This window comes from Gouania willdenowi, chromosome 21, assembly GCF_900634775.1.
Source record: "Gouania willdenowi chromosome 21, fGouWil2.1, whole genome shotgun sequence".
Classification (NCBI taxonomy): domain Eukaryota; kingdom Metazoa; phylum Chordata; class Actinopteri; order Blenniiformes; family Gobiesocidae; genus Gouania; species Gouania willdenowi.
In genome coordinates, this window is record NC_041064.1 from 9,494,829 (window position 1) to 9,618,459 (window position 123,631).

Consider the following 123,631-nt stretch of genomic DNA (forward strand, 5'->3'; position numbering starts at 1 on the left):
AGCTTATCTGGTAATTACGATGCCAGCAGACATATAAAGGTTAGTTACTATTGCAGATGACAAATACAAAACATGCCATTGAAAAGGTAATGGAATAAAACTTTAAATTACTCTCCGGGTGCTGCGCAGAGGTTTCCCAATGCAAAAGTCATTTGATCTCTTCTTATTTTTTCGATTCCCATTCATCTTTACACATTTATCATTGTTTAATTCATTAGTACACAATCATGTTTACAAACTATTTGTACTTAATCTGTATTTAATTGTATATATCTTGTGCACATTTGGGCAGTGAAAAGTCATTGTCTCAGTAACTATTACCATATCTTGTTATGTCTGTTCCATACAAATAACTCATTAAATGATTTCAAATTTGATGACACAAATAGGTTCATAAATTAAAATATAACCTTTGTTAATATAAAGTAGATAAAAGAATGAACCAAATCTGATGTATATTAGCGAACCAAGCTTTTATTTTCTGGGTTAGACTTCTTAACGTTCGGTCATTTAATGTGTCCTGTAGAGAGAACAAGCAACCCACCACTTTTAAAAAGCCACTTTATGATAAAGAACCTAAAATATGTCCAAATAATCTGAATAAACAAGATGCTCCAAAACTAAAAATCTGACAGTTTTATTATTATAATAGTTGGAAAACAGTTGGAGTTCTAATTTGGTGCATGTTTGCCGGATTTGTGCACATTCTCTAATAAAATATCACATTCTGATGCATGATGGAATTAGACATAACATGACTTTAACTATGTAATTCTGCACAAAGATAGAAGAGATATGGAAATATATAATGAAAAATACAAACAATTTTCACCTTGAGCCCAAATTGGCAGTAATGCCTTAAGCATAAATAAATCCTGTGCTGAGGTCATTATTGCGATCACAGCGTGGAGTATAAAAGACCGTCAGATAAAGTCACATTTAAATATCTTAAACGTGTAAATTGTTGCAAACCCAATTTCCATTAAATACAGCAGCTCTAAGACTGGCTCATGTTTGGTGAACTAAGAAAGGAAACTGATCAGTCCGTTGAAGTCCTATTAAACACCCGGAGAAACAGTTTGACAGTGGGATTGTGTTTTCACTTTGTCAGCAATGACATTTAATTGAGGCAGAATTGAGATCCATTTGTGTGTATTGGCGTTTGAATAATTTCATTGGCGCTGATGTATGAGGATTGGTGAAACGGGTGACGAGAAGCGAAGTCTCCATTTTCTTCAGTCAGTTGCTTGGTTTTCAGGTCAATCCCTGACAGGGAGGGGGTCAGGACTATTTCATCACAGGAAGACCCTCGACCTCTGACAAACACGCAAATGGAGAACAATAATCTGGATTAAAACAATTATCATATTAATTACAGAAATAATGTAGAAAACCTCACAATACCTGAATCTGGTGACCAGAGTTGACTTTAACCACATGAAAAAACTAAAACTAGCTGCAAGACCTGCAACACAATCAGGGTTCAATTCACAATTATCAGAATCAATACACGTTTAGGGATGAAAATCAGCATTTTCTGACATTTTTGGCCACACTTCTATAATATGGTTATCGTAAAATGCATTAAGATCTTATTGTCCGTGTCATATTTGTAGTTTATGCACATCAAAATTTGGAAAGCTAATGAGCTTTGTTGTGTGGTGAGTTTATTGCACCGATGTAGGCTTTTTCTGGATACACCCCAAAATGATTTCTAAAATGCACAGACCACAGACCACTTAAATACACTAAACGTTTGTAATGTGACCCTAAGGTTAAATAATCACGTTTGTGACCCTTTCTGTGATAAAAGTTGCCCATTCCTGTACTGTTAATAGTAACTTACACAAATTAGGTGAATGAGTGTTTTAGAAATAGTGTCATTTAAAAAAAAAAAAGAAATGTCACTACAAGACAAGAATAAAACAGCAAAAAAAAGGCATTGACGAACATATAAAGGGACTCACCTTTTGGAAGTCCAGGACTGGTCTTCCCTATGTAGAAGTACAGCAGTATGGCAACCGCTATGTTTGCCACTGCATAAACCCACTGAATGACAAACATGATTAACACCGAGCTCAAGGCCTGAAAACAGCACATACAACTTTAGATTTATAATGCGTTATTTAACTGGAGACAATCATTTTAACAGATAAAAACATGGTGTAAGCCTCATGGATCAATACATCAAGATCATCCAGGTTGTTGACATGTCGGAAAAGTTTTGCGCATTGCATTGTGGGATGTGGAGTCCCATAGACAGATAAAAATGTTTTTACTTTATTCTTACCAGGATTTCTTGTGTTTGCCCCCAAAACACTACCAAAGGGATAAAGGGAAACTGAAAGTTGTGGCAAAACTATGGTGGATGTTTATTTTGGGATTTACCGGTACATGGAAAGATCTGAATCCGGTCAAAATAGAATGTCTTGCGGAATCAGGTGATAAACGTGGGGAACACTGGGAACAAACTAGAACAAAAATCCTCATCTGGCGAAGAAACAAGAAATCACAGTAAGAATGAAGGAAAAAAACTTCTGTGCATCTGTCTACAGGACTACACATCCCACAATGCAATGCAATTAATCTTTTCCGACGTGTCAATAAACATAGGCTGTTTGAAATGACATATACTCAGTACTATGCACTACAAACTCAGTGAGTATATACTGTCTACGATATACTATAAGTATGGTTAGGTTGATGACCGTTCCCACTGAAGTATATTTCCAAGTTACCCAAGATGCATTTGGAACCTACAACAAAAACCGGAAGCAGAATGAGGCTAAATATCTCAGTTGATTCTCCACCATTGAAAGTTCTGAAAGCATTTTAAGTGAGAAAGTCTCCTAGTAGAATGTCAACATGTGCACATGTGACCCATAAAACTTGCAAAAACACATTTCATGCTGACATTTTGGATTATTTTACATTCTGCTAGTACGTTAGTTAGTGATTTCAGTGTTTATAATGGAGATCAAAACAGACTTTTGAGCAACAATTTCAACCTACTACATTTGTTTATGATCTTCGATTTATTGATCTAGAGGCCGACACTGTCTTTAACTGCTAAAAAGTTAGCGTCTCCACCAAACAAAGTGAAAGAAAGCAGACCAGAAAAAATCAAAAGCTTGTCTTTTGTACGTTACCCCAAAAAGAGCAATCCAGTGGTTAAAGACAGCTGTATAAAATGAACCGTGTGAAGGTCGGATCCCAATGCTTTGCTGTTCTGCTTCATGTCCAGCACCTGGAAAAATCAGGAGTGGCACAAATGTCTCTAAAACCAGTGGTGGAAAAAAAGGTCACGTTGGTGCAATATTTACCTTTGTTGTCATTCACAGGCTCCGCAGACATTTCTTGCTCACTACAAGATTTTTTTATCTGGCTCTCAGCTTGCAGTTGGTCATTCACCTCGATCTTCTCATTGGCAGGAGTCAATTTCTCCTCTTTTTCCTTCTCTTCTTGAACTACTTTGCGATCTATTTCCAAACCGAAGCTGTCCATCAGCCTCTGCTTTGTATCGGTCGGACTGGTTGTAAACTGGTGACTCAGCATTTGCGCAGAAGAAATTTTCTCTGTTTCAGAAAAAGTTTGAAATATCTGATCCATGTCTTTACTAAACTCCAGTAGAGTGCCTTGGCCTGGTGAACACCCGTTTCCACTTCCATAGCGAGGGAGAGTGGTTTCAATCAGCGGTATGGAGCTCTGGCTCTGGGACTGTTGCTGGTTTCTTTTGGCCCACACCAGCATGCTCCTCTTGTTTTTGGTCTGAAGCTGGTAGGTCATCACCACACTGAAGTAGGAGTAGTCGATAAAGCTGTAAGTGAGCATGAAGTTGATGGTGACTATAGGCGCGAGGATGTTGACCTGGCCTATGAAGACGAATGCCATGGTCAACAGGGTGGTCAGACCAATGGCTGCCACGGGGGTCTTGTTTGGGCCTCTCTGTTAGAGTGAGAGTCATGGATGCTAGTCAGTAAACAAAACAACTGTTGGAAAGTAAAACCAGTATCAGCAATTTAGTCCATTCTGACACATCTAAACTTTCGCAAATTGTTCACTTTTTGCCACAACTTTTGATACTTTGTATCTATTATGAAAGCAAGATTAAACCTCTAATTGCAAACAAAGGGAGTTTGAATTATATAAAATCAGATTGTCTATCAGAAGTCATCCCAACTAAAAATTAATAGATTAATAGAGTATATTAATGGAAAAAAATGACCTTTAAATTAAGACTGCAGACAGAAGTATGTGACAGAAAAGGAAGCTATTAATCCAAAAAGACAATATTTGAAGCATGTATTTACCATCATCATCATTCATTCTTATTATGGGATTGATAGTAGGTAAATTATCAATAGGTAAAATTGCTAAAATTTTACGTAAATTTTGTAATTTTACCTCAGGTAAATTACCTGGGGTCATTTGTAATTTATGTTTTTTCAGTTTTGTTTTGTGATTGTGATTGTTTTGGTTTTTCCACCTCTTTTTTTTTTTTTTTTTTTTTTACCATCCTTTGAAAATCATTGATATTATTGCTGTATTTATTGTCTTTATGTAATAAGAAATAATTTTAAAAAAAGTATTGGTTGAATCCTGAATTCTTTGTTTTCAAACATCGCTTTTGCTTGAAATACTTGATTGTATAGAACTAATTTGGATTTCAAAGATAAATTATGTCCCTGATTTCTCACACCTGAATCTAATCTGAGTAATAAGCTAGATCTGCTCAAGGCCTGGTAATGAGCTATATCACATTCAGGTGTGTGGAAGCAGAAAGGCATAGAGAACAGGCATGACGGCACCTCTCCAGGAACAGGAACTCTGATCCAAACAGTGAGTTTATATGTCTTTAAGTAGAATAGAGGGACAATATATGAAAGCCAACAAAAATAAATCCTAATTTCTACCATTCACATTTCTTTGGGACCTAATTTAGACACACTTGCTTTAACCCACTGATGATTTCTTTCTGAATTATTCTGCAAAATACAACTGAGTTATTAACTTAACTTTTTTTTGTAATTTAAACATAGTATTTTTCACATCCCAGGTCCCATCCCAGTGTTGAAGGAGAAGTGCTGTGTGGCTGGCAGGCCTCCAGAACACACAGCAGAGCGGGGCCCTGCCCAACGCTCTTCCTGCATTTGTTCTACAGCTTTGATTTGGGCCAAGATGTCTAGGGCCTCATTCCAGCCTGCTGAGAGAGGTCAGACTCTGCTGCCATGCAGAGAAGTCTAAGGAAAGCCGGGGTGAGCAAGGTCAGGGCGTGAACAGTATAATAACCCGTATAGAAATGCAGCTAGCAGCGCTGTATCGCAACAGTTTCCTGCAACGAAATGAGTTTGAAGCCTGTACTCTATAATTAGGCAGCGCTGCAGAGGTTTCCCGGTGAGTTCACACGCAGGCCCACTTCGTGTTACAATATCGCCATTACTGCACATCACAGATTACATACGTCAACAGATGGACACATATTTTATTGGAATGTTGTGTAACTGTTTAAAGCTTAAGTGGTGGGTCTACAATTGTTTTAGTGGGGAGGCCAAAGTGGGGCACTGAGTCATGCTGGGATGCCAGTCAGGATTTGGAGAGATGCTCATTACACAAATGCAGCAGTGGCCTTAAAATATAGTTAGTGGTCCAAAAAGTAGATACAGAATAATATTAATCGATTCTTTGTGTGTGAATACATAGGCTGTGTTCGATATGGCATACTGCATACGATGCACTACAGAGTATATACTGTCTGCTATATATTATAAGTAGGATTAGGATGATGACCGCTCCCACTGAAGTATACTTTCAAGTTTCCCAAAATGCATTTCAGATACAACGGCAGAAACCTGAAGCTGACAGAGGCTAAATATCTCCACCTTTGAAAGTTCTGAAAACATTTCAAGTGAGAATACCAACATGTGGTCATTTGATCCATAAAACTCATGGAAACACATTTCATGCTGACATTTCGATGATTTTCGGAGACCCTCCATTGTGCTAGTGACAAAACTTCTGGTTAACTTCAAAACAAGAGCCATATTTACAAAAGAAATGCTTTTGTTTTGAAAAGGGGATGTTTGACTTTTAGCTTGAAGCTGGTTCCAGGACAATTTTACGTTCCGCTCGCAATGCATCATGGGGCAGTTGAGTACGACAGTTATTGTCGATATAGTATCCATCCGGGTATTTCTGACACTCAATTTTTTCATAACTAATTTGAACGCACTACATACTCATTTTGACGCCAGACTTAGTATGATTACGTACGTTTATATGACAATTCGAACACAGCCTTACAGTGGAAAAATAAATGCTTATTACTCATTACTGCCCCTCAGGTCAGATGTTGAATTACGCTACAACTTTATAAACTAAACTAAAATAAGTGTCCAATCAGATTAATCTAATTTTCACCACTAAAAAGTAGATTTTCAGTTAATTTGATGGGTTTTTTAAATAGTGTGTTATGTTATATGTTAAAAAAAATTTTCGCCAAACACAAAACAGGTCTAGATATATTATTGTTAACTTCAAACTCGTGGTTGGATAGTTTTCTAAATTAATAAAAAATCAGTTTAATATTCACAGTAAAGTTTGTGCAGTAGCAGCATCATCCTCAGTGATGAAAGTTAGTGACTATTGTGCTAACAGCTGAATTCAGCTATGAAAATAACCCCACGCCCTCATCCAAATAACATACACTGACATCCTGGTGACTAGAGCTAATATTATGCAGCACGGTGTCAAAATCCTGACATTCCTCCCTACATGGTTACATCCATCTATGAATCCAACACACCCCTTTTCCCAGGAATGACAGGGAGGGGATGACCCTCTCCTGGGCGATGCACTGAAGGATCCTTGGTGCTCCGTACAGGCCGCCCATGCAGGAAGCCAGGGAGGAGATGTAAAGACCCAACAGAAAGAGGAAGCCCACCAAGGAGACCTGGAGGAAGAAGGAAAACAAACATGGAGTGAAAAGGATGGGGTGGGGTTCTATACCCATTCCCTCTAAAAACAGTGACAACAGAGAACAAACTGAGGAGCTTTGTCATGTGACTGGTAGAAAATATCAGGATATTTATGATTTACAGCATGGTTAGCATCATTATCATTAACACTAGTCATAATAAATTGTAAATTAACAAATAAAATCATCTAATACATAATATTTAATTGTCATTGTTTATAATAATTGTATAATAATAAATATTATAATTATCACAAAATAATATAATGAATTGTATGAAATAATTTAAATGAATGAAAAATGATCATAATGTACTTCCATTATTATTATTATTACAAAGTAATATAATGAACAATTATCAATTAATAGAATTACCACAAAATAATATAATACATTGTTAGAAATAATTTAGATTGAAAAAAATTATCATAATAATGTACTTCCGTGTTTATTGCTATTATTACCAAGTAATATAATAAATTATCAATTAAGATTATACAATTATCAATGTATTATAATCATAACTAAATAATTAAAAAAATTATTGTTGGAAATTATGTAATTATTATTATTATTACCAAGTATTATACAGTAAAAAAAATGAGTAAAAAAGTTTTCAGAGACTTAGCAGGTGGGGAAAAAAACGCATAAAGCCTGTTCACCTTTTCTGCAATCAAGAAATCATAGCGCAGAGCTTCTCTGGTGCAGATGGCCCCCAGGAGGAAGACAAAGACCAGATACAGGAACCACCTGCGGGTTACCAACAGAACACTGCATTGGACTCTAAACAACTGCTCCTTTCTCTCATTTAACCGGATATTTGAGTCATAACAACTTCAAAAGAAAATGTAAGATAAGGCCACGCGTGGAAGAACTTCTAAACATCAGAAACCAGCAGCTTTTGAAACAGTTAAACATAATAAATCAGCAGTTTTTGGATAAATCTTGAATTAATCAAGTTTAAAAGCTGGATTTGATGACGTTTTATTTCTAGCTGCATTAGTTTGTGTGCTTGGCCGTTGTCGTACGAGGTGAAGACAGCTGCGAGCGTTCCCACTGGGATGTTTTTTTCAGGTTGCTGAAGGTCTGAGCTCATGTTGAAGCCTGCCATAACCCCTATACACACACACACACACACACACACAGAGAATGTGCAAAACATTTGCTTTTTAGCTGTAAATGCAACAGTTAAGATAGAAAGAAGTATTTGTAGAATGTTCTTTTTTTTTAATTCATTTTAGTATCAAAGGAAACATTGATAGAATGAGGGTTTACCAACCTGTGGCAGCAGGGAAGAAGACCCCAAAAACTGTGAAGAAGTTTTCTCCTGAGCTGTAATCTGGTTTTGTGTTACTGCTGAGCAGCATGGCTGAGTAACCAATGAAACCATGTTCTGAAAACACAGAAATAAATAACAGCAGATACTAATGGACATTTGATACATGAAAAAAATGTGTATTATTAATTGACCTTTGTGTTTTATTTATTAAATAGCTCCATGAAAACATGTAATATATGTTGAGTATTGACGCACTTGGCACCACAAATTTACTAACAATTTAATGTTAACAACAAACAAATTTTACACTTAATTTTAAGGGTAAAACATTTAATATTTCTTTTTTTAACACACTTTTTCATTTACGAAAAAAATCTCTAATTTCTGTAAAGTTACATTATAAATTAGTCCCCGCCATCTTTTAGCCCTATACATGCAGTTAATGGTCACATTAAGATAAGATAATAACTTATTATACTGGATATTACAGTACATGTTTTGAAGCTGTTGGATTAAACCAAGGTACTTGAATTAAACACAGAGAAATTTGATTAAGGCAAATAGACATTTTGTAAACATTTATCTTGAGGTGTAGTAATTATTACTTTGTCTAAAACGCCCTACATTTGAATACATTTTACCTTCTCCACTTTATTTTTTTTTTTAAAGTGACTTTTTGCTTCCTTTTGCCAATAAATCCCATTTTTCATATTTTTCACTTCAAAATCATCACTTCATCCCAATAGGCTAACTTTTGCCCAATAAATATCACCTGTTTCCTTTTTTCCCTACATTTTGCATCTTTTCGTTCCACATTTTTGCCGTTTTTTACTATTGTTTGCCATTACATACCAACTGCTTCCTCTTTATTTGCCCATTTTTTGGCTACTCTTTACTGCTTTTGGCCCATTTTAGTCCCATTTCACTGATTTCTTGCCAAGTTTTTGCAACTTTTGGACCATTTTTGGCCACCTTGTCTGCCTCCACTCGCTCGTTAAAAAAAAAAAAGTAGCGGACCATCCCTGGCAACAGCTATACAGGTTTTATTCTTGCACAAAAAAACAGAAACAACACTATTATTTTGCTTATTTGATGAATTTGCTTAATACTTAAATAAATGTTACCTCAATTTCATTGAGTAAATTGTGCAAGTTATGATACAGTAAAAAGACAAATTATATGGGATTTACATTTTCTATATCCTTTATTCGTATATATCAAAGTTGTGACTCCCTAGTTCTGAAAGAAAATAAATTTAACCATTAATTTACCAGATGCTCAAAACAAGAACTGTAGCGTAGTGTTAAAAAACAGGCAAAAAGCAAAATTCTATGTTTATTTGTCAACAATTACTCCTTGATTCAGTACATGTTTTGCATTGTGAGTAAACGGTAGGTTACAACACTCCCTGAGGCTGCACAGTATAAGGTCAGCTCAGTCTGGGTCCGTTTTATTGAATGTGTGAGGGAAGCTTGTTCTTCTTTGGTGGGGTCCATTTAAGCCACACATTCTGAAGGACCCGCCTATGTTACAACACTGGACATTTCCCTCTTGGTTATCTTGCGATGGGAAAGAATGTGTTCTCTCAGATTAATGACATGTTTATCCAAAAGGAAGTCACCACCCTTTTCAGGAGCTCAGCAGTGTCCAAGTTTGAGGAAAAAAAAAAAAAAAAAAAATCAAAGTGAGAGAGTGAGGGAGACAAAGAGTGGCAGGAAAGTAGGAGAGAGAGAGTGAAACAAAGAGAGCAATCATCATATTCATCTTTCTTTAATGTGTTTTTTTTTAGCAGGAAATGTTTGATGTTCCAATGGTGTACAATCACAACAATATCTACCTGAGATACACATTTTATACACAATTCAAATTTCTAGCATTAAAGAAAAAGATCTTGCACCTCCACAAAAAAACAAACAAAAAAAATCAAGATTTAACAAATTTACGACAGCCAGTGTCTATATATTGTGCATCCACATATTTTCCCACAATGCACTAACAGTATCAGGGGTGGGGCAGCAATTTTAAAATTGAGGGTGTTCTTTTTACCTATTTATTTTGTCTCATTTTTGCCCCTTTTCCCAAAGATTTTTTCAGACTTTACTTTCCTTTTGCCAATAAATATCCCTTTTTCCCAAAAGTTCTTTTTGACGCTTTTATCCAATTTTTGTCAATCTTTAACCCTTTTTTGCAACTTTTCAACCAAATAAGCTACCTTATTTTAATAAATAACACTGGTTTCCTTTTTTCCCTACATTTTGTCTCTTTTTGTTCTACATTTTTGCCCTTTTTCACTATTGTTTGCCACATTTTGCTCGTTTAGGCTTCCTTTAGCCATTACATCCCACCTGTTTCCTCTTCTATGTCAATTTTTTTTTTACCACTCTTGACTGCTTTTGGCCCATTTTACTCACATTTCTCACCACGTTTTTGGCTTGATCACCATTCAATCAATTTAAGTGGACCAATACTTTTTCAACAATGAATCCCTCTGTAAAAAGTGAGGGGAATTAATTTTAGTTTTTTAATAATGTTTTTTATGCTTTGGAGGAAGTTTCATGCATCAGAGCTTTAAGCATGATAAAAATAAAATTGTGCAAAAATAATATTCAATGTATTATAAACACTGTGGTTGTAGGAGACAACGTGAACGAAGCTGTTGTAGGCTTTTTACGAAAAAGATGACGACCTAATGGAGTTTTAGATCACATCTATTGCTAAAAGGTTTTAAAAGATCTTAACTTTTTACAACTTGAAATTCAAGAGTAAAACATTTTAAAAGAGATATACCTTGGTCGGATGGAAGGCTATAAAAGAAGATTGAGCGTCCTGTGTAAAAGGTTGAAGCCTAAAACAATATGAAATGTAGACAAAACCATCAAATACTAGAAGCTCATATGAAATTAGGGATGTCATTAAAAAGCTATAGTGGGAAGGTTAAATGTGTTGCTTTTATCTCAAGGTAGCAATACTGACATTTGTGTCTGCTATAATTAACTGAAAGAACTTAAAAGGAATAAAGAATATTTTTTTTAAAATTGGATGCAAATTGTGATAGAAACCCAAACCTAAATGTTCCTCATACATTATTTGGTAAAGGTATTCTGGCGATGTGTGATTGATTGATTTGTCCTGATTACATTATGGTTTTTACATTGGAATTAATTAATTCAGAATGAAAGTGTTCTGCTTCGTCTTTACATGGAAATAGTAAGTCCAAAATTGAGGTTTACATGGAAAACACGTTTATTCGCCTTTATTCAAATCCACGTTAGGTCTGGGGGTTGGGAAGGGTTCTGATTGGACAGGGGGTGAACGTGACATATTCACGTAGACCTGAAAAAAACCCCACAAAACAAACCTTTTCTTTTTTGGCTACAACAAAGCAATGACATACAAACTATTTTCACTTTTATTTTGACTGTAGTTTTGAAGCAGAATGTTGCGCAGTACGACCCAAATTAATTTAAAGCGGAATTAAACATACAAGATCAAGGAATTACTCCATTCAGAATTAAAATTGGAATAAACCAGCCACTTACTTCGGATTTAAATCTAATTCGAAATGGCCATATTCCTTTGGAATTCGGTGTTCACATGGTCAGTTTTAATCTTTTTAAAGAGGATTAAACTTTGATTCTGAAAATAAATGGGGAATTAAAACATAGCCATTGTGGTTTTAGACTAAACTGGGGTCAAATTGACCCTAATCCTGTTTGATTGTTGTGTAAAAATCAAGTGCACTAGGAGAGTGGGGGCTCCTTTCTGAGCTCAGCATTCCTCTGATACTGAGTGGAATGTGGAGCTGGATTACATGATCATCTGAGGCCTCTCCCTCTCCCTCACTGATGAGTCTAGTTCAAGGTGCACCTCGTTTTACCCGGGGTGGGGGCGTGACCCGCTGTAAGGCTTAGGAAACATATATTTTACAGCTGGGATCACAGAGAGAGATGATGTCGTCTCTGGAGGAATAAAAACGGCCTCAGATCTCAGCTTTGCTATTTTTCAGAAATTCTGGGTGAGTCTGGTTAACACCCTGAACTCCAGACCCAAGAAGGACATGATGGCTTCCTGTTCAGGGGTGGGGGGTTGAGGGGGTGACATGCTTCAACTGCAGGCGTCATCTGTGCAACACAAGCAGCAGGGAAGAATTGTTTCACGATAGGACCAATAGTAAAGTAGCATTACTGAAAGACTCAGTTACTCAGCTTCTAAATAACAAATGGCAACAGCACAATAAGTCAATAAATCATGTACATAAACCAGTGGTTCTCAAACTTTTTTGACTCAAGTACCCCCTTTCCTTTACGGCCATTGAATACAAGTACTCCCTTTGTCCGACTGTAACATTTTGCTCAGAATACTGTGAAAAAGCAGCTATCGAGCATAATGATGGAATGAATGTGTTAAAACACATTTTAAAGAATCTCATTTTGTAAACAGCAGAATGAAACAGTATTTAGTGGCTCCTGAATAGATACATTTCTATAGTTTTTATTATTTACGGTCATCTCCCTCCTGATGTGGGACCAAGACTGACTATTTCATTTTCAGTTAATGTTGTAATCCAGATCATTTACATCATTATTATTATGATTATCATTTTTAACTAGAAATAAACTTTATAAAACCCCTTACTTGTAATGCTTTCTTTGTTAATGTTCTAATTAAGATCATTTCTATCATTTTGTGTCATTGTGTGTTTTGTTGTAGTTTTTGTCTGTTCTTTTTATAATTAGGGCCCGAGCACAACGGTGTGTAGGACCCTGTTGTAATGCATCTCTTTTTATTATTCTTCTTCTTCTTCATACAAAAAAGTGATTGCATTTTTGAGGGCCTAAACACGTTCAAAAACTTGTGAAAATTTGAACGTATATTAGGACTGGCGAAAAAATTTTATATTTTGGGGAAATGGACATGTGAATGGTGAAATGACTCAATGGCGCCCCCTTGGAAAATGTATTTGCTCCCAGCTGGCACTGATGATATCATCACTCTCTACAGTGATGACATCATCATAACAGACAGACAGAAATTCCTTGCTTTTATAGAGATACGTCTTGCATCCAACACTGCACTGTTAAAGTACTTCACACATTCATATTTTTATTTTAAACGTACATCTTTATTTGTTTGTGTTATAAAACAGTATTGACAATAAAGTTGAATCTTTATAGATTTAAATATTCCTCTTAGCAGCCTGTTCACTTGGATGATGTGCTACGCTTATGGAAGTTATTAAGAGTTTGTAGAGCCAAAGTAAGTCGACGCTTATTAATTATAGCAGCTTTCATTTGTATGCCAAAAAAATGAGCTATGGTTTAACCCAATCGTCATTCATAGTCATAGCGCCACCTATTGGTAAAAGGAACTCATAGGCATTGTATTTGCACAGAACATTGCAGGAAAGTTTGTGATATAATCCTTGAAAATATTCAGCCATGTCTCAACACTTTAAAATTTCTGCCACACCCCCGACATGCAACACACCTTAACGTGCGCCACATCCCGACATGCGTGTGGTTGTAAGGGCCTGTTCATCGCTGCTTGCAGCTTTAATTCAGTATATTATTCTCTTATTTTGTGTTTTTGTTGTCGCTTTTTGTATTTTGTTTTTGTTTGTCCTTTTTTAATATTCAGTATATTGTTTTCTTATTTGTTTTTTTGTGTGTTGTTGGTATTATTTAAATTATTGTCTCAGTGTGTGTGTTTTTGGTGTCGTTTGGTTATTTTTGTGTATATTGTAGTGATCTTGTATGTTTTTATCTCATTTAGTGCATCTTTTTTGGTGCTGTTTTGTGTATTATGTTGTATATATATTTTTAATATTCAGTATATTTTTCTCTTATTTGCTTTTGATGTCAAGTTTTTAATGCTTTCATTCGTTAAATTTCCTCTCTCTCTTTGTAGTGTCATCATGTACGTACCCCCATTTGAGAACCACTGATCTATACTAATGATTGAACCCTACCATGCACCCTTCATGCATTAGGAAGCAGATTTGGTGTCCTTTTGTGCGTCTTCCAGTGATCCGACCTCACAAGTCGTGAATTGAATGTGACGAGACAAAAGATAGGAGAAAAAAAACGCTTGGTCTGGTTGAAAATACCCTTGTTGAAAGTCGGGAAACGTTTGGCTAAAAGTGCAACAGGTTAGACTGGCAGTGGAGAAGTTCACTGCAGCAGCACAATGGTGATTCATTGAAGAGCTGAGGAACCAAATACTGGTGTGTGTGTGTGTGTGTGTGATCCGCCAAAATGTTGGCACTGCCGAATGTGCGCCATGAGGGATGTTGTGCCTCTGCAGTGAGAGTTCAAACTAATCAGTGCTTTTTTTGACCAGCTGGTGAACTTGTTACTGGAAATTAGGGACCAATGTCTCATCATGAACCTCTCCCTAAATTGTTCTCCTAATACGACACACCTTTTTTTTTCTTGAAAAAAAAAAAAAAAAAAAAAAAAAAGCATATGCAAGTGTGAGATTAGTGTCAGACATTCCTCTTGGTAAAAAGTGTTATTCAAAGACTGGCTGACTCCTGGTACCCTTTGCTCCTCCCACTAAAAAGGAAGCAGATAATCAGAGAGAACAGGAAATGTGGGGACGGACTTCCTGAAGGCCAACTAAAGAAAATAAACCAAACAAGAAAGTCAATATTTCCTTTCCATATAGACAAGATTTTTCAAACTTATTGCATAATATAAAAAGGAAGGGGGGGTGGGGATGCAGGACTGCGAAAGCCCATTGCAGGGTAAACAGGAGTTGACGGGAAACGCATGGATGCATCACAGGTAAACAAACAGTGTAACAGCTACACCTACTGGTTTAAATATGTTATTGAAACTAATTTACTGTCACCTAAACGGTTCTCATCTATCACTATGTTTTAAACCAGGGATGGACAACTCTTATTGCAGCGGAGGCCACAAAAATGTGCTTGTCTGATCCAAGGGCCTCATTTTTAGAATTTGTGTCAGCCCTCAGAGAATAAAGACCAATCTGAACATGAATACATTAAAGAAAAAAGCTTTTTGTTTAGTTTTTGTCATCGGATTCCTGTCATTTTTGTACATTTTTGTCGTTTTGTGTGTTTTTTTTTTACCCATTTTGTATGTTTTTGGAGTCATTTTCGGTGTTTATTTTGCTGTTTAGTGTCAATTAGGAGGTATTTTGTCTTTTTTATTGCCCTTCTGTGTGTCTTTGGAGGCATTTTGCATGTATTTGTAGCCGTTTTGTGCATTCTTGAAGTCACTGTCTACATTTCTTGGGTGATTTTGTCCTTTTTCATTGAAATTTTGAGTTTTTGTTGCCGTTTTGTTTGTTTTTGCCCCAGTAATATAATTCACTACATTTGAAACAAACTTTGTATTGAATACACTTCACTGTTGGTTACATTTTGAAAAGTTGAATTATTTTAAAAAGGAAAGAAAGGAGCCTTTGAAGCACCGCTTTAACACCAAGAGTAGCCAAGATTCATTCACTTCTTACAAAAGATAAGGAACTTTAATGTCACTGTCATCAATTTCCTTCGACATTTACAAAAAACCAAGACGATACATCTTAATACTGACTGGTTAACGTGTCAAACAAGATGGTTAGCGTCAGTTCTTCACAGCAGAGATGTAGTGTTTAAGCAACATGAGTTGCATATTCAGCCATAATGTCCTTAAACAGGACTTTGATGAATAAACAACATATAAAGCAAACTAAAGGTCAAGGGGCCAAATCCGGCACTTTAAAGCATCCAATTCGGCCCCAGCAGAAAGCAAAAAACTCAGAGAAACCATGATTTTTTTGAGAAAATTAAACCAATTAAGTTGTAAATATCTCAGCTAGATAGCTCCAAAATAACACACAAATTTAATAAAACTCCACAATATTTTCCTTCAAATTATTCCACAAAATTTCATAAAAATTGGCCAAAAAGAAAAAAAAATTGAAAGGGAAGATCGTGCAGGGACCTTGTATCATTTAATTATATGTGGAAATGCAAACTACGGCACAATAATGACCTAATTTCTAATTTTCTTGCCTAAAATCTGTGGCCCCTGAACTAAAATGAGTTTGACAGCCCTGATATAAAGTAAGCTATGGGTCATTCCCAGCCCGATCCCATCGTTACCTCGGTCCAGATGTGTGAAGGTTCCGATGACAAAGTCCAGGGTGGAGACGGCCAGCACAGCGAGCAGCAGCAGCTGAAGCCTTACGATCCACTTGACTCCAGCCAGGTTGATTCCAAGGAGCAGCAGAAGTATTACTGTTGACATGAGGCGCACGGCCCATTGGTTCTCAAAGTGCAACAGCTCCGCCACAGACTCTGAAAACCCAGTGATATACATGGCTCCGGCCACACACTGTAGATAATCAGAGGAGGAAATATATCAATACCAGCTTTATGATTATTCATTTAGCTTCAGCCGCTCACCTGTCCAAACACATAGAGAAGGCCAACAGTACCGCCCACTCTTCCTCCAAGGACCATGGAGATCATGGAGTAGATCCCTCCACTGCCGACCCCACAGCGCTCGCAGACCCCGATCCCTGACATTACAGTCACCAAGGCAACCAGCACCACCAAAGAGACAAGGAACATCCCCAGCAGTACTCCTGTGTTTCCCTGGATGGAGTCAAGACTTGTTGTCAGTTTGTAGTTGTTTTTTCTGTCTGTTAATGTACACTTCTGTTATTGTTTTGTGCATGTTGTATATTTTCCCCTAATTTTAATAAATTATTGTTTGTGGTTTTGTGTGTTTATGAAGTCATTATAAGTGTTTTTGAGTCATCACAAGTGTTTTTGGAGTCATTTAGTGTGTTTTTGTTGCAGTTTTGTGTATTTTTTGAGTCATTTTCTGTATATCTGTTTAGTTTTCTGTCACTGTATGTGTTTTTGGAGTCATTTTGTGCATTTTGTAGTCGTCATGTGTGTTTTTTGAGTAATTTTGATCATTTTAGTTGTCTTTTGTGTGTCTTTGTTATAATTTTCCTATCGTTTAGGAGTCAATTTGTACATTTACTTTGAGGGCCACACAAAATTAGACTATGGTGGTCTATGGTGGTTCCCGGACCACCATAGACCATACTGTATTTCTATTTCATGACTGTAATTTGATGTCTCATGACAAAGAAAACGTTATTTGCTTTGTATACATAGAGTGTGATTATACGAACCACCAGATAGCCAGTGCGCAGGAAGAGAACCACACCAAAGATGTTGATCATGCAGGTGGTGAAGACGCCATCCCAGGTGCCAAACAGAACCGGCTCCCACACAAACACTTTGATTTTCCACCATGGCTGACCGGAGAGATGAAAACCCTGAGCACAGGAAGAGAAGAGTTGCTTCAGCATCAGCCACCAGCTACAAAACATCATCAAAACATCTGTACTTTCTGTCAACACAAAAATGTATGTAGGGATTTAAAACACTGTGCAGCGTATAGTCAGTTTTCATTTGTAACAATGTTTTTATTAACCACATTTTAATAATATCACAATAGCTCATACAGAAACCTTGTCATCACATTTAAAACATCCATTAGCCAAAACAATAACACAAAAAAATAGATATTCAAAATAATCTTTTGTACATTAAACAATAGTTCACTTTATTGTACTTCAAATATTTAGGTGTATACAAGTTTAACTGTGATGGGGTGAGGAATATATTTGTTTTTGTACATTTTTATTGCATGTTTCTTTAAATAAATTGAATAAACTATTTGTAATTGATTTTTGAATTATTCAATAAATACGTTTATAAATATCCCTAAGCCAAATTAAAAAAAAGTTGATATGCAAACTTAGTCATCACATTTAAAATATCAATTGGCCAATTTGTACAGTATATACAACAATAAAATTGTATTCAAGTATTTAATTTACACAGGTGTAACTGTGATGGGGTAAAGAATACGTTTGTTGTTTTCATTTTAAAGTTTTGTATGATTTTTAATTACATTACATTTTTCTATAAATACATTTATTAAACTATTTAAATTTTTTTGAATTATTAATTAAATACGTTTAAATCCATTAGCCAAATTTTGAACATTAAACAATAATTGAATGCATTTCAAATGTGTATTGTACACAGGCGTAACTGATTGGCTAAATTAATACTTTTGTTTTAAAACCAATTTTAAAGTTTTGGAAACTGTTTTCAATACATGTTCTTCGAATGAAATGTATTATTTTTAAAATAATTTCTGAATTATTAACTAAATAGGTAAAAAAAAAAATGGTCAGAGAGAAAATTGAAATAATAATTTTGCAAATTAAATAATACTTTCATGTACATCAAAAATTGATTGTACACAGGTGTAACTGATTGGACTATGGAATACATGTTGTTTTCATTGTAAAGTTTTGCATACATTTTAATTACATTGCATTTCCTATAAATACATTAATTAAACTATGTATTATTACTTTTTGAGTTATTAATGAAATACGTTTAAATATATATATTAGCCAAATTCAAAAAGACAATTTAAATAATAATTTTGCACATTAAACAATAATTGAAGGTACTTCAAGATGTTTATTGTACACAGTTGTAACTAATTGGCTTTATTTTATTTTATTTATTTTATTTTTTTACCCATTTTAAAGCTTTGGAAACAGTTTTCAATCATTTAAATTAAATATTTTTTAAAAAAAAATAATTTCTGAATTATTATCTGAAACACTTTTTTTAAAGACAAGATAAACAATCCAACGAATAGAAACATTTTTTTCTGTGATAATCAGCCAGTGTTTGGTAGTTTAAACTGTCTCACCTGTGCATCCTCATGGAACAGATCCTGGACGTGTGACGCCGAGCTCGGTGGACCTGGTCCGGCCTCCTGCCCGCTGCTGTGCACCGTCCATCCAATTGGAAGAGTTTCCATTAAAAACTGAGAGTGTTACAGTCAAAGTCTCTTTAGCGCCATGACAACAAAAACAACAAAGTGTTTCCTTCGTTTGTGGTGATAAACTGTCACTGACGGAGGCGGTAATGGAGGCTCGAACAACAGCCACAGGTGCAACAGGACGACACCCGGATACAGCAGGGTGTGTGTGTGTGTGTGTGTGTGTGTGTGTGTGTGTGTGTGTGTGTGTGTGTGTGTGTGTGTGTGTGTGTGTGTGTGTGTGTGTGTGTGTGTGTGTGTGTGTGTGCTCCACACCTCCACTAACTACTGCTACAGTGTTGATATTAACTCATTCTAAAAGCCAACACACACATTCCTTTAGTTTAACGTGTAAAAATGAAAGGCAGAAAACCAGAGATAGATAGTCTTCAGTGCTCAAGTAAAAGTATAGATTCGTGAATAAAAAAATACTGGTAAAAGTATTAAAGTTGCTCTCTTACTTTAGCAAAAGTAAAAAAGTACATATGCTACTAAATGTACTTAAGTAAAACAAATGTCCTTTCAATAATAATAATTCTTCTTCTTCTTCTTCTTCTTCTTCTTCTTCTTCTTCTTCTTCTTCTTCTTCTTCTTCTTCACTAGTGAAAATCGCTACTTCTCAGTTATTCGTGAACAAAAAACAGAAATCGATTTCTTATTTTTTTGAGTCAAATATTACGACGGTTGGTGGTACTAAATCATTGGCACATACCAATATACAAATGGGGCCCATTACCCCGTACATGTTACGGGGGCGCCAAGGGGCCCCATTTTTTCGAATGACTACTCCTCCGTTAGTTCTTGTTAGAACGGAATGCAGTTATAAATGAATATGATGACACGCTCTGAGCCCTTTTTCTGAAATCCCCCCCAGTTCCGGTAATTTCCAAATTTACAGGCACATAGTCGTGTGATATATCATTTCAAAGGTAATTCAACGTAGATTATGATAATAATCTACGTTGTCTAGCACATTTTGATTGTGCTAGACATTTGGTCATTTCCATTAAAGTCGTTTTCTCATTTATTTGTGAGTCAAATATTGCGATAGTTGGTGGTACCGAATCATTAACACAAACCAATATATAAATGGGGCCCATTACTCCATATGTGCCACGGGGCAGGGGCCCATTTTTTTACTCAGGGGAACCGAGTCATTTGACTGATATCTCGGGAACGTGGCACGTGCTTTTTGGCGTGGAGACGTACAACCGTAGTTGTAGAACTTCTTAAACCAGCAAATTCCATGTCTTTTATTTTTTTAAGAACTTGTAGAATACTGGAAAATGGAAACAAGTTAAATCTATTACCTTTATGAACACCTAGAGAATTTAGCACTCATACTAGATACAATTCGTAAATAAAATGCTTCAAGAAAAAAAAAATACAAATGCTTAGCTTTGAGTTTACCATTTTTAAAAACTTGAAAATGTTTGCGTCTTTTTACGTTGAAACGCCACCTTCGAAGATCTTAGAAGTAACAAGATCATTTTTTTTGAATGCAAGGAGTTGAAAAGTACAGATATTTGTTTGGAAAAAGTAAGGAGTAAAAGTAAAGAGTCGCCAAAAAAAAATTAATTCTCAAGTAAAGTACAGTAAGTATTTATACTTCTTTACTAGAAAACTCACACTTTCACTGTAATTATTGTCAATTAAAAAGGAAGATATTTTCAACTGGAGCAGTACGAGAGGATTTCCTATAATTTATCTAAAAATGCTCTAGAACAGCGATTCTCAACTGGTGGGTCGGGACCCAAAACTGGGTCGCGGACAGCTGGTCAAAAATAAATACTTAATGTCTCTCATGTTGGACTTGTATTTTATTTTTGAAAGAAACTTTACTTTTGACAAGCATGCTGTGAAATGCATGTTGCATTTATGTTTTTAAAAAATATTATACTGTGTTTTCAACAGTTGTTTTTGCTAAACTAAATTTGGTTGGTTATTATTCCCTTTATTTGATAGGGACATCACACTTACAGTACATTAGTACCCAGATGTATTGTTTTGAGTGTGTTAGCGCGCGCTCATTTACAACACCTGTCCACAGCAGGCTTTTAAAACAGTTAAAAGTAACAGAAATAATAATAAAGTAAGGAGGAAATATGTACGGCATAAAACGTTCCACAAAGAAAAGCAATATTTAAAGTTAAATAGTCATTAGTTGTAGGGCAGAGGCAACGTAGGCAAGCGAGAAACCAGATAAAACTGTTGTTTTAACCCTAACCCTGTTCTAACACTATCGTTTTGATTTTAGCAATTTTTTGAGTCCATTACATTCTGAGAAAAAGAAAAGATGTGAGTTGCAATTTAATGACCGTGGTAAAATGTGGGTCCCAAGGTGAGACCAGTTGAGAACCCCTGCTCGAGAACAAATAAAGTCTTCACTAATGGCTGTGTTGGAAATGTCACACTCCGTACCACACACACCACAAACTCAATCATTTAAATCAATAGTTGGAGGCTCTCGTGGGTTATCAAATGATGTGGATTGTTAATTGACCAAGTTTCAAAAATAAACGCTTACCTTTCATGATCCCATTTCATTTTCATGGTTTGTTGTTGTTTTTTTTTTTAAAAAAAGTATATTTAAAAGCAGCTTCAAGCTCTTTCCATAACTACTTAGTGGAGATTAAAACGTGTATCAATACCAGCTGCTTAACAGAGATATCACCACAGGTGTAGTATCATTTACACAAGGATGGAGTGTTAGTTTTGGCCAGCCACACTGACTGCAGGTTCAGACTGATTAATGTTTAAAGCTGAGAAATACACGCTGACATGACAGAAACTGACAAACTTTTATGTCGCGGGGATTTTATCCTGAAGCAGGGTTGTTGGGACATTTTTTCCTTGTCGGAGATAAGATTTTGTTGTTAAACTTTCTTTGTAGCCTACGGAAGAGGATTAGGTACAATTTTGATGGAGAAAATAATTTTGGGTAAATCAAGAACAAAGTTGATATGTCGAGATTAAAGTTGCAAAGACGAGATTAAAAATAAAAAGACAAAATTAAAGTCAAATTTTCAAAAATAAACACAAAATACAATATTGTGATTAAAGTCGAAGGTTTGCTAAGAAAGACAAATCTATGGAAGCGGACTAAGGCCAATTCACCATATATGACAACAGTCTCTATCAAAAAATAGCCTAATCTGTTTCCATACAATCCACAATAGCCACAGATGGAACTGACATAGTAGAAGCTGTTGGTACTGGAGTCACGTATTAGTTTACCTCCGTACTGAGATTGTAACCCTAACATAATCCAATAAACAAATAAAACATGTGTTCGTTCTTTTTGAAAACAAAAATGAATGAATTAACTTTTATCACAATATCATATTTTGAGTTAATTTTTGAAACCTAGACTTTAATCTTGTCTTTTCGACTTTAATCTCATCAACTGTATTTCCACTTTATTCTTAAAATTTCTACTTTATTCTTAAAATTTCTACTTTATTCTTAAAATTTCTACTTTAATCTCGACATTTCGACTGTATTCTTGCTTTGCCCAAAATGATTTTCTCTATTAAAATTGACCCTAATCCTCTCATGTAGGTTGCCTGCTTAAATAATTGCCGTTAACATCCTCTGTGGTCTGTCAGTTGTACTGTACATGTGTACATAAACTGAGGCATGGTATTGTTAAAATTGCAGATAAGTCAATATCTTTAAAAAAAACAAAAAAAGACTCATTTTAAAGTTCTATAGATCATTATTTTGTGTATTCACCCCAATTACGATGAAATTGCATTGTACAGTATGTAGCAGCCCCTGTGGTAAAATGAGTTTGAAACTTTAGATGAAAGATTTCATGATGACCTGGAACATAAGTCTCTTCATTCCAAATCTATGGATGCAAAACTGCATGTGGCAAGCCATTTATAACTTTAGAGATATCTGTAACTGAAGTTTTGACTATAGCCAAAATGACAGTTGAGATAAAGTAGTTTTGCCCAGTCAAAATGACATTTAAGTTTTCTTCAACCACAGTTTTGAATTGCCAAAATATTGGAGATATCTTTAACTGGAGTTTTGACTTGTCAGAATTACGTTTGAGATAACTTGAAGTAGTGGTAATTTCGACTAGTCAAAATGAAGATTGAAATATCTTTGAGTTCTGTCTAGCCCGAATGATGGTTTAGATATTCTGGAGTCTCAAATGTCAAATCTTTTTAACTAGTCCAGATAAAATTTTGATTATATTTATAGCTAACAAATATAGAAAATAGGAGAGCTGAAGATATCTTGAACTGGAGTAATGATGTATTGCAGAATGACATTTGAAATATCTGCTAAGTTAGTTTTTGACTACATTTGACAAAACAGAATTGCAGACATCTCTAATTATGGTAATGTAATAGCAACTTGTCATAGTTTAATACATCTTCGAATGGAGTTTCGACTGGATGGCGTGACGTAACGATATCTTCACTTTCATTCTGTCTAGTTAAAATGACATCTGAGATAAAGTAGTTTTTACTTGTCAAAATGAAGATTAAAATATCTTGGAGTCCTTACTAATCCTATATTATATAATTTTGGAGTCTCAAATGTCAATTCTCTTCGCTGTAAATGTATCCAAAGTTACATTACCAGCCAACGGATATAGAAAATAGGAGAGTTGAAGATATCTTCAACTGGAGTAATGATGTAGATTAACCTAAAGGCAGGACATTTGAGATATCTGCTAGGTTCATTTTTGACTACATTTGACGAAACTGAATTGCAGACATCTCTAATTACAGTAATGTAACAGCAACTTGCTATAGTTGAATGGAGTTTTGACAAGATGACATGACATGTTCACTTTTACTCTGTCTAGTCAAAATTACATTTGCGATATCTGTAATAACATATCCCATAACCAATATCCCGGATATCTGATAATGTTAACAGCTTGCCACGTGCCTTACATACAAGTTAATATGCAGGACAAAGGAAGCCAATTTAATTGAGAAATTCAAAACACATGGAGCAGAAACAGTCTGTATTTGAACACACCACTGTCCAAGTCTGATAAATGGAGATGAGAAATTTCATCATTACACGGGTTGTGTGGCCAATTCACATCAATAAAATTCAGACTAATTTACTGTGAAATATTTTATTGATTAAGACATGACACACGACAATCAAAACAACAATTTAAACAGATCGCTTACAAATCATAATGTACTCCAAAATCTAATCATAGGGGTTATTAGACAAAAAAAAATATTCAGCTACAATGAAAGCTGCACATTATTCAAAAACACATACACTCAACCCAACTAGTCAAGAGACCATGCAAATGAACCAGTGGAGCACGCCTCAAGAGTGAAACAAGAGGCGTCCACGTCAGTTTCTTTCAGAGAATAAAAATGTCAAGTTCATATTTCCGACTCTACTTGAATGAGCTTGACACAAACGACTCGTACAGGGAAACACAAGGGTATAGCAAGAGTGACATATGATACACTGTACATATCAGTGCCTTAGACGACAGGTTTGAAAAATATTTTTTCATCTAAAAATTCATAATTCACATCCTTTTTACACAAACATGTATTTTCTTTAGCATACACAAGGACACTTATGGCCAGTTTACTGACAATAGATAATGTATTATTATTATGATGCCGACCATATAGTTGATCCTTACATGTTTTTTCCATTCAAAATGGTTATTTTAGATCCGCACAGCAAGAATTCTGTGGTACATTTACAACAAGGGATGTTCTGATTTTTTTCATTTTTGTGCTTTTTAAGATGCCAACAGTATTGACTTACCTCTATAACAACTTTCTAACATTAAAATAAAATGGTGTTTGTGATTATTGGCTAAATTTCGGAAGCCAAAAATGCCTTCCAAAGTTAACCCAAATTTTTTCAATCTAAATCAAATCATGATTTATTTACTTGATTGAACTAATGAAAACCTACAATGATGCATTATTACAAACCACTTAACTGGTAAGATTAAAACCATTCTCAAAAGCAGAAAAAAAATGAATAAGACGAGTTGTCTATTGACAAAAAAATATCGTTCATTCCGTCATCCCTTTACTGACAAAGACCTTACAGCATTTCTAAGGACTTAAATACATACAATGTATTTACAGCAGTACATACGGTTTACATTCTGAAGGAGAATCAATGAAAATAAAAGTTATGACGTGGTGGTTTGCCCGATTGTCAGATTGTAACAAGAGGGAGTTTTCAATTAGATTTAAAACTAGCCCAAGTCTTACTAACACCCAACAACAAAAGTATAATTATGAGCACGTGCATGAGGATGACAACAAAATATTACAAGTAGGGACTCTGATTTTCTAGGAAAACGGACAGAAAACGTGGAATAGGAACCATTTTCCCCCCCTTTATATAAAATAGGCAACAATATGATACAGTGGTTGAGTGTTTAGCAATTTAACTTTCCGGTTTCCCCAAATCATCTGAAGCATTTCAATTTAACAAGAGTTTTAACCCTCAGAGCACAAACCTCAGGCAAGCCAGATATTGGCAGTTATCTGGATCAATGGTCTTGATCATGGTACCATGATCATTAACACTTTAAAAGGCTTGAAAGAAATGACTATCCCCATTATTAAAGATACAGTCCATTACGGCCCAAATGTATTGGTACCCCGATGATTTTTTTTCAGAAAATCGTGAGGAAATGCGCAATCCAGATCTGATTCGGATAAAACTTGGTGGGGTATTTAAAAAACCAACCCGACACAAGTGAGAATATATTCATAAAAACAGTGTGAGGGAACTGAGAGAACAATTTTTTAAATCTGGCCAACACTGAGAGATAGGGGTCTTTCAATTTTGATTTTTGAAACTAATCACGAATCAGTATATTAATTTGGATCCCCTACAAAATGTAATGGAATCTTCCATTTCTTTGGTCAGAAATTTGTCAAAAACTGTTAAGTCATTTTGACGTAATCTAAACACAAACAAATTAATAAATAAACACCAATAAAAATATGAACACCTTGGCGGAAGTAATAACAGTAGTTGACTCTTGAGCAAGTTTGGTGGGATTTCGGGAAGTTTAATACCCAGTAAGGTAATCTAAATAAGGGTGGACAATAAAAAAAGAAATGGGTAAATTCTAATACGAAATTGAGGACATTTTGAAACTGAACATCAGAGTCCCTAGAAAAGGTTCCAATTCAAAAGGGATTTTTTGGTTATTGTCATTGTCTATTCTGAAATGCAGTTGTTAGTGCTTGTAAATACTCTTAATTCTGCCTCATAACACACTTTATAATTTTATCCTCTTAACTTTGTGGTAATAAGTGTGAAATGACTCTCTCTGTTCCAACCTTACAGTTTCCATAAACAAACATCTAAAACTGCTCTCTTAATGCATTCACGTCAAAGAGTTGGCCAATTATTTTCAGGATCCTACAGATAACTTTTTAATACATCTGTAGATTTTCCACATTATTTTGGCAATATAGTACACCAGTATTCTCCAAAATGTTGGTAACTTGTAATTCCTAAAGAACATAATTCCATTTATGAACTATAGATAGCAAAAATTTGACTTTCTACAAACAAAATAGTTTTTTCAGTCACACATGTATATATAATATAATGAGCCAAATAACTAACATTGTAAAAAAAAAATTGAAATGTTTACATCAACAAAGCTTGCGTTTTTTTCTAAAAAATATTACACGGTAGATAAACTAAAGTGACAGATTGTTTTTTTCCTGTAATGTTAAAGTGAAATAGTAACCTTTGAGTGTGCACCTGTATAGCGATACGAGTGTGAAAAAGGAGTAAAGAAAATATGAACATGAGAAAGGCACAGATACAAAACTAATAGTCGAACAAAACCCCACAAACTTCTTTTTACAGGGGTTTGTCATTCTGATAAACCATCCATAACATGTCAGAGTTGAAAGCGCAATACAAATAGACTAAAAATAAAAACAAAGGACCACAAAAGTTATTAAAGTTTCCAAATGCACCAGACTTAATGCTACACATTAGTGACTGTAAAATAATAACCATATAACGGGGAAATGCAGGCTTATAATAATGATTAAGTCTTTCTATTTAGACAGAAAACATTTAAGGAGTAAAATTATTGGGGAAAAAAACTATTTGCTCGGCAACTTTTCAAATTTTAAAGAGCAATAAAAAATAAAAGTAAACCACCCTATTTAGTTTCTGAAAAACAGTGAAATACATTCTCTGTAGTGAAGAATGTGCAAGTTATTGTTAAGTCACTTCACTACCATTTACTTTAACTGCTTAGAAACTAAATAATGATCTTGCACTTTAACAACAGTGCAGCTATTCCAAGCCTGTATCTTTAAATGTAGGAGGTGCCAAGAGAGGGTGGGAAAATTAATTGATTTGCACTACTGGCTTTTATGCTGGAAAAAACTCATTTTCACACAAGCCCATTTCCTGGAATCGAAGGTCAGGGAATGCTATTTTAGAAAAGTGATGGCAAATTCAGGCTGGAAACTAACTTTTCAATCAAGCACAGCCCCACCAAACCATTTAAAAGTTCACATTTGTGAACTTGAACAAAAATATTTTTGGATAATGCATTGAATAAATACCAAAATGTTCTGGGAAAGAAATACACTCTGTGGAAACAATCCATTCGTGGTGGGCATAAAGTGACTTTAAGATAAGGAGCGATTGTGGTAATTCTAACGTTACCTTTAATGTGCTTTTCGTTGGCAATTTAAATCAAATAAAATATTTACAAATGACAGTTTTACCATCTATTGTGTTTTTTTTTATCTGAGTACCACTTATGGTTAGGTAGTTATGAGTACAAGGACATAAAGAAGATATAAATCACAACCCGAAATAATAAAAAAAATTTTTGCAAGACAAAAATGATTGACACTAAAAATGTTAAAATAAACTATGTTAATGCATGAAGGAACATTAATCTCTTGAACATTACTTTGGTCACGTAATCTCTTTTCAAAGGGGGCAATGCTAAGCATAATCTGATCATTATAAGTCTAAATATGTTTATAAAAATTCGTAATGACATATGAAATAACTGCTTTAAGGAGGGAAAGCATATATTTGCAGCTTGGCCTGTTTTGGCAAAAGAATAAAAAGAAAAGAAGAAACCAAGAGAATGAGATAAAGTGCTACAGAAAATCTTTTAACAAGTGATTCCCTCGCCTACCGTTTTCTTCAGCCAAATGATTCACTGGTTGAAACATCAGGAGAGGAGTTCAGTTGAGATCTGCCTTCTGTGACGCGAACTAAAGGAAACTCTGAGTAGTCTGTGCTGTGTCCACGAATGCTCAGTTGTCCATTGGCGACGGTAAACTGGGACGACCCAGATCTGGAGGTCTGGAAGTGAGATTTAAAGTTCTGATCGAACGAGCTTATTTGAAACGTCTGGAGGATCCCTTGCGAAGAAGAGTCTGTCTTTTTGGATGGAGAGACCTGCTCCAGAAAGTCCTCCTCCCCTGAGGACACCGGGGGAGGAGGAGTAGCCTCGTCGCCTGAAAAGGAAAACGAGTGCTGGGAGTCCCCGACCAGTAATCCAAAGTGAGGTTTTTCTAAAGGAGGAGAGCTCATGTCTGCTTTGAACCTGCTCGGGGAGGGAAGCTGTTTTTCTGTAGAAAATAAAGGCTGTCCAGCTAACGTAGGGTTCTCCGACACCAAGCTGAGGCTCTGACTGGTCAGGTAGCTGTCGTTCTGACTGGTCCTCTCCAGGGCTTGCTGAAGAAATTTTGAGTATTCTTGCAACAGGCTGACTTTCTCAGTAGGAGGCGGAGCCGGAGCACCTGCGGCTCCGAGGCCCTCTACGGGGCTGCCGTCGGAAACATCAGAAGAGTTTATCGATATGCTTGAGGTCACCTCCGTGTCCGCTACGCTGAATGTGATTTCGGACTGCCCGTTTGCTTTGGTGGTGTAGTGGTCCAGCAGCGTCTGCAGAACCTCGTCGGGCAAAACGTTCTTGTCCTGAGTAGTTGTTTTAATCTCTGCGATGATGGGCTGAGGCTCCAGAATAGTGACCGGTACCGTCTCATCAATGACAGTTGAGACTACAGTCTGTGTAACAGGTGGCTGAGACGAGATGCTACTGGTGCTCAGTCCATAGTCCCGACTGTTGTTGGCCAAGGCCGCTTGAAGGTACCGTTTCTTCTTAAGAAACTGCATGGCGTCATCATAGTTTGTGCTGTTTGTTGTTGGTTTGATTGGTATACCAGGCAAGGTTTCAACCGACTCCGCTTCGGTATTCCCGTCTCCGTCCAAAAGGACTTGCTTATCCACTATTTCAAATGTGTATGTTGTGACCTTTGTGTTTTCGTCAAAGGCAGCCAATGAGGACAGGCATGGGGAGTTCTGCTGTCTAGACGGATCACTTGGCTGGTTTCTCTTGGGGACTTTCTTCAGGACAAGTTTTGGAGGGGTAGCATCCTCTGGGACTTCGTCAGCTTCCTCATGTTGGCTTGTTGGTTCTTCAGGAAGCTCTACAGAGTAATCAGCCAGCACGTACTCATGTTTTACTTTAGAAGAAGACACCGTGTAAAGGGACAGACCTTCGATTTTACTCTGTTCCTGCTCGTCTTTCTCTTCTGTTTCCACAACAGTGAAAATGTGTTCTTCCGACTCAGTTGTACAGGAAGCAGTCAAACCCTTGTCTGTGCACTTTTGTCGCTTCTTCTTGGGCAGTGAGCACTCTTTGGCAAGGTAAGTGGACCCTAAAGGATCTGCATCGCGCAAAGGTCCAGCTTTGCCAACAGTTTTATTCAGTTTCCTCTCTCTGTTCTCGTGACACATTCGTCTGTGCTTTAAAACCCGGTCGGTTCTGGAAAAGTACTGCGAAGAAAATACAAAAAAAAAAGCCTGTTACAGAGAAAAAAGAACAAACAAAAAACGCACAACATCAATTAACTGTCACACAAAAACCACCGGTTGATTGAGCAAGTGAGAGTAGAAGCCGACCAAAGAATTCAGACAAATCTTTACATGTCTATATCGTCTGCAAACTTCAAATTCTTTGATGATATAATTGGTTTCCGAGACATTACAGACTTTCTTGTGTTTTAAAAAAGCCATATTATAAGGGTGTATAACATCAACTGGTCATCATAACAACTGGTGACGCTTTTAGGCAATCACACAGTGATTTTATCTGGTTTACTGGTTTATTTGTGGAAATGTTATCACATAAATATTAATAAATACTTAAAATAGAAAGCACTAACTACCTGGAGATAATGTACTGTTATTTTGTTTGATGTTTCAAGTATTATTTTGTGGTTGGACAAGCCTATAACAGACATTGATGTTAAAACATAGCTACAAGCGTCGCACATTATCACAAAAAAAATGTTAAATTCAAGTTGTTGTGTTTTACTTTATAAGTATGTAAAATATATTTATAACCTAGCATTAACATTAGCTTAGCAATACCATTAAGCATTAACTTAACATTTGAATAAACCTAACATTAACAGCCTAGCATTATCATTAACCAAGCAATAACATTAACCTAGCAATAGCATTGGCCTAGTATTACCATTTGCCTAGCAGTAACCTAGCAATTGCATTACCACAGCATAAACATTAGCCGAGCGTTGGCAATAGCCTAGCGTTGGCAATAGCCTCGCGTTGGCAATAGCCTCGCGTTGGCAATAGCCTCGCGTTGGCAATAGCCTCGCGTTGGCATTAACCAAACATTTGAATAAATCTAACACTAGCATTAACCTAGCATTATCATTAACCAAGCAATAACATTAACCTAGCAATAGCATTGGCCTAGTATTACCATTTGCCTAGCAGTAACCTAGCAATTGCATTACCACAGCATAAACATTAGCCGAGCATTGGCATTAACCTAGCGTTGGCATTAGCCTAGCGTCGGCATTAGCCTAGCGTCGGCATTAGCCTAGCGTCGGCATTAGCCTAGCAATTGCAGTACCACAGCATAAACATTAGCCGAGCATTAGCATTAACATAGCGTTGACATTAGCCTAGCGTCGGCATTAGCCTAGCGTCGGCATTAACCTAGCGTCGGCATTAACCTAGCGTCGGCATCAACCTAGCGTCGGCATCAACCTAGCGTCGGCATCAACCTAGCGTCGGCATCAACCTAGCGTCGGCATCAACCTAGCGTCGGCATCAACCTAGCATTAGCATAAACCTAGCATTAGCATCAACCTAGCATTACAATTAACCTAGCCTATTGCTGATTAAAAGGTTTTGTGAAATGACTATTAGATTGTCGTATGTTTGTTGTTTTGCCCAATAAGGATTTTTAGTGTCATGTAATTGTTTTAGTTATGTGATAAGATCAAGGTGCATAAAAATGTCAAACAGTATTTCTCTTAAAGAAAGGTAGATTAATTGAATACAAATAGAAATGTTTGTTGCAGCCCTAACAACTATATTTTGGGTCAAACGCTTGATTGTTACCCACACTATGCCAACAAAGAAAACAAACAATGTAATGATATACAATATATCATAAAAATTGTTCCAATAGTTGCTGCTTGTTGGAAGAATAAGAAACATTGGCCTTTTTTTTTAAAACCATGCTGAGCCACGAAAGTTAATCTTCTAAACGTCACAGTTTGCATCCCACCTGGTGGCAGTAGTCACACTGGTAAGGCTTCTCTCCACTGTGAGTCCTCTTGTGTCTCTCCATGTGATATTTCTGGATGAATCTCATTCCACACTCGTCACAGCGAAAAGGTTTCTCACCTGAGCAAAAAAAGAACAACTGATGACTTTCCTGAAATGATAAAACTGGATTCCTAACAAATAGTTCCCATCCTCCTGTACTCACCAGTGTGGATCTTTTCATGTCTCTGGAGGAGATATTTCTGAATGAACCGCATGTCGCACTGGCTGCACTGAAAGGGCTTTTCACCTGGAGTCAACAAAACCTTAATTAAAAAGAAATCATATCGAGAAATAGTACCTAACGGAGCCATTTAACCCTCCTATTATCCTCAAATATTACTGACACATTTTATCGTTGAGTGAATTTGCCTCCAGAAAATGATTTTCAGAAAATTGTGTCAGGAACTTGTGTTTATTTGATGAATACTTAAATAACTTGGACCTGTTCTCTAGCGCCACCATCAGGTCAAACTTTATGTTTTAGAACAAATAAGGACTTGAACATGGCTGACTGCACATCTGGTGGGGCCTTGAACCATTCTGATAATATTAGCAGTGCCAAGTCTACCCTGCTGTTGAAGTAGGGTAAGTGACATATTATCTTTCCATTTTTGGAATGGATTGCATCTGCTGGAGGGCCAACACTCATTCTCATCAGATGAGAATGCTTCAAAAGCAGGGTCCTCCTCAACACAATCTTCTGTCTCAGACACATTCTCCTCTACACCACTTTCACTGTGAAAGAGCTGTTCCAAAACCTCATCGACAGTAAACCTTTTCCTAGAGAACATTTTCAAGAGAGAGAGTGTGTGCAGATTGCAATGCACACAGCGCACAATGAGGAACAATTTGGATAAAGGGCTGCTATGCAAGCTTTTATATGTTTGCTCCTCCCTTCGTTTGAATGATCTACCAATGTGCTTGCGGGAATACCCCACCCTCCACAGCACGGGAAATATCAGTTCTACTTTGGCAGGCAAAAACAATAAAATAAACTATTATTTTATGAATGATAGACATTGAATGGGGTCAAATTGACTCCAAGGATAATAGGATGGTTAATTATGTGCCGTCTACATCAGTATTAGGCAGTGGAAAGCTTTATTTTGACATACCTGTGTGAATGAAGACATGCCTCTGTAGGTGGTAGTTGGTCCTGAATGCTGCGTTACAATGGACACAAACGTGACATTTGGGGTTTGGTACCCCCACTGATCCATCATCATTAATGCTGAGAATCTAAAACAGCCAAACACAATAATATTAATAAATTGATATAAAACTGTATTTATATACAAAATGTTATTTTGAAAAACATTGAAGGTTGAATTATCACGTAAAAGCACCTTGGCCGGTGAGCGCTGCTTCCTCTTCTTCTTCTTCGGACACACCATCATGTCCTTAAATGCTTTTTTCTCTTTTCGTCCATGGACCGCTGGCTCAGACAGCTTTAGCTCCTGCTTGATGTTCAACTGCAGAGAAACACACCAAAGATAGTCAGGGCGTCCAATACGGGACGTGACCTACTTTGAGAACCACTCAGCCAGACGGCTCTTTATTTAGGTCCGGCAGGTGCAACAGGGCAAGCGGAACACAATGGAGTGTAGGCACCGCACTGAGAGGCTGCTGTGGGCAGACCAGAAGAGCCCAATGATGCTCCCAGTTCAAGCTATACTAAACACTTATAGTGGGCTGCATGTTTTTAATCAAATATTCAAGTATTTTAATCAGACATATACAAGAAAATGCATTTAAATAAATGTAAGAGGGTGAATTTTGAGTTCTCTACAAAGTTGTATTCAAAATGAAATGTTATAGAGCAATTAAAATAAATAGGGAAATTATTGAAATGCGCTAATGTACCAACATTGTTGCGGCATAATATAAAACCTAAAATTGATGGTATTTAGGAAACAAATAACCGTAACGTTTAATACCGCAATTAATCGTGAAAATGAGTAATGGTGACATCCCTACTTTTCACTGCATGATAAAATTGCACTAAAGCTGTGTAATTAACCGACAGGAAAGCGTGACCCACTGATTGTGACAGTTAAAGCTGAACAATTAATTGCATTTGCTTTATTATCGCGATTTCATTAAAAGCAATTGTCTAATCGCAATGGCTGCTTTTTTTTTTTTTTTTAAATCTTGTCCTGTCTGTACTGTCCTGTTGAGTTCATAGAGAGTTTAAGAAGTGCAGTCTACATGTATACATGTTTGATGAAACTCTAAGTTAGTTAGATATGTTGAGAAGGTAAAGAAGCCACAGATTTGTTTGCTTTATTGCTGTAATCTGTGCTTTAGAATTTATATTTTATATTTATTTAAAGTCTCAATAAATCTGGGATTGTTTAATATGAAACAGATTGATTTATTGCTTGTGTTCATTGAAAAATACATGACAAGAGGCCCTTGAAAAAGTAATCACATATTAAATCGCAATATTGAGGAAAATAAAAATCGTAATTAGATTATTTTCCAAAATCGTTCAGCCCTAGTTACAGTGTTATTAAAGTGACTTTCATCAAAACAAATACTGCTAATGATACTCACTGGCATATGAAGTAAGAAGGGCAACTTATTGGTGAGTTTTAGGGGGAAGTTCACTCCCACCTCGCCTCCTCCTCCTCCCTCCTCCTCATCCTCCTCCTCCTCGTCTCCTCCGCCATTCTTCGTCACCTCCTCCTGCATCATCAGCTGCTCTGGAGGGACCAGGTCGTGAGATATTAGAGAGCTTCCAGTCAAGTCGTCTTCGTCATCGTCCTCTTCGTCGTCCTCTGCTAACAGCGGCTGGTTTGCAAGCGATCGATCCCCGAGGGTCATCACCACCAGCCCCCCTCCAGGGCCCAGGCTGACCCTCCCTCCTCCATCCATTCCTCCACCGCTGCACTTCAGCAGCATCCCGTCCAGCTTATCCTCAGTGTTCATCGTACATAGAGAAGCTCCTGCGTGTGACAAACCAGCACAAACATCAAGAAATGTACGTGATAAACCATCACTTCCTCTGATTTAATGTGTCACATCATTTAACATGGATAGTGTAAAAAAAGAAAAAACTAGCATTATGTGTTTCTAATAGTATTAATATTTATTATAGTAAAACTAAGAATTAATACTATTCGTTTTAGTGAACATGCTCATCACCAAAGACAAAAATAGCCAGCGTTTTTTAACCTTGGGGTCACCTGAAAGGTCTAGTAAATTAGTAAAATGTATTTATATATATATATATATATACATATACTGATTAAAATAATATTTTTGTATTATTATTTTTTTAGATTATTATTCTGATTAAATATAAAACGCCGCACACTATCTTAAACAACTGTATTCTATACTTTCACTTCCTCAAATATAAATCTAGTAAAAAAAATAAGATAGTTTAAAAATTAAATAGTTGAGTAAATAATTAAATATTACAATAATTATATTTTTGAAATGTTATTATTCTTTCTCAAATTAAAACACTACACACAATCTTAAAAAACTATATTCCATACTTTCACTTCCTCAAATATAAATAAATCTAGTTTAAAAAATTAAATAAATAAAAAAAACATATATATATATATATATACATATATAGTCACTTATAATGCTACCTGTAGTAACACTTCTAGGCTTTCATTTTCAAGTTCCCCAAATGCAATATATTGACCACCTTGAAAAATACTATCAATAATAAAGTCTACCTACAATTACAAACTAAACATTTGCTTTCCAAAAAACTTCATACACTGATCAAAGTGTGACCATTAAAATAGCTGAGATGAGATGTACTGTGCAGCTCAGATATATTTAACATTTTTATATAGTTTTGTTACTCTTTAATAGGTTTTATGTCATGCAGCATCGGGTTTAGTAAGTAGGTCATCTAACATTCTTGTTATATTCTTCAAAATGGGCCAGAAAAACAAAGTTGACAGCAAACAATGAAGGAAAAACCAATTTTGTGTCGAGATCCCATAGCAAAAAACGTATGCATTTACAGCAAACCAACCAAGTGTAATGTTTATAACCCTAAATATAAATCCACTACATTGCCATACGAGGAAGTGGTTTTATGTCTCATATATTATGAAGATGTTATTTAGTTTTCCACATGTAATAATAATAATAATAATAATCATAACAACACAAACACTGCGTTGACCTGACTTGAGTTTTACCAAAAGCTCTAATTAATTAGCTTCACTAACACTAACGGTAGCGGTGAGAGAAGCTAACATAACACAACATAACATCGCAGCGGAGCTCTGAATAAAAGCGGTTGAGTGAAGTGAAGCATTAGCCTGGACAGGCCAAGAAGCCCTTCAGCCATAGGGTTAAAGGTGAGACACACAGACACACACTGCGACCCCTGTACAAACACTCACTGTGACACTCTGGTGATGAGCTGCGAGTCCCATGCTAGCCGGTCAGCTAGCCGTGCTGGTCAAACCCAGTAAAACACACCGGAAACAGGCCTACAGTGCCTTCACAATCAAAGCGTATACTGTAGCACAAGCAGGGTCAAATCATTTAAATGCACTTTAGAAACTAAATGAAAATATTACACGTCTTTTGTGTGTGTGTGTTTTTTTTTTTATAGCTGTGATTTGACTGTTAACATTTTTTTTTAAAAAGACCTTTCAAAAAAAACAAAAAAAAAAAACAAAACAAAACAAACAGCCATTTAAGAGGATGTTTCGGAGCTTTTAGTAGAATTATCTCAATTAAATTCAAATATTTATCCCCTCTAAATGATTTATACGAACGTAAATCAGAAAACAGTGAGAGTTCATATTGATAAGGAAAAACATTTAACGTTTAAGGAACTGAATAAATGTAAATAAATTCAACTATGAATGTATAATCCTCTGTCCAATTTAGAAACTTTGCAGACTAATATATAAATAATCGACTACTGTTAATTGTGTGTGTGTCCCACCCCAACTTTCTCACAATACATGAATCTTTTAATCTGTGAAATTTATTGGGTTTCATGGATCTCTAATTAATTAATGCTCATGTAAACACATACAAACAAATATATATATTTTTAAATATACAAACACGCATATAAACAAGCAAGTATCTTAGTTATAAACCTTTAAACTTAATAATAGATATAAATATTTGCAGTACACAAAATTAAACTGTGTGCATTTTTCTGCCTACATAAATTTAGTTGGATAGTAGTAACTCAACATTTCTTTGTTTGTTCAAAAAATATTACTTGTGCATCAATCTGGAATTAAACCATGTATTGTTAATTTTAACAACACTTCTATAACAAACAATTCGTCAACCTTGATCATCAAAACCACTCCGTCGATCCTTTTACTTTGAAAGTGAACACCGGTGAAGACGTTTGCAACTTGTGATAACATAACAGCTAATGGCCTGTTTGTGGCTAATTAACCACTAGCAACACGCTGTGAAAGTCGAGCAGTATCTTTAATATAGAACGTAACAGACATTGCATCGTGTCCTCTTACGTATTAGAGTCCAACACTGAAAATGAGCTCACATTTTAGGACAGACATGGCGCGAATGAGAACTGAGGTCGGCGCTGTTCACTAAACTTATGTTAGCAGCTCAGCTTCCCCTGTAGCATTGTGGCCTATCGAGCAGAGTTGCAGAATGCTAACGAGGCTAAGCTGCGCTAACTAGCTAACTGCTCCTTCCCAACACAAACCGTGCGTGTGAGTGACGAACCCGTGTAAGCACAAAAGCATCGCTGACGTTTCTTACCTGTTCGTCTCAAAGCCGTTTATCTGTCATGGTTGTTATGTAAGGCTACAGTGCGATGATGGTGTGCGCTATTAACATACACCATCACATTTCTGACAGGAGCGATTATTTTAATTTGTCGCCATCTAGCGGATAAACACCGAAGGAATGTGACCCATTTACCAAACAATAAACTTTACTATTGAATTATCTCTATACAACTCACAGTTGGTTTGATGGTCTATTTTTATTTATTTTATTTTTTGTAAAAGAAAAGTAGTTTTGATCTGTGTCATACAGAAGCGGATTAGGGCCAATTTTGATGGAGAATATAATTTTGGGCAAATCAATAATAAAGTCGAAATGCCGTGGTAATTGTTGAAATTTCGAGAATAAAATTTAAATATAATGTCGAGATTAAAGTCAAAAACATGAGATTGATGTCGAAATTTCGAGAATAAAGTTTAAATATAATGTCAAGATTAAAGTTGAAAACATGAGGTTAAAGTCGAAATTGCTAATGAAGTCTTTGAAAAATCTACAGAAGCTCACGAGGGCCATTTCACAATATGACAACTGTATTCTCAACATTTTCACTTTTCTCTTGATTTGCCCAAAAATCATTTTCTCCATCAAAATTGACCTTAATTCATAATAGTGTGTAGTTCTTTTTTTCTTTTTTTTTTCACTGAAAAATGGCTCGAGGACGTCTTTGGATCCTCAGACCCCAGTTTGAGAACCACTGGTTTAGGCTATATTTCTACTTTATTTAATATCTTTGTAGTAAAAAAGATCTTAAATAGGACATAGTCTAGACATGAAATATGTTGAATGTATTATCAATAAACACAAATAAATATATATTTAAAAAAATCTGATTTATACTTTTGATTTTATGGCCATCACACAGTGATACTGCAGTGCGTCATGTCCGTATCCATATATATTTGTTTTATTAGTGCATTTGTTTTAATATATGTAGACACTTTTGTAATAACACATGATAAATAGTGTTTAGTGGCATACGAGGAGTTTGCGTGCGACAGGTGGAGCATTGCCCACCCCGTAGTGGTCAACAGTTTTCTTTACAGTTTTCTCAAATTCATTGGAAAAAAAAAAAAAAAAAAAATTATTTTACAAAACAGTTTCCTGCAGCTTTGATTCTAACATGTTACTGTTAGTTTCACGTCACAGATGTTGACTCTACCTCAGGTTTGTTAGTATAAGTTTTCAGTGAAATGGTCCCAAACTTTTGAGACTTTAGGTTGGTTCTTCTTCTGTTGCTCAACTCTTCTTCACAATGTAAATAATGAAGCAATACTGCACCCATAAGGTTAAATATGGAGCAGAAATGAAGCAGAAAGCAGCCGCCAACTTGATTTCATCATAAATTTATAAAGTTAAACGGCGCGTCGATGCTAATTTTTGTCGTCAACATTATCTATTAAGTTACTAATCATTTTTGTATTATTGTATATGTTACACACATTGTGGATGGCGCAAATATTGAGACGGTCTATATATTTAATTTTATTTTTATTTTTCACCCCTTGGTACGAATTTCAAACTCCGTCTATGTGGGTTTTTTTTTTTTTTTTTTTTTTTTTTTCACGGAGCCCCAAGTTATGGCTTGAGGACCCCGATGATCCTCGGACCCCAGTTTGAGAACCGCTGGTTAGGGCTATATTTCTCCTCAGCCCTTGACAAAATAGCATTTCATTAAAAAAATAAAAAAATAGGCTGCAACCATATGTGCTAAAACGTTATGCAAGGACACAGAATAGATATTGAAGTGATAAAGTGCGCAGCATCAAGTGGTTTTCATTGTTTTAATAACACATCTGGCCTCATCTGTCAGTGTGTCTGCGCTCACATCAACATCTGTGTGTTTATGGTGATAAGACGTTATTGTGTCATGCCCAGCTGTCTCTGAAACGCGGGGCGCCGTGAGGAATACTAATCAACCTGTTTGCCGACAACTGCAGGAGCTCTGCGCACAACTCGAGAGAGCGCGTCTGCAGGGAGAGGGAAGACCCCCACGCGTTGCGCGCGCGACTCGCCCGTGCATGCGCGCCATGCTTTAAATGTTTAAGTTCGTGCACGACAAAAAAGCCCCCGCAGGCTCCGTCCTCAACAGTTGCCACCAGAGCGTTGGACAGGAACGGAGGGAGAGCGCACACTGACGGACGGACGGACGGACGGACGCAGAGCCCCACGCCGCTCTGCACCGGCTCTGCTCCGGACATGCAGTCGCTCATCTCTCCGGTGACCAAGGCCATCCTAGTAGCGCTCTTCATTTTCGCCATACTCCTTATCCTCTACGTGATCCTTTGGTACATTTGCAGAGACGTTGACTGTGACCACGGCATTTGAAAATTCCGCTGGAAAAAAGGGGGCTAACGGGAGAATGAGGATGGGGCGCACAGAGGGACCCCCAGAGTCCTCCAGGGGCATCCTGTAAGTCTTACCGTCATCTTTTCTCATGTATTTCCAAGTGTTTTCCTCGGTTAATGTGTAAATATAATATACATAGAAATATGTATGTGTGGAAACCAGTTGTGCGTAATTTGACTCGGTGTTTTCCTCGGTTAATGTGTATATACTCAAAATGCATTGATATGTGTGCGCGGTGATCAACCCGGTTGTGCGTAATTTGACTCGGTGTGCCTCTCCATCGGAGCCCCTCAACTTTAAGGTGCCGTGCGTAATAAAGAGAAACACCCGGCAGCCCGTTCGTTCCAACTGAGGAGGGAAACCTCAGAGGTGATACAATGTCATCGGGATTGACTCGAGCTGGATATGTTGCAGGCGTGCGCGCGTGCGTGCGTGTGTGTGTGCGCGCGCGTGCACGGCGACCCAAAGAATAAATAAATATTTGGAACCCACTCATCATTCATGACATTGCGGTATTCATCATGTACATCCATTAAGGTCACAAGAGCATGTGTTTGGATCAGTTAGTGAACATTGTTCCCTCCTCTTCATCCTCCTCTTCCTCCTCCTGCATTAGTTGATAGATGAACTGCTCATCTCTGTCCCTGAGGATGTCTCGCGTTGGCATTTTACACCCAACAAGATAACGGGATTATCTCAATTGGCTCCCGTGCGTCTTATTCCTATAATCTGGATGCTTGTGTCGTGTTTTCGCGTCCTTATCATCAATCCTTTTACGCATCGAGCATTTATCCTACATCTGAGCGCCCATGCTCCTGTTTCCATCATTTTATGTTTAGTCTTCACTTTGGTAGTGATAATAACGACCCCCCCCCCCCCCCCCACACACACACACACACACACGCACACACAATTTGCCAACCCTAATAAACGAAGGACTTCTCAATATTGCAAGCACGTGTGCATCCTCCAGTGCTTACATGCTGTCACATGACCCATAAAGCCATTAAAAAGTGAGATTGCCATTTTTCTTCACAGCAGCAGGCCCTTTTTTTTTTTTTTTTTTTTTTTTTCGTTTCATGCGACCTCCCACTTTAACAATTAACAGACTGGTTTCCTTCAAAAGTGCAGAGTATGTGAAGGACACACCAAGGGCATCTGATTTGGAGTTATTTTTGGGATCCTTAAACTGGGACAGAGATGTTGTCCTTCACCTTAAATTATTGAACATCCATTGAACATTTGTTTTAAAGTGTGTTCCACACCAAAATGTTTGGGTATGGCAAGAAACCACATCAAAAGATGATCATTTAAGTCCATAGAAGAGACAGGCAACTTTTATCACATGCGAGGGCCACCAAAATGTTAATATTTAATACGAGGGCCACATTATCGGCATTCATGTCAGCATTTAGAATAATGACCGATCTAAGCATTAAAACAGGAAACAACAAACTGTTACGTGTTTTTCTGTCATTTTTGTGTGTCTTTGGATGAATATTCAGTATGTTTTCGTTGTTGATTTGCATACTTTTCTGTGTTTCTGTGTGTTTGTGAAGCAGCATTATATATATTGGGTTTTCTTTTTTGGGGTGGGGGGTGTTTTCGGAGCAGTTTTGCATATTTTTGTTGTCGTTTTGAGTCTGGACTCTTTGTGTTTATTATTTTGTGTATTTTTTTTAATGATTTAGTATATATTTGGAGCAATTTTGTGTATTTTTATTGTCATTTTGTGTCTTGCATGTCTTTTTGTGTATATTTGTTGCCATTTTGTGTTCACATAGTTACTTCTGTGTTTTTTTTCTGGAATGGTTTTGTATATTTTTATGTCATTTTGCTTTCTTTTATTATTTTGTGTATTTTTTGCGGTCATTGTGAGCAGACAATTTGACTGAGGGCTTCCATAGTTGCCCATGTCTGGTCTATGAAGGGATTATCACTATCTGAAGATATGTGCTGACTTCAGAAACTTTTTTAAATGGGGGAAATGCATTGCATTTTCACTAGCACCTTAGATAACTCAGAGCCAACATCTCCTCCAATGCACCAAAAAAAAAGGGGAAAAAAAGTGAGTTTAAGCTTAAATATTTTAAACCTTATTTTGAGCTCTGGGTGCTACACTGGTGGAGTATTTGAAAATATTCGCCATAAGCAGCCTAAATAGTGGCTGAAACGATAAGGAAGAAACCCTGCAGTCCCTTAAACTGTTGTGGCTGCTCTCCTGCAGAGACTCCCGAAGGGTAGATGCCCTCTTTGACCAGAATACAAAATGCTTTCTGTCAGCAATGAGTAGATATGCAACCTGTTAGTGTCACTCCTCGCCTTGACTCTCACACACACAGATACAAGCACAGCCGACACACACACCGACTGCAAATGACAGCTATAACACTATCCTTTTCAATCATACCTGAAATACAGAGACACGCAGAGGAATAGATGATCAAACCTGCTCGACTCCAACTCTCGTGTGTGTGTGTCTGAGTGTGTGGGAGGGGGTTAAACACTGACATGCTCTAAAATGACAGATGAAAAAAGTGGTGAGGGGAAGGCTCTGTGGAACTCAGCCTGGATGAGGGGTGTTTGTGTGTACGTGTGTGTGTGCGTGTGTGAGAGAGAGAATTAAAAATGCAGTGTGACTTTGTTTGCCAGCTATTAAAACCATGAAAGTTTAATAAAAAATCTTCTACATACATGAGCAAATTAGTGCTGGGACTTTATCACGTTAATTGCGATGAATTAAATACAGAAGAAAAAAAAAAAAACGCACTTAAAAATGAACGTAGTTAAACGTTTTTGGGTCTTTCAGCCCCCCAAACAGCGCGGAACCCTTTTCATTGCACAAGTTCCCGCTATGAATATAATACTGATGCACGAACCACAACACAAAAAACAGGAGAACCCTGCTGCGTTCAAAATGGCATACTGTGTACTATGCACTACAAAGTCAATGAGTATATACTGTCTACTATATACTATAAGTATCGTTAGGGGGATTAGGATGATGACCGTTTCAACTAAAGTATACTTCCAAGTTTCCCCAAGATGCATTTCGAACCTATAACAACAAAAAAACGGAAATATCTCACTTGATTCTCCACCTTTGAAAGTTCTGAAAACAATTTAAGTGTGAAAGTGACCAAGTAGAATATCAACATGTGGTCATTTCATCCATAAAACTCACAGAAAACACATTTTGTCCTGACATTTCAAAGATTTTTGGAGACTCGGCATTGTGCTACTGACAAAACTTCTGGTTAACTTTAAAACAAGAGCTTCACAAGCGTTAAAAAACTAATGGAAAACAAGAAGAGATGCTTTTGTTTCGAAAAGAGAAGAACGTAAAATATATCTTCCAATTCATTGCATTTTGCTTAATAGATTTTTCTGTTTGTGGTATAAGTATTGTTATCCATACTCGGGATCGGCAATTACACATACACAAGTATCGGTTTTGAGAAAAAGTGGTATCGTTGCATCCCTAACAAACCATCACTAAAGAAACACCTCAATCTCCCTGTAGGAAGTCGTGTTGTGGACATATTTTCACGCTCGTCATAAGGTTGATCATTCCACATTGTATAACATGACATTGAAATTTGAAGTAGTAGTAAATTTGACAGATTTCTTTAAACATTTTTTTATAACTCAGGATTTTTTGATGCAATGTATCAAACAGTCAGTCATTTTTTGAAACTATCTATACACTTAACAGCGAGTTAAAGTCCTAATATTTGGGCTACATTGTATAACCACTAGGGGTGTGACTATACACGAAATGAGATGAAATGAGATGAGATGAGATAACATATCGGGTTCACGAGAACGAGACGAGACTTTAAGAAAACTACAATAACAAAATATATGACTGGACCAACAGAAATTAATTTAACCGAGTTGCACATGCATTTACATGTTTTACAACTCTTTACATGCATCATGTAAGCATGAGCTTTTAATAAACTTCTCCTGTCACAAATTGAATAAAATAAACTAAAATTTATAAAAGTTTAAATAAAATTATATACAGTGGGTACAGAAAGTATTCAGACCCCTTTAATTTTTTTTCATTCGTTGTTTCATTGCATCCATTTGCTAAAATCAAAAAAGTTCATTTTATTTCTCATTAATGTACGCTCAGCACCCCATCTTGACAGAAAAAAACAGAAATGTAGAATTTTTTGCAAATGTATTAAAAAAGAAAAACTGTAATACCTCATGGTCATAAGTATTCAGACCCTTTGCTGTGACACTCATATTTAACTCACATGCTGTCCAGATCCATTTCTTCTGATCCTCCTTGAGATGGTTCTGCTCCTTCATTGGATTCCAGCTGTGTTTAATGAAAGTGATTGGACTTGATTAGGAAAGGCACACACCTGTCTATATAAGACCTTACGGCTCACAGTGCATGTCAGAGCAAATGAGAATCATGAGGTCTAAGGAACTGCCCAAGGAGCTCAGAGACAGAATTGTGGCAAGGCACAGATCTGGCCAAGGTTACAAAATAATTTCTGCAGCACTCAAGGTTTTTAAGAGCACAGTGGCCTCCACAATCCTTAAATGGAAGAAGTTTGTGACGACCTGAACACTTACTAGACTTGGCCGTCCAGCCATACTGAGCAGTCATGGGAGAAGAGCCTTGGTGAGAGAGGTAAAGAAGAACCCAAAAGTTCCACAAAGTCAACCATCACTGCAGCCCTCCACCAGTCAGGGCTTTATGGCAGAGTGGCCGACGGAAGCCTTTCCTCAGTGCAAGACATATGAAAGCCTGCATAGAGTTTGCCAAAAAACACACGAAGGACTCCCAGACTATGAGGAATAAGATTCTCTGGTCTGATGAGACCAAGATTGAACTTTTTGGCATCAATTCTAAATGGTATGTGTGGAGAAAACCAAGCACTGCTCATCACCTTCCCATTACAATCCCAACAGTGAAACATGGTGGTGGCCGCATCATGCTATGGGGTGCTTTTCAGCTGCAGGGACAGGACGTTGGCAATTGAAGGAAAGATGAATGCGGCCAAGTACAGAGATATCCTGAAAGAAAACCTCTTCCAGAGTGCTCAGGACCTCAGACTGGGCCGAAGGTTCACCTTCCAACAAGACAATGACTCTAAGCACACAGCTAAAATAACAAAGGAGTGGCTTCGGAACAACTCTGTGACCATTCTTGACTGGACCAGCCAGAGCCCTGACCTAAACCCAATTGAGCATCTCTGGAGAGACCTGAAAATAACTGTCCACCAACGTTCACCATTCAACCTGACAGAACTGGAGAGGATCTGCAAGGAAGAATGGCAGAGGATCCCCAAATCCAGGTGTGAAAAACTTGTTGCGTCATTCCCAGGAAGACTCATGGCTGTACTAGCTCAAAAGGGTGTTCCTACTCAATACTGAGCAAAGGGTCTGAATACTTATGACCATGTGATATTTCAGTTTTTCTTTTTTTATTACATTTGTAAAAAAATCTACATTTCTGTTTTTTCTGTCAAGATGGGGTGCTGAGTGTACATTAATGAGAAATAAAATTAACTTTTTTGATTTTAGCAAATGGCTGCAATGAAACAAAGAATGAAAAGTTTAAAGAGGTCTGAATACTTTCCGTACCCACTGTAAGTGTTATCAGTACACTAGTATCTGGCCTGTTTAGGGCAGTTTGACCAGAACTGACCAGGAGAGATTCTGTAATCACATATCAATGCATACTAGCCCACGTTCTGCATCAAAGAACGGGAACGGGGGGACACACTTTTGCTTTTGTGCTTGAATGTGAATGCAACTTAATAAATCTGAGCCTAATTGAGACGGAAGTCCTAAAATATGAAAACATAAAAATAAATGATTGAGGCTCATGTCAGTTAGGAGAAGACTTGATAGGCTCCTCTGCAGGCTTGATAACATGCATAGGCTGCTGTGCATGAAGTCAAAGGAGTGTGTAAGAGTGTGTGCATGTGTGTGTTTTTATTAGAAGTTTCTAATTACAGATATCTCCTTTCCATTGCCTCCTTCAATGGTGACCACAGCAACTATCGGCCAGCATCTCCTTTTTTGCATCCTATAATTCAAACACTCGCCATTTCCATGTCGTCCTTCATTACATCCATAATCCTTCTTTGTGGTCTCCCTCTTTTTTTCTCGCCTGCCAGCTCCAGCTGTCCAACATACTTACTATCTTTCCTTTACAAAACACATCCTAAACATCTTAATCCAGCCCCTCTGCCCTTATCTCTCAATTCCCTATTCTCTATTCCTCTGATTTACACATTCATATTAAAGCTCAAGTTCACAGGTTTGTTTTTTTTGATTTTTGATTTTTTTTTTTTTACTGCTGTTATAAATATAAAAAGTTTCTTCTCAGAGAAACGTTGACATTTCTTAACACTGGTTTAAAAAAAAAAAAAAATATCTTTCAAAGTTTTAGTTATTACTAATTCCAATTTAAGGTAGCATTAAAATGTTAATTCTTTATATTGAGCTGAAATGTTCATGTAAACTCAAACACTTCAAATGTGACTGTAATTTTGACAACAATGAAACCACCTAATTCTATTCTAATCTAGATTATTGTTAGGAATTCCAAAGATTTTAAATTGTCCGGTTCTAGTTTTCCATAATCTATTATTTTGATGAATATAGTATTTTTGTTTTGAAGGGAAAACACTAACATTTGTTTTGTCGTTTTACTTCTTTCCTTGTTTGAATGTTTGACCACACAGGAGTAGATTATTATTTTTAATGAATTAGAAACGTGTAAAAAATAAAGTAAGTCAATAAATAAATCTAACAAAACTATGAAATACATTTTCTGAAAAGACAAAAAAAAAAAAAAAAAAATCACAAATACTGACTGTGATTCTTTAGTTTATGCCTTATTTAAAGAACCAGTCACTCTTACAGTTGTTATGCTCTTAGCTCAGAGCTTTTAAAATATCTATATTTACACTTATTGAAAGAATGATACTGTCGAGGCATTTTTGATTCTTTTCTCGAGTGGTTCAATAGCATTTGATAAACATGCTTCGTATTTGATAAAAAATGTTTCTTCTTACACAAATGTAACTTTTTAAAGATCTGTATCACCACAAATGGTCAGTGTCTGTTTTTAAAAATGCATATTTGTTGTCAGGAATGGTTCACTGGCCTCATGTTCAAACCAACTACACTCATACCAAACGGCATCAAATGAAATGGTCTCATCCTTCAAAATAAAAGTCATCAGACTCAACGGCCTCAGGACGTAAAACGCGACTTGACATTGTATTTTGAAGAAACCCAAAATAAACATGAAGTCATCAATATGTGCTGCTTCAAATACTAAAGTTCAAAGCTGTTATTTTTCATTTATTTTTAAATGTTAAGATATATCAACATTTCATTTAACTATGTATTTATTAATTAAACAATACGTTGATATAACTTAACTTTAAAAAAACAATAGGAAAGAAAGGCTTTTCATCTTACTTCGCCATGTGTACTCCCAGTTCCTTCAAAATAAAACACCTAAGGCTGTTACATGCAGTGACTTATTTTGAAGCCTGAGGCCAATTAATTTGACAGGGTTTGGTTTGACAAGGCCTTTTCATTTGACGGAGGTTTTGCTGAGACATGAGTCAGTTTTTCCTGATACGTTACACCAGACATAGGCAACCGGTGGCCCTCGGTCTAATTATATGCGCCGCCGAAACAAATCCCCAAAAATTATTTTTTAAGATGTTGGAAGAAATCTAAAGCCCAACATAATCTACAAAATAACTCCCAAAACACACAAATCAGCAGCAAAATGTACAAAAAACTCCAAAAATGACTCAAAGCACAAAAAGACAACACTGACACACACAACAACCACTTAAACAAACAAAATGATTACAGAAACACAAAAAAACGCACAAATAGACTAGATACATGCAGAAAATGACACAAAATTACATCAAGAACACAAAAAATAAAAACACACAATGACTAAAAACTAAAAAAAACAACAAAACCACAAAGTAAAAAAAAAAAAAAAAAAAAAGACAAAACTACCCCTGTATTAATGCTCAAATTAGTCATTCTAAATGCTCAGATAAATGTTGATAATGTGGCCCTCAGATCAGATACAATAACATTTTTGTGGTCTCCGCTGTGATAGAGTTGCCCATCCCTGCCTTACACTGAGATCTGAGGATGTCCTAAAATGTACACCATAGGATCATTCTTAAAACTCAGCATTCAGTGATTAACTGTACCCAGGGTGAAAACTTTTGTTGTCTTCATGAATTAAAAACATCCCTAAAACGTTTTCTCTTTGAACTTTAACCCCTAAGAGTGGTCAAAAGTCGCCATTTGTCCATCGTCTGCCAATCGCTCCTTTAGCGATGCAGTTGAGTCACAATGACTCGGGGTCACATACGTGTCTTTGTTGTAATGGTTAAAAAGTATAATTGGCTCTTAGGAAACAGAGGCACTGAAACACGCACACACACACACCTCAAAGCCATAAAAATAGATTGTGAGTGACTCAGCCGTTATGTGAAGTCCATCTCTGATAGGGTTGCCTGGGGCTGTTTATGTCAGTTTAACTTTGATGCCAGTGAAGTCGAGCTGACACATGTCGGCTGTGTCCGAGCGCCACACACACACGCACACACACGCAGACCGTTTCTTCTCAGGATGAGCGTGCAATCCTCCCTCTCGTTCCAGCTTCCTTTCTTCCCGAGCGTCCCCTTCCCCAGCGTGCGTCCCCCCGGATGGAAATAAAGATGTGATACAGTCAGCGTAATGGATTCCCTCCAGCCCAAACAGCGTACATTATTAGCATTTCAGTGCAGAGTGGGACAGAAGCATCCCATTAGACATGAGTCACATCCATCAAACCCTCTGGGTGGGTGGGCTAGCTGTTCAATTACTCCTAGTAAACATGAGCCACTTCTTAAATCTCCAACACCATTGATATTCTTGTACTCGCTGCACACGCTAATCAACAAAACTGGTTTGATGATGGGGTTTTTTGATGTAATATTCATCAACCCCCTTCGAGAAAAACCTCCGCTTCCTTGAATGTAACATTTTATTCAGCCACCATGTAAATATTTTTCTGCTTTTTGTTCGTTGTATGAAAAAGAAAACAGTTTTGACAGGAGTTTGCATCAGGGAAACCGTCTCATTGATGTAAAATAGCCTTGAGATAAGATAAGATGAAGACAGACAAGAAGATAGAAAAACACACGAATGAATGAAATACAAACATTACTGCCAATTCCAATTTAATGTAGCATTAAAATCTTCATATTGAGCTGAAATTTTCATGTAAAATCAAACATTCCAAATGTTACAGTAATGTTGACAATAAATATGAATCCCTTTCTTTCTATTCTAGATTTTTGTTAGGAATTGAAAAGATTTTAAATTGTCTGGTTGTTCTTTCAATAATCTGTTGTTTTGATGAATAATATTGTATTTTTTTTTGTTTTGAGGGGCATCAGACAAGCAGGAAAATGTAAGTTTGTGCTTCTATAAATGTAATGATACATTTGATTCAGCCGTCATGTAAATATTTTTCTGCTTTTTGTTTGTTGTATGAAAAAGAAAACCGTTTTGACAGGAGTTTGCATCAGGAAAACTGTCTCATTGATGTAAAATAGCCTTGAGGTAAGATAAGATGAAGTAAGACAAGAAGACGATAAGAATAAAGGAAGACACAGAAATGAATGAGACAAAGAAAGAGAGCAGAATCAGTTCAATACCGTGGAAAAAAAGCTTAAAAACTAGTCGACATTGGGGGATTTCTGTCAAGAATAATGACTGTGCAATGTCCAGATGTCCAAACTAGCCCGTCTCAAGACTCTTGAGTATAAAATGAAAGGAACAAGACAGAAAACGAGTGCGTTGGATAATAAAGACTCTCATTCTGTCTTGGCTGGTGAGAGAGTTCAGAAGAAACAACCACACACTCTTACTGCCTGACAGTTAGAGTAAATGGCTTAAGCACCGAGTGTGTGTGTACGTGAGTGTGTTGCACAGAGTTAATGACGGCCCTAATTGGCACACGCAAATGTTTTATACACTGTTTGAAAGACATCCCAACCTCTGAAAATAGAGAGGAATAATGGGCACATAAGATGTACCTAATGATCCTGTGTATGTGCCCACGTAGGTTTGTACCACCAACGCAGTGATGCATACGAGCACACAAACAACTCGCCTTTAGGTAATCTGAATAAGCCCAACGGGAAAACAGCTGGAGCCACTGAAAAGACTTTAAAGTACAAGAAAGCGTTGACTAAAAGTATTGCTAAAAAAATCTTAAATAAGTTCATGCAGATTTGAATGCTCTCGTGAGTATAGTATCGACTAGGACTGGAAAAATGTGAATTTTTTAGAAATCCATGTTCGAAGGACCAAGCCACCGATCCGGCCCAGATAGCATATGGTGTGGGCCACATCCTGCAATGATCCAGCACTTTTGGAAATCTTCTGGCCCGTACAAAATAGATGTGAGCCAAAATTGGCCCACATATGATGCTGCAAATGTGGGCAAGTTATCTTGAAACCTATTTGGACCAGTTTTGGCTTATGGTACGTTAGCTTTGACTAATCAGGACGTGAGCCAACAGTGGCCCATGTATAAGTGATGTCCATTTTGTCGGTCCTTGGCTGACATTGGGATGGCTTGGTTGTGGCCAGATTTTGGTCAAAGGGAGCGTAACGTCAAAGTGCCATCACTCCATGCGGTATGTGGGCCGGATGAATATGCCAGGTGTGGGCCAGATATGGATCAGAAGATTTTTGTTATCTGGGGGTGATCAGAACGGTTTCTAGCTTTGTATAGCACCCTAACAAGATACAGTTTGGCTGAAATCACATACTATGTGACTTTGGATTCCATTTATTTCATACTTAAATCCAAGATTTATTATGAAGCATATTACGGTCAATTTCATTCTCCACAGATGAGGCAGAGGACTCATCGTTGAGGCTAGTGTCTCATGGGGTAATAAGCAGTTGCATAGTCCACCTAAAGCCAGAAAAGCCTATGCTGGTGATCCTTAGGGGTTTGCAAGCCCTAGGTTGGGGTCTCATCTAAATAATTGCTGTGGCAATAACATGAACATACATTATAAAGCTAAATACTTCCTCATACATTAGCTTTGAGCTCATTAAAAACTCATTAATGATTGTTAGTGAAACCTATTATGGAAATGTTATTGCTTATCAGGAAACCCTGAGAGCCTTTATGTGTTATTTATTGAATGTTAAAAGGGCAGACCACAATCTTGGAAAGCTCCACCCCTTTCCATATGCTCCTGTTGGGGCCAAAGCCCTTTAGAGAGAGAGCGTTATGACAACGGAAGTCAAAATGCTTGACCGTCACGTGATTCACGTAGACTGATAATTCCTCGGAAGATTCGAATCCATTGATTCTGAGAGACATAACTGGAATTTTTGGTAATTTGCCATCAATAACTGCATGAATTTACAATATTGTTACAGTATATATATATATATATATATATAATAATCCACTAACATGCTTTAATGCACAAGTTAATGGGTTTAGAAACGCTGATCATATCAAATATGATTATTTAAACGTCTTACCGTTTAAAAGTGCTCTAGCGACATTGCGCGTCAATAGTCAACTGCTCACTTCTGGGAACGATTGTGAGGCTCCATGAACCACCATTTCTGTAAAAAAAAAAAAAAAAAAACAGTTCATTGGCGTGAACTCTAAATGGCTACGTCCAAAGCCACGCCCCCACAAGCTTAAATGCACTTTTGGTATAAAAAACAAGTCCTCACAATGCAAAACAATGGCAACCTCTGCATCACTTTTCAGAACCTTCAGAAGCCTCATTTCTACTCAATATTTCTGGGTACGGTGTCACGTGATACGTGCAAGCAGGAGACGGGGCAAGATGAGACAAGGCATCTGATTGGTTGTTAGAGCCTGATATGTAACAGCCACCCACATTTTTCATTCATTTTTTAATAAAAACCTGAACCTAATAACTGGCCGATAATGTAACAAGATGCTGAGCCCAAAACGTAAAAAATTTGCACTTTTTTATTATGGGGCAAGCAAAATATTTTCCTCCAATATGTCATTGACTCACTTTAATATATAATAAAATTATTACACCATTAGGGGAAATTGTTTGGCTTGCCCCATAATGTAATAACGAACCTAAAATGTTGTAACAGGTTGTTACATTTTTTTTACGTTTTGAGCTCAGCATCTTGTTACTTTATTGATTAATATATCATGATTCAAGATATATCGAATTTTCTATTTTGGCAATATGGAAAATGACAATATCGCCTATATTGTCATCTTTTTTTTTTACATGTTTTTATTTATACAGTCACAGTACAAATCACATCACATGCATATTTAAAATTATTCATAGAGTGCAGTAAAACAGTTTTTTCATATTTTAGAGATATATATTTTATAGCTTATTTTGTATTAAAATACTAATTTTAGGAGTTGTTGCTTTCTTTACTTCTCAGAACAGCATGAAAAGCATAGTTAGATGGATCAGTGAGTGCATCCTAACCCAGAACTTCCCCTAAACAAGTCACTCTACAGAACTCACTCACACATGCTGTCCCTTTGAGGAGAAAAAGCCAAAAGTGGCTCATATTGTGCAGCTGTTAATAAATGTGCCTGTATGGCATTTCATCAGCAAATTTAGCCAGAGTTGTATTTCTGGTAAAAATATGAAAACAATATATATCGCCATTTTGAGAATTTTTTTTTAAGGAAATGTGAGTTTTGGTTCATATCGCACAGCTCTAATTGACCAGTTGTAACATTTTAGGTTTTTTTTAATATATAGGTATAACAATTTGGGTCTTGTTACAGTTCAGCTCTAACATTAGTTCTTAATATTGGGCTGAATGGCATGGATTGGTTAAAGTTTTTACAGGATTGCAGCTGCTACAAAGTTCTAATTATTTTCATTTCTTCATCTGAATATATAATGTATTGACTATCATAGATACTAGGTCCTTTCATCCTACACGCTATATATCTATGTATCTAAAATTACTGACAAGAAATACACTTACACCTTAAGGTTTCTAGTTTACGGTAATAAAACAGGTAGAAATTAGAAAACTGAACAAGTGTACATTTTTAGGGCTTTTTCTGATTCTCAAACTATACTTTACAGTTTACAATCTGTTTTTCAGCATCTCAGTGCACACGAAGAGAAACAAACAAATCCAAGGTTAAACCAACCTACACGAGCCAGCAGACTCATGCCTGCTGCTGCTGCAAACTAGACACGCTTAAGTAAAGGTGTACATGAACTGTGGAGCTGGAGGTTACAATAAACGCACTCACTGTGAATTTGTCTCTGCTGCATGAGACAAGCTTTAGCCCGCAGCTCTGTCTAAGTCAGTCTGAGCTTTGAGTTTAACCTTTGCTGTCTGCTGCTCACACAGGGGAAAAGAAAAAAAAAAAAAAACACACAAAGTGCCGGAGAAAATGACAACATTTTTTCACTCATGTTATTGCACAATAATGCCTGAATTACTCATGAGTTTTTCTTTTAGTTTAGATTTTAGTTTAGATTAGACTTGGTCAACTGACCCTTGGTCTAATTCTGTGTAGCCACAGAGTCAATACACAAAATGTCTCCAAAGAGTATACAAAAATACACAATATTTTTCAAAAGTACCTATACAAATGACAGAAAAAGATACAAAAGGAGAAGAATACACAAAAGATTACGACTAAAAACACAAAAAAAAATATCACAAAATGACTCAAAAGAACCTACAAAACAAAAACAAAAATTACTTCAAAAACGACAACAAAAACAGACAAAATGACTCAACACACAAAACATAAAAAATGAGTCACAAAATGACCGAATTTCTTTTTGAAAAACAACAGAAACACACGGAAAGAATCATAAACTCAATGAATGACAACAAATGTACACAAAATCATTCCAAAACACAAAAAAATGCACAAAATTAGAGCGAAATAAACAAAAAAAACATGCAATTCAAAAACACAAAATGACAGCAAAAAAAAAAAAAAAAAACATATCAGCAAATGGACAACAAAAATATAGAAAATGACCAAAAAAAACAGATAAGTCCCCCCCCAAAAAAACACACAAAAACAACAGAAAAAAACATAACCGTTTGTTGTTTTCTTGTTTTAATGCTCAGATCGATCACTATTCTAAATGCTGACATTAATGTTGATAATGTGGCCCTCGGATCAGACAAACATTTTAGTTGTAGATCTTACAGAGAATAAAACTATGGGAAACATTGAGTCTATTTGAACTAACAACTCCTATACACACACAGATCCAGCAGAGCAGTTGTCAGCTGGGATTTACAAAGTGGGATGAGTGGAGACGTACATCCAGCCAGTCGTCGTTCTCACATATGTCTAGGTGACTGTTGGTTGGAATCATTATGTCATTCACTTAGACTATACATCACACGGCTCTCTGTCGTGTGCTGTTCCCAGGATATCTCATATATGCACACACACACATGCACACACGTCTTCTTCACATCTGTGCGTATGTAATGCTCATGTGTTTCTGTGAGTCTCGCTGCTGATGTCCCATCATTCCAAATAATCATCCCAGTCATGCGTGAGATGCGATTTCCTTTAAACAATAGCAGGCCCCGGCTTGCCTTGCTGACCCCCCCATCCCTCCCAGACTGCTGCAGAGCAAACACTCAGAGACACACAAACACACTCACACGCACACACACAGCCTATGCAGCTCAGCCTCCATCAGAGTAGTGGTGATGACAGTGTGTGATTTAGCTTTTATCCACAGACGACTTTAATAACTGGGGCCAACTGCTGCACTCCAGCCTGACCTCAACTATGAGACAGTGCGAGAAAAAAAACACTAAGTTAGACTAATGATTTGCAGTTAAGGGAAATGTAAGGATCAGGGTTGTGGTCAATTACAATATAATTGTAACCGCGTAATTGATTATTAATTGCAATTATGGTATAATTTTATACTTTTGCGTGATTTTCTGTAATGTTTTTTTGTGTTAGGATTCATGCCTATTTTTATTGTTTTGTCTATTTTTGTATAATTTTGTAGTCATCTTGTGCGTTATTGAAGTCATTTTGTGTCCTTTTTTTGTCATTTTGGTGTATTTTAGAGTCTTGTCTAATTTTGTTGTCACTGTCTGTTTTTGCACAATTTTTGTCATCGAAATGTGTTATTGGAGTATTTTTTGTTGTCCCTTTGTGTGTTTTCCTGTAATTTTTTTGCATCTTTGTGTATTTTGTTGTTGCTGTGTATATTTGTGTGTGCTTTTGTAGTAGTCTGTGTTTTCAGAGCAATTGTGCTTTTGTCATTTTTGTTGGGGTAATTATCTACATGTTTTGGAGTAATTCTGTGTATTTTTGTTTTCATGTATTTTTGGATTCTTTTTGTCTATTTTTGGTGTCACTTTGTCAATTTTTGTAGTCGTCTTTTGTGTTATTGGAGTATTTAATTTATCTTTTGTTGTCCCTTTGTGTGTTTATCTGTATTTTTTTTCATGCGTCTGTATTTTGTCGTTGCTTTGTATATTTGTGTGTATTTTATCATCTTCTGTATTTTCAGAGTAATTGGCCTTTTGTGATATTTTTTGGTAATTTTCTATATGTTTTGGAGTCATTTTGTGTATTTTGGTTTTTGCTATTGTTTTTTTTTACGTGTTTTTCTGTAATTCTGTACATTTACTTCGGAGGCCACTGTCTGATCTAAACTCCAGTTTCTATGTCAGTTATCATTTGTTTTATGTGAGAAATGATTGAAAATCAAAATATTAGTGAACCACATCTGCTGAAAGCTGATGTTTGTCTTGTGTTGGCGTGTTGTAACCCGAGTACAGGTTTCATTTTAAAAACCTACATAATAAATCTTTCCATGCATGTTCTCCTTTATGTATGAAATGTTAAAACACTACATTCCCGATGTTACCCTGGGACCATGTGGAGATTTCAGGGAATGCAATTCTCCTATCCCAGGAAATTATAGATAGCACTTTGTGTCAACTTGTCACGTCTTCTGTCATGTGTGACCTCACTGGCAGCAGTTAATGAGATAGTCTGACAGCTAAAGAGATGCTGGATCTACAAGACAAAGAAGGATTGTATATGGCACAGAGGAGCCGGGCTGTGCATCCAGCCCTGTCCATCTCATTTCACCTCCGCAGCCAGTGATGGATTGCTTTAAGATATTACCTTATTATTCTCAAGGTCATCCAGATTATCTATAGATTGGTCATTTCAACAAACTCGGCAGGAAAGTTGAAGAAAAGACGATTTACCGTGCAAGAAATTGTGATATTAAAACAACACGATTTATCGTCGATGGTACGAGCGATATTGTACCATCTCTGCTACATTTCTCTTATAAGCGAGCATGTCTTTTCAACTGCAGGAGACGTAGGCTGTGTTCTAAATGTTATTTACATAACCGTGGTTCTCTGAGTAATATGAGTGAGACGTACGCCTCTGCGTCATTCTTCAGAAGCCCAATTTCATTATGCCAGTCCTGATTGGCTGGTGAAATGTATTAATTCGCCGCAGGTAGTCCCACTTACTATAAATAGAGTGGGCAGATGATATTACGCCATTCAAATGAGCACCTCTTCTCACGCGTCCAGCAAGAAGGGTTGTCTGGTGAGACGTCTCACTCATATTACTCAGAGAACCGTGGTTATGTAAATAATCTATAGTTCTTTTTCATAACATTTGTTTCGATGTCTCACTATGGGATATAGTGGTTCCCGTATTGCAGCCAAGCTTATCACGCATACATCAGCCCACAGAACAAGCATTGTTCCGATCAGGACAGGAGAACTGCCCGTGCCACGCAGAGAGTGGAGACATCCAGCCTGTAAAACCAGACAAAAGTGAGGGGCGAGGACCATTCCCACTGAAGTATACATTTCAAACATATAATGACAAATACCTGAAGCACACTGAGGTTTCAATCTCCATTGATTCTCCACCTTTGAAAGTTCTGATTTCTCTATTAAGTGATAAAGTGGCCAAGTAGAAAATCAACATGTGGTCATTTGATCCATAAAACTCTCGTACACACATTTTGGAGATTTTCCGAGACTCCTTATTATGCTACTGTAAAAACTTCAAAACAAAAGCCTCATTTACTAAAGCGTTAAAAAAAAAAAAACTAATGGGAGACAAGAAGAGATGCTTTTGTTTTGAAAGGGGGATGTTTGACTTTTAGCTTGAAGCTGGGCCAAGGACAATTTTGTGTTCCGCTCGCAATGCATCATGGGGCGGTTTAGTATGACTAGTGTGCCGACCGTGCATACATCAAAAATAGTATACATCTATATCAGTCTTTCCATACTATCTAATGTGAACGCACTACATACTCATTATGACATAAAATGAGTATGTAGTACGTATGAGTAGTACGTTAGTATGTGCTTTTGAACACTCAATTGCTGCCGGAAAATATAGACAAGCTAATACTGTTGGAAAAAAGTGTGGTTAGATGTTTAAAAAAAAAAAAAAAACGTGCAATGCAAAGTTTATACACAGATTTTTTTTGAGAAATGTCATATTGTGGTTTTAATTTTAGACTTGCATTAATCATCAGTCTGTTTTTGCATTCTTTTCTCTCTATTCCCTTTAAATAGGAAACATTTGTGTTTTTGTTTACTTTTGTATTCACTCGAGTTGAAAAAGTTTTACACAGATGTTGCATAAAGCGTGGACATTTTATTTGTTATTTTTCCCCCCCATTACACAAATATCGTATAGTCATCTCAGTAGTGTATATCGTCCCACCCCTAATTAAAATATTATATTGTAATAAATGAATGAGACAATTAGCAATAGGCGAAAGGGTATAAACCAGTGGTTCCCAACCTTTTTTAGGCCGTGACCCCCATTTTCATATCACAGATTTCTGGCGAATACATTTACATTTTTGTTATTAGTGCATATTAATACTTTCTCAAATATAACTAGTTATTTTTGAGAAAGTATAGAATACTTTTGTTTGAGATAGTATGTGGTAAAGAATAATAATTAAACAATAATGATGTAATAACAACAAAAAATATATATATATATTTATATCAGTATCTTTTTTTAATCAATTATCACCAGACATTTCAGGCGACCCCACATGGGGTTATGACCCAAAGGTTGAAAAACACTCGTGAAATAGATTGTGTGTCCCTCTGAAACCCGGCTGTGTGTGTGTGTGTTTCCTCTGCCTGCAGTGCACACAGTTTTCACCGTAACACCTTCAGACAAAGATGTGTTCCGTGCTGTGGTTTCAGCTTCTGTCGCTGATCAAACTTTATCTGCTCGGTTTCAAGGTCCTCGTGGTTCAGCTGTTAAACGGACCCGTCAGGTTGCCAGGTTGGTTTCTTTTTTTTTTATCGCTCAGTTTCCGTTTAACGTGTTATTACTATTAAATAACTTGTAGGCCTATATTGTTATTGTGTTGCTATTTGTGAGTCACGCACAAGCTTTGTAATAAATGACGGTTTTAAACATATTTAATGTTAAAGTTTGTATTTAATGCGCTGCCACATTGGAACAATACATGTGCTAGCTTGGTTAGCTCGACTTGCGGAGCCTGAAGACTTATTTAAGGCTGCTTGGTGTTCGGGATCTACTAGTTTCCCCTGTTAACTGGTGACCGACTTCCGGTGTCACGGTCTGAGTTTACCTCCGTACTGAGATTATAACCCTAACCTTCTCCAATAAACAAATGAAACACGTGTCCGTTCACTTTGAAAACAAAATTAAACAAAAATGAATTATTTTTTTTTTTAGCAAAAAATTATTTGTGTGCATGTGCGCGCATGCGCATTTACAATCTTAGTACGACGCGCACTCAGTACATGAAACCGGCTCCGTTACAAATAGATGTATTGGTTAATGCGTTAGTAGCATTGCTAAATTGTGTTTTTCGAAGCTGTAAATACTTAAAAAAAATGTTTAACAGAGGGTTTTGATTTGTGTTCTTAGTTTTTATTTTTTTTTGTTAATTATAATTGCCATTTTGGTGATAGAGCTGCTATATTATAATAAATTAACTTAATAAGTAGATTTGAACACCAGCTAACAAATCAATATATAGTTTCAGTAACACTATAGACCAGTGGCGGATGCTTTAAGACTACAAGGGAACCTCAGCTTCCCCTAAAATCAGTGGTCAAATATGTAGTGTGTGTACATTTCATTGACTAAATATATGACAGAACACATGTATGTTTAGTTCAGAATCAGCTTCTTATAACAGGAAACTGACAGCGTGACGTTCTTCATTCATTACCGCAGCGTCACAGTGTTAATAAACAGTGGTGAAGTTCAGCTTCAATTGACTTCAATGGGACAGGATTTAGGGGTTGATCCACTGCAGTCAAACTAGACGCTCATTGGATAAATGCTCGGTTATGACGCACTTAGTCCCGCCCATCGGACGCCGGGCTTCACAGGAGGTCTATGGAGCAGTGGGCTGGATCTGTCTGTTCCGGACGCTGGAATAATGGATGATGATTGGATGATCTGTCTCAGGCTAATTCAATTTTGATTGACAGCGAAATGAGCCAATCAGAAAGTATGACGTTGTAAGCACACAGGTGGAGTTTTCAAATATTTCAGTCCGTTTCTCTGTGTTGACACGGAGACTTTGCTGATCCTCTCATAGCGAATCAACTTCTGACAAACCTAGTGTCTGTTTTTGGTGTTTGTGGAGACTGTTACTGCTTGTGTTGTGAGACTTTTGACCAAACACTCACACTCCAGCGCGCAGCAGCTACGCGCGTGCGTGCGTGCGTGATAATCTACAAATAGTTGTTGACAACAAAATGTGAATTCTACTAGAATTCACATTTAAATAAACAGATACATTTTCTGAAGTAGGCAGAAAATGAGCTTCCCCTGCATGAAAGACCAGCAGCCGCCACTGCTATAGACAATAGAAAACTAACTATTACGATTCCATGATGTTTTAGTGTATATTTTTGTTCCCGTTTTAAATTTAATGTCAAGTATAATTATAATTAAAAAAAAAACAATAACATTTCCATCAAACATATTTTTTTGTTACATTATTTTTAAGGGATGTACAAACATTTATTCATTACTTTAGTTTTCAGGAGGTTTTGTGCAGATATGGAAAAGTAACCAATCACAGCTCTCCATATAGTTTTTTTTTTTTTTTTTTTTTTCATTATGCAGAAATAACTTTTTTCCTGTGTGAAAATCTATTGATAGTTATTAAAAATTGTTTTACATGATAGCTTACATTTTTTATTTTTATTTTTTAATCATCTTTATCCAAATGTAGTTACACTAACCTGTTTGTCATCTTCTGCATTTGCCAGAATTACCCAGACAAGATGGAAAGGTTGTCATAGTGACAGGAGGAACCAAGGGAATCGGCTATGAGGTAGTCCGCCACATGGTCAGCCTGGGGGCACATGTTATCATAGGTAGAGTATCAACTCCAGCACCACACCACACACACGCAAACAGGAAAGAACTGCACCACTTTAACAGCACAGACTCATTTGTTGGGTTTTCTCATTATCACAACATTCCCTCTCAGGAAGCTAGTGGAATAAACTATGGTTAGAGAGAGCTCCAAAACACAGCGTAAATACATTATTGCAAATGCAAATCCTTGACATACTTGTTAACGTCGAAATTCACGGTCACAACGCTCATTTTTTTTGTAAGCACACCAGGATTTAACCAAATCCTAGTCAAAGCTCCATCTATAATTTCAAATGACGAAGGCTTTACTGTAAATATATTTTAGGTAGTTATTTAATTTATTTAGTTTTTCCCAGCACTGTACAAAAATTAATTTGTTGGGTTTTAGCTTGAAAAAATTGGTATATTCAGTGTCCGTCCAGTGCGATGTCTAAAAAAATTTGACCAAGATTTCTCGATTGTTATTGTGAACAATTTCTAAAATCTTTATGCGATCGTTTTCTCCAACATTTTCTGAAACCTTCTGAAACCCACTGATGATGCTGTTTACCTCGGTTTTCTAAAATTATTAGTTATTATATCATTAATCATTAGATGAAACATTTTTAAATGAGACAAAAATAAACAACAGTAAATCCAAAATACGGTTCAATTTAGACAACTTTTTTCAGAAAATTTACTTTGACAGTTGGCAGTCGAAACAAGTCAGGGGATCAGTCTTCCTCAGAGGCTTCTGCTGATCGCTTTGATGTGTTTTTGAATCACTTTTTTTAGTTGATACGCAAACGTTTAGGGCATTAATGTCTGCAGTTTTCAGTCTCTGTCAAAAATTGTTCAATAGAAGAAGAGATGGAGGCATCGTCTTTGATGATGTCGATAGAAAAAGTTAGAAATGCTGAAGTATTTCATTCTGGTCAGTTCACAGTGACACTGTTTAATGTGACATTTGACTAACCATGTAGGTGGTCTTTTTACCCGCCCAATGCGGGTAAAAAGTAACTATGGTGGGTAACATTGTGGCATTACTAGCCTATTTTGGCTGGTGCGTCTGCGTCTGTTTAAATCGACAGGGTGAAGAAACGATGTCGCAACATTGTTGCCAGATTTGGCTGTTTTACGCCAAGAAATTTGAGGGTTTTTGTGTGCGTTTAGACTTTAAAACAATGTATATCTGGTAACCCTGCTGCTTGTATTAATCCTACATTTCCCATGAACACTATGTCGTGACGTGTCATACAACAATTGGCTATGTGCTTACGTTAGCGCGACTGTTGGTTCGTTATCGGAGAAGTCAAATGGAATGAAGATGTAAAACTAGTTAGGAACAAAGAGATTCTACGCAAAGATCGAGCTGCTACTGAGCATATGCAGATTAGCACAGGCTCCGAGGAAGAAGATTAGATTTCACACATGATCTTTATCATTTGTTCACCTTTAAAATGTGCACTATACAGTACATGTATTTCTTAGTACAGATTACTTCTATTCTTTCTAACTTCAAACAGTGTTCCAGGGTTTGTTTATTAAGTTATGAGAGAATATACTTTATAAAAAGGTTCACTTCTCCGACACACCCAAAGTTCTATATTACACCTTTTAGCCATTGTTACAACATTGTTTTAAAATCAAATATATACATTTTTACCATTTGAATGTATTTCTGCAATTAACTAAAATAAAAAATATTTAAAAAAAAATCAAAAAAACATGAACGCTTAAATCTATTCTGTGACACTCAGTGTTGTTTATTTTCGCTGGTGGAAAATCTGGTTGCCTGGTAACTTTAAAAATTTACTAGCCATGCTGTCTAGTGATCTAAAAAGTTAATTTAAAGCCCTGGTCGTAATGTTATGGCTAATATCATAGCGTCAAAATCACAGTTGGAAATCTAAAATAAAAACCTCTATGACGTTGAATGAAACATGCATGTTAACTTATGTTGTTGCCACGAAATGAAAACATTAGAACATGTTAGATGATAATCCTGTCGATCTGTGTGTGAGTGTGTGTGTGTGTGTGTAATAGAGACTTTCCACAGCGCTGTGCTGTCACTCTCATTCTATACTGTATACTCTGTGGGGATCACTACACCTTTGATGTCTTCATCCTTGATGCCGTGCTGTTTAACTCTTTATCTGGGATCAATAGCAAATCACTCATTCGGTACGAGCTCTGAAATCATTGGAGTTTCTTTTTGATCAACTGTCTAATGTACATTTGTTTAATCACAGTTCAGACCAAATTCAGTTTGCTTTTTTAAGAGTTGAATTTTTCCCGCAATTAAACCCAATAAACATGTCTCACACGTGTGTGTTAATGTAAGAAAAGAACATAATGTCGGACATCAGCACAAGTGACAGAAAAACTAATTCTCCTCAGACCTGCCTGCACGGAAGTTCCTTTTTTGTTTTTCTGTGGTGGACTCGAGCCGTATAGATAGAAGTTACTTACTTGATCAACTGCCACAGGTTCAAATGAAGTAGCCTTTACTTTATGCTACACCAGTTAAACCATGACAGAGCAAAAAAGCATCACTTCATTCAGATGATCTCACATTTATTAAAGGTCAGAAAATGTTACAATTTGAGTTTTTTTTTTTTAATATATATATAAATAGATATATTCTACAGGCTACTAAAGAAATATATTGTGTACATAAAACATATGGGTCAAGTGATAAGTGGGGTTTAATTAACCTTTAAACATCGACATCTGAAGATTTTATTACCTCCGCCAAGGAGGTAATATTCACCTGGATTTATTTATCGTCTGTTAGCAGGATTACGTCCAAAGTACTAAATGGGTTTTGACAAAATTATAACCAAAGAGACTTTATGCCAGTGTTTCTCAAATTGGGGTACGTGTACTTGAGAGAGAATGGAAAATTAACAAATAAAAACATAAAAAATGTGTATTTTTGGCTAAAAATGACAATCATAATGATAAAATTGTCTTGATTAGAACATGAACTGAAAATACAAGGGTCAGTCGAGGTCCCTCACCGGATGGGAGATGACCGGAAATGATAAAAACTGTAGAAATATATCTATTAAGGAGGCACTAAATATGGTTTTATTCCACTTATTTACAAAGATAGATTATTTAAAATGTGTGTTATTGTAACACTCCATCATTATGCTCTATAGTTGTTTTTTTAACAGTATTGTGAGCAAGACGTTGGATCCCGATCAATAGACTGATTCTGGATCAGTTTGTTAAAAAACTCATCATTGGCGAAATTCTGATTGATCCGGATTGCACAATTTCACCACGATTTTTCCAAAAACCCGTGGTGTCCGGCTATTTGGACCTACTCTATCATTATTAATGGGGATAGATATATCTTACAATCCTTTAAAGTGTTGATAGCTGCCAAAAATAGATTCCGAGTTCCCTTGTTTAAATTAATTTACCATACATTTTTCTGTGTGCAAATTATAAAAATGTATATTCTTGCATATTATTTCCGGCTGCATGACCCACAAAAACATCCATCATTATGTTCAACATCTCATTCCAACATATGTTACTACTGTATACCATTTATAGACGCATCTCCTGAGTTTACTTTGTACAATTTCTGAGTCTCCGTGGAGACGAATGGAACGTAACATGAACATGATGTACGATTACTCACCCAGTATCAATCACACACACTGGTTTTAGTATCCATGGTATACGCAGACCAGGTGTAGCGGCGCTGACCTCGGCTCATCATCATTTCAGACGCGCTGCACTCTAGAGTTAAATCATGAAATTAGAATATTACAATGTGGATCTTGGTTTATGAAGCAGATGCATCTTTCAGTGAAGTTGAGGCATATTTCGTGTGGTGAGGGTTTATGGTTTATAGATAAGATACTGAAACCTTTCAGTGAAGATCCCATACAGTAAATCCAACTATAAACAAAGTTGTACTAAGTACGAAAATTATCTGATCATAAAACAAGTGAAAAAAAAAAAAAAAAAAAAACAGTCCCAGCCAACTTGATTTGATCAAAAATGGTCAAATTTAGAAAAAATACATACGTTTTTTGTAAGTATTTGAAGCAGTTGTTTTCTTATAAGAGGTTTCCTGCTCTAAGGCCAGAACAAAATAAACCATGCTCAATGGCACTACTTTGCACAAATAGTAGTTGTTACCCAGGGGTGCTGCAGAAAAGTGCTCCATGAATGAATAAAGCTGTTTGAATAAATCAATGTTTTTCTATTGCCATGCAGGTTTGCCCGAGCAAGAAATGTGTTTTGTTGTTTTGGTGGCACAAATAACGAAGAAATTGGAGTGTAAAGCAGTATAAAGAATTGTGTTAATGGTAAAATAGAAAGAAAAGAGAAAAGTGTGGGGAGGATTTTTGCTTGTTTAGGGTTAAAATCTATTCTCATGGTGAGAAGTTTTGTTCCAGATGGATCGCAACATTAGTCCTGGAGCTGTTCTTATCTGCAGAGCAGCAGACTTATGAATTATCGAAGATGCTGCAGTGTAGAAGTTTGCCATTGTCATCTTTTGGATGTTGAACTTTTTCAGCTGCCTCAGGTAGAACATTCTCTGTTGGCCTTTTTTGACGGAAGTATGAATTTTTATTTATTCTTAAAAAAAAGCCCTTGGTAAAAAATATGTTGTTTTTTTCCCCCAAAATGCTTTGTTTTCAGTGCAACCTGTAATACATGTATTCTGACTGGAGGTGAAATTATGAGGCACTCTAACAGACTGTCAAATACATACTTTATAGCAGACATGGTGGCATTTTCTGCAGAAAAATATACATTATGCGTGCAAAAATACACTAAAACAGATAACCAAAAAGACAAATAACCAAAACACACAAAACGACAACAAAAATGCACAAAATGAGAGAAAATTATATTAAATTATACAAAAAACACAAAACAACACCAAAACTGCACAAAATGAAATGACAAACACTTGATTATTACTGTATAGATGTAATCATTGCCCATGAAACTTTATATATTTATTTCGCATGGTTAAAAAATAGATGAAAATGAATGAACAAATTTTAATAGAAATGTCTGTAAAATAAAAAAGCCAATTTCAATACACCGTAATACACGTTTGACAAGGGATAGGAAGAAGATTACACTTGCCAAGTCCTACCCCCATTTTTCACCATTGACAAATGCAAAATCTAATAAAATAAACTCAATGGACAATACAAATACATACTCCAATCGAGCCATTAAGAAAACTAAAACTAAAAAAAACAAAACAAAAAAACTTCTGGTTGGATGCTGTAACTGCATTTTGTTGCTACGTTCTTGTCACATGTGCAATGACAACAAAGTTAGAATTTCCAGATTATTTATTTTTTATAAAAGCTGACATGAATAGGGTGGGAACCTCCGGGTACCTCACGATACGTGATACAAAGCTCACAATGACGATTATCTCACGATATGACGATTATCAATATATTGGTCAGAAATCAATCTACGCTAATCTATGACATAAGTAAAAAAAAAAAAAGATTAAGTGAAAAAATACAACTTTTATTTTACATCTCTGAAAGACAATTAATTAAGTGTCCTATGAACAGTGACACTATTTTAGTACAACATTTCTGTAAATAAGTGTCAACAAACCAATGTAAACGAATAAGTATCTCCAATAGTGCTTTCTGTAAACAATAAATAGGGTCTTTCTTACCAGTGACACCATCATAGTGCAGTATTCCAGTAAACAATATATTGGTTCTTTCAACAAACAGTGACATTTCTGCACATTTTAGTGAAAAAAACAGACAAGGTTTTGAAAAAAAATAAAAAAAAAATAAATAAAATTGATACTTATTGATAATTGAAAAAATATTGTGTTATATCGCCGTGTCTAGACATTGTCACACTCCGAGACATGAATAATGATAATTTAGTCCTCGGATCAGAAAATCACATTTGTGACCTCTACTGTGATAAAAGTTGCCCATCTCTGCTTCATAGCATGCAAACCTTTTCTGGGGCGCAGCACGGTTAAATGAGTCGGGTTACAGTTTCAACCCAGTCTGAAAATATTTAGTTGGCGATCCATTCCCACTGGGCATTTTCCTAATCAAAGTCTATTTTAATAGAGAGCTTTGTGTGGAAGGACAACCCAGTGTTTAGTGTGTCAGTGAAGAAGCAGCACTCTTGTATTTGAGTGACATTCAAGCGCTGCCGTCATGTACGCGTAAGTGTTTGTGTGACGTACTTTTGCCATGACACACGCGGGAGCCCCGTTCTTAGCCCCGCTACAGCTGTGGGTTGTTTTTTGGGAACAGTTTGAAGCTGTGCCGTGTCCTTGAAAAGAGCAACGTGATAATCCGAGATTAGTGCGTCTGTGTGAGGGCTGCAGGAGGAAACAAGGATGCACGTGCAAGATTTGTATGCCAATAAGAAAGTAGAGTGTTGTGTAATCACCGTCCCAGGATGTGGCAAAAATCAGACAATAGAAAGTAGCTTTTGTTAATTTGCCAATTACACAAGCAAGTATTTCCCTGCATGTATTCACTGTAAGGGATCCTGTGTGATGATGAGCAGCTATAGTCAGGATAGGTTTGTTTTTTGTGTCATTGTTTTCACATTTGTCCCAAATGGAATCAAATATTCTTATGAAATGTATGTTTTTAATCCTAGTACTATTACTTTTTTTCTAATCTTAAACTTCACGCAGTAATGGATTCTATAGAAATGCCAATGTAGTCCTTGTTATTTGTAAAGAGGCTCTTTAAACTCATTAGTTCGTTTCACAGTGGGGGGGGGGGGGGGGGTAAGTAGTTTTAATAGAGTAATCAAAAGTGATACTGAACCTTCAAACAGTATCTTACTTATGATGCAACATTATAAATGAGCTACTTTCTGACATTTATAGATCATAAATTGCTGGGTGGATCATGCCTGACCTGACATCAGCATGATATTCTCACAATCCACTGAAATCCACTCATTTCACAGACATTTGTTTGACTGTTAGCAAGATTACATCAAAAGTAAACAAAAATAGACCTTACCCCATAGAAGATTCCTTTATATTTTGAAGAGGATTCAGATACTGATTCTAGATCAGTTTAATCAGTTTGTCAGGTTGATTTCTCAATCACCCCAACAACTTTCATCCAGATCATATCCAAATTGTGCATTTCATTTGAATTTTTTTGGGGGGAAAAAAGGGGTGCACAGTCAGGATTGGTTGATGTGGTGGTGGAGGACCCAAGTAGAGTGTTCATAAAACCAGTCCATGTTTATTGCAAATCCAAAAACCCAAACCAAGGACAAGGAAAACTGGGCGCAAGGGACAAAAACACAGCAGCACACTAGGAGGGTCACATTGACAATGAATCAGCCACATGTCCAAACACTCAGCTAAATAGTGAGAAAGGCTTGATCGGTAACGGGCCACACCTGGGTGTAAAACCTGAGACAGCTAATCACTCACTACCCAAACATACTAGCAGTGTTGGGAACGTTACTTTAAAAAAGTAATTAGTTATAGTTGCTCACTACTTGTTCCAAAAAAGTAACTGAGTTAGTAATTGAATTACTCTATAATAAAAGTAACTCATTACCAAGGAAAGTAACTATTTGCGTTACTGTTAAAAAAAGAGTTGCTATATGTCAAAGAATTCATATTTTTTAGGTGCGTGTCATTGTGAGGTGCTTCATTAAATTTGAGTTGCTTACAACGGATGTCGACCAAGTCTTCACTCCTGGATATAATGAACACTTCACATGCACGTTCTTGTTTTTGACCACAATTAATTTAAAGTAGATTGTATCGCCACCTTAAAAAATGACAACTTTTCATCGTACTGCTCCACGCTCACCATCTCTGCTGGTTCATCAAATCTGTAGTGTGTGTGTGTGTGTGTTGGCGCATGAGTAAAAACACAAGTTCTGATTGGCTACCATGGAACATGACGCCGCCTTAGCCAATCATAATCTCTCACCTTGTTTCTAACCCACTTCCCCACTACAGCTGAGTAAGAAGCCAGGGATGCTTTCGGATCACAGTTTATTCAATCAATGCATGTAACGCACCGCATTTAACGTTCAGTAACGATAACGGCGTTGTAGAGTACCCCGTTACTGAAAAACAAACGCTGTTACCGTACGCCGTTATTTTATACGCCTTTATTCCAAACACTGCATACTAGCGTACTACTTATACCAAGTCTGATGTCAAAATTAGTGTGTAGATAGTATGAAAAGATTGAGTATGTGAGAAATACCCAGATATGTACTATATTGGGATATTTCCTGCATTTTTTGCATGGTGGACACACGAGTCATACTCAACTGCACCATGATTCATTGCGAGCGGAATGTAAAATTATCCTGGGATCGGCTTCAAGCTAAAACTCAAACATCCCCTTTTTAAAACAAAAACATCTCTTCTTGTCTTTCATTAGTTTAAGGCTTTTCTAAATAGGGCTCTTGTTTTGAAGTTAACCGAAAGTTTGTCAGTAGCACAATGGCGAGTGTGCGAAAATCTCCGAAATGTCGGCATAAAATGTGTTTTCCGTGAGTTTTATGGATCAAATGAACATATTCTACTTGGTCACCTTCTCACTTAAAATGCTTTCAGAACTTTCAAAGGTGGCGAATCAACAGAGATATTTAGCCTTAGTGTGCTTCAGGTTTTTAACGTTGTAGGTTCTAAATGCAAAAGTAAACTTCAGTGGGAACTGTCATCATCCTAATCTTCCTCCAGCCATACTTAGTATAAAATAGACAGTATATACTCATTGAGTTTGTAGTGTATAGTACGGGGTGTGCCATTTCAAACACAGCCCCTGACATCACTGGGAGGTGGAGATACGAATATGATACCTGGAAGAACAGAGAGACAAGAGTTAAAACTTGAAACAAGAACTGGAACTGAAACTACACAGTATAAACAAAGACTCACAAAACAACTAACAGAGGACCACAAGGGCAAAACACGCACAAAACCAAACAGACCCTGACATGCCCAAACATTTGGACCAACTGTATCGTTATTAATGGGGATAGAATTTTTTTCCAAGCCTTTAAAGTGTAAAAGTTCATGGTACCATGATCAGGATCACTGATCTAGATAACTGGCAATATCTGGCAAAGAGGAGATTTGCAGCTTGGTGGAGGTCTTGTTTGTAATTTTATTTAAAAGATAAAGTAAATTGTAAATAAAATGTTTCTAATTTGTGTTTTCTTTCTAATAAATCTTGTATAGCATCTGAGATTTTAAACCATTGATGCAAAATAAAACATTCAGTTTGCCTCTTTTTTATTTCTATTTTATGTTTTGGAGGACCTGTTTTGGTATTAATATTTTTGTTTCAAGATGAAAGGAATATAAGGCTGCCTTATTTCAAAAGAGCCTCAAAGGCCTTGCCAACCACTGTATTCATCCATGTGTGTCTTCCTCTCTTTGAGGTGGTCGGAATGAACAAGAGGGCATTGGAGCCGTCAGAAGGATCCGTGAACAGTGCAGGGAGGCCAAAGGTAAGAATGCAAACACAAGCAGCCACACACACACAGAAAGGCTTGTGCACAGATAAACTTTGGTTTAGCTTGCACACTGTTTGAAGATAAAGGGCAGTGTAGCAGCAACCACTACCTCAGGCTTGTTTTCAAAGTCTTTACCAAGAACACACAACAAAATGAGCCCTTCCAGGTACACATGCACATGTTAGATGGCTATGCTGGATGCACAATGTCACGGGTGTTTGTTGGTCAGTTCTTTCCTCATATCTTCCTGTTCTTTGTGGTGAATCACTGAGTGAAAGTGGAACAAGATGGAAAACAGAACAAGATTCATAGACAATCTTTGGTGGTGGTGTGGTTAAGACTTCAGCCTCAAAGCCAGAATGACAATATCCCTATTTCTGTGTGAAGTTTGCATGTTCTCCCCTGTTCTTATCCATATTTGGATAGAAGGCACACTAGAAAAGTCCATCATTTACTTGGTTGTATCACAAGGAAGACACTTGATATTTTGCAAGTATGACAAAGTCCCCCCGGTTTTATTACCTCCGCCAAGGAGGTCATGTTTTCACCGGCGTTTGTCTTTCCGTCCATCCGTCCGTCTCTTAATGTGCATATTTGTTTGCAGGATATCTCAAAAATTTCTGAATGGTTTTAAATAAAATTTAGTGAGCTGATAGACAATGTTAAAAGGAAGAACAAGGTCGATTTTGGAGATGATCTGGAATGTACTGTAGATACAGTATCCAGAAAAATTTGATTAGCAAGGACATCTCAAAAAAAGTTCTTTGATCAATATTGTCAAAGGGAAGGAGTTTGATTTTGGAGATGATGCGGCAGGTGTTGTGGATACGGTAGTTTTGGAGCATTATGTGGATGTTTTGCTGGCTCTACAGCACCACCTGCTGGTGGCTTTTCACCTCTAAAATTGGAGGAGTGCTCTTGTTTACCATGTTGTGTCGGTAGCTTCAGTGATATTCCTGACCAATGATCATCTCTATTTCTGCATTCTACGAACTGATGAATGATGGTACCGGAAACACGCGAAGTGCTACAAAACTATCCAATTGCGAACGCTGGTTGTCACTATTTCGAGATAATATCATAGTAATCTAATTCATTGCTTGGAAAATGTTTTATGTTATATAAATCACTTTGAAGTTACAATAATCTGTGATAATAACGTCCGTTAAAGAGGTAATATTTTAACTGGCATTTAGGTATTTATTTGTTTGTCTCTTAGCAGTATTATGCCAAAAGCACTTAATGGCTTTTCACAAATTTTTAATCAAAGATAGACCTTACAGTATAGAAGATTCCAGTAAATTTTGGAGGGGAACTGGATCAATATACTGAATCTGGATCAGTTTTAAAAACCTAAAAAATCACCAATTGGCTAAAAATCGAAAATTTGGTTCATAATTGACGAAGTTTCTTTTGGATCAGATCCAGATTGCTCATTTCGTTGCAATTTTTTAAATAAATGCAGATGCCCATTTGGACCTACAGTATCATTATCAATGAGGGATAGAGTGCTCTTGTTGTTCAGTGCACCTGTTCTCATTAACAATAGCAAAGATCTGCGCTAGATATGCGTAAACTGTAGTTGAAAATTATCACAACATACAAAATAAGGACTCAGCTATTGTCCAAATATCCAATTCATATTGGTTCAAATTTCAGGACAGTGGACACCATTAATCCTTTACCACATAGGTCAGGAAGCAGTGTATCCCGTGAGCAGTCCATCACAGATCTGTCATGATATTTACAGTACATCAAGATATATAACTCTACTTTAAACTATGAAGGCCTCAGAAATAAGAAAAAAAAGAAACCCCAAACAGACAAAATTAAAAAGGCCAGGTGCTTTTGATGCATCTACAGATTCAGATATTAAATCTTTTTGAGGGCAGTTCTTGCAATGATAAATAAATGATGAGAAGTGAATGGTGAGGTGGAGAGGCCACACATTACAAATGGGAGAGATATGGGGAAGAAGGGGACCGAGAAATGGAAACATTGAGGCTCTGACTGAGATGGGAGCGTAGATTTATCTCTCCATCAACTAAAGCTTGCATGGTTCTTTTAAACTTCAGTGTTGAGAAATGAATTCAACTTGACCTTCACAGGGCTGTAAATTCAGCCATACGTCATCTCTATGGAGCCTCCTAAGGTACAGTATTTCTTGTTGACAGAGGGTTGCTGAATTTAACATATTAGGTGTATGAAAAATATCGACAACTTATATTAACAGGAAACGAAATAATATTATGGTTTTGTCACTTTTGCAGAATTTTATTTTAATATTTTTAATATTTGAATTGTATTTTGAGAGAACTTGTTTTTTTTTTGTTGGTGATAATGAATTTTGAGACTCCTCATCAATGAAAAATGTCAACCACATGCTTGTTATATAAATCTGAAATGCTAGACAGAAGGTTGCAGCATTTGGTCGATCTGACTCTTGAGGGATTTCCTGAGCCTTGACGGTGACTGGAACTGTTTTCTTTATGCATGTTTGCGCACACATTTATTTCCGGTCGCATTTTTATTGCAAGGCTGCCTTCAGGTTTATACAATTTCTAAATAAATAAAAAAGTAATTATAGAAAGAAAAATAATAAATTACTATGTACTAGGAACAAGCTGGGCAATTGGGGCATCCCTTTAGATCAGTGGTTCTCAACCATTTCAGCCCACGACCCCCAAAATAAAGGTACCTATACCTGAAGGTGGTTGAAGACAGACATGAACATTGTCATGTAGAGACAGGGCCATCTATAAGGGGAAATAAAGGGGAGCACTTTTTGGGGGCCCTCCATAAAGTCAGCAAAATGATGATGCATTTTTCTTGTGATAATAACATTTATTTATTTATTTATTTATTTGAATATTATTCATTGTTATCCAGGAAGTTTATTATTATTTGCACCTTAGTATATAGTCATCTTAAAGAAATGTTTGTTTCAATAATAAATTAAATTGGTTGAAAGTGACCAAAAATAGTGGAAAAGATGCTGAAGTGGCCAAAAACAGACAGAAAAAGTGGTAAAAAAAAAAAAAGGGTGTCAATATTGGCTTAAAAGTGGCAGAAAAAAGTAGGAAAAATGTGTTTAAACTGGCAAATAATGGGCATGATGAATCGCGAATGTGGTTAAATTGCCAAAAAAAAAGCCAAGTATGGAATACGGTGAAAAGAGGCAATAATTGGTGAACTGATTCGACTTTAGGTGGTAAAAGTGGTGTAAATGGTTTATAAGTGCCGAAAATGTCTTGAAAGTGGGACAAATGTGCAGGAAAGGCATTGAAATTTGAAGTGGCTAAAGTTGAAGTAATGTTTAAAAAAAATGCATTAAAAGGCAAGTTTTGTGTAGCTGCAGAAAAAGGGTGAAAATAAGCTAAAATTGGGGGTCCCGACCCCTAGGTTGAAAACCCCTGCTTTAGATCACTAATGACAGATTTAATGCAGTTTTAATATTAGTGCACCAACCTGTAAATAAAAACCCCTTGTATTTTGTCATAGTGGTAAAAAGCAGTAGTGCAGGCAGCTGGCTGGTTAGATTACAGCTTGTGTGTAAGTCACTGTCAGACAGGAAGACAGCAGCCATGTAGCCCGTGTCATTGAAGTCAATATCCCTGGATTGGGCCGTGGTGGAATTGATTACTTCTTTTGTAATTGGCAGGCACTGAAGCATAAGGGACAAGGAGGTGTCTGTAACAAGCTCTCTGTGCGCTGATTGCAGAATGAGAATTTGTCGAGGGGTGTCTGCGTGTGTGCGCATGTGTTGGAATGAGGCAGTAATGGAATCGCATTAGTATGACGGACAGGAGCCTCAAACTTATCTGTTTAAAATGCCCCTCGGTATTGTTCCATTTGTGTGTGTGTGTTACTGAGCTTTAGAGCAGTGACTAATGCTATGTCTAATATATTTAATTACCATGATTTATACCAGGGTTTTTCAACCTTGGAGTCGTGACCCCATGCGGGATTGCCTGGAAAGCAAGTTTGTATGAACTACGGCCAGGCCTGCGGAACGTCTCCGTGCCGAATAGCACGTACCAGTATTCAGTCAAATGATTCGGTTCCACCGAGTAAAAAAATAAAAGTCTCCGAGAGGCTCTCGGCATCTGCTCATAATAATAATAATTATAGTATATCAATTTTATATAGCCCTTTTTTTGGGAACTCAAAGTCGCTTTACACAATTAAGAGATTATTCTTTCAAGCCACACTTAGTGGTGGTAAGCTACTATTGTAGCCAGAGCTACCCTGCCACTCACACACTACATTCATACCAGGCAATGTGGGTGAAGTGTCTTGCCCAAGGACACAATGACAGATACCACTGGAGGGACTGTCCCTCACTGTGGCACCTGCTCAGTGGTCTCCCATCCAACTACTGCCCAGACCTGCTTCGCTTCCGAGATCTAACGAGATCAGGCAATGACAGGCTGGTACCCCCGTGACACAGACGGAGTAATGGGCCCCATTTATATATTGGTATGTGTCAATGATTTGGTACCACCAACTGTTGCAATATTTAACTCACAAATAAATGAGAAAACGACTTTATCAAAAGGGGGGTGGGCCCATCTGGCACGTAATCAAATATGTGCGAGGCTAATCGTATTCTACGTTGAATTACCTTTGAAACAATATATCACATGACTATGTTCCCATAAATTTGGAAGTTACCGGAAATGGGGGATGGGCTCCGAGCGTCTCATCACATTCATTCAGTATTCATACCAAACTGCATTGCAGTCTAACGTAAACTAAAGGAGACGTAGTCTTTTGAAAAATGGGGCCCCCTGTTGTCCCCGTAACACATACGGGGTAATGGGCCCCATTTATATATTGGTATGTGCCAATGATTCGGTACCACCAACCATCGTAATATTTGACTCACAATTATATGAGAAACCAACTTTGGTTTTTTTCTTTCTTTTGGGGCCGCTTGAATTGAAAATCGTGCCCCGAGCATCGATGCGTACACATCCATAAATTATACGTACCAAATTTCAGCCCGATCCTTTCACAAATAACAGAGGAGTAGCAATTTTAACTAGTGTATACAACAACAACAACAACAACAACAACAAAGTGAGTGTCTTTTTGAGTCTGGTAGCCTGGCCTAAAAACTGGGGTCACCTGAAATGTCTAGTAATAATAAAATAAATAAATATATTATTTATTTTACTATATTTTTTATTTTGCCTAATTAAAAAAAAAATTACATAATAACACATACAATCTCAAACAACTGTATTCTATACTTTCACTTTCTCAAATATAAATCTCGTTTAAATAAAATGCAGTATAAATATATCTGAGCTGGTGCATCTTGTCATTGTGTACACTAATACTGGCTATATATGTTGTATTCACAGTATAACAAACATGATAAAAACGCTAATGTGCACTGACACTGGCTCATTTGTATTTGTTAAACAGTATAACAAACATGATTTAAAAAATGAATTTTAGAGAAGAAAATTATCTGGGATTGCCTGACATTTGTAATATAAAAATGGGGTCACACAACAAGAAAAAGTTTGGGAACCACTGATTTATACTTTTGATAATCAGTTTATAACACATTTTTTGAAACGTATCTTACATTTGAGGCAAGTGTTTTAGTTCTTAAAAGAAAAAAATCTCTGCAAGATGTCCTTGCTAGAAATGTAATTTTGTGTGCAGGAACTGTTTAAGTAAAGTCACTTTTCTCACTTTTGTAAATCAATAATTGCACCTCGGTAAAAAAAAAAAAAAAAAAGAGCCCAAAGTCTGAGGTGAGAGCTGAGGCTATGACTCAGCATTGCTTAATTCAATGCACAAGAGAGTAAGACACACAGAAAAGATGTATTAGGGTTAAAGTGCTAGAGAGGTTCTCCTTCCTTATTAGAAAGACTTCAGTCTACATACTGATGTTCGTCAATGAGGCTGTTAGCATTAAATGCACGAACATGCACACAGAACCACTGAGAGAGAGAGAGAGAGAGAGAGAGATAGAGAAATAAAAGGGCATGTCTGAATTTTGGCCTCAGGTGGCTCTCTGTTCGCTAACTTTAGTCACGGTGCACATGAAGGTAACACTTAGTGCCTGAAACCATAGGCCTAAATTAACAGTGTGAAGCCAGGCAACCTGGCTTTTGTTTTACTGATTTAAAACCAAAACAGAAATACAGAAAAACCAGAAACCAGATAATCAGCGTTTTTCTGTTTTTAATTTTTTTATTTTTTAAACTTGTTCTGTTTGTGAGATATGTGGATATTTACGGGGGAAATTAGATCAAGAACTGAAGTCCGCTGCAGCTCGGTTGACTCCCCACGTCTTCTCACACAATGGAACTGTTTAGGATTTATTTCAGCAGTTTCTGGTCCTGCTCCTGTTTTCATTCAGTGTGTGGATGTTTAAGCTCGTAAAAAGCTGCTCACGTTCATCTTCTGTTTCGCGGTGTTACGATCCAAATAGTGTCCAAAAAAGCTGGTGACTGACTATCAACTGTGAGGCTGACGTGATGAACAATATAGATGTTCAAACTACTACAATTTGACGCTTTTGCAAAAACAGTTGCAGCTTTTTTGAGGGCAGTAAAAATGTTTATTTTGCACGTTATAAATAAATATCACTAACATCAGCCTTCAAACACGGAAGTTGATCACAAGAAACAAGGAGCACCAATAGATTCATTACACCACCTCTGGTTCCACATATGTGCATTATATTCATTTTTTGGTTGTGATTTAATTATGTATTAATAACGTTTCAATTCACCAGTAATGTGACTTATGCGTTGCTTCTTTTTTTATCTGGGAGCAAAAGTCTGCCCAGTCACCAGATTATTTGGATAATATTTGGACCGTAACACTGTTCGGTAAAGATTTGGACTTCCAGCGTCAATAACTCTATAACAAAACGTCATCGACACACAAATTACACCTCTGGCATCAGTGTGAGGTGGACAACATGATACAAGATCATATTTATCAAACGCAGCAGAGTAAAAGTCGTTCTGTGTATTGAGATTAAAACATGAAGCTCTCGTCCTAGTTTGCCGTAAATATCCAAATATCTCGCAAACAGAACCAGATTTAATTTTAAAACAGAAAAACGCTGCTTGTTTGGTTTTTGGTTTTTCCGTTTTCCTGTTTCTAGTTTTAAATTAATAAAACAAATTAAAAAAATCTTTTTTTTCTATTTTTTTTTTTTTTATTTGGTTTTGAAATGAAATAACCAAAGAACGAAGGGTACATGGATTCAATTCCCTATCAAAACCTTTGTTTGCCATATTTTGTTTCATTTTCTAATTTCTGCAGATGAAATTGCATTCACATGAGCACTCCGAGAGCACAAACCTCTGCCAAATGCCAAATCTCCTCTTTGCCAGATATTGGCAGTTATCCGGATCAGTGATCCTGATCATGGTACCATGATGATCATTCACACTTTAAAGGCTTGGAAGACATTTCTATCCACATTAATGACAATACGGTAGCTCCAAATTTATTTCTTAATGAAAAACGCAATCTGGTTCTGATCTGGATGAAACTGGAGGTGATAACAATTTTGGAAAAAGGCCCCCTGACACCTTGAACCATTTGTCTACTAAAATTAAAGTCTGTTTTTTGTGAACTTAGAAAATCACCTGAGCAAACCACAATGGTTTTCACCCACGTATTTAAACCAGGTATTGACTCCAGTGCCCAACAATTATAATAGATTCCCAGCATATAAAGAAATATTATAATGATTTCTTTTTTGAAACATTTATTTATTTAAAAAATGGGACAGTATGTATTAATACTGCTCCCCAGGGATGGGTTAAAATGCAGAGGACAAATTTCAATATATGTGTAACAACATATACATGACCAATAAAGGCTTAAAGCCAATTTAATTTAATTTAATTTAATTTAATTTTAATAAACATCCATCCCATCCATTTCTGACCCGTTTGGTCCTTTTTTCAGGGTCGTGGGGGTCTGCTAGTGCTTATCTCTAACTCTCATTGGGCATTGGTACAGCCTGGCAGGGCGCCAGTCCATCGCAGGGCAACACACACACAGACAATCACTCACATTAACTCCTACGGGCAATTTAGAGACTCCAGTCATGTTTTTGGATTATGGGAGATGGCCGTAGAAAACCAACACAAGCACGGGAAAAACAAACTCCATACAGAAAGGACCCAAGTGTCCACCCCAGGGCTTGAACCCATGATCTTCTTGCTGTGCCTCGTCTTGCTGAGCCTCTTATTTTGAAAGGAATGATAGAAAACACATTTTAACACACACGATGTGTCCAATAATTGATTTTTATCAAGGCTGAGGTTTATAGTAGATCATGAAACATCCTCTGATGGATGACATTTTACTCCCTTGGGGCTTTCAAGATATTACCAACCTTTCTGAAAGGCATCCGTCTTGGGGAAACAGTTCAAGTACAGGAGAAGTGGGGGTTGTGCACAACACAAACAACCAAAATAATCTGATGTGTGAAGTACACATCTTAGAACTGTAAGTTTATGTAAGCAGAATGTGAGTGCACAGAGATTGGCAGTCGTCTCTCTCTCTCTCTCTCTGTCCGTTTGTTCTTCCACTTCCTTTCACTCACGCACACAATCTGCAGGAGGTGAGTAGCATGGCGTGGAGATAAGGCCGCTATCAGACCTTCATCAGCCACAGCTGCACTCTCGTCTGTCTCTACTGTCTTTTTCTCCATCAGCTCCATCACCTTCCTCCCCCCTGCTCTTCCTCTGTCCTCGTCCTGTCTGTCCATTATTTTTGACCCTTCGTGGGCATGATGGAGTCACTGTGGGGAACAAAATATTATTTTCATCTTGTTTCTGTTGGCATTAAATGTTAAAAGAGAAAACAATATATATAACAGATGTAAAAAGTATTGAATGTTACTACATTTCAAAGCTTTTTTTTAAGATTTATGTTCATATCTTATAAACTTGAATGTTAGCAATAGAAAAGTGTATGATCCTGAGGCTTGATGCAGCTCCAGGCTGACTTGTCAGATCCAGAAACCTTATAATGCTATGTTTCAATTTCTCAGTGTGAATTTAGTCTTTTTTTAAACTGCCTGATTTGAAAACATAAAACCAAAAATGTAGCAAGGAAAAACAAATTCAGTGTAGTGTAATCATTTTTCTTCTCAGAAATCTCAACTGTACTGTACATCTCCAACGATTTACTTCCTACTCTTGAAGGTATTTATTGTGTGTTGGTGTGAGTTTGATGATAGCAGATGTGATCGCAGAAAACGGACGGGAAAGACAAAAAAGCAATCTGATTTATTCTTTATTTATTTCACTTTCTTTTGGGCCTCAACGTGACATGGATTTCAGTGTAATAAACCCATTTGTATAAATTCTCTGAAGGATATGAAATGTTAAATAATAATAATAATAATAATAATTTTATTCAATTTTGGGAAGTTTTATAGCCAGCAAAGTCATTGAAATGCCAAAAAATTATGAAACGGAAAGGAATATTTTCATTGAAATGAAATTTAAAAAATTTTGAAATGTAAAATTGGAGATCTTAGAGATGTTAAAAAAGAAAAGAAAACAGGAAAGGAACTAAAAAGTAGATCCAATTTGACTACTTTATTTAGTAGCATGCAAGGTTCAGATATCGGATTTATATATAAAAGGCACAATACAATAGCAATAGCTCATTTCCATCTTTGAACACACAGTACAATGAAATATAGCCATAAAAGTACAAGGGATTTAAATATGCTGACATAGATTTGACCGTAAGTAAACAACCAAAGATCAAGGCTAAAAATGCTAAAGTGCATCACATTATCCAAAGAGAATGATGAAATTATGCCCAAATGATGTTACTGCATGTTACCCTGTTGTTAAAAAGATTAAATCAATTAATCCCACAATGCCTTCTTGCGTATGAAATATATTTAAATTAATGGAGCTCAAGATTCATCATCTATTTATTCAACAGTTCCTCTTCCTTTTAAAATACTAAACTGGTAGATAGAAAACTGTTGCCTCCTCTTCAGTCAGTTCATATTCCTGCACTATTACTTCTGCTTGAATGTAAGAGAACAACAACAATGAAAATAGCGCAGCTATTTGGTCTTTTAGTTGTGAAGTCTTTGCTGCATCTAAAAATTTGATTTTAAATAATGAAATAGCAATTTTTTTTTTTAATTAAAGCAAAAAGAGTAGAGATACACTGAAGATGTTGTATTGCGGAGGCAAACATTAGGTTTTTTTTTACATAAAGTCTAAAAGTCTGAAGGCTCAGTCATTCCAAGTCATGTTTAATTTTTGAACTCTGAGCAGATAAACCCGTTTAGATGAAATGTGAATCATCTTCAAAGCAGACGTGTTTTAAACTGACACTGTTCAAGGTGGTTGAAGGTAAAATTTCTCTGCACATGCGCGCACACATGGTCACTTTCACGCTCTGATGACAGCAGATCCTGGGCATTGATCTCTTACCTGTGTTTTTCTCATACATTAGACACAATGTGCCAAACTTTAATGGAGCTCAGGTGAAATTATTAGGTTGGAATGAAGGGAAAAAGCTGCTTTTACTGTAGTGTAGAAATCCCCAGAGACGGCTGTAAAAGCTAATACATTCTTTAATGTGTTACCAGCACCTTGGCTAGTGGGGATTATCCTTTCACAATGGCTTTGATATAAATGTGTGTGTATGTGTGTCTTTGTTGCAGTGGAGTTCAGGAAGCTGGACCTCGCCTCTTTGGAGTCCGTCCGTCTATTTGCTCAGCGCTTTAAAAAGCAGGACCTGCCGTTGGACGTTCTCATTAATAATGGTAAGTAGTTTCGATGTCGTGTTCTGGAAATCGTCGGGAGGTGTAGAAGAGTATATGTAAAGCAGTTTATCGTGTATTTAAGCAGGAAAAGTCAAAATCCTGTGCACGGCAGTGTGATTCATGTGCTGTCACCTGACTGACTTTAAAAGGATTCTGATTCCTTAAGCTGAGCCTCAGGCCCCTGAGGAATCTTTTTATACACATACATACATATATGTAAATCCTGCTTCACTGAAACCAGCTGACATGTCTCAAGATATTCCACATTTACCATTAGGAAGATTTTAGTGACAAAAGATGTACATTCCGAATCAAGTGATCTACTTTCAGTTTATGTTTATTTTTTTTAATTATTTGTACTTTGTCAGGGTTGAGGTCAATTACAGTTTTTTTTTTTTTTTTAAATAATTTTATTCATGAAAGGCAAGTCACAGACATCATTGTATACAAAAGCGTGCAATGTCCTTTTCCTTTTATACATTTGAAGAATTTGGACCAAAAACTTGATCCCAACAAACAAAACAAAGAAAACCCACCTTCCCCTCACCCCAAACCCCCTGACAAAATAGAGATGATAATAAAAAAAAATAAAAAAAAAAATATATATATATACATACATATACCCCCATATATACACATGTTCACATACACGTACAGCTACACATCTAAACATATGAACCATGCATGTACTCAGACACATCCGTATACCTGCTTGAATAGCTGTCATTAGCAGTACAGAATAGATATCGATGGCTGCCTACTCCCTGGTTGTCAAGGGGACCAGTTATGCTGGCATATTTTATAGTGAATACGTCGTGGGGGGTGGTCATCTGCCGCTGGTGGACCGGTATAGAGGGAAGTAGTGCTCACATATGACCCCACAGTGGGTGCTTACAGATAGACTTCCTTAGCTGGGAGCCCATCCAAATAGTAGAGCAATGGTCTCCAGTGGGAGTAAAATCTGTGAGATGAGCTTCTGAGTGAGAACTTGATTTTTTTCAGTTTAAGAAGAGAGAAAATGTCATGTAACCAAACTTTGACTGATGATGGTTGGGGAGACAAGAGGATCCGTCGACGAGCAATAAGGGAGGCGAAGGCTGTGACATTATTTTGACTATTTTTAGTACGAAGTACGTCTGGAGGTTTGCCAAAAATGCCGATACGTAGGGTTGGAATTATATTAATGTCCAAAATATCTGAAATTGTTTTAAAGAATAGTTGCCAAAATTTTGGACAGTTTGGGACATGACCAAAACATGAGTGAGGTTGCATGGGGTTTGTGAGCATCTGTTGCAATTTTGATCAACTGTGACTGGATAGAGCTTTTCAGAGTTTCTCCTTACTATAGTCAATTACACTTACAGTTTTTAATTACTGTATTTTTCAGACTATAAGGCGCACTATCAATGAACGGGTCTGACCGGGTCTATTTTCATACATAAGGCGCACCGATTTGTTATTATTATTATTATTATTATTATTATTATTATTATTATTATTAAGGCTCATTAAGCGAAACAAAATAGTCAAACTTTATTCAACTCATTAACAATAATTCTCAACATTGTTAAGGTTTAACATAAAATATAGAGCATTACACTCACTTTTTCAGTTCAGTATGTTGAAGCACAGTACAGGTACATATCACTCCACAAGACATCTGACTATGGTAGCCCTGAAGCGCCAAAAATCCATCAAGTGGTGCAGCTTCACAGTTTACCAAAGTTGTACTAAAACATTTTGATATATTAATTTCATACATAAGGCGCACCTGATTATAAGGCGCACTGACCAGTTTTGAGAAAATTAAAGGATTTTAAGTGCGCCTTATAGTCTGAAAAATACGGTACATATGTTTATGTGTCCGACTAGCTGGTGTGATGCTGGTCCCCGGGGGACGCACGGACGATGGGTTTGAGCCACATTTTGGAATCAACTATCTTGGGCACTTCCTGTTGACCTGGTTACTCCTGGATAAATTAAAGAATTCGGGGAACTGTGGCTCCAATGCCAGAGTGGTCAATGTCTCATCGTCGGCTCACAGCCTGGGGGAGATCTGGTTAAATGACCTAAATAGTTGGTAGGTTAAACACACACACACACACACACACACACACACAAAACTATTTCACTCTGAAGAGCAGGTGTTGCAACAGTCTTCCTGAATATTGAAATTTAAAACTATTACTCTTCCTTTTTTGATCCCTTTCTACACTCACCAGCACAGGCAACCTCATAAGTCGCACAAAAAAAAGCATATCAAATGATTTGGTTTGTTAAAGTGTTTCTTTCTGTGTGTTGTAATATTGCACCATGTAGATATCAAACAATAAAGTTCAAAAAAACATGTAAAAAGGCCTTTTCAGAACTAAATTAAAGACACAGTGATGCAAACACCCGAGAGAAACATGAAATGTAATCATTTTAAAGTAGTACATTATTACACAAGTGCAAAAATTATGCTCTGGGTAATTACCAAATAGTTAGCCTGCTATGGAATGAAGATACATAGCAGCACTGTATCATTAAATGGACTTTCATACCTGCTGCCAAAAGACGTGACATAAATCAGGCCATTTGAGATATTTTTTTTCTTTTCATCCTCTGTTCACTTACCAAGGTGTAAAATGTTGAAGCGCAGCGCAGTGAAAGTAATCAATGTCTATCTTTGTGTTTGGCAAAATATTAGATATTGTTCAATTGAGTGTCACTTCATCTCAACAGCAGCAGGCCAGTAAATTAATTAAACTACAATTTAACTTTTCCATACTTGATGTTTTTGTTAAAGGGATCCTCCACTGTTTTTACAAATGTGGCCTAAAACCTTTTGAAATGTCCTTATTAGGAGATCTATGCCCAACAAAATGCCTTATTTTACACCATATTTGTTCTATTAACTTTTAAAAATGGGACTACTTTACCGTTTTAGAGCCTGTGCTCAGCCATCTTGAAATCATGTGATTGATGACATCACACGGCCCCATTTGCCTGTAAACAACCCATTGTTTTCTATTGGAGTGAAACATTCAGCCTGCGTTTTAGATCATTTAGCAGCTTTTTCGGTCAGAATGCCAACTTGTGCTGCTTTTGGTTGCCCTACATAATCCGGAATAGTTAAAGATGCCAATATTACCCTCTTTTATTTACCAAAACAGGACAAAAAACAGTTGTGACCGGAAAAATAATCTATGACCACAGGGGGCGACAGTTCCCACTCTGTGCTTTGGTAGTAGACAATGAAGCAGAGAAGAAGAGCTCTCATAAGGGACCTTTACCCTACCTTAAACAGTGTGCTGACATACTCTGGTGGCTGAAGTTAGCGAGTAATTCATGAACTGTTGGTGGAATACAGGTTTTAAAAGGGTAAAGTTGTCTTATTTTTAAAAGTTAATAAAAACAAATATGGTGCAAAATAATGCGTTTCGTTAGGCATAGATCTTCTAATAAGGACATTTCAAAGGTTTTAGGCGACGTGTAAAAACAGTGGAGGATCCCTTTAAAGCTACAGAGTAAAACCAAATCACATCACTGAATACTAATATGGTTTCCAAGCTGCAGGAGGCCAACCTAATTTATTCTAGTCATTCTTTTATCAATATTAAATCAAATATCCATGTTGTCTCTTCATCTAGTTCTGACATTGTGTCTTTTGTGTTGTTGTTGTTTTTTTCCCAGTCAGTGCTACTCTGCCCATGCTGCCTACTGCCAAAGTAAGCTGGCACAGGTGTTATTTAGTTCCCACCTCCACTTGGAGATGCAGCGGGGGGGATTCCCAGTGAGCTCCTGTGCTGTTGACCCTGGAATGGTAGATACTGGTCTCTACAGCCACCTGTGGACTCCTCTTCGTCTGGCACAAAGCGTCATCGCTCGCCTTTTCTTCAGGGTAAAACACTCCCACTGTCTTATCGTGCTCCACTCCAACAAAGTCATATAAAATGTACAATATAACGTGCTTTGTAAACACGGAGTAGTATAAGGTTTGAGCCTTTTTTTTTTTTTTGCATTTTGCAGTAATAAGAAGGTCTTATTCGCAGTCTGTAATTGCATGTCTGGAGTTACTTTGGCCTATCTTCTCACACTTCTCTGTGTTCTGGCTCTGATAAGACATTTTCTCTGGTTGCCTCCATTCAGTGCATGTTTTTTTTTTTTCACACCCCTCCCTGTCCCTTTTCTGGCACGGTAGAACGGACGTGATCACCAGCTCAACTCGGTTCCCACAGAGAAACACATAATCACATTAATTTATGACACACGTATGGCGTTACGTCACCATTAAGCGACTCTGGGTTTGTTGTTGACAGTACATTCTGTTAATTTCATATTTTCTGTTGCGTAGGGTAACTATAAACCAAGATTTACCCAGACACGTGCTCTTTTCACGGACTGGGTTTCCCAGGGCCCCTGAACGCATCACGTTAATTTAAATCGTAACTCTGCTCATATTTGTTCTATCGGAGAAATTCCACCAGTTTATGAAAGATAATAAGTTGCTCTTTACAGCCAGTGTCGGTGCATTGCGGTAATTTTACTCACACGTAACGGAAACATTAAAGATGCCGCTTTGTTTTGACGAAATCGACACAAGGAACATAGAGAACCAAGTGAGTGAGAAAGAAAGAGATTAAAACAGACCAAATAACGGTGGATTTATTAAAAATGAAAGACTCTCTCTGACGATAAAAACCACCATGAATGGAGGTTCAAATGGATTTAAAAACAAAGGAGGAAACTGAGCCTATAAAGGTAAGATCAGTTTAATTTCTGGATCAATAAATGTCGTTCTGATTTTGTGGAGCTAGTCTTTGTGTACGTTAATATAAGTGTAAATAGATGCTTTTAATGTGTGAGACAATTTAGGACAGAGTATTTGTGTGTTTGTTTAAACTTTGTGTGTGTGTGTGTCCATCTGATCATATTTATCTCCATCACTTTCAGTTTTCCTTTTGATGAACATGACAATATGTAACTCTTCTTTTATTTCTCCTTCTTTAAGTCCATGCAGAGTGGACACGCCTCTACCTGGACATTAAAACCATGAGCTGATCCTAGTTTCCATCATCTGATCTAGACCCATCACTTCTACAGACAACAGACAGAATAAAGCTCAGAGTCAACATGGGATGCACTTATTTATTGAAATGTATATTAAATGATTATTTAATTTTCTGTAATTTTATTTTTTAGGAGATGTTTTTAATTGTTTCAATAATTTAGAGACTTAAGGAACAGATTGTTATAATGCATAATAAAGGTGATTTACTTGAGTCAGCACTAATTTCAGATTTTTTTTAAGTCTTTGTATAAAAATACTTTAACAGGACAACAATGATGTGCAGAGCTGCAGTAATGGTGGCTTCATACAATAATAATAATAATAACAACCACTGCACACGCCACCAGAGAAGCTTCCAGTGAATAATTTACAAATAAAAAAAAAGTTCACTGATGGTGACATTGAGATCTCAGTGTCACCATCAGTGAACTATTATTTTTATTTTTTTGTAAATTATTCACTGGAAGCTTAGATATTGTGTGACAAAGATATCAAAGTTTGTTGTTTTGAAAAGTCATATTTATGATTAAAAGTTATGATTGTATTATATTCTAAAGTTTAGAATTATCTGGCTCGTCTTCCTTTCTTTCTGTTCACAGCATAACCTTATATTTAGTTCTACAAAATGTGTTTACAGCTAATTTTACTGATTGTTGTTACACATCATCCTGCATGTGCATTATATACAGTATAAATGTGTAGATTTAACCAACTGTTGGAGAAACCATTTTATTAAATACAAAGCAAACGACATGCAAACAGAAAAACAAAGGTAGAAATTGTGTATTTAAATTATGAAATTAGTGATTTGTTAAAGTGCTGAGGTGCAGCGGAGGGTCTTCTTCTGCAGAGACGTGATGATGAAGGGTCCGAGTAAAACCCAAAATTCCATGGTAAATTTGAGGGTATAAACATGCATATAAACACATTAATGGTATATTAACCCATATAAACCAAAAAATATAGAAATGGGACATTTTACAGCTGCAAATGTGTAACATATTACTGGTATTTTGAGAACAGGACACATGTAGATTTCTGAGCAATTCATTATAGTTGTGCAGGACTAACAGGAACTCCACATACTGAAAATTGGTATTGCCACATGTGCACTAACACGACACGACCTAAGAAGAGAACTAAAATAAGATTAAAAATAAATAAATAGTTGCAACAATTTGCAGTCTTCTGCTGTCATAATATTCCCATCCTTGTACTTCCAATGTTTAAATGTTTTGTTTTTAAGGTTCATGCTACATTTTGCAAAAGGTTGCACTTTATTTCTGGCTTATTGATTTTTGTTTGGAAAATTATTACCCTTTCTTTCAGACATTTCATTTATTTGGGCGTGTATTTGCGATATTCTGTTTTTGGTTACATTTAGATGAATAAATTAATACACTACACTTTGCTCCCCAAGACACTGTGTTTGTTTTCATTCTACAGAGTTTGTGAGTATGTGTCCCAGAACACTGAAACACCATATATATATATATATATATATATTTATATTATTTATACATTAGCAGTAGTACAATGTCCAATTTCCATTTTTTTCTGGGTTATGGTACCTGGGCGGTACCAACGTCATCACATTTTGCGCGCGGGTCGAGTCGAGTTGTGCGTGCGCATGCGCGGCCAACCGTGCCAGTCTGGCACGCTGTTTGGACCACCTCTTCTAGCAGGACCATCGGGCTGTTAACCCCCCTGTGGTGCAGTTCACACCTACGCATGCCAGACAATGGCCCCCCATGGTTTCACACATGCACAGAGCTGGTTAGGAACGGCCCTGGTTGCCAGTGTGAGTACACCCTAAATCCCACGTTTGTCTTTGCATTATTGTCCATATTATTAAACAGATGGTGTCCCGTGTTTCGATGTTGCAGCCTTGAGTATTTGTCAATACCGGTACGATAAGATATCAGCACATGTCATACATACTTTTATTGCTTATTTTGTAGTGTGTAATGTTAGAAAAGGCTTGATCAAGTGATATAGGTATGATAAAACTGACCAATTTATTGTTAAGCAATGGCTTACATCCATTTTTCTCTTACAATTAAGAATATTCTATAATTGAATAAAATAAAACATCAATAAATCCAATAATAGAAAAAAAAACATTATTTATTTATATATATATATATATGTATATATATATATACTGTATATATGAACAGATTTGATGTGATATGTGTAAAGTTTATTCCCTCAGCCACAAACACAGTTGTGGACGGGGTTTGTGTTAGTGTGTGCATGTGCATGCGTTCCTATTTTGATCTCACATGAAAACACCATCAGTGAAACTTGTTGTGCTGCTGGAAATGAAACCATGCTCCTCTGTTTGTGTTTCACTGTGCAGTGTTGGTTGCATTGCTCCAGGCGCTGTCTCCAGGCTGCTGTTAGCGTCCTCACTGTTTAATGGAAGGAGACGTCTGTGCATGTCTAAACCCCCTAAGTGTAAATGTCACACGCCTTTGCCCGTAAGCGCGACCATTGGGAAGCTTCGGCCCCACATAAACTACAAACACATTAATCTCAAGCTTAATGCATTTAGTAAATAACACTTACACACCTCTTTACACACAGAGACACAAACAAACAAGCAAGCAAACGGTTATTCATTCCATTTACGGTTTGTTTCATTTACTGGATTTTCGAAGAATATTTTCTCTTCCTTTCGTTTTGATTTTGTAGATTAGCTTGTTTGCATCTTATTGTAGCCATGGTCGTGACGTGGCTGGATGCGAAAACAGGAAACGGCGCTGGCTAAAGCATAGATATATATAAACACTAGATGATGCAAGCGGGATTCGCCAGCGTAGCTCAACGGCGGCCATCTTACCCCAGACAACTGATGTTCTAACATTCTGACGTGATCTACGGCAGCTGTTGGAAGTGATCAGCGTAAACAAAAATACCCTTAACTCGATGAAATATTGACGGATTTACAAACGCTTTGCCTTATTACAAACCTTATTATAAGTAGGTATGACATAGGATGCTTGACATGTTGAAATTGCCGCTTGTCGTTAGAAAATTGGTTGAAAATTGAGCAAGTTAGGGTTATTTAAATAGTACATGCACCATTGACATCTATGTAATGAGTTTCTGTCATTTTCACTTTCTCCAGCGGGCCGATATGGATGCTCTGAAGGACCGGATTTGGCCCACGGGCCTTTAGTTTGACACCCGTGCCTTAACTGAACAGAATGTAGATAAATATCATTTTATCATAACAGCTAACAGTTGAAGTATTTCAACATTCGTTGCAGTGATGCTTCCGTTCACTTTGTAGCTTTTGCGTCCGTGTTTTTTTGTTTGCCTCCGTGTTTTTATATGGTTCAACATATCTCGACCCACTCCTTTATATTTCAGGGGTTTACGCATGTTTTGTGTCTTTTTCGATGGTCTTGGAGCTTCCTCGTCACTTGGTCCTGCCTGTTTCTGTTCTGTGTTGATTGAACCACGTTTGCCTCACGTATAGCAACAAATGCAGTGCAATGAAAGTAACCTTGGAGTGTCTTCTGCTCCAAAAAAGCAGCAAGAGTAACTAAAATAGGGATAAAAAAGGGTAAAAAAAAGAAACATCTTTTGAAAGCAGAATGCGTAGCAATTATGAATAACGAGTTGAATCGTGTATTCAGGGATTTATACAGAAAGTTAAAGATGTTGCACTCCTCTTATTTCACAGCAAGTGTAGTGGAATCGGTGCTTGCAGGATGCGATCCTCTATTTGCTCTGCATCTGGGACCATTGTTAGAATGCATCAACACACACACACACACACACACACACACACACACACACACTTTACCCCAAGCCCCCTTATCACAGATGTTAACTGAAAGCGAAACCAGCACCACTCGTATGCATTCAGGCACACATTTGCACATCTTTGTTGTTGTCGTGATAACTTGTTGCTCTTATCGTGCACTTTAGGACTTTTTTTTTTTTTTTTTTCAAAAGTATGTTTGGAGAATATGTCATCTTTTTTCTAGCCATGTGTCATGGGTTGGGGTCAATTACATTTTTTAATTACAATTACGGCTTGAATTATGCATATTCGATTACAACTCAATTACGATGACATTGACCAGCATTTTTTCCAATTATTATTTTTCCTCTGTAAGTCAATTACAATTACTAAAGTCCAATTACAATTAATCACAATTACCAAGTCTGAAATAAATAACGCCATAAGACATAACCTTCTTCTTGTGTTGAGCATTTTTTATGTCAGTATAAACCTCGATTTCAATTATTTTTAAATGATTCTCAAGAGAATTGACAAGTAAACTTGATATGAAACAAATTTTAATAGTTGTGTGTAAGCCATAGAAATGTAACATGTTTCCCCAGGTTTGTGTTTGATTAAATTGTAATTGACAGGTATGTTTTAATAGAATGTCCATGTCAATTACAATTACAAAGTCGATTAATTCAATTCAATTCAATTAAAAAACGCCTTTAGCGGCATGGGAAACAAGTTTACATTACCAAAGCAAGTGTGACACAGGACAATGTACGCACAACAAGAATAAATAACAAAAATAGAAACATTTGTGATGTGTTAAACAATAAAACAGAATAAGAATAGGGTTTCACGATATATGTGTAAAAGAAAATGTACAATTATGTTATAAAGGGGGAAAAGGTTATGTACAGAGTTTTACATATATCCATATACAAGTCCAAGTACATACATATATACTGTACATACATGTACACAAACACTTACATATGTATACAGTATATACATATATATATATATATATATATATATATATATATACATGAATGGACAGACTGTTTATATACTGTATACATAAATGAATACAATTAACTGAATAACAATTCAATTATTGTGGCAAGATGTTTTTTGCATTACAGTTACAATTATAATTATGTCATACATTGTAATTACTTATCAATTACACAATTATGATTTTAATTGATCCCAACCCTGCCATATGTGTTGATGTTTGTGTTTTCTCCAGAGTCCTGCAGAGGGTGCTGCCACTGTGCTATCAGCCGCTCTGTCACCAGCCACGGACGGGGGAGGATACTGGGCCAATGGGCACAAGCAGAGGACCCCACCAGTGACCCTTGACCCCAAGCTTCAACTTAGCCTTTGGGAAGTCAGTCTACAGTTGTTGGGCCTTTAGTAAAACGGGACATAGGGAAGCCCATCAGGACTCAATCTTCTTTAAATGTCTTTCAAAGATGCCAAACCTTCCTTATTATTGGTTTTTTCCCCCCATGACTCACATCAAGTCGTTGGTATCGAGTTCACCGCTGGGCTGTGATTGGTTATTTGGAGAGTGAAAGTCTTCAGTTTTCGTGACCCAAACCTGCCAAAGAAGGGCTACAGGGAATGGAGGACAGTTTTTTTTTTTTTAATTTATTTTATGCTTTGCACTGTGAGCAAACTTTTCCACGCACATTTATTACCACCCCCCTCGGGTTGGTGCAACATGCACTTTCGCTGTCATAGACACCAGGTAGTTGGTGCCAAAACGTGTCAGTCGTGATAATTTTTTGGCAAAGATAAAGTCAACTACCAGGTTACAGCTTTTTTGGAACCTAATGTGGTCTTTGTTTAGGTTTTGCGGCACATCGGCATATCAAAAAAAAGTTTGCTTTGATTGACACATGCAGCACACTGCCTTAATCTCTTTGGTTTGGTTCTTAGTCGAGGATTCATGAGTTCAAAATGTGCCAAAAGTGGCACATCTATAAAAATGAAGAGTTCAAATCAACAATCGAGGCTCAATGATGGCGTCGTAGTCTATTCATCTTATTCCTTGGGGCGCGACTTTGGGCTGAACTTCCTGTGGGACAGAAAACGAAGCAGTTGGCAAGAGTTGAATGAACGACTATTTATTCAGTGTTTTTCAACCTTGGGGTCAGGAAGAGCCCATGTGGGGTCGCCTGAAATTTCTAAAAATTAAAATAGATTTTTGGAATTTTTCCCTTAAATAGGACAAAGCGCGTTTGAAAATGAATTTCTATATGCTCACTTTGTGAAATATAAATATGGTTCAACTAAAATGCAGTAGATATATATGTCTGAGCTCAAACATGATCAAAAAATAATTCTAGATAAAAAAGGGTCACCAGAATTCTTCTAAATGGGGTCACAATCTCAACAAATAGTTGGGAATCACTGATTTAATTCATGGTAATGCAACTTATTCCCTTATTTAATCAATTCAAACTATTTCCATATTAGCCAAGTACGAGAATCTGGGTGGTTTAGTCTAAAAAAATACGCAGAGTTTGCGGGGGCAGGGGGGGCATTGCCCCAGTGGTTAAAACATTTCATTACAGTTTTCCCAAATCCGTTCGTAAAAACACAATTCTTAATAAATATTATACAAATATTTTAAGTGCCATAAAACCAAGTGACTGTACAAAACCTGACCCATGAATTCACGTGTTGTTCTTCTGAAAATACAAGTTATTTTTTGGTGCTCGAGTCATGTGACTTGGTTCTTCTTCTGTTGCGTAATTCTTCTTCGCAATGTAAATGCCAGCTCATGTATGGTACTGCAGCAAAAATGAAACGCCCGCCGGCCTGATTTTATCATGAATTTACAACATGCGTCGACGCAAATTCTTGTCGTCAACATTATCAATTATGTTACTAATCCTTTTTTGCATTGTTGTATGTTACACACATTGTGGTTTCGAGACAGACTTTATATTTCATTAATTTTTTTTTTGCCCCCCCCCCCCGGCAAGAATCTCAGATTCCGCCTATGCTAATAAATACTGCTTGTTGTTCGTATTTTATCCATTTATCACACAGGAAGTTTCACCCGTAATCAGGAAGTGGCAGCCCCGAGAACAAGGTGGATTGGTTAAACTTCAACCAAACAAATGCCTCCAATTGTACAGTAGGAGATCAATCTGAAGTCATCCTATTATTAATAGTGTGACGCTATTTCTTTTCATCGATCATCATTTCACTGGGAGCACTTTGTGTATTTTTTTGATTGCTGTCATTAGCTGCTGTTTGTAGCTATTCAATGAAAAATGGAAGGAGTTCAACTGCACTTACGGAGATACGGAGAACAAACACTGTCACTTCGACTCCCCCCTCTTTCCATTCAACAAAAGATGGTTCTTTTGAAGCCGGTGAAAAATTGCTCTCGTTTGGTCTTTTCTGACCAAATCGCGATTCTACCTTTTGTCAGTTTTTGTTGTTTTCCAGATGCTTTTGGTTATTTCTAAGCTTAGAGACAAAAAAGCAATGATGGGGGAAGCATTCTCCTCTGAATTCTGTCACCATTTCTCATTGTGATCTGTGCTAATCACATTTACTGTGATGTGTGTGTGTGTGTTCAGAATTGGACCCATTTTTTTTATGTTGACAGATAGCACAATAATGTCAAGTCCTGAAGGAAGAGAAAGGGGAAGGATTGGAAAGCACTTTTTTTTTTTTTTTAAACGTTTAAACTGTGATTGGCTCCTCGTGGCTATACTGATACTGCCATTTCCTCGATTGGCGCTGCTCCCGGTGCATTGTGGGATTGAGATTTCCCAGTGGTGAGAATCAAACTCCATCTGCTGATGCTCACACACACACGCACACGGACATAATCTAGGCACAGGCTTATTCAAACAAACACGTCTGTCTCACATGCAAAAAAAAAAAAAAAACACATTCTGCACACAAACACACACTCGACGCCATAATGCCATCTTCACTGTGATTAGAGCTTTTCAGCTGCGTGGATGAAAAGTTATCTCAAATGAAGACATTTCGAATCATTCCTAAGTAACTCCTACATGTGTGTAAAGTTGTTTTTACTTGTTTATCTGCTGTATGTGAAGCAATAGTAATTTACTGAGAGCAGGGCCGCAGCGCCTGAACTTCTACAAAGAACAAAGATACCAGCTTGAACTTAACCATTCTTATTCTTCTTCTTCAGGAACTCACTCTTTCTCTGTGCATGCATGAGTATGGGAAATGAGGGCGTGTACCAGGCAACTTCATATGAAATCTGTGAATTTACAGTATCAGTTTGAGTTGGCGTCTCCGTTGAGGAGCCGAGTTATTCAGCAGGTTCTCATAAATCAGATCCCTAGAGTAGGTTTGAGCTTACCGTACCTGACTGCTGGATAAAGACACAGTGTAGGCCTCATAGATCAATAAATCAAAGATTGTTTTCATCAAGAAAAGATGTGAAACAGTTGAAAATGCTGCTTGGAAAGTGTGTTTTATCTCCACTGTAAATATTCTTATTGACATTGTCAAAATAGAAAGTTTGACCCATTGCATTGTGGGATGTGGTGTCTCGAAGACCAGGGGTGTCAAATACGACGTAGTTTGATGTGCAGATTTTAGGCTGAAAAATGACAAAAGTCCACATTAATGTCCCCGAGTTTGCACTTTGTCATATAAATGATACATAAAGTATGTAACACGCCCACAATATCCAGGCAATAAGTGACAAATATCATGTCCTGCAAGATTGTCTCTTTTAAATGTTCTTGATTTTGTGACCAATTTTGATTTAATTGGCGGGTAATGTTGTGAAATAATAAGGAACATTGAGTTCTTTGAACATTTTGAGTCATGCATGGGAAAATTGCAATCCTCCTAATATTGTGGATATGCATTGCATTTGTATATTTAGAATGATGGGGATATCTACAACTGAATTATTTGGTCATATACACAATAATTCAACTTTTTTACTTCTCCTCCTGTGGGCCAAATTGGATTGTCCAAAGGGCCATATTTGGCCCCAGGGCCTTGAGTTTGACACATGCAGTAGACAGATGCATACAAGTGTTTTTTTTTTTTAATCATTCTTATCATGATTTCTTGTGTTTGCCCCCAAAACTCTGCCAAAGTGACTTCCTGACACTTTTGTGGCAAAGCAATAGCGGATGTTTATTTTGGAGCTTTCATGGAAAGATCTGAATCTGAATGATCCGTGACATCGCCGGGAACAAACTAGTACAAACATGGTGTCAAGTGAATCATTGTTCTACTTGTCTAACGAAGAAGAATCCTATTAAAAATGAGGTAAAAAAACACTTCTACGCATGCGTCTACGGGACTCCACATCCCACAATGCAATGTGCAAAACTATTCTGAAAATGTCAGTGTTTGAATCACATTAGATTAAAACAAACTTTCTAGTTACAATTTATAGTTTTTATCAATTTTAGAGAGGATCAGTGATGTATTGATCTATGACTATTACAATAACACTAGTTATTCCAAACTCCCAATATCTATTTTATCACTTTATTTCTCACCATGCGTCCATTACCAAGAGATCAGTCCTAGTTTTTTCTGCCAATGCCGACACAAGTTCTTATTTTTACCGACCACCACAACTCAACCCGACTTCCTGTTAAACACTGATTAGACAGGATGTTTCACTGAAAGCTCCATTAAACACATGATGGTCCAGGGTGTCCATCACCACCATGAAAGCATCCTGTAAAATAAAAGCAGTATCTCCAGACCAAATGTTTACGATGCGTCAGAAACTCTAGATTACTGCTGCGGTGACTTTAAAAAAAGGAGGTGTGATTGATTAGGCTAAATGTGTGAGATTAAAAACCCTAAAAAATTCCACTCATAAGTGATTCCTTATTTGTGTGAAAAACATTCCTACTTTAAGTTGAATTACTAATTAATTTGTAGAAACATCACTTATTAACGGGGCACTTTGTTTTATCCCTTCAAAGCAACAGATGATTTTAATTCTTAACATGTTTTAACCCTTGATGGACATCTCCAGGCAGAGGTTCTCAACCTTGGTTTCAGGGCCCCATTTGGAGTTGCGAGACACTGGTAGGAGGTCGCCAGATGCCTTAAAGAAACTACAAATATATTCTGTACAATTAGTGCCCATTTTTGCTTATTTTTAGCCTTTTTCTGCAACTACACCAAACTTGCCAAATTTGAACCTATTTTCATCACTTTTTCTTGCCATATTATTTTGCTCCTTTTAATCCATTTTTTGCGACATTACTCCCATTTCTGCCACTTCTCCATTAAATTTTATTACCTTTTCTACCTTCAAGACGTTTTCATCACTTATAAACCCTTTCCACCACTTTTCCCACCTAATGTCACATATGTTGACCCATTGTCACTTTTAACCTCTTTTCACCATATTTCATCATTACTTTTTGCCAATTTAACCACATTGACAATTTTTCATGCCCAATATTTGCCAATTTAAACAAATTGTTCCTACTTTTTGCAATTACATTACCCCAACCCCCCCATGTCTACGACTTTTAAGCCAATATTGACACTTTGAACCATTTTTTATTTTTTTTTAAACCAATTTTTCTGTCTGTTTTTGGCTACTCTAGTTTTCTACTTTTAAAATCCCATTTCACCACCTTTTCCACCATTTTTGGTCAATTTTAACCCATTTAATTTCTGATTAAAACAAGGATTAACATGTTTATGATTACTATATACTATGGCCCAAATAATAATAAACTTCCTGGATAACAGTGGATATTACTGAGATAAATACATAAATGTGGTTATCACAGATTCATAGAACAATGGACCATCATTTTGCTGACTTTATGGAGGGACCCCACAACGCTCTCCCCTTTATTCCCCCCCTATAGATGGCCCTGAGTCCGCATGTCTGTGTTCAACCACCTTCAGCTCCAGTGGGGGTCCCTAATCTCTGATAACTTTATTTTGGGGGTTGTGGACTGAAAAGGTTGAGAACCACTGCTCTATTAGCTGTTTGAGGTTTTCCCCTCATTGTTTTGACTTCTGTGATGTTGAATTCTGCCTTAATCTTTGGTACATACACAGTGGTTGAATTGAACTACTGTTTAGTACCGACTATACGACGACTATCCCTGATTTCATAATTAATCAGTTGAATTGAGATGAATCTATTCTGTAGTGTGAGGCAAACCCACACGAGTGGAGGGTAACGGGATGATGCTAAAGACCGTCTTCACTATCCGAGCACAAGGTTTTCCCAAAGATGGAGTGCTGTAGTGTCTATCTTTGTGTTCATGTTGTTTCGGTGAGCAGAAGTTGCTGCTAAATAATCCATGATGGCTCGGTTATGTATTTAGAAGTGCTCTACTAAGACTGGACACCACAGTGAACTTTCAGAACTTGAATTACAAATATAGAAAAAGAGCCAAAAATAGCTCAACTTACTAAGTGTCTGTGATGATGTTGGTATAATGTCTTGTAGTTGATCATTTCAGATTTATTGAGGCGCGTGTGTGTGTGTGTGATGAATGAAAAACTAATGCTATAATAGCCATTCTCTATGGACTGACCTGGGACTGCATTTATATTAAATGTTCCAGTCCCAAGTTGTGCAAACCCCACATTTGTAGATGTATACGAAGAAATAAATATGTATACAAGACCGAGTCTTTTCAGTGGTACCGTCCCAGCGTCTGCATATATGGGACGTTCCCACCTTTTAATCCACTGTAAAGAGTCTCTTTCGCCCCCTAAAGATTTAAGAAATGTGTAAAAAAAAAAAGAAAGAAAAAAAAGAAAGAAAAGTCTTATTTTTGTCAAATTATTGCATTTTTCTCATTTATTTTTGCTGTGCCTAAGAAGAAACACGGTCATATTTGTGCAATTGTGAATTCTTTCATGTAGTATCGAACTAGTAGAAACTGTAATATGGTCTTGTCCTGTGCATTACTGTGAGATTTTATCTTTGGAGTGACGAGAACTGTATGTGTGTGTGTGTGTGTGTGTGTGTGTGTGTGTGGGAATACATCTGGATACAGGAGTTGATGTCTAATGTTTCAGGGGTTTTTGTTTTTTGTCTAATGGTTGTGACATTCCAGAAGCAGCAGCAGCAGTCCACCTTTTCTATTATCCAAAGCCTCTCAATAAACATATCATTGTGCCACTTGGTCTCCATCTTTTTGCTGTTTGTGCGTGTGTGTGCGTGAGTGAGAAGCTCTTCTTCTAATGACAAGCATGAGCACGTCTGCCTCAAGTGCAGTCTGAACTTTGGAGACGTTTGCAGATCATTTAGGGACACACACACACACACACACCATTAAATCCCCCAGAGCTGTAGAACTGACTAATTCTAACCAATACCTTCAGTTTTTAAACCACACATTCTCTTTTTAAAGCATTTCCATTTAGCCACTAATGTATTTATTACCTTAATATTCACTGATGGCACATAACATTAAAACCACATGCTTTGTATTGATTGGGTTGAATTTTGCTGCCAATACAGCCTTTAATGAATAAAGCTTTTAGATGTTTGTGCTGCATCAAGTAATTAGCCACACATCTTCTGAGAATCTCCAGAATCTACGATTTAAATCACTCTCAAACATAATTGTTTTTTTATTGATTTATTGAGGATATTATCCCCCGCCACAAAGTGTGAAGGGGGATGTAGGTTTCAGCTCCGTTTGTCCGTCTGTCTGAGTTAAATTGGGCAGCTGTTCTCAGAAACCGATTAAAATAGGATAACCTAATTCGGTGTGTGGCTTCAGGGTATCAATACCTCGATGGAGTTCGAAAATGAGAAGAGCGCAATTCTTTTTCCGGAGTTATTTCTTGTTCCATTTTTTTTTTTACTCCGTTCGAGGCATCTTCAAAGGGGACAGCTGTTCTCAGAAACCGATTAAAATAGGAAAACCAAATTCGGTGTGTGGCTTCAGGGTATCAATACCTTGATGGAATTCGAAAATGAGAAGCGCACCATTATTTTTTTATTGCCCTTTTTTCCATTATTCTTTACTCTGATGTATCATTAAAGGGAACATCTATTCTTAGAAACGGTTTAAGGTAGTTAGTAATTTTATATTCTGATGTGATAATATTTTCTTATGTATACATCTAAGTTCTTAGATTTAGGACATTTAGGAAAAGGTTGTGAGTTATGATGACAACCAATCTGGCAGGGGATGTAGATGACTCATTTATTCTTCACTCTTTTTCTTTCTATTTGATTAGAATATACAGTATATGCTTATGTTTGAGTTATACTAGAGCAGGGGTCACCAACATTTCTGAAACTGAGCTACTTCATAGGTAGTGAATAGTCTGAAGGGCAACCAGTTTGAAAAGCACTTTCTTTATACTAAATGTTCACGGTCTCACTTTCATTAGGGGTTAGATAGTTAAGGCTAGCAGTAACTTTAAAAAGGTAAGAAATGTTTAAGTTTCAACATGCAACACTTTATTTCTCCTAATTTATGCAATTGTTTCATTTTCATTACATTTTATAGAAAAATATCATCTTCCCATTGTACGAGCTACTAACCAACAACTTTTAACTAATCGTAAAACATGTAACATTTGTAAAGTCAAGTCAAAGTGTTTATTGTCATCTGTACAGTTAGAAACACGTTTCCCTGTACAATGAAATTCTTGCTTTGCCGACCGCCAGTGAATGCCTACGTAATAAAGGAATAAATAATAAAGGAATAAATCGAGATAAAAGAACTATAATAAATACAGTGGCATGCAACACTGTTATTCAACAAAACCTGAACATTAAATACAAAACACCTGTACAATTAAAAATACAAATATATTAGCTATACAGAGGAGAGGTGATATATACAATGGTATGTGCATAAAAGCTGTTTCATAATAGAGAGACATGGTGTTAGCTGTGCATGGGCGCATCTAAAGTGCGAATGCAGGTGGTGTGCAAAGTACAGTGGAGAAGGGGGGGGGGGGGGGGGGGGGGGGGGGGTGAATGAATAGTTCATTAGACTCCGATCACTCATTTAGGAGTCTAATGGCCGAGGGGAAGAAGGAGTTTTTGAGTCTGCTGGTCCTGCATTTCACACTTCTGTACCTCCGGCCTGAGGGTAGAAGTGTGAACAGTCCGTGTTGGGGGTGAGTGGAGTCCTTGATGATGGCGGCAGCTCTCCTGTGGACTCTGCGCTTGTAGATGCTCTGCAGAGAGGGCAGCGGAGACCTGTAACAAATGTCATTTTACAAAAATCCACCTTATATCACATATTGTCTTACATACCACTGACCATTTAAATGTTTTGCCACAATTTTCAGTGAAAATAAACATTTAAATATGGTAAAATTAATACTAAAACATTATCATGTGCAGCAGTATTTCACTGTACTAAGCACTAACTCCACCTCTCATATGTATTTATCTTTGTGAGTTTGAATCCTGGAAAGTAAATCAGATTTTAGATGGAACTCATTGGTGACTAGAGCTCCTGAGGGCCCCTCACATGGTCCATGCGGGCTACCTGGTGCCTGCAATCACCGTGTTGGTGACTCCTGTACCAGAGGTTATATCGCACTTGAAAAAATGTTTTTTTTTTTTTTTTAAATGGATTTGTTTAGGCTATTTTTCAGTGTCTTCCAATTTATTTTTTATTCAATTGTGGAATATTCTAATGTTTTGTTTAAGGTTAAAACTCTCTTGATATCACATTATCAAGCCTTTTCTAACATTTCCACACTACAAAATAAGTTCTTATTAAAGGCATGTATGATTCATGCTGATATTGTATCAGCCAATTATTGAGGCAGCATTATTGATATTGAAAATCAAAAAGTTCTATGAGGACATCTGTAGTTGCCAGAACCGGCTGAGAACTTCCCACCATTAAAGTATATAAAACGCTATATTATATATATATATATATATATATATATATATATACACACACACACACTCTTTTACATCTAATAAAGTGTTGATAAATTGTATCGTTTTCTTGAGTGAAATTGATTCTCAGATTGTCAAACTTCTCATTTCACTCGTTTCTCTGTTGTTGATTCACCATATTTTCATTTCCTAGACGTCTGTTGATAGCCATGATGTGACACTAGATGTGTGTGATTGACACATCTCTGATCCAGTCATCTATAGTATTAAAACTCGACATGTTCAAAGCTACCAACGTGTCAAGATGAAGAGTTTATCTCTGACTTTCAGGTGACCTGTCTGCGCTAGTAATGTTCAGGCCGACTGCTGTCACGTGAAAACTTTGAGATACTTTGACATTTTATTAATTCAGACTTAAAGTCGACTCAGAAATGTTAGACTTAATATCATGGCATCTCAAATAATCATGGAGGATTTTTTTTTTTTTTACATTTTTACATTTTTACATTTTTACACCACTTATTCAGAATCAGAATCAGAATCAGAATCATCTTTATTCGCCAAGTGTATGTTGTACACACGAGGAATTTGACTCGGTCAACTGTGCTCTCTCCAATAGTGAAAACAATTCAATAATAAACAATCAACTAGAAGAGATGATAATAAGTATAAACATAAGTATAAATATAAACAGTAGTTAGACTATAATGTGCAAATAACAAGATGATAATAATAATAATAATAGTATAAAAAAAATAAATAAATACAAAATAAAAAAAAAATAAGATAAAAAGAAGGGAAAAATAATAGAAAAGAAAGGTAATAATAAAATATAATATTAATAAAAGGAAAATAGTGCAGTAGAGCATTGATAAGTAGTGCAGGAGAACATTCATGCATTTAACTAAAAACTAAAACTGTCATCCTCAGCTCATTGCTGCTGTGCACAACGTAAAGGTGTGAAACAAACCGCAGAGCGCTCAGTTCAAATTCATGATGCCACTCGCATGCTGAAGATTTAAAGAGTCCACTTTGCATAATTTAGCAGGTATAGCAGATTGCTGCAGATTGAAGAGCCCTCCAACATATAACTCAGCTCTCCTTTAAAACACGTGTTGTTTTTTTCCTCTGTTCGCGGACACAGGCTTAGCTTTTTATTGTCCTGAAGTGAATTATTAGTTCACTCACTGACACTTTTACTGAACACAGTAATAACAGCGAAGTCCAATATTGTGGTCTAGTTTTCCCACATCACTGAATCCTGCTCAACTCACAGGAGTTTACACACCTGCAATACAAATACGGTACAATTTGTCCTAAAATGTAGATTTAACACGTTGGTTTAACATGTAATACACTATAATTTAAGACAAGAGCAATTTTCACTAATCCAGGTTAATCTCTGGGGAAGACATACAGTTCAAAAACACTACATTACATACATAGTTGTTCTTTTTGGAAAACGTTATGCCCACTACAATCAGAGACAGATCCTAAAATTGCTCATTTTGAGGCAACTCAAAACATGGTTGTGTACAGCAAGCTGACTTTAACCCACCAATGGAAACTGTACTCATCTAATGACACTAATTTATGCACTTTACAAATTTATGCTAATGTTTGTCGCTGCTTTCTAGTGTTTTTCATTCACGCTGCTAATTTGTGAGCACTTTAGAATATATGCTGCATGTATGTAAAGCTGCTGTATGCAGGGTTCCCTATATGCATATTTTATTGATTGGTTTTGGCACCGTCCATAAGTCTTTGTTGACATGGTTTTTTTTGCTTTTTTCACGTGTTTGAACTCTGTTGAACAACAAATTGAAGTTAGCTGAAATGCTAAATTTGGCATATTTATGTGCCGTTACGTCCATTAAAATGCGTTGTCCCTTCCAAATGAACAAAATTAAAATTGCTCAAATTTTAAAGTTTAAATGATTAGTAAGTAGAAAAAAATGGGCATTTTTCCTACAGTACCATAACATGAACTGCTGGGCGCAGTGTTGCTTCACCTTTTAGCTTGTGAAGAAGAATTGCGCAACAGAAGAAGAACCAACCTAAAGTCTGAAATGTTTTGGAGCATTTCACTAAAAACTTATACTACATGTTTTATGGCACTTAAAATAATTTTATATTATGTACATTTTATTAAGAATAGTATTATTTCGAATTAATTTGGGAAAACTGTAATGAAAACTTTTGATCACCCCCCGCCCCCTCATTTTTCTGGGAAAAATATCACTTAAAGGGCTGAGAATCTACCAAGAAAAGGGTGGATGTCTGAAAGAGCAGAGGCAAAATAATTGCATTGACCAGTACAGCAACCAGTAAAATCAGTATTTTTGTTGTAAATCAGATTGCACAAAAAAAAAAAAAAAAAAAAAAAGTAAAAGAAATCTCTGAGATGTGTTTGACTGGCAGATGAGGAGAGTTGCATCATGTTAGCATCAACTTGTCAGTGAGTCCCTGTCACATGTCTAAACCTCTGCCAAAAACAAGAAAGCAACCATCCTCATTTGTGTTCCTCAGATTATGATCTATAACAATACCTATCAATCATATTATTCTAACCATACCCACTCAACCATAACTAAAGCAGCTCTGACTGCACGTTTAATAAAGCACAGGCCACTTTCAGCAAAAAACACAATACTTCGCCTGTAAGCCACTATTTGATTTTGCATTAAAAAAAGATGTGGGATCTGCTTTTTAAAACCATGGTCTATTGTTGTGTTCTTGATTTCATGTGAGCCACACATTTTATGCAAGAAAACAAGTCATTTCAACATTATTGTGCCATAGTTTGCACTTCTACATATACATAAAATACAGTACAAAATATGTAAGAAACCGACCATATCCAAACAATACGTGATAGATATCAGTCCCTACAGGATCCTCACTTCATATTTCCTAGATTTTGTGAGTAATTTTTATTTAATTAAAGGTGCCGTCCACAACTCTCAGATCCCTCTCTCCCCCCTCCCTCCCCGCTGCTCTCTTGCCCTGCCTCCAAACTTTCTAAAGTCCCTCCCTCAGAGGAGCTAACAAGCTAACGTTAGTCCAACAGCAACATCACAGTAATCTAACATGGTCTGTTAAAAGTATGTTACTGCAGCGCTTCTCTCTCTATGTGCACACACCATTCTAGCAGCAGCAGCAGCAGCAGCAACAACACAGTGTCACTTACAGCAGCCCACACGGAGGCTGCTGCACGCACATGAACAAAACATGCACTACAGAGTTCTAGTGTAACAATTACAAATCAAACATAATGTAAATCAAGCAGCAGTAATTACCTTTCAAGCATAAAAATCACCAATTCCATCTCCAACTCCTCCAGACCATACACTGTAAAAAAGACGGCGCTCCAGCCCGGGAAAGGGGCGGGGCCTGTGAGCAACAGCTGTCAGACAGCCCATCAAACACAATCCTGGCTCTGATTGGTTCTTTTTGCTCAGTCGCTTTGCATTCTGGCAATCAGTCACTTTTATGAGAGTTGCAGACTGCACCTTTAAGGTAAATATGTCAAAATTTGAGGAAAACTGAATTGTAAGAATTGTTTTGTAAAAATAAAAAATGACTACAATCATGTGATATAAGAACTGGGAAAACTGTGAGTCCTGCAAATATTGTTTTTACATTTTACACAATGAATCGTGTTTTCTTTGTCATTTTGACTTTCCCCTGCTGGCCGAATTGGATGTTCCAAAGGGCTGGATTTGGCCCCCGGGCCATGAGTTTGACACAAATCAATCCAGTCTCTGCATTAAAATGAGCTGAAACGCACAAAGTGCTTTTAGATGGATGCATTTTGTATGACACAGTGACGCATATTATGACAAGCATTAAATCAGATGACGAAGAATTAAACCCAGAGTCACACTTAGAGCAATTATATTAATACAATTTTTTTCTGATTGTTTTTGTTGCTCTGGGTCTAAAAATAAATATTTTCAGGAGATTTTTAATGGTTACACACTGTATTTTAAAGTAATAAGAGCTTCTTTGAGTGGTGCCTGGAGGCCACTTTCCTGTTACCGTCATAGAAAAGATAAGCACAACTCATTAGTATTTCTACAGCCATTTCTCATTGTGAATACCAGCACGTTGTTACATGAGCATTGAACCACTTTCATTTACACTCCAACACTGGATAGTTTTTCTGTTTTGTTTTTTATTCCACTGAAAAAAAAATTCAAAATAGGTAATGTTTAATTAATGTTTTATTTTTGGCAGGGATTAGGGACAGCTCGACACATAATAACTACAGGAGCAGGTCAATGTATTCTTGGCTCTTTGCTGTATTTTCAGTTGTACAGAATTATTTGTTGCTCTATTTAATGCTCGAAGCAGGTGGAAAACAAGACCCTTAAACCCCAAGATCATTTACGATATTCATTTTTATTTAGTTAGAGAGATCAGACCCCTCCAACAAATAAAATAAAAAAAAAAAAAACCATGAAAACCTTTTTTTTTTTTTTTTTAAATCGTGTTTTTTTTTAATATTGTATTGTTAAAAGATAAGGAATAAATTAAGAATAATCAAAACATTTCAAAGCAACCGAGTGTTTTAATTAGGGCCAAAATTGAAAAATAATCAGAATCAGAATTATTTTTGTAAATTACATTCAAACTCGTTCAGTGCAAGAACATACACTATATGCAGGAAAATATTATGGCGAATGTAGAATAAAAATTAATAAAAGTAAAAGTACAATGAAATAACTGCTGCCCATTTACAGATATAAAATGATATTTAAATAAAGAAATGCATTTAAGCTTCTGTCACCCCACATCACTGTATCACAATATGTTTTTCAACACATGCCAACATGCCTGCAAAGCACAAAATATCCAGTGTGCCATATTTATGTCAAAGTTCTGCTTATGAAACCTTGAATTTCAACTCATTTTGAAAACAATCCATATCCCCAAACATTAATTAAGAGATGTTTAAAAAAATATTGGGAGTTCCATGTCCTTCCATTCCCCTCCTGCACTGGCCAGATGTGCTCAACAGATGTGCAGAAGGTACGCTGCTTAGCTGAAGCACAGGGCAGACATCGCCTCAAGCCACTGCATTGCTGAAGAACAGAACACACACACACACAAAAAAATAAAAATATGTCATGAAAAACTGCTCCTGTGGCATCAAAGAAACACAAAACAAAGTCTTGTGTTTGAGGACTGTTTCACCTCTGGGCTGTAGGACGTGTGTGTGTGTGTGTGTGTGTGTGTGTTCCATCTATTAGCGTTCTCTAAGTGTGATTTAAAGACCAACATTAATCTTCCTATAAGTCAGCGCTGAAAGACGTGACAGGCCTGAGAAAAGTGATACATGGTCTTTGCCAACGTTCCTGATGCATTGATGAGTGAGTGGACCAATGGACGCACACGTGACCAACACTTGTTCTGAGCCATATGGCGAGGGAGCAACACAGTGATTTCTGCATTAGCCTCGGGTGTATAGATGGATTGTGGTACTTTCCAAGCAATCGCAATCATTTGCTGCTTATAATCACAGCAGTGAGACCTTTCTTAATGATTTTCTTTCCTTCCTTTCAAGGTATGCGGTCAGCTTTAGGCTTGACTCAGGGAAGAGGACACGCCCCCTGCCTTGCATAGTCCTGTGTGCTGCTCCAATGAAATAACCAGGCTTTTCATGATTAGGCATTGGACAGGTGGGCACCTGTAGCATAGGTGGAGTTTGAGATTCTTTCCAGGGGAGCAAAAGAAAAAATAGAATATATAGACAGTCTCGAGATTTGTGCCAACCACAATGTGTGTAACATATACAATAATGCAAAAATGATTAGTAACATAATTGATAATATTGACTTTTTTGCTACAGTACCATAACATGAACTGCCGGGCACAGTGTCGCTTCACCATTTAGATTGTGAAGAAGAATTGCGCAACAAAAGAAGAACCAACCTAAAGTCTGAAAAGTTTGGGACCATTTCACTGAAAACTTATACTACTTATGATATGTTTTGTGCCACTTAAAATATTTGTATATTATGTACATTATATCAAGAATTGTATTTTTCCAAATTAACCCCTTCTGCGCAAACTCTGCATATGGTGGCTTGGAAAAATAACATCAGTTAAGGGGCTGAGAATCCACCAAATAAAAGGAGGATGTCAGAGAGAGCAGAGGCAAGAGAATCACATTGACCAGTACTTCCTATGAAGCAACCAGTGAAATGAGTCGATTGAAGCACAGCGACGGGAACAAAACCTAGTCAGAAAATATATCAAAAGGCACAGACCGAGTTTGAGGTGGCCTAAAGATGCAGATAAGAGAGAATGGGAGACAGGCTTGATCACCCTGTAGCTGGCCACCTTTGATGAGAGTGTCTTGTGTTAAAAAGACCCAAATACTCCCTGATTCAAAGGAACACTACTGATGATGCGTCCCAAAATTTACATCCTTCCCATTTCTGAGACCCAGCTCCCACACCATTCTCAAATGGTAAACAACCTCACGTGACTACATATTTTGGCACAAAGGACGGTTTAATAGCCCGTCCCATGTTTAATGATTCTGATTTCACAATGACTTTAGACTTATCAGCTCACAGATGGAAACTTCTTTCTGATAATCCTATTTATTATTGGTCATTCTCTGCGATTTAAACGTACAGCTGGCCTGGTTTAGGTTGGTTTGACCAGGTGGTGCATTTGGCAGGAGTATTGACGACAAATATTGCATCTCCATCTACATATGACGATGCAGATGCCGAGGAGGATAAAGATCAGGAGGATTATGAGGAGGATGATGACAATAATGACAACCTTAACTCATGTCTATATAAAAGCATATATCGAAGAATGCGACAACTACACATATCAGCGTAAACATTCATCTGCATGCAAACTACAGGCCCCCCCGCCCCACCCCCACCCATTATTTTCATTGAACCAGCTGCAAAACCGAAACCAATTATGCTGTTGATAAATTGTTCCCAATGCCTCCCTTTTCACTCGTGCAAATCGGATTATATGCAGCAGGATAATATTTGATGGACGGCGAGGTGATGGTAAAAGTGTTAGATCCGGTAAGAGTGGTGCTGCTTTGCTTTTGTGTCACTGAGTGTGTGTAAGTCCTCCCTACACACACACACACTCACACACACAGATACTGGAGAGGCTGAGGAAGGGATTTACTGTCTAAAAATGGCCAAAGAAGGGGAGGAGGGAGGAAGGCAACAGCAAAGTAAGTGAGAGGATACATGGAAGTTAATAGAAAAATAGATGCAGGCATGGAGAGGAGGAATAGTCAGTGCTGAATGGGGAAAATCTGAAGGAATAAATGAAAAAATGGCCACCCCCCCTGAAAAAAAAAAAAAAAAAAAACATAGCCAGAGCTGACACTTTGTGTTGTGATTTATGATTTATATATCAATTTAACTCAGCCTTAATACAAAATAGTGGATTTTTCCTTGTCGTGCCGCACACACACACACACACACACAAATGCATGCATTAAAAGCAGATGGCACGACGACCTCAGTGGCACAGAGCATCACTCTTTTCACTCGTCTCCTCTGAGAGAGAAAAGGTGGAAAAAGAAAAAGAATGAATAAGTTCAACCTGGAAAAATAAGCAACAGTGAGTTTGTGGAGACAGATGGAAAGAGGGGGAGAAAAAACAGGAATGCCCAGAGAGTGAAGCAAAGGCGTGCATATGAAAACCAGCAGGAAGGGAAGAGCAGAGGAGGATTAAAAAAGACAGGAAAACTGGGAGAGGAGAAGAAGTGGGTGATAGGATGACACAGCGTAGCGAGCGGAAAGAGGAGTGTGTGTATGTTTGCGTCACATCTGCAGTGGAGGGAAGCTGCATCCTGACAGGCATCACACGCCTCCCGAATGACAATCTACCCCCTCTCCCCTCTTTTTCTCAGGTTATTCCTCTTTTATTATTCCTGCTTTTCTGGGAAGGAAACACCAAGAAAAAAAAAAAAATCACAATTATGTCCTTGAAATAGAGTCTAGATCTGTTTGCACTGATGATTTCATGCGTGGCTATCCATCTTCTCCACCACTATGAGCTCTTGGCTCCTTTATGGCAAGCCTACACACTGCGTCATTATGGTCGATATACCATTACTGGTAATTCAATGCTCAGTGTGAAACATGAATTAAACACAGTCAAGGTCTAACTGGTGTAATTTACAGTCATCACAATGTGAGATGAGTATTAATTTAAAAAAAAAAAAAAAAACTATAGCTGAAAACAAAATATGTAATCATGTGACAAATGTCTGTAAATCAGGCTGATTATCTTCATGCAATTTTGTGTTTTTATTTAAAATTGTATTTCTTTATTTTCTTACAGTAAAGTTTTTAATCACATTTAAAAATAAAAAAATGTACTGCAATCACATGACAGGTGTCAATCAGGCTGATTATTTTCGTGCAATTAATTTTTTTTTTTTAAAGTTTTAAAGAAACTATTTTTTTGTTTTTTTTTTCTTTTGTCTGCATGTGCTGTCAAAGGTCAACACTACAAGAAGTGCAATCTTTTTTAGACCGCAATGCATTTTTTTTGTTATTGCATTTAAATAAATTCCTTTTTTTTTATTAAATAATTTTTTTTAATCTTTTATTTTATTTAACATTTTTTTTGAAAAAGATAAATAATAAAAAACTAATCTTCAAACAAAATTCACTTTAAATTACTTTGATTTGCTCGATCAAGACAATAGAATATTATATATATATATATATATATATATTTTTTTTTTTTTTTTTTTTTTTTTTGTCAAAAACCCTCCTGAAAGGACCTCAAACTGCAAGCTGCAGCTGTTTCAAAAAACAAGCTACACAGATTTTTCTCAAACTTTACAATTCAAAAGAAACCAAGACCACAAGTAAAACAGAACAAGGCAGCCTCGAGGCTGAAATTATTTTTCCTGAGCGGAACCGTTTCTAGCTTTGTGTGGTACCTATGGAAGATGCTGTTTGAGGACCACCAGTTTGTGTAAACCACAAGGAATTAATCCCAATGCATTAAATAACATGTCAAACTCAACGCCCGAAGGCAATTCCAGCTCTTTACAGCATCATATTCGGCCAACTCGATAAAATAAAAATTGATGGAAAAAATGTGATAGTTGTAGATATCGCAGCCCATCAAAATACAAAAAAATAATTAAAATCCTTGCAGAGCTCAGTTTTTCAGTTTTTATATCACATGACAGCAGTCATTTTTAATGTCAAATTGTTGAAAGAACTCAATTTTTCCAAAATCTGGCAATTTTTCCTCAAATTATTCTAACAAATGTCCCCAAATTCCCAAAATCAGGGAAATTTTAGTGAAGATTCTGCAGGGACTGATATACTTTATCATTTATGTATCATGTATACATGGAAGTGCAAACCAGGGCACATTAATGTTGAATTTGCTCCTTTTTCAACAAAAAATCTGTGTCCCACTAAGACTCAAACTGGTCTGTATTTGGCCCGTGAACTAAAAGGAGTTTGACACCGCTGCATTCAATGATCCACAAACTGAAAATGATTTTGACCCAATTTCACCTTAAAAATACTGTCCAAATCTTACTGTATGATAGCAGTTTATTTCATTATCTCTACCTGCTTTATCCCTAATGTGCTTAAAAATATTTTTATTTTCTGAGATAAAGCCGACGACTCAAGCTTGGTCGCCTTTGCCTCTTGGTTTTTCTAAATCCCCATAATCCATTCTTCACTTTAGCAGTGAGTTAAAATGACATTCAGTATTTTAAATGCCTTCATTTTCTCTGCATATTCATCTCTTTGACAATAATCTCCAACTGGACCGTTCAAAAACACAAATCATTAACTATAATCAGGGATCACATTGAAGCTTCATCAGTGCACTGATACATGTTTAACTTCCTGATGCTGCTTTCTCTCATTATCTTAGTGAAACAGGTGGCGAAGCTGCTAATTTAAGCCATCATAATCATAGGGGAACAGACCTTAGTGACATAATCACTGCTGTGAAAGCACCTGCTCAATATTTAGCTCAAAGTCCTTTTTACCTTAATATGGAACTCTAGAAAATACAATTGAAGCTTTTTAAACAACATGCTGTATGAAGTCCTCATCGAAGACAATTGAAGCTTTATAGATGTTTTTCCATAACTCATGTTATGGAGAAAGCCCTCCGATGAACTAGCGCCCTGTCCAGGGTGTACCCCCGCCTAGCGCCCAGTGTGCGCCGGAGATAGGCACCAGCAGAAACCCGCGACTCTAATTAACAGGAACAAGCGGATCTGAAAATGGATGGATGTTATGGAAAAAAGTCGACTTATTCATTCATTGAAAGTGACTTTCTTAGTTTTTAACCTTTTTGTAATGTGATCTTATCTTCCTTAATAAATTAAAACAATGTAAAAGTTTGTATGCATTTTTTAAAAATGTTAATTTTGCAGTACTTCAATAGGAAAAATGCCCAACAAATACATTTCAATACAATAGAAAAAAATATTACAATTACCAAGATTCAACATGTTTATATGTAATGTTATTTTACCATGAATCATTATTTATTAAAAAAAAAAAATATATGTAGTATTGTCCTAGTATAGGCAACTGGTGGCTCATGGGTTAAATTTTGTGTTGCCTTAAAGGTGCAGTCAACAACTCTCATAAAAGTGACTTTTTGTCAAATTTACTAAAGCTGTCACTATGTAAGGACATCCTTACATCAAACTAGTAGTTTGTGTGAAAAAACTGGCTAATTGAGTCCCCCCTGCTGCTCCTGCAGCCTTTGGTAGATTGCCAGAATGCACCGTGACCACGAAAAAAAAATCAATCAGAGCCAGGATTGTGTTTGATGGGCTGTCTGACAGATGTTGCTCACAGGCTTGAGCACTGTCTTTTTTACAGTGTATGGTCTGGAGGAGTAGAAGATGAAATTGGTGATTTTTCTGCTTGAAAGGTAATTACTGCTGCTTGATTTACATTATGTTTGATTTGTAATTTTTTCACTAGAAATCTTTGGTGCATGTGTACGCAGCAGCCTCGTGTGGGCTGCTGTAAGTGACACTGAGTTGCTGCTGCTGCTGAGGTGTGTGCACATAGAGAGAGAAGCGCTGCGGTAACATGCTTTTAACAGAGAATGTTATATTACTGTGATGTTGATGTCACAAAAGCATAACAATGTGAATGAATTTTCACAAACTGAAAGAAAAATACAACAATGACAAAAACCACAGAAATTGGGCAACAATAATAAATCACTTTTGTTCTTTTGTCATCATTTAGAATAATGAAGAATCTAAACAATGTGTTGATGACATAGTTAATGGAGCCCCCACTGTAATAAGAGTTTCCATCTCTGGTATTATAATTTTTGAATTAAGCCTTTTAAACCAACGCTCTGTTCTTAATATCTGTAAATTTATAAAAGACACATCAAAGTTCCTCAGTAGGAACATCTTCAATTTACCTTTTCATTTTTTTCTGCATTGTCATTCCTACATCTTTCCAGGTCTCTTCTTTAAGACTTTGAGAGGGGCAGGAGATCATCCAGGGATTAGGTTGAGGAGGGTCGAAGTCTCCAGGATTGCAAGAGATCAAATGTGAAGAGAGGAAAAGGAGGAAAGATGAGGATTTTTATGGATGAAATGAGAAGATACGACCATTTGGTTTTTGTGCTGTGAGAGCTGTGAAGTCCTTGGACTCTGGGTCAATAAAACCATGAGATTACAGCGTCACACACATACACACGCTGTCAAGGCCTTTGGGCCACCTCACTGTGCATGTGTGAGTGTGTGTGGGTGCGAGCACAATACAAGAGACAAATGAGTGACACCACACAGACACGGAGTGTGCGACAGACTCCATTTGTCATCCTGGAACAGCCGCCCCACCTCTGATAGGGATACATAACACTGAAAAACCCTGACTTTTGCGTCCTTCAACCTACCCACGTTCAAGCATAAAGGCTTCAAAGAAAAACCTTTTTATGGAATGCAACAAATGTTTGATTCAGTGTCTCATGGAATTTGTCTTTATTGCTACATCAATAAAAGTGTACGGTAAAAACAAGCTCTACAGTGAAGGCAAAAGGTTATGCTCAGAGTTTGTGTAAGTATGTTCAGAGTTACAATCAAACATGAAGAAAGTCATCAACATCCACCGCCAAAAAAAAGAAACGGAACAAGGGCAATAACTCCGGAAAAAATAATTAAGCGCTTCTCATTTTCGAATTCCATCAAGGTATTGATACCCTGAAGCCACAGTGCCACACACCAAATTTGGTTATCCTATCTTAAACAGTTTCTGAGAAAAGCTGTCCCCTTTAACTCGGACAGGCGGACGGAGCTCAAACCTATATCCATTTTCCACACTTTGTGGCGGGGGATAATAAAAGCATGGTCATTTTTCCAACTGCAATTTATGTGTATTTTTTCCCTTTCAAAATACAATGTATCGTTATCGTGAGCTCATCGTCTAGCGTATTGTGAACTCCATGTACAGTATGTGGTCAGAGAGAAAGAAATCATTGATCATCTAATTTATCTCTCCTTTAAGCTGCTCTAAAGATTAGTCCTTTGAAAGTGGATTGATCGAATGGCAAATGTCCTCCAATATGATCAATAGTAACCAAAAGAAAAAGTCTTATTGACAAGCAAGTGGACACAGACACACATGTTAACTCCTTTAGTCAATTGAGAGACTCCAATCAACCCAACATGTAGTTCACTTCTTAATACTTTAAAGATGGTTTCCAGTGGTGCGTATAGTAGATGGCATGAAAACACGCAACATAGAACAAAGGAAGCCAATGTATCAACAGTTACTCACGCTGAAAGAAGAAACATCTACACAGAGTGGCCCTCATTTATCAACCGTTAGTATGTTTCTCATCAGCTGTAAGAATGCTGATTTTCACCTCGGAAACATTATTTCCTTGTCAATGTTTGTTTGACCTCAGTGGGCGGGGACTCCAAACCTTGAAAATTTGAGGCCGGTGTCACGGTCTGAGTTTTCCTCGTACTGAGATTGATTATGAGCATGCGCACTACCGGAAAATATATTTTCACTAGTTACGCTGTGAGTTTTGCTACTTCCACTGTGCTGAAATTGAAAATTCAATTTCAAAGTTCATTTTGAAGGGTTCCTTTTCTTGGGGAATATACTTTTTTTTTTAGAATTTATTCTTCCTTTCACTAATTTCCCATGGCAAGCTCAGTATGGCAATCTGAGTGACTATCTCAGTCAACAACTTGAGTAAGTATTAGTGTCTCATGCAGCTAATCTCAATACGAATAGGAATAGTTTATTGTCCAAAAAAACATGATCATAATATACATACACAACAGTTAACCTAATGTAACTTTACAATAGTAAGCTGTTGTATTCATATAAATTTGATCATGACAATCATATTTTTTTTATCATTAGTCAATTTTTTTATCAATGGTCGACTGATGTGAAGTTTTAAGCATTTTTTAAAATCAGTACAGCAATCTCTGTGCATGGATAATCCAGCACGGGTACATCTCAGTACGTAACAGTCACATACTGAGATTGTAAGAGAATCTCAGTACGGAGGTAAACTCGTACCGGAACAAGTTAAAGACGATCAAATTCAACCACCACATTAAACACCTGATCATTTATATGCTGAGATTGGTCAAATTCGAATGTTTCTTAAATCCCATGTCTGTCCTGTGGTACGACCAACTGACAGACATGGGACGACTCAGACTTGGTTGATAAATGAGGGCCCTTGTCATCACTCTGGGAAGAGTTTGGGAATAAGGATACAGTCAGAGTCCATTGTTTGTATTTGTAGGAGAGATAGTGGTGGACCCAAGTGCAGAGAACCAAGCCAAAGGCCAGACCATGCAGTTATAGCTACTTGTTTGTTTTCTGCGTATACTTTGATATTGTTATTTTTCTCAAATATATTTTGGACGATCACTTATCCTCCACATGGTCCGATGTGTACAGCGTTCTCAGGAATGTTATGCTATCTTCGGGAGATTTCGTAGGTGTAACGGTTATTTGTTTTAATGGCAAAAAATAGATTTAAAAATGACCCATTCTAACCCATTGCGATGGGTTATACTGACTCCGAGGTGTTATACTGACTATGAGGGCTTTGAATACACGAGGAGTGCATGCAAGGAAGTTGTTGCCATTGTAACAGTTACCATGTTAACTTGGCAAAGACAACGGATGACCCATTCAAAATAAAAGCTGAATCTGTTGAAGCTGATATCTGGAGTTTCTGAGAAATGTATGAATGATTTTTTAGAAATTCATAAAAATACCTAACTAGTCTTTTACTATGGTCATTTGCCAGTGGTCATTCATATACATTAATGTATATAAGTGCTTCATTCATCCTATAGACCCCTATACAAATGGAAACAATCGCTGACTGCGCCCAGCCAATAGGCTTCAACTTCCTGTTTGAGACTGTCAATCAAAGTGAATGCGGAACTCGTTTCATTTGTGACAACAAGTAGTGCAGACATGGATAGGGGTGAACCCCTGAATAAATTGATGATTTATGACTCTATAAATGACTGCATTAGACAATTGTATGCTAATTTACAACAGTCATTAAAATGGAAAAAGATTTAAACATGTTGGTATCAATAGCGAGGAGAAAAGATGCTATAATATCAGTTTATTCTATGAAAGGATAATGTTGGTATCGGTGTCCCTGATGGCTGCTATTAACATAACCTTTTAAAGCCATTCACATTAAAAAACCTCCTTCACACGGTTTTCCATCCTTTTGTGTGGCTCTGTGTGTTTTTCTACTCCGTTTTGGTAAAAATAGGTCGCTGTAAGACGTCACTGAATTATGAAAACTTTTTTTTTCTTCTCCTTTGAGTTTTCCTGTCACTCATCCTTCCTCTGCTGTCAGCGTGCCGGTGTGTCTTTCATTCATGCACAGCCAGAAAATCAAAAGGAGGTTTGTAAACAACACACACTGTCTGTATTGTCGTCCCTTTAATTGTTTCGGAGCTGTGTGTGCCAACACTGCACAATGTGTGTGTGTGCATGTGTGGTGCAGTACAAATGAGACATTATTGGCTAGACAAAGCTTGGGGAAGGTCACGCTGAATCAAAGTAATGAGGAGGAAGTGAAGGTGTGATAACCAATCAAATAAAGAAAGCTGGCGCTGTCGCCAGAGGAAAGTCGTCTAATGACCCGAGGAGGAGAAAGAGACTAAAACAAAGATAGACGAGGTGAAATCTGAGGACGACAAGTAGCAACAAACGATAACACAATTCAGTCTGTCATCTCTCAGTCATCAGTATCTTCAGGCAGTTACAGGGTAATAAGCCAACTATATTCCTCCTCTAACCCACCATCCAAATATGATGCATCCGTCAGAAGGATTGATTTTAAAAATAAAATTAAAATGTGTCCTGGCTGATTACCTGTCCCTTAAGGCCATACCTGACGCTGCAAAACTAAGACCAAAATAGGCCATTGTAGGGAGGGGCAGGACAGAGACTCAGATCCAGTGGCAGCAGGCCAATAGAGGGCGCAAGGGCAGCGCCCCATCACTCAGCACGTTAGTTTGAGTAAGACATAAAAAATAATAAAAATGAATAATGAATTTAAAATGTGTAAAGTTTTTTTGTTCATCTGTGTCTGATTGGTGACGTGTTTCCTCCTTTGGGCGCAAATATCTTTACCGTCCACTCTCGTTTAACGTTGTACATGCGCAGTAACTCCTCTTCAATACGAGTCAATGGAGTGTCTCTGGGCGAAGCTTAAATGTGCCCTGAGACACTCTGCAGCGGTGCAGAGTTGAATGCAGCCGGATCACTAGGTCTTAAATTATATTTTGTCAGGTCTTAAATTATGTATATTCATTTACCACTTCCTTTGTCACCCCTGTTTGTTTGAAAGCAGTTCAGTAACTGCAATTTTCCATCCTTATTTGTTCATAGCTACACAAACCCTGTTTTATGTGTATAATTTTTTTGGCGTTGTAGCCCCAGAAAAATGCAACAGCCGCCTCTGCTCAGATCTGTAAACATCCCGGTGAGATTGAACACATCCTTGAGCTGGCGTGTTGGGGGGAAACAATCGGTGATAAAGAATTGTTTTCGTTACAGGCAAGCATTTTTTCCAGTATCCTTGAAAGTCTCCTGGTCACAGAAATCCAATATTGTGGCCGAGACATCCTCTCCATTCTTTCTATGATCAATTAAATGGCATGCAAACATTCCAAAGCGGCATCTTGCTTTCTTCATCATTATTGTCAGAGTACTGTATGATTGCTGTTATTACCACCACCAAGGAGCTAATATCAACAGATTGACAAATATTTACATTTACATAATTTTACATTATTTACTAAAAAATCCTGATCTTGAATTAAATTCCTATTGACTGATCTTCATGAAATTAGACTAAGTTATTTCAGGTTGCTTCTTCAATTGCCCCACGCGCAATTTATTGCAATTTTTCCGAATTTGTCCATACATTTGGACTAAGTGGGGGTAAAAAATTCATACAAGCCTTTACAGTGTGAAAGATCTGATCCCAATAACTGCCAACATCTGGCAAAGAGGATATTTGGTTCTTGTCTGAGGTTTGTGCTCCTGTGATACTTGTTATTCAGTAGTTATGAAGGGTTGTTGTGTTGATAAAGAAGGGGTCTGTATGTTATTTCTTATTATGTCTTAATGAGTTAGCGCATTACCATACAATGTACTGTATGTTTTCTGTTATCCATTAATTCATCTACTGCCCTGGTTCTTCCCGTTCAGGGTTGCAGAAGTCTTCTGTTGCTTCTTATCAGGTGCCAGGCTATGGTACACCATGCACAGGGCACCACTCCATCGCAGACTTTGGTGGTTCAACATTTGTTATTCTAGTACAAAAAAAATCTGAAGTGAATAAACAGAGTAATCCTTGTATAAATCACAACATGAGGAGGTTTCTGCTGAACCTGGCGGTGACCTGTTTCTTTCAATCATGTTTGGCATGTGTTGGACATCTTTTCTTTATTGACAGACAAGTTTAGACTAAACCACTCATTGTCAACACATCGTCTGTGATATCCAGCCCGACAGCATCGAGGGAACAGAGGAAGACGGATCCTCACATCCTACTGAAGCTGCTACAGCCGCTCCAAATGTTGTGAAGAACAGAACGTTCTCAGAATAATCCTAACAATGCATCAGGCGTATAATTATTGCATGATCAGCAGCTGATGTATTAACATTGTTGTGTTTTGCAATGTTTTTCTTTCATTCATCTCCAAGCATTTGAGAGTGTGAATCTCCTTTCCAGGTACAGATGTGAGAACCGTGTTGAAGCATTAATAAATCTGCTGCTGTTTCTATAAATACACCAAGGAAAATCTATTGGTTCATTTTATCACCATCCATGTCGGTCAAGTTATCATCCTGTACCAGAAACACCCCTAGCCCACTCACACCTCACACAATGCGCCCCCCCACTCCCAACCTCTCATTTCATCCCTCTGCCAAAACCCCACCACAATCCGTCATTAATGATTTTATAAGCCCATGCTAACGAGAAATGGGATGTGGTCACCAACACTCCCTCAGTCACCATTTTATGCTACTGCATATTCATGCAAAAATCAGTTACTAAAAAGTGTTTTAAAGAAGGAAGTCTGTCAGATATGGAGGAGGCTGTGATGATATTCAAGTGGTGTGCTCATCTTGTCATTGTAAATGTGATAATGTATTCCAGCACTCAATGGAAATGGATAATTGTCCACTAAAAGGCAGTAGTCATATTTTGGACAGGTTATTCTAGACTTTGTTGAAAATAAATCCTTATGGTTGCAGCAGGTGGTGCACATACCTGTTAGCAAAGCAAGAGAAACAAGATGTGGAGAAACGTGAAAGCGAACATGAGCTGGGATTGGACCGTTGTGAGACAGGTTGGGTTTTAGCCTATTGATACGCTGTTGGAATAGTTATCCTTGGCCCTCTCGGGCTTTGGGCATAGCATTTACGCAATTTTCACCTTTAAATTGTACAACCACACCCTTCAGTTTGTGGCAAAAAGTAAAAATCATGCACTGGTAAGACGACATGTACTTGTGCGCTGAGGAATCTGCTAATTAGCCTATTGGTTAGCAACTAGACAAGGATGCAGAACTTTAAAGCTGTGTTCAAAATATTACACTCCGTACTATACACTAAAAACTCAATGAGTAGTATACTTCCAAGTTTCCCAAGATGCATTTGGAACCTATAACGACAAAAACCTGAAGCACACTGAGGCTAAATGTCTCCATTGATTCTCAACATTTGAAAGTTCTGAAAACATTTTAAGCGAGAAAGTGATGAAGTAGAATTTCAACATGTGGTCATTTGATCCATAAAACTCACATATACACATTTCTTCATTCTAAAATTTCGGAGATTTTCAGGGAACCTTTATTGTGCTACTGACTAAACTTCTGGTTAACTTCAAAACAAGAGCCATATTTACAAAAGGGTTAAAAAACAAATGGAAGACGAGAAGAGATGCTTTTGTTTTGAAAAGGGGATTTTTGACTTTTAGCTTGAAGCCGGTACCAGGACCATTTTACATTCAATCGGTTCGCAATGCATCATGGGGCGCAGTGTGACTGGGCTGATACAGTATTCATCTGGGTATTTCTCGTGTACTCAATCTTCTCATACTATCTAACGTGAAAGCACTATATAATGAACTTAGTATAAGTAGTACATTAGTTTGCCATTTTGAACATGGCCTAAGGCTTAAGTCTAATTACAAGGTAGGAAAGGAAACCTGCTGTGGTCCATTTGACTCTGTCTTGGATCACATTAGATGCTGCAGAATCAGCACCAAACTGCCTTCAGATATTAGCCTTTTATCGTAGCATCCATTTATGGATTATGAACTCATCCCATGGGTCGTACACCATCCTGTAACTGACCTAAGACAATAAAACCTGCTCAGTTTCCTCACTTTGACTGTGTTTGCAGGATGAGCAGCTTGATGATCACTTTGATGTCAAACCTTCAGCTGCTGCTCACTGATTAGTAGACCAACCTTTGGTCTTTGACAACTTGGAGGCATAACGCGACTGTGATGAAGCATCATTGAGATTTTATTCCAACGTGATGAAATTTTGGACAACTCATCCTTGTGAAACACAGCAGTCTCCCTCAGCTACTGAATCAGTGGTGAACAATTCAGCCACGGCTCGGCCGCCCGAGGGCAGTTCCCTCTCAGCGGGGACAAATGTCAAAGTACCAGTTACATTTAGTGTGAATAATGCAAACTGAACTCCCTCGTGACCTGACGAGTGTTCACCTTTGTTCTTTCAACCAAGGGCTCTGAAACAGATTCCATGTCGTGAAACAGCCCGACATGCAGCAGACATCAGACTAGTGCAATACACTTGAGTATTACTCCGAAAACTTACTTTTAATTGCTCATTAGGAATTAATTGAGATAACATTATCTCAGGAGTAATTAAATGAAGGATTGCAGCATAATGCATCTGACTCATGGCCTTTCATCCATGGGGGCTTTTGGAAATTAGACTCTTTTTCAATTGAAGCTTGTGCAAAATTAAGAGTATATATCATTTTTTACACGTGCAACTATATATTTGTACAATAGCTTCTCTAAACACAGGCACTAATAAAGCCAGTGACAACATAAGGGAATAGAACACTTGTGATCTCATTAAAAACCCTCAATTACAAATAAATCAGATATGTTCAAAATCATATCTTTACTTGTGTTTTTTGTGTGTGTTTTTTTTTTTTTTTACAAGTTTCCTTTTTTAAACTCCTTGGATTTTCACAATTACATGGAATTATACATTTTAGGGCTGTTCATTAAATATTAATGAAAGACTCAAATACATTTGATTAATCTACTTTTAATAAACCACCAAAGGTGATACATATGACTCAAATGAATATGAGCCACACAGCAGCTAATATTAAAATACAAGAATATAACAACATTACTTTAAAGCACTAAGAGCGTTAATACCAATATTTTGGTGAATAGACCCTTTGATGTGTGAATCAATGACAGTTGGTCATCAGTGTATGAGCAGAAAATTACTTTTCTTTTTAAAAAAAAAAAAAAATCAAGATGGCTTTTAAGTTGCTCAAGTTCCTCATATTTTTGTCATATTTATTCTTTGCAAATCTTCTGTCCATTGATTAAACCTCTTCTCCGTCATTTTTTGAAGTGTCACTGAGCCTCAAGAGAGGTGATTTTGTTACGGCTTTACAAAATAAAAGCATGTTTTGCTTTTGAAATCTGTTCTCTTCTAAAATGACAGTCTTCCCCATGAGAAGTGTGTTTTAATAATAGAAAAAGAGCAACTATCGTGGTTTATATTGTGATTTTGACTTTCTAAGGAGAACATCAAAGCACTACTGTTTTTTGTTGTTGTTGTTGTTGCAGTAATGGCTATTCTGAATAATACCAAATTTCTTTGTACTTTTTTTTAATCCATGCAGTTTTGCTTTAAACACACCAGGAGGGAGTTCCCAATGCTAATAATCAGATTATTATTCCAAATAAATATCCAAGACGACTCGAGGAGCAACAATTTATTTGTACATGAAAGCAGAACATTAATGGTTTGGTGAATTTTCAAAAGAAAACAACCAGCCGAACCTCTGCATGTGTAATTGTTCCACCCATTGCTACATTATTGTGGAAAAAGGAGCAATTCAAAAGAAATTATGAATCATTGTTTGCACCGTAGTGGTTTTGTAGTTTGTGGTGTTGCATGTGCACAACAATGAAGTCATTTATCACCACCTGAAGCAGCGTGCTCGGAGTAAATGCAATTTGGGGGAAGGCGAGGATGAGGGATGGTGAAGCAGGGGAACGACGGAGCAGTTTTTTTTTTTTTCTTTTTTTTTTTTCAAAGACTGTCATAGAAAGAAGAGACTCATATGTTGTAGCAATAAAATGCACATTATGACACATGGCAGCAGGAAAGCAGAGTGGAAGTGGAATGGATGCCAGCCGGGGCGCGGGAGCAGAGCCAGCATGAAAGTGAGCAATGATGCTCATTGGGATTTATTCTTCCGTTATAAACCCACTCTTTATTTACAGGATAAAAAGGCATATTGGTCATTCCATGTAATTTTAACTAATTATCAGGACATCCCATTCAGAAATTTTTTTTTACTAATTGTTCCAATCAAATTGGTACAATGTAAATGTTTAGTTTGATCGTGAAAAAAAAAAACAAAACTACAGTATAAGAGTGAAAGGTAAGCTACAATAACCTCATGTAAAGGATTTTCAATATTCACCAAAGATGAAACAGCCCTACAGTTGGCGTTCAAAATAAAAAGTCGCATAAAGAAAAATTGTTTCACAATCTAAGAAAGAGTCAAATTTGTACTATAAATTAAAACAGGGATCAGTTTTTTTTTACATTCCCACATGCAGTTATGGGCCAATGAAAATTGTAAAAAAAAAGCTGATCAAATTACAGGAAGCCGAGGCAAATGTTAAGTTTTTTACTGAAGGTCCAAATATGTTCCAGCCCCAAACTCCTGACAAACTTTTCTAAATTTTAAGGACCGGCATGTCCAGCAGATTGGTTTTAAAAAGAATTCTGACATTTTTACATCTTAAGTGCGTGAGCCATATACAGCTTCATCTGGCACAATTGCTAACTTGGTTTGTGTCAGACAAACTGAGGGAAATTATTTTTTTATTGTTGCACACACTGACAGTGACTCTAGTCTAGATGGACGTTGATAAATCAAGCTGAGTTAAAATAAAAAGTTCTTGCAGCCTATATTAGACATATTTCTTCTTAATTCAGGGGGAATAAAGGATGTTAAACTGAATAACACACTTGTTAGGATTGCTTTTTTTTTTTTTACCCCCTACCAATGTTATAACCCCCTGTTCTCATCTCAGGTTATTATTCTGTCCTGCTCTGCCAGCACCCCCATGCTGCTCAGACGAGTGCCAATTATTATGGTAATAAGTGAAACATATCCTTCCACATTCACACACATCACCACCCTGCACGTTTAGGTTTGTACACGGACACGTTGGACAGTGAAAATGAGAGGTGGCTTCAGAGGGAATCGCAGGCACCACTTTCTGAATGTGCCACAATTGGATTTTCTCGTCCATCGTGAGGAATAAATCTTCATGACGGGGGAAATTCAGAGCCAACTGTTGAATGTCTCCTTTCTAAAACACATTTCTTTTGAACTTTTAAGACTTAAATTCAGGATTATTACAGGAGGTGGATGTCAGAGCTCGAGACAATAATTGGACGCGAGAGAGAAATGCGACGACGGTGCCATTTCCAAGGTCACTGCGGCTCCATCTCCTTCTCCTGCTATAATGGCTCGCTGTGATCTTTGTGAAATCATGTAATGTGTGGCACCAAAGGTGTGGGAACTGCTCAGGAGTGATGAGTTTCATTTCATGGGAGTAGAGCTGTGTGAGCAAAATGTCATCATAGCATGTATGCCAGGGGTTCTCAACCTTGGGGTCGTGAGACACTGGGAGGTAGTCTACATGATGCCGTCAAGTAACTAAGGTTTTTTTTAAAAAAAAAATTTTATTTAAGGAAATTTTTTGCTTATTTTTACACTTTTTCTGCAACTACACCAAACTTGCCATGTTTTAATTTATCTTCATCACTTTTTCTTGCCATATTTTTGCACTTTTAATGCATCTTTACTACATTATTCCCATTTCTGCCACTTTTCCATCAACTTTTAATGCCTTTTCTGCACATTTTTTCCACTTTTAAGACATTTTTGGCACTTATGCCTATTATTTGCCAGTTTAAATGAATTGTTTCTTTTGAAATGACAATTTAAGCCAATATTGACACTTTGAACCCTTTTTACCACTTTTTCTGTTTGTTTTTGACCACTCTAATTTGCAACTTTTAACCGATTTCTGTGGTATTAAAAATCCCATTTTACCACCTTATCCACCATGTTGGTCACTTTTAACCCATTTCATTTCTGATTAAAACAAGGATTTACATCTTTAAGATAACTATATACTATGTCCTAAATAATAATAAACTTCCTGGATAACAGTGGATATTGTTCAGATAAATAAATAAATATGGTTATCACAGATTCATAGAACAATGGACCATCATTTTGCTGACTTTATGGATGGACGCCAAAGATCTCTCCCCTTTATTCCCTCTTATAGATGGTCCTGTCTCCACATGACTGTTCTTCAATGTTCATGTCTATGTTCAACCACCTTCAGCTACAGTGGGGGCCCCCGGTCTCTGGCATCTTTATTTTGGGGTCGCGAGCTAAAAAGGTTGAGAACCACTGATGTATGCTACAGTAAATCACTCAATTACTGATTACTTTTATGAACCTGCCAAATGTTGCTAGAT

General features: G+C 36.9%; 3 protein-coding genes across 5 annotated transcripts; 1 reads left to right on the plus strand and 2 right to left on the minus strand.

The window, feature by feature from the left end:
* Positions 1 to 454: 454 nt before the first annotated feature.
* slc12a8 (solute carrier family 12 member 8) lies at positions 455 to 19,273 on the minus strand. Its single transcript, XM_028435725.1, has 13 exons — positions 19,025 to 19,273; positions 17,415 to 17,561; positions 16,672 to 16,863; positions 16,369 to 16,600; positions 8,253 to 8,366; positions 8,002 to 8,089; positions 7,636 to 7,723; positions 6,803 to 6,949; positions 3,324 to 3,945; positions 3,150 to 3,247; positions 1,968 to 2,085; positions 1,405 to 1,465; positions 455 to 1,316 (listed from the first exon to the last, which is right to left on the minus strand). Exons 1-13 carry the CDS (start codon positions 19,133 to 19,135, stop codon positions 1,121 to 1,123), a joined length of 2,214 nt encoding a protein of 737 aa, XP_028291526.1. The 5' UTR covers positions 19,136 to 19,273; the 3' UTR covers positions 455 to 1,120.
* A 4,956-nt stretch (positions 19,274 to 24,229) lies between these two features.
* Positions 24,230 to 37,616, minus strand: znf148 (zinc finger protein 148). 2 transcript variants are annotated; one of them, XM_028435722.1, is made up of 7 exons: positions 37,505 to 37,616; positions 34,319 to 34,710; positions 33,109 to 33,234; positions 32,878 to 33,001; positions 31,926 to 32,009; positions 31,722 to 31,840; positions 24,230 to 29,953 (listed from the first exon to the last, which is right to left on the minus strand). In XM_028435722.1, exons 2-7 carry the CDS (start codon positions 34,691 to 34,693, stop codon positions 28,313 to 28,315), a joined length of 2,469 nt encoding a protein of 822 aa, XP_028291523.1. In that variant the 5' UTR covers positions 34,694 to 34,710; positions 37,505 to 37,616; the 3' UTR covers positions 24,230 to 28,312. The 2 variants fall into 2 exon arrangements, with proteins under 2 accessions (XP_028291523.1, XP_028291524.1); XM_028435723.1 differs by lacking the exon at positions 37,505 to 37,616 and adding an exon at positions 36,145 to 36,242.
* Positions 37,617 to 39,612: 1,996 nt separating this feature from the next.
* On the plus strand, positions 39,613 to 93,340 carry LOC114454889 (dehydrogenase/reductase SDR family member on chromosome X-like). Of its 2 annotated transcripts, XM_028435749.1 has the most exons (8): positions 39,613 to 39,940; positions 58,115 to 58,256; positions 60,233 to 60,340; positions 69,750 to 69,818; positions 80,518 to 80,619; positions 82,492 to 82,699; positions 84,295 to 84,502; positions 90,673 to 93,340. In XM_028435749.1, exons 2-8 carry the CDS (start codon positions 58,151 to 58,153, stop codon positions 90,838 to 90,840), a joined length of 969 nt encoding a protein of 322 aa, XP_028291550.1. In that variant the 5' UTR covers positions 39,613 to 39,940; positions 58,115 to 58,150; the 3' UTR covers positions 90,841 to 93,340. The 2 variants fall into 2 exon arrangements, with proteins under 2 accessions (XP_028291550.1, XP_028291551.1); XM_028435750.1 differs by lacking the exon at positions 39,613 to 39,940 and having other exon boundaries at positions 58,091 to 58,256.
* The last annotated feature ends 30,291 nt before the right edge of the window (positions 93,341 to 123,631 follow it).

What these genes read in the sequence shown, in the direction of transcription:
- slc12a8 (XM_028435725.1), bottom strand. Translation starts at nt 19,135, where the DNA reads ATGGAAACTCTTCCAATTGGATGGACGGTGCACAGCAGCGGGCAGGAG. An exon ending in TGTCATTCCTGGGAAAAGGG is followed by an intron (nt 3,946 to 6,802) that starts GTGTGTTGGATT and finishes TCACTCTAACAG; the next exon opens with AGAGGCCCAAACAAGACCCC. An exon ending in GCCTGTGAATGACAACAAAG is followed by an intron (nt 3,248 to 3,323) that starts GTAAATATTGCA and finishes TGATTTTTCCAG; the next exon opens with GTGCTGGACATGAAGCAGAA.
- znf148 (XM_028435722.1), bottom strand. Translation starts at nt 34,693, where the DNA reads ATGAACACTGAGGATAAGCTGGACGGGATGCTGCTGAAGTGCAGCGGT. An exon ending in CCTTCTTACTTCATATGCCA is followed by an intron (nt 33,235 to 34,318) that starts GTGAGTATCATT and finishes GTTTCTCTGCAG; the next exon opens with TTGAACATCAAGCAGGAGCT. An exon ending in AGCAGCGCTCACCGGCCAAG is followed by an intron (nt 33,002 to 33,108) that starts GTGCTTTTACGT and finishes TGGCTGTTTTAG; the next exon opens with ATTCTCAGCATTAATGATGA.
- LOC114454889 (XM_028435749.1), top strand. Translation starts at nt 58,151, where the DNA reads ATGTGTTCCGTGCTGTGGTTTCAGCTTCTGTCGCTGATCAAACTTTAT. An exon ending in CGGACCCGTCAGGTTGCCAG is followed by an intron (nt 58,257 to 60,232) that starts GTTGGTTTCTTT and finishes TGCATTTGCCAG; the next exon opens with AATTACCCAGACAAGATGGA. An exon ending in GGGGGCACATGTTATCATAG is followed by an intron (nt 60,341 to 69,749) that starts GTAGAGTATCAA and finishes CCTCTCTTTGAG; the next exon opens with GTGGTCGGAATGAACAAGAG.